We start from the raw sequence: 141,902 nt of genomic DNA, 5'->3' as shown, positions 1-141,902 counted from the left end.
TGGTTATCTTTAGTTGCAATACATTTGGTTTGAATTAATCGATGAACTTGCCAATGAGAAACCCATCCACCTTCTAATGGTTTATGTAAAGAATGAGCTATACCGCTTTAGTTTAGATTTCCTAATTCCATGTTTTTAAGGTGATGTACTTAAGTTCCAAATTTCTCTATGGTCCCACAGGTGATAGATACTTGAAACCGTGGATTATTCCAGATCCAGAAGTGATGCTAATTCCTCGCAACAAGGAAGATGAGTGCCTTATTTTGGCTAGTGATGGATTATGGGATGTGATGACAAATGAGGAAGTCTGTGATGTTGCGCGAAAGCGGATCCTTGTGTGGCACAAGAAGCATGGTAATACCCTACCTGCAAAAAGTGGAAGAGATGGCGCTGATCTTGCAGCTCAAGCTGCAGCAGAGTGCCTCTCGAGGCTTGCTCTTAAAAAGGGAAGCAAAGACAACATTACTGTGATAGTAATAGACTTGAAAGCTCAAAGGAAGTTTAAAAGGAAAACCCAACAAGCAGAACCTCACCCATCATCTACTACAATTTTTTAGATATGTTAGTATATTGTAGAACATAATTCTAATTGGTAGTAACATGGTTCAGCCCTTCGATTTTTGAACTAGGCTGCTAGTGATACCATGGGGTTTTGTATGCTAAAATCTGCAATATCTCTAGATTTTCTACACACCTTCTGAGCTGGCTAGATAATCTGATTTATTGCCATGCTGATATGGATATGCATATTGTAGTGCAACACCCGCTACTATTCAAGCGGGGACTTGTATTTATACTTCCATCCCTCTTGCAGAAAGTAAATAATGTTCATGAAATCAAATCCCACTATCATCTTTTGGTAATCATGCATGCTCCCAAAAGGAGTTAATAAAGAATTGTGTAATTTATTGGGCCAACAGCCCTCTGTCCGGGCCTCGCTTTCTAACAACGAGACTAACGACTCGGATAAAATTGGGCATACCAATAAACTCTGGCTCATTGATTGATATCTCCAATCTATATGGACTAACATTATCCCGTATCAAAAAGGCAGAAACTTGAAATGTTTTTGGATATGGAATATTTATACATGGGGGATTATAACCAGATCAGACTCACCCTTAACCAGATCAGAAAGAGGTGGAATTTAAAGTCTTTAGTTTCTCTCAACCACCGCCCTGAAAAATAGAACCACCATCGTCCACAAAACAAGATGAAATTAAAGGAGGGGAAAGTAGGGGGCATTATTAATATGTGTTTCAGCAGTTTCCCCTCTTCCTCCACTAAACCTGGGGTCAAACCATTTTCTTTAGTAATCTTTCTTGCGAATGCACATGAATGAAAGAAGGCTTCTAGAAAATAATGAAATCACAATATTCAAAACACAAGCTGATGATTTTGCACCTCTATACAGAGAACGATATGAATCGTTTTCAGGTGATAATTTTTTTGATAGGTAAAAGAAGTTTTATTGATCCACGTAAATAAACAAAGCCCGAGTATATAAAAAATATACGAAGACGAGCCTAATTAAAAACTACATGCTACTGATAGTAGCATACAAATCGTTTAGGCTCGTTCCATTCCATAGTATAGAGGCCCACAACAACAAAGTGTGAAAAAAAAAGTCTCTAAAACTGTCCGGGGAGCGTTCCTTATATAAAACAAAGTGTGATAATTTAGTACAATCATTCTTCCATAGATTCAACCAAGTACACTGCTCTCCGTTGCAATCATGATAAAACATCTAGAAAGTAGAAACCACTCATAAGGTCTTCAAAAAATCTGGCAAGCTGTTTTCCTCCAACTCCCCAGTTTCTAAAGGATAGTACGTTTTCAGATTGGACCCTACCAAAAGTAAATAATTATAAATGTAAGTCACAGATCATATGCAACTACATTTGCCACTAAACGTACTGCTAAACTAGTATTTATGAAAATTCAAGAGAACCCTTAAGCAAGCAGGTGCCTATGCACACCAACTGCGCAGTGCATCCTGCATAGGAGCTAAAAGCAGAATAATTTATGCCATCTATCTCATCATCTCCTGCTTTTGATAGGCAAAGGATTTACTAAATGGTGGGACATGCAACATGGAGAACTCGAAAATACAATGTATTGGCCCCTTGGGATTAGTCGAGGTGTGCGTAAGTTGGCCCGGACACCCAAGGTTATCAAAAAAAAGTTTTATAGAAATGCATGAATGGAATTAGAAGATGTCTCAGTGAATGATATAGGGTTCACATCCAATGCACTCAAGCATAATTCATAGACACTGACAGTAGTTTTTAGATTCAATAATTGTGTATATAAATAACCAGATCCAATCAACAGATTGATCTCTATTAGGCTTAAATAAAATAGGGTAAGTAACATAATCCCCCCAGTTTGAAGGTTGCTTTAAATTACATAAAACATGTCTCTCATGTTTATCGTGTTTTAGAATTGGGCAATAATTGTCAGGCATGATTCTTGTTTACTTATCAAAACAACTTGTAATTGTCAACTAGGATAATCACCATGTTTCCCATTTGTCCATATCCAAAAAATTGGGACAAACCAAGAGCACGTGAATCAGGCCAAGCATTTTCATCGAATGCCTGCAGTTACTGGTCTTGCTTCATTAATAAAGGGTTCCGACAAGAAATATAAGCCTCAGAAATTATAAAGCGCACACAACCTGTGCAAATATCCAAAATTGATGGTGATTATTGGTACATCTAGATAAAATATGTAAAGCTCTTATACCAATATTTACAATAAAAAAGTTTTTTTTAAGCTCTCATTGCAACCCAACCCACAAAGTTTTCCCAGCCCTAATATTTGCTGGGCTGATTTTCTTTATCGAGAGAGGTAAAGCTGAACTCTTTTCAAGCTTGCAAGATTTTCTTTGTTGAACTCTTTTTTGGCCTTATTTATTTAAAAAACGGTATCATTGCATAGCTCTCTGTCATCAGATGCAACTGTGGCAAGTTAGCGTGCCCTCCCTTTGTCATTTTTTAACAGATATGGATGAATAAGAAACATTGTAACTTCTTTTTTATAAGTAAAACAACATGAGAAATATTGTAACTTCACTGAAAAAATATGGGGTTTGATTTGAAACAACCTTCAAACTATTGGGGGATAATTTTTTTTTTTTTTTTGATAAGTAACTATTGGGGGATAATTTGCCCAAAATATATTCTCATTGGCTCAAAAACCAAGAAACCTAATTGCAAGAATTATCAATTCTGAAAACAACGATTCAAGAGTTTGAAATTCTTAACCAGGAAACAGGGGGCCCGCGCGGGGAGAAAATATGGAATATATTTCATCACGATAAGAAATTTATTCCTCAACAAAATCGCAACAAATTCCTACAACTAATGAGATACCAGCACACGCATTTTTGTCAATAATTGTCAACACAATCAAGAGAACAATACCCCCATATAAGCTTAACACAGAAAATCAAGATGTTGCACTTTCAATTTCAGCATTCAAAATCAAACTATGGACATACCATATGTTTTATAAGGTTGCAAGTGGAGATCCTGCACTTGTGAAGTAAGATGAGAGATCAATGTCTAAGTCTTCATACATGGAAATGAAAGGATGATTCTGGGTTTCACAACAATAAAAATTCCATCAGATTAATAATATAACTCAGCACATCCTACTTTAATAGTTTTACATTGAATATAAAGATGGAAAATAGACACGGCTCATGCATACCATAAGTTGATGTGCCGACTGTCTAGCTTCTTGTTCTTTCTGTACACTGAATAGGGATATAATCTTGTGAGATCAGAAGTTGCAAACGTCAAGGATAAAATAAAACAACCAAATGTCAAATATCTAAGCCAGTTGACTAACATGCAATACAATAATCACTTGGAACATAGAAAATCCAGAGAAAGCTTCTCAGTTGATTAGTCTTTCCATCATTTTAGGGAAGGGCAGAAATGGCAGGGAATGAAAAACAAATGTTACGTAAGATACAATTTCCTTCAAGTTTGACTTCAACCAACAACAAAAAAACATGACAAATGTACAATGGCCATATGTGTTCTTTTCTTCTCACAAATAATGGATCATAATGAAGTCCAGAGTTTCAAAAATTAGCTACTAAAGCATGTTTTTAATCTTTACCATGCAGAAATAAATGAGCAGAATTGTGGAGAAAATTGATCAGAAGGTGCAGAAGGTGGTGATTTCTCAACAATAGCTTCCATGAGCTCATAAAAGTTGATCCATCCTTCACCCTGCTCTGGTGGGGAATATGGGAATTGACCTGTTGCACACTCGAGCAATACTAATCCCAAACTCCAAATGTCACTTTTGTAGCCATATCTGCCTCCAATAATTCTCTCTGGCTTCAGAATACATAAACAACTGGTAAAATCCACAGGGCATATAAACATTGCATCATAGGGATGCTTCCTAGAAGCTAGATGGAGAAAAATAAGAAATGATTTTTTTATGATTCACTTACAGACATATAGTTGTACGTGCCAACAAACGTATTTGCCTGCCCAGAAGTGCTTGCCAGAATTGCACTCACACCAAAGTCAGTAATCTTGACTTCCCCTCTATGATTTATCAACAAGTTGGAAGGTTTTAAGTCCCTATGAATAACATGTTTTTCACGATGAAGATACAGCAAACCCTTAAGCACCTACAAAAATTAGGAAAAAGAATAGTAAGATAAGAATAACATGTTCTGATTGATATCAGTAGTAGATAAATTTCCAAACAAGCCGACAATTTTCAATTTCCCCACCTGTTTACAGATGGCAGCAAGAAATGGCTCCGGAATTGTTTTGACCTTTTTCAGAATATCTAATAGAGATCCACCATCCATGTACTCTAAGATGATTGAAATGGCACCATTATCATAGAAAGACTGGTAACAGACAACAACATATCGACATTGTGCTGACTGATTAATTTTCAATTCCTGAGCAATTTGCTTGCGATGGGACTCTTCAACATTCATTTGAATTACCTGAATACATACAGAAGAAGTAAAGAGAAAGTGAGGAGGAGATATCTAAATGATAGAAAATACACAAATGTTTGGCAACGTCTATTGTTGGTTGGCTTAAAAATCTGTAAAGGCATAATAGAAAAACAAAAACGAACCACATGGAAGTAGCCTTTCAGGTTGGTTGACAGGAAGGTGACTCAAAGAACCACATACGAACAAAAAGAAGTGTAAAATTTGAGACATATGTTCAAAGGAATGACTAACAGAGCTATAGCTACTTTTGGCAGATATTACATACACAAATTTAAACCTAGAGAACCAGTTAAGATTGAGAGGAAGAACAAAATAACTCTTTTAATGGACTATAAGAACAATCAAATTGTTCCGCTTTTGATGAAATAATCGTGCATTAATGATCTTTTAAAAAGCAACCCAAGTGGAACCAATTAAATGGTTGAAATATAAAAAGGCTTAGGTATAGTTCTCGACCTCACTTGTCCTTGAAATATGAATTAAAGGATTAGAAACCTTTTGAGCATCCATTTTTGGGTAAACAAAAATGTTTTTCTAAAATCAAAAACAGATAATACTCGCAAATGAAGATATTTTGACTGGAAAAACAGAGAATGAATTACGAAAAGACAATAAAAGTGAGTTTATGACTCAAATAGAAAAGAATTTCAAGAACTTTCTAATCTATTCTTTACTCAAAAACTAAGAAAAGTGTTAGTTTATGATGATAAGAGCGCTGAATTCTTTGAAGCACATGAGAAGATATTTAACTGGACATGTTGAGAGTGAATGATGCATAAAGAAAATGGATGGTGGAAGTTAAATTTTACAATACCTTTAATGCAAAAAATTGGCCAGTCCATTTGTGTTGCACCAGTTGCACGATCCCGCCATTTCCTTTTCCGATGACTTTAATGGAGTCTAGGTCTGCTAAATTCAACTGATCATCTGATGGCTTGATGGGGGGTGGCTGAACACAAAGGCATACACATCAAATGAACGAACAAAATAACTCATGCAGCAAATTACTCAAGGCATGACATGTGTTAAATTCCCTAATTTGAGATTTGCTGATAACATTTCAATGAACGAGATTGAGTTGGCAAATATCATTTTGTTTACTATAATCAACTGGTCGGATTAGTTAGAACATTCAGTAGTTAGCCATGAGTAATTATTTTTCATCCCTCTGGACTGAACACTTAAAAAGGAAACTTTGTAACTTTATGCACATTAGAGTGACCCAGGAACAATCAACCTTTCATGACAAAGCTTCAAGCCCTTATGAGTTAATATAACGGGAGATTCAAGTAGGATAATAGTTCTTTTAGATTTTGACCATCGAAATAACAACTTTTGATGAGCCAGTTGGCTTCATTCTCCAATAGCAGTCCAGAGATGAACACAACGAAATTCTTCGAATATGGCCAATTTCCCGGGACTCATGAGCCAAAAGCCATCAACTTTAATAAATAAAATAAAATGCGTAGCTAATTGAGGTAATTTTTTTATTTTTTGGTTCAAATAGCAGCGCAACAGCAAAAATAAGATCCAAAATTTCTAATCTTTTTTCTCACTCCGTTTTCTCAGCAACCAGACTGAGGGAGACATATAAAGTCTGATGTGATCAGCTCCTCCCCACCCCTAATGAAAAAAAAAATATGTGCGAGTGACATTTGATCAAGGAGAAGCTAAAATGCAAAACCCCTAGATAGCAGAAAAGCAAATATAATAGGAGTCGTATTTCAACAAGCAAATGTAGCGAAAAGAAAAAACCCCCAGAACCCATGACATTGAGCCAAGAGCAACAAGAATTTGAGAAACAGAAATTTGAAATGTTAATCGTACAGCTTCGACTTCGGTTTGAGAGACAATCCGAACCCCGTCCCTGTTCACGAGCAGATCGCCATCCATAAACGTACCGCTTTGAGTCCTACCAGGGATCCATGACTACAATTAGCCAAAAGAGAAACAGTAAAACAGACAAAACAGCATCGAGTGAGAGAGAGAGAGAGAGAGTTACAGGAACTTGGAGAAGGAGATCTCATCGGGAGGAGGGAGAGTGAGCTTGAGGTTAGGAAGTAAGCCCCCCTTCTTCATTCTGATTTTGATTTGCTATTCGAAACCTCTCCTCTCCCCCCCTCTCTCTCTCTCTCTCTCACTCACTCTCAAGTCTATCGCTCTAGGGTTTCAGACAGGAAAGGGCAGCGAATAAATAAACATAGGGTCGGGTTGGACTAGTAGTAGTCGTAGTTATAAAAGTAGAAGTATTGGCTGGTGGGTAAAGACGTGTAAGTCGCCATTAACGCAGAAATATGAAGGAAGGAAGGAAGGAAGGAGATTATGGTGATTGCAATTTGCATTCGTTTACTTTTCCTTTCCTTTCCGTTTGCCCGCGCTAAAAGTTCACGATGCTAATATGATTTGACTTTCTTATTTGGACGCGGCTGCTGTGCCGACTTCGGCCTTACCGCATGGCGCCGTTTGGAGAATAAAAAAAAAATTGTTGAATAAAAAATTACCATAATATACTTAAAATCATTTATTTAATCATTAAGTAAAAATATATATTATATTTTTTCAAACGGTACCGCCCAGGCGATACAGAAGCATTTTCCTTCTTACTTAATGGCTCATTTGTAAAGGTAATTACATAAAATTTTTATAAATAATAGTAAGATAATTTATAAATAATAATAAAATAATTTAAATTAATTTTTTTAAAAATTTTGATAAATAAAAAAGAAAAAATTAAATAAAAAATATTATAAAATTTAAATATTATTATAATATTATTTTTGTTTATATATTTGAAAATTTTGAATGATTTTTTATTTTTTATTAAAAATTTAAAAAAATTATAATGATTAGTTTGAAAGTTTGTACTTAAATTATATATGGGATGAGATTATTTCCAAATAAGCCGTTAGTTGAGGAGATTAACAAAAATAAAAAATAAAAACATATTTTACAATAATTTTATAATTATGTTATAAATAGAGGATATTTTTCCAATTTTATAATTATTTTGGAGTCTCTCCACTCCTCCTATCTAGCGTTTTCTTTTTTCTTATTTTTTTATTTTTTATTTTCAAATTTAAAATTATTATAGTTTTATTTTTCATTGTTATTTACGTTTTTTAAGGAAAAAAGAACTTTTAGCACGTAACAATTCTAGAGAGTAACAAGTGTTTTTTTGTTAGGTAGAGTGAACCGAGATTTATAATAAAAGGGTTAATTCTAAACTTGTGATAACCTAAGATATTAATCGTAAAATTGGTAAAACTTTTGTATCTAGCAAGAGCAAAATGATAGAAATTTTAAATTATGATCCCTCGTTTAGTTATACAAATAAGATGAGATGAGATAAAAATTAAAAGTTGAATAAAATATTATTAAAATATCATTTTTTAATGATATTTTTGTTTTAAAATTTGAAAATTTTGAATTGTTTGTTGTATTTCATGTGAGAATTTAGAAAAACTATAATAATTATACAAGAAGAGATGAGATGATTTGGTAATAATTAGACAAAAAGTCCAGGATATTAACAATAAGTTTTCTTCTTTTTTTTTAAAAAAAAAAAAATTGAAAATAGGCAAGGAACAGATGAAATATTGATACCCTTAATTTTTAGAACAATCTTACCTTTTATCTTAATTTTATCATTTTTAATCATACTCTTTGACTTATTTTAAGTAATTTCATTCATATCACTTAAATAACAACCATTTAAAATGTGTCATGATTGAAAATGACAAAAGTTTTTACAAAAATGGTATGTCTCTTATTCTACATAATCATAACAACATCTTATATTTATTGAGACTTTCAAGAGGATTCTAAATAACAGGAAGTGCAGCCACTCTCTCAATACAAACTCTGAGTGGTATTATAAACATGGCCCCTCAAAATAGTGGTCAAGATAATGAGCATTAGTCTTTTTTTTTTTAAGGCTACTAGAGACAAAAATGGATCCCACAAATTAATATAGCACAATAATCTATTTGTATCTTTAATAGTGTGCCAAGTCTCTCTCTCCCTCTCTCCCTTCCCAGCTCCCTTTCCCAAACCCTCGAGTAATCCCTCACTAATTTTGCCGTTGCAATCCTTCACCAACGTCGTTGTCACACTCCTTGCCTTCCTTGTCCCACACCAACGTCGCCCCTCACCGCGGTCTAGTCATTTTTCTCTTTTCATTACTAAAGTTGGAACATCATTGTCTTTGTCACTCACCAGTAATTATATTTTTAAAAAATATTTTTAAATTTTTAAAAAAATATACAAATTCTAGAACAGTCAAAATAAGGGAATGCAGTGACAATTTGGCATTTTTCATAAAAAGATGATGTAACGGCTCATTTTTTAAAATTTTCTTGCGATGTTGCTTGTAAAGGAATATAATAGCCGTAGACTTGACCAATGAAGTCAGTCAACAACTGCCCACAGACACAAACCATTACGTTCCAGATTTGCAGTTCTCTCTCTCTCTCTCTCTCTCTCTCTCTCATTTATAATAATTATTATTTATCAAATGACTCAGAAAAAGCGAAGAGTTATCACCTTGAATGCGTAAATTTTGGGCACTTTTTTTAAAAATGCTGAGAAAAATATCGTTAAAAAGTAGATTTTTTTGGCAAATTTCATTATAAATAATTTTTAAAAATTTTATTGGTTTACATAAAAATTTCAGAGAGAGAAATCTATGTATTAACGTTATTCATTCATATATTGTAAAAAGTTTAACGTATTACATTAAGTCGAAGGGTGATATTTTAAATATCTCGATATATATATAAATAGTAATAAAATATTTTGAATTAAGATGTTTTATTAAGTTTTGGAAACAAATAGAGAAAATTTTAAATAAAAATATTAAAAAATTAAAAAATTATTTGAATATAAATTGTTAATATTATTTTTGTTTTAAAATTTAAAAATAGTAATATCATTTTTTGTGTTTTGTTGGAGAGTTTGAAAATTTTATAATGATTAAATAATTATTAGATGAAAAACTTGAATATTTGAAATTGAAATTAAAAATATTTTTGTTTTTAAGTATAATTTGAAAAATAATATCTGAAAATACTTTAAAATAACTATATTACTAAATGGATCCTAAATTTTTTTAATTAAGGACCTGTTTTTTTTTGGAGTTGCAGTAGAAATTTTAAAAAGTGTTTAAATATATTTAAAATTTTTTTAATAAAAGAGCTTTTAATCTCAAATAAGTTAAATTGTACGTTCGAGTAAAAAATTATTTTAAAAAGCATTATTTTGATATTTTCTTCAGATGTATTTTTTCAGACAATGCGAAACTTAATTTGAATTTTAAAAAAACTATCAATTGAGAAAAATACTCATACAACTTTAAGATAATTATAAATTTTAAACTTTCAAATATATAATCATAATCTTTAATAAAAGTTTAAATAATCGTCATTTTTATTTTAGTAAGTATTTTTTAAATTTGTTTTCAAAAAAATGTAACGCGTTTGAAAGTGTTTTAAACATATAGTTACCGAATAATAAATAATTTTTTAATAGTAAAACTTATTACTTAAATTATAAGTTATATTTTCACCTATAATCTTAATGCATGTTTAAGATTTGTACGTATATTTACTTATTAAAAGAAGTTTGTATGTAAATATAATTTTTTAATTATTTAATATCACATCATTCTCGTTTGTTTTCACATATTAGATTATATGAATTGATATTAAAGTTAAAAATTAAATAAAATATTATTAAAATATTTTTTAATATTATTTTTATTTTAAAATTTAAAAAATTTATTTTATTTTATGTAAGATTAATTTTTTTAAAAATATAATAATTAGATTAAATTAAGTTGTGAGTAGAAACCGGGTCTAAGATTAGACCAATTTGTATGGAATACAATGGATAGACGTCCTTTTCATCCGATTCATTACTCAATTAATTTACTCTCAAAACGATCTTCGTTCCCACTTCCTCTTATTTTTTTCTTCACGGCTGTAATTGAAAACGATTGACAAGAAGTTCAGGGAAAGCGAGGCATGTGCTCTGACATTTTGGCATATTACAGGAAAAATATATAAATATAAATGTTTTCACACCTATGTTTCAAACTATGGGTATTTTTGTAATATAATTTATAAAAACAATATTTTTTACTTAAAATATAACTGTATAAAAAATTATAAAAATAATAATACATTTATTTTTATAAGTTATGTTACGCATAATCATTTTTACGTATTTCTTACGTGCTCTATTAATTTAATTAACTAAAATAATTATTTTATATTAAAAAATGATGCAGTCAATTATATTAATGAAATATACAAAAAATACGTAAAAAATAACTCTACAAATAATTCTTGTATTTTTACTCATAAAATTGATTCGATATTTAAGAATAAGTTCTGCTACAAAGCATTCATTCCACCTTATTCTCTTTTTATGATTTCATGGTTAATTATCCCATTTTTATTTGTCACTATTTCTCTTGTAATGGTTATATGAACTGAATACCAATTTAACTTCTTTTTAAAGTGAATGAGATGTGATACAGTCGAGAAAATTTTTTATAAATATAAATTTACAAATTGATATGATTTCATGTAATTCATTAGACATATTTTATAATAAAAGTAACTTTATAATCTGACTTACCACATCAAGATATGTAAGTTTGTAAGTTTAATCTTGTAAAAAAAATTTGTGACTAACATTTCTCAAAACAAATATAGTAATCAATAATTATTTTATTTTGTGTGAAAATTTAAAAAAATTATAATAATTAAATGAGATTAATTAAGAAATATGATAAAACCAATATTGTAAGTAAAAAATTAAGTAATATTATAAGTACATACAGCATTACTCATAAAAAAAAAAAATTAGAAAAAAAACCCGTAAAGCTAGTTGACAACGAACTAGAAGTTGTTGGCATCTATTTGCCAAAAATAAAAAAAAATAAAAAAAAAAAAAACTAGGAAAAATGAAGAAGAAAAGAGAAGGATGGTGGGAGATAAATGCCTTGACGAGAACAGAGAAAGGGAGAAGCCGGAAATTCAACTGATTTGCGTGGGAGGAAGTGCAAGGACTACTCGGCTTTAACTGTAGGTTTTTGGATTCAGGCTTGCAGAGGAAATACTTAATAAGTTGGCACCATATGGCACAGAATCTATGACTTCACATCAGCCTAGTGATTTAAGTTCATAGAAAGTTGAGACTTGAGAGTTCATGGAAATAAATATTAAGCAATTTGAAATTTTAAAGGTTTGTGATACTTCCTCTTCTATTCCTATCTTAAATGATCATAAACCAGCTTAAAAGAAAATTAATTGTCATGCCTATTAATAATTAGATAATGTCATATTTGGATAATTCTACTTCCATCAAGAAACTATTTAAATTTTATAAAAGTAAACTTGCAAACTATCAACTCAATGTGATATATCAGAATTTAAATCTCTTCTAATTATAAAATAGAACCAACATATCACATTAAGATACAGTAGTTTTAAAACTTTCTTTTGTAAGATTTTTTGGTAGATAACTCCACTACTAACATCCAAACACTTTAGTAGTCACTAATACCAAAACACTTTCCAAGCAGTTTCTTTTAGCCATAGTTCAATTCTTAACAAGCTGACCAAAAAATATCTTTGGGTACAAATCTGGGACTTAATTTAAGTCCTGATTTGAATCAGAACGAAGGTGACAACACAAAGAAAAGAGTCCAAAGAAAGAAGAAATGAAAAGAAGAATCATGATCTCAAGAGTGCTTGGACAATGCTATCAAGATAATAACATCCACAACTAACACCATCAGTCAACTTCCAACACCGTGCTATATACATTATACACATTTACCTTAGTCCCCACAGATCCATCACCATTATTGTCACAACAGAAGCGTTGAGTCCACCATTACATCTAACCCTTGCTTCAATGACAGTTCTAATCACCATTGGCACCTCCTCAGAACCATCCACCAAGATGATTCATGGTGTTTCGATATTGACTGTTCATTAGTAGCAATATGCTGCACGCTTCTTCCACCAACAGAAAAATTCTATTTTGACACACCTTCCACAACACCATCATGACATGATTTGATTTACAAGAAAATTTAATAATTTGAATCTTGCAATCAAACCTTGCTACATTAGCGGTATGAATGGTGCGGCCTCCATGCCGGCTTGCAAGTAAAATGACTCATGCACACTTCTATAGTCACATACTCTTGGGAAAGAGTGAGGGGAAAGAAGTTGAAAAGAACAAAACGGCTACAACGAATATGCACATTATGTTTGGTAGCGATGGACATATCAACATCAGGAAACGGTTCTCCTCATCCTTTTCCTAAATGGAGTCAGGAAATCAGTTATTAAAAAAAATGAAGTCAGGGAACCAAAAATGCATATGCAACAAGAACTAGAGCGGAAAAAAGGTTTCAGAATTATTTGAGTGCCTAACACTCCTGCAGCCATGAAGATGCAGCCTTTCGGCTCCTGAGATCCTTACAGAAGCCATAGAAGCATCTGCCGCTGTGGTCCAATCATCAATAATGTACAAACCATACTAGAAAACACAAAAGCATCACTCATGGTATTAAATTCAGATAACCAAATGTGTGCACCAAACATAAAGAAAAACATTTGTATCGCAGTGCTCAACATTACTAATTCATCACCTATAGAAAACTATATAATATATACAAGTATCTGTCCAGATTCCAGAAAATTACTTCCTCAGATCAAAAGCTTTCTGAGACATCCCTCTTCCTTGTCCTGTATACTTTTTTTTGATAAGTTCTTTGTCCTGTATACTTACAAAATAGACTACTCTATAACATGGATTTTAAGATTCAATGATGTTGAATGAAAATTTCGATAACAGCTGTGGCACGCCTGATATAATAGGTCCATATGTCTGCAATTCAACAATGAAGTTAATCAAAGAAGATTTAAAACAATTCATCACATTTTTCTACAAGTAATTTTCAATTCATCGCATTTAAGAGGGTATTAAAGCATACAGGGTCCTCATGCTAGTTGGAGCAATGGCCAAGTTCATCAAAATATAGTGGAAAGAAGGTAAATCCTTGAAATTTGAAAGTACTCTTATTTCAAACAGGTACTAAGAAATATAGGAGGAGTTGAAAGGAGTCACAATGGACTGATTCCATCTATATAGGACATCATTGATGCTAGTGAAGAATATGAAGTTCATTACCTTGTGATTTTCATGAATCTGGCACAATGGAACTGCAAGAAGTTTTAGGGTTTTTGGTACCATGAACCTTCGACTAACTGGTAGCCTCACAAGAAAGAGTTTGATGCACTCCTACAGAAGAGGATAAGGGATAAGTTTGCCATAACCACAAAACTCAAAAGAATGGATTTAAGCAGACCAATTACCTTAGGCCTTTTTACATTAGGTGGTAAGTATGGATATAGTAATGTTTCAAAATCAGGCCTCCACCACATCCCAAGGCATTCTCCCACCTAAGATTGATGCATTATTTGTATCAAATGTTGGTAATGAGCATATTGCAACATAAATGAGATAAACTTGAAGACCTTTTTTATACCTGCCATGCAGTTTCATCACCACTTCCATTGGCAGAAAGCATTTTTGACAGCTTACGCCTCAATCCATCAATATCTGGATATTCAATTCAAAAGATCCTAGCTCACTAAATCCTAAGAATACTTTTTTGATCGGTAATAAATCCTAAGAATGTTATTCCACAATTGAACAACCATTTTCCATCTCAATATTAAGTTGAATGAACAGTCAATTTACCTGATTCACCTGGTCTTAAGCGGCCACCAGGAAGCTTAAAGATGGAATTTCTTACTTGCAACAGCAACAAATGCGGATGTTTGAACAACTCAACCTAATTTAACAAAAGTCACAAATTTTAACACAGAATCATATGCCACGATACCTTCCTTATTCAATGGAAAACAAATTTTCAAGCCTATGGTATATGAAGGGAAACCTCAGAGATATTAATGATTATTAACCAACAAAAGAGGATCCACCAAAAATTGTTCATATCCCACCCCCTTCCAAAGAGAATAAGTTGATAAAAAGATTAAAAATCCTTACAACTATATTACTATGATATTTCTAATTGAGAGCTCTGGTACATAAGATCTTACAGGAAAAACAACTGATTTTGTAGTCTTACCATGACCTGTAATGTTGGCCTAAAGGGCACAATGATGTTTCTATTACAATCTCGATCTCTATGTGTGTATGAGAGAGAGAGAGAGATTTTATACGCAAGAAACAAAGATAAACCAGAGGTAGGCATTCAGCCGCCCCCCCCCCCCCCCCCTTCTTTCCCTTTTTCCTTTTATTCCTCCTCCCCAAAAGAAATGAAATGAACCCCCAAACCTGAAAAGTCTAATGAAAACCAAAACTTCTCATTACTTCCTAAAAAGTACTGAAAAAAAATTATCTGGCCGTAAAAGATTTCAAATGATCCCCCGGTCCTAAAATTATGAAAAAAAAGGTCCACAATTACTCTCAATAAACCTCAAAAATATATTTATCTGGATCTTTATTAATACTCAAAAAAATAGTCCTAAATTTTTAACTTTTAAGTTTGGCCTCAAAAGGTTCTAAACGTAAAAAGATATCCTTTTTTTTTTCTTTTGTTTATAAACCAATAGCCCATTAACCACCCTAATCCTCTACTTTGCGTTCTCTATTCCTCTATGTCCATGAGTACAAAAGGAAATGCCGAATTTTCAGTTAAAGAGGGGAACCCATTATTGATAATTCACGATCAACTTCAAACATTCCTAAGTTGATGAACATGTTATTTATATTTTTTACATATTCTCTGTATGTGTGTGTGTGTGGATTGCTATGCAGGTCAATATATAAGTCGCACACAGAGAATATCAAAGATATTTGATTATCACAATATTAGGTCCCCAACCCCAAGATAAATTCTTGGCTTTGACCACTTGCTGTCCCAACCGAAAAATGAAAACTCTGCTGTCTTGGCCTCTCTTATAGTTAATAAGCAGCTTACTCAGTGCATTGGATCCGTATTTGCTTTTTTGCTTACTTGTACATTGAAACGAAATATAAAATAACATAACTCATCGCATTACTTCTCGAATTTCTTTCTAACTAATAAAAACGAGTAAATTTCTTTTATCCTCGACCAGATGTCAGGACCTTCAAAAGCAATTATGATCTCAAAGTGGTTTTTCTTGTATTCAACGAAATCCAGGTTTTACACTATCAATAAACACTTCCAAGAATATTCACATATTTATTTAAGGCAATTTTTAACTTTTTCAAGCAGATTTAGTAATATCAATCTGATCAAACTAACCAGTTGCTTGTTATTACACTTCTAGAATACAAAATCAGTAGATGAAGTTGAGATTAATAAGTAAATACTATGTAATTAACCTGGCTAGTCATCCAGCCCCATAAAACTCAAAATGGTTGTTTCATAAAACGATAATTTAAATCCATTTACAGAACTAATTGAAAAGAAAGAGAAATTAATAGAAAGTTCACGATCCAGAAAAACAATAATAATCATGATATAGCTAGGTTACTGACCAGGATAACAGCTTCCACAGAAGTCCTTAGCCCATGAGCAGCGTAGCTGAACAAAAAGTTTCAGAAAAGCAATAAGCGAATGAAAATAAAACAAACCCAGTTGAGCAAACACAGTGAATGAGGGAGGGAGTATGTGGGTGTACTTGGACTTCATCCTCTGAACACGATCCGCCAAGGTCTCGTCCTTGAAGGGAGCGGCTTCTTTGGATCCGAAGTAGTAGCAACTCAGAGGGTATATGTCTATTACACGATGACTCTGATCATTGCCGCTACTTTCACTGACATTTCCATTCGAATGGAGTCCATCTTCCATTTTCGATTGCCCTGAAATTCAGGCTCAAAAGAACTTTTTTTTTTTTTCCTAATCCAGGCTCAAAAGAACTTACTAGAAGAAGAAGACGATTACCGTGATGAAAAATTTTTAATGTCTGTGCCGACTCTGTGCTATACAGTGTTGTACGTTGGCTATGAAACGTCGCACTCCAGAGACACCTGGTCGATCAATCTGATAACCATTGGGGCTTATCTTATCTAAAAATAAAATAAAATAACATTTTGGACTCTCAATAAGGTTATGTACATATTCAACTATGAAAATGATATTTTTTTTTTTAAATAAAAAGCTATGAAAATAATATAATAATAAAAAAAATTTTATTAGTCATCCTTACACATTATATATTATATATATATTTTTCTATTTTCTTTTCTTATAAAATATATGGTGTATAAATAATAAGTAGAAGAATTTAATTAGTTTCAAAAGAATAAAATTAATTTTTTTAAAAAAAAATTATAATAAATAAATAAAAAATATAGTGTGTAGTGTATGAGAATGATAAGTAACAAAACTTTAATAACAACTATATCTCAATTCATTTTCAACTAAGCATTAAAAATTAAATTTTTCATGTACTTTAAAATGTTGCTTAAGAATAATATTTTTGAAATAAAGTTAAAAACATATTCTTTTAATATAAATTATAAGTCGTAGAGTAATTGGTGTTGTATTATTCTCAAGGGTGGCCACTCCCAGCTCCCACTGGGAGCTACTGTTAATCACTTTAGTATGTTTTATTTTTTAAATTTTTTAAATATATTTTTAAATTTTTTTAAATATTTTTTTAAAAAATTCACAACATCATTAAAAAATATTTTCTTAATCACAAAATAAAAAAATTTAAAAAAAAAGGTTAGCATGCTACGCTGGGAGCGGTGGCTTTAGCATTATTCTATTATCAATTGAGTAATTCTACTATGCTCTCGAGTCATTGCACTCATATTATCGAAATGATATGACACCATAATACTAAGTAATTTATTAAAATTTTTAAAATGTATATTTAAAATAAAATAGCATCTAAAAATATAAAAAAATAAAGATTAAAACCTTATATTATCTCTACTCTTTTATATTTATGTTTTTAATTTTTTTTAATGAGAAATATGACATCATAATAATGAATGATATAAATGGCATAACAACATTACTCTACTAACAACTATATCAACTATGTATTCTACAGACAAATCCACCCTTCTTTACACCCTCCATAATAGTTTTCCATTGGATTATAAAATAATTAAATTAAAACTAAGAAAAAAATTAGTAGACTATCGCCACCATCAGCGATAGATGATGACAGGCCACTCTATTTTGGTGCCTGGATGGCGCTAGATTTGGCACCCCCCTGATGTCAGATCTACCAGCTCCGGCGCCTAGGTTGCTTGGATCTTGCAACCCAACACCGAATCCAGTTATTCTAAAGCTGGACATTGTGAAATTTTTTTCAACAAGTTTTGGCCACCAATGGCAACAGCCGCCCCAAGCAATGGCTGGATTAATTTCTTTTGTGATTAACCCGATTGTTTCTTAGGGTGGCAGAGCAACAGTCGAAATCATTACCGACTACTATAACAGCTGCCACATCGCCTCATGCATAACCAGAAGAATCAGGAAGCATGCAATAGAATCGTCAAAAAATTTCCTAATAAGCAGTCTGTAATATGTATAGTTATTTAGGGGCTACAATAATTCTTCTATAGAATATTCAATTCTTTCTATAAATTAGTCACTGTACAGCATAGAGAAATATACTTTTTACATAATTCATCAATATAATTTTCTTCTAAGTCTTCATTTTATGCTTTGTTTCTTCATCTCTTTCTCCAAGCACAAACTTTGCCAACGCCATTTTAGCTAACTCTAACATGCTATCAGATTAGTAAAAATGGTTGCAAACAATCCTCCCACCACAAAATATACAAATCTCGCTAACCCAACCAATACTTACCGACTTGAAACCTTTGATAACCCAAGAACAGTGCTTGTCACATATATTCTCCATGCCAAAAATTATTTCACCTAGTCTTGTTCAATCCAACGTGCTCTTCGAGCCAAGAACAAACCAAGATTCCTAAATGGAACCCTCACCAAACCATCCACCTCTGATGACCTTCTTTTCGACTTTTGAGAAAGATGCAATGACATAGTTGTATCTTGGATTCAGAATTCCCTTAGCCTTCCTCTATGCCTCTCAGTTGCTTTTGTTGATGATGCCAATAAAATATGGACTGAATTACAGGAGCATGTTTCTCCACAAAATGAACCTCGCATCTATGAACTCAAGAAAATACTGGCCAATCTATCCCAAGACGACGATACTGTGAATAGCTATTACAGTAAACTCGAATCTCTTTGAGATGAATTATCTGTTTATGACCCATTACTAATTTGTTCTTGTGGCTCAACGAAAATTCTTTCTGACCGCTACCAAAGAGATTGTGTGATCCAGTTGCTTATAGGTCTCAATAATTCCTACAACAATGTGCGTGACCAGATCATGCCCATTGATCCTTTACCTCCAGTCAACAAAGTGTTCTTCTACATCCAGCAACAAGAACGCTATCGGCTGCTCACTTCTTCAGCTCCCAACATAAATTCCATTGCTCTAATAACTCGAAAATTCACCCCTACACCTTCCCATATTTTTGGTAAAAGGGATAAGCCCTATTGTACAAACTGCAAGATCACATGTCATACCTTGACCACTTATTTTAAATCTATAAATGATGCCACTCCTGTTTGCACTCATTGTGAGATGACTGGCCACATTTGGATCGTTGCTACAAGCTCCATAGTTATCCTCCAGGCCAAAAACTCCATAAACCACAAGGCAATGCAGTCTCACTTGGCTCCTCTGATTCTGAAGACCATTATGATCCAAATGTGTCTTGACTAAGGAGCAATATCAATATCTCATAGCCTTGTTGCACAACAAGAATTCTAATTCTTCACCATTAGTGAATCAACTCCAGAAGGTTATATCTAACCACCCTCACTCCTCTTCCGCCATTGGTATCCCATTTTGTTTATCTACTTTTTTTAATATTTTCACTTTTTGGATCATAGACATGAGTGCTACTGATCATATGATCTGTAGCCTCTCCCTCTTCACCATCATCACTGCCATAGCTTCATACTCTGTTAAGCTTCCAAATGGGGAATCAGCTCCTATCACTCACATTGGCATAGTGCAAGTGACAGCGACTATTCTCCTCCATAATGTTCTCTGCATACCCTCTTTTACTTTTAATTTACTATATGCTTGTAAAATTGCACAACAGCTTAATTATTGTCGTATATTTCTTTTTGATTCGTGTTTCATACATGGCCTTTTTCCTTGGACAACGATTGGGAAGGGTAGCATGGCACATGGGCTTTACCATCTCCTTAAAGACACAATCTCTCCTCAAGCTTTAGTTAATATATTGTCTCAAAATTATCATTCTCAAAATTTTATTTCTGCTTCTGTACAACCCTCTGACTATGTTTTTGATTTATGGTATTGTCGATTGGGTCATCACTCTCATTCCCAAATGCAACTTATACATGACTCTCATATAATTACATAAATGAATACTGAGAATATTTTATCTTGCTTAGTTTGTCCTCTCACCAAACAAACCTGCTTGCCTTTTCCTTCTAGCACCCATAATGCTACTGCTTGTTTTGAAATTATACACTGTGATTTATAGGGGCCACACTGGTAGTCATTTTTTCCTTACCATTGTTGATGACCTCTCACGCTGCACTTTGGTTTATCTCTTGAAAAAGAAGTCTGATGCCTACACTTGTATCAAGTCTTTTTGTCACTTAGTCGCCAATCAATTTAATTCTCGTGAAAATATTGCATAGTGACAATGGACTAGAATTTTCCATGAATGAATTTTACTCTGACCAAGGCATTATTCACTAAAAAGCCTATGTAGAAACACTGCAGTAGAATGGTTTAGTCGAGCACAAGCATCGGTATATTCTCCGAGTTGCTCGTGCAGTCGTGCTCTTCAATTCCAATCTAGTATTCCTTTGCACTTTTGGTCAGATTATGTGCTTACTGCAACATATCCAATTAATTTAATCTCCACTCCTCTCCTCCAAAACAAAACTCCCTATGAAATATTTTTCCATAAACCTCCCTCATACTATCACCTCTGAGTTTTTGGTTGTCTTACTTTTGCTTCCACTATTTCCCAACACCGCCACAAATTTGATGCTCGCAGTAGACAATTTACTTTCCTTGGATACTCTTTTAGCGTCAAAGGATATAAGTTACTTGAACTTGACACTCATCATTTTCTTTCTTGCAATGTTGTTGTTCCTAAGTCCATTTTCCCATTTCATACTCCTTTTCTTCTTCCCATCCCAACTACATTTTCATCTCCACAAATATCTCCTCATCTTAGCCTACCAGACCCTGACTCTACTTCTGCCCCCGTCAACAATTCTACCTCTTCTTCTACTGAATCCCAATAATGATTACCTCCCCCTCCAACTCCCCCAAGAGCACCCTCACTCACTTCTCCTCCCCCACCTCGATGCTCAACCCACCCATATCACCCTCCTGCATATCTCAACAATTATATTTGTCCCTCTTTCCTCACTCTACCTCCTTCCCAAACCATAATTCTTCTCACTTGCAGGTTGCTTGTGGTCCAACTGCTCCTTCTTCATCTTTGTCCATGGAAATACCCTGCCCCTTAGTAAAGTTTTTCCTCTTTCTTCCACTCTTTCATTCCATAAATTATCTCCCTCTTATTACTCCTTTGCATATGTTATTTCTTCATCTATTGAACCAACTTCATATGGTGAAGCTATTAAAAATCCTAACTAGTGCAAGGCTATGCAATCTGAAATTTCTGCTCTTGGACTCCACAATACTTGGACTCTGGTCGAATTGCCACCTGGTAAGCATGCTATCAGCCTCAAGTGGGTCTTTAAACTTCAACATCACTCCGATGGGAGTATAGAACGCTACAAAGCGTGATTGGTTGCCAAAGGTTTTACACAACAGGAGGGACTTGATTACACCAAAACTTTCTCACCCGTGGCAAAATTAGTAACTATTTTAACCTTATTAGCTGCTACTTCCATTCAAGGCTGGTTCATCAAGCAATTTGATGTTAAAAATGCATTTCTCCATGGGGATTTAAAGGAAGAAGTTTTTTATGTGCAAACCTCCTGACTTTTTAAATGGCCCTTCATCTCATGTTTGCCGGCTCAATAAAAGTCTCTGTGGCTTGAAACAAGCCTTGAGACAATGGTATTCAAAATTTTCTAATGCTTTGCTTGATTTTATTTTTCAACAATCCAAGGCTGATTACAACCTCTTTACTCACATGGCCGATGGTTCCTTCACTGCACTCCATGTGTACATTGACGACATCATAGTTGCTAGCTCTCACTTAGAGCCCATTGTTGTCCTTCAATGCTTCCTCAATGATCACTTTCAAATCAAATGTCTTGGCCATCTCCGATACTTTCTTAGCATTGAAGTCGCTCGTTCTTCAAAGGGCATTTCTATATGCCAAATGAAATATGCTTTGGACATATTGGCTGACGCTGGTTCCCTTGGCACTTGCCCTCTCAAGCTGCCAATGGCTCAAAACCTGAAGCTTAGCAAGGATGATGGATAGCCTCTCTCCCACCCTCTTCCTTATCGAAGACTCATTGGTTGACTACTCTACCTCATAATCACTCAACTTGATCTCAGTTACTCTGTCCAAAGATTAAGTCAATTCATGACAACCTCCACATTGTCTCACCTTCACGTTGCCCAACAAGTACTTCGCTACATAAAAAATGCACTTGGACAGGGCCTGCTCTTCCCCTCCACTTCCTCATTAATTCTTTGCACCTACTCTGATTCGGATTGGGCCTCAAGCCCCGATTCTTGTCGCCCAGTCACAAGCTTCTACATCTTCCTTGGCACGTCCCTTATCTCGTGGCGATCAAAGAAACAAGCTATCGTCTCTCGTTCCTCTGCTGAGGCCGAGTTTAGGGCCATGGTAGCGACTTCTTGTGACTTGCAGTGGTTGTCTTACATTCTCCAAGATTTGCACCTCTCCCTCTGCCTTCCAATTGACTTGTATTGTGATAACCAAGCCGCTCTCCATATCGCTGTGAATTCAGTCTTTCACGAACGCACAAAACATATCAAAATGGATTGCCACCTCATCTGCGACAAAATCCAAGCCGGTTTCATTCGCACTTGTCATATTCGATCTTCTTTCCAATTTGCGAATGTCTTCACCAAGGCACTTCCTTCCTCCCAGTTTTCATTTCTGTTATCCAATATAGAAATAGAAAATATCTATTCTCAATCTTGCGGGAGGATATTACCGACTACTACACTAGCTACCATATTGCCTCATGCACAACTAGAAGAATCAGGAAGCGTGCAATAGAACCCTCAACAAATTTCCAAATAAGCGGTCTGTAATATGTATAATTATTTAGGAGCATTTCAGTACAATAATTCTTGTATACCGTATTCAATTCTTTCTATAAATTAGTCAATGTACAGAATAGAGAAATATACTTTTACAAAATTCATAAATATAATTTTCTTCTGAATCTTCATTTTATGCTCCGTTTCTTCGTCTCTTTCGCCAAGCACAGACTTTGCCAACGTACACCATTTTGCCTAACTCTGACAGAAATGGCATCTAATGATTGTCTTTAAACTAATTAGCATTAAGGTAATTAAAAGTGTACGGTTTATGTTTTAGATTTTTCTAAAATTAATCTAGTGTGTACCTTGGTTTGAATTTATTGTAAATTTTTAGATATAAAGGGCTCTACTATGTTTGGATGTTAAGATAAGTTGAGTTGAGTTATGAATAGTAATATTTTGTGGGTTCCATTAAGATGAGTTTAACTTGTTAAGTTAAAATGTATGAACTAGGTTAAGATGAGTTTAACTTTTTTTTTTTTTATGAAAAGTTGAAAAAGTAGTAGTCCATCAATGATTAGTTTGAGATAAGTTGAGTTTAGTTCAATAACCAAACACAATGTATTTAAATAATTTTATATATTAATTCCTTAAAATTGAAAATTATAAATATGAAATACCAACAAATATGATTAGAAATACCAACATATTCCATTTTTACCTCCTATATACATAGTTAGATTGCAAATAAAAGAAATGACATTAACCAAATAGATGGAAGCCTCCTCTCGTTTTTTTAGAAATGTTTGATCTATAAATAAAATTTATAAAAAAAATTATTTTTATAAATTGAAGTATCTTAATATTTATAATTATTTATATATTCTTCCAAACAAAGCAACAGTGATCTTTGCTTTGCTTCAAGATGATGCAAGTTGAGGAATCTTTGAAGTGGTTTGGTTGATTAGAAAAACAAATAATCATCCCAACTGCCAACAAACAATGGGAAAAAAATAATGATCATTCCAACCACCAATTTAATAACTAAATAAATAAATAAAGTTATTGTATCAGCAGTAGGTAACGAGACTAAGGACATGTTTGGCAATAAAATTCTGATACTCTCCTAAATATATGACATTTAGCATGTAAACACTCTTCAAAAATTTTGAAATCATAAAAAAAAACTCAAAAACTCGTATCCCTTACAATATTCTTTTTATTAAAAGGATATTAAACGACCAACACCACCAAAGAGTCTAGATCGGGCCATCCGTGGTGGCTATTCTAACCATCACGGGTGGCTCAGTCGAGTAGCGGACTTGATGCCCAAATGGCTGGCAGTGCAATCAAGGACTAGAGAGAATCAAGCCATAAGACCAGCCATGAGAAGTACGCATATCAGAGGTAACTTTAGAACGATTTGAGAATTGAAATATTCTATATACATTATCTTCTTGGTGCAAGTTGTTGTAAGCCATTAGCAAAAGTATTTATCACCTTTTCTTGAAAACTCATCTAAAACATAAACATATTCTCAATGAATCTCACCGCTCTTATAAAACTTATGAAATTCTCCTCCCAAAAATGTTTACCAAGCTATTTGAACAAACATGTTTACATTATTCATGTAAATTCCTAACATCCAGCGTCCCTCACCTTTTAAATAATAATCACTCTTTGTAATAACCAAAAGCCAATTATAAAGGTCTTCTTGTGTTTCATGCTTTTAAGTCACGACTTGACTTCCAAAACTGAGTAGGATTTGAAACTAATCCAGCAACCACTAATATGGGAATGTTCTTACTGCCTATGTCGCTATGCATTACTAGTTTAGCGTGAATTAGGTATGATATCATCGTCAGTCTACACCATCTTCAATTATCTTGTATTATAACCAACAAAATTTCTATTTACAAGTCTATATTTTGACACACTAAAATACATTAGCGGCGTGCAAGATACAGAGACATGCAACGTTAACTGATACGTACATAGAATTTTAACTTTTTCTTATAACCAGTTAAAATCCCACAATAAGTGGTGTGTTGACACACCAAACTTGCAAACAGCATAACTCATTTATTATCTTTTAGAAAAATTCTAAATATAAGTCCACACAATACACATTTTTATTTTTATTTTTATCTTTTATCAAATATTTGATATATGAATAATGGGTAAAAAAAATTCAATTAGTTTAGGAAGAATAAACTCAAAAAAAAAAAAATTAAAAAAAAAAGTGTGGTATGTGATGTGTGAGCTTATATGTAGCAAAGCTCTTTCTTTTTCTTTTTCTTTTTTTTCTTTTTTTTTTTAAAAAAATTTTATGAGTCTCCAATATAGAGATAGAAAGATTCTATTCATTATCCTTACACTATACATATATTTTGATTTTTTTATCTTTTTAATTTTTCACTTAACAAGTATGTGGTGTAAGGATGATTAGTAAAAGAACTCAATTAATTTTGTAGAAAAAAATTTGATAAAAAAGAAAAAAGAAAAAAATCTATGGTTTGTGATGTAGGAGACTGTGTAGCAATCCTCATAGAGATAATATCAAATTAAGATAGCTTTTGATTTGATTATCATTCTTATATTATTTAAGAGATTTGGTTTTCTAATTATCATGAGATTTATTTTATCTATTTACAATGCAATTTCTCTACAAAAATATACATATACTTTCTAGGAAAAAGTTAATATACCTCATGAGTTTGTTCCCTTATTTTGACCACTTATATATTTAATTTTTTTTTAATTTCTTTATTTACTTAGTAGTTAAGGAATTTATTTTTAATATATTGGTATATTTTTATTTTTTTAAAATATTTAAATATGTGAAAAAAATGTAAAAGAAAAAAGAAAAAAAATAAAATTTGTATTAATGAGCACCCCCTTCCGTCAAAACTAGGTGGCACACTAGCACTACCTATTTCCATTTCCACTTCTAATCAATGTTAAAGAAAAATCATCACTTCCATTTAGCCGATTCCTTTTTATTTAAATTTTATTACCAATAAAAAAAAATATTTTATAACCATCATAAAAATTTCATTTAACTATTATCAAGTTGAAGATATATTCTAAACTTTGAAAGGAATCTTTTGAAAAAAATCATATTTAGTTTTATATACATTTATTATTACATTATATACTCTATTTTGTCAAAACATCTTTTGGAATTTCTTGGAATAGTATTGAATATGGAATAATTGTCCAAAGTACCATCCCCGCAATAAGTGGGCAAATATAAAAACAAGAAATTGGAGGATACGGGAATTCTCGGTCACCCATTGAGCAGCAACCAATCAAGATCTAGAATTTCAGAGAAAAAGAGAAGTCAAATTGAGGGCATGGTTGTCTCTGGTGGCTTTTATCCAATCAACCTTCATGATTCAGGTATCTACCTAAACGACGGATGTTCGACAACTCCTCGATTTTTTGCTTTTTTTTTTGGTGATTTTCTAGAGAATTAATAAGTCGAGTAAACTTGCTAACCATGAGCACCTTCTCTCATGTTAAAGACAGAGGGAGTTAATTTTGGTAAGCTTTCGGCTCTTAAATGCTCAAGGGGATACCTTTGTTTGTCATGACAAAACTGGGTGAAGACTCCATCTTTTTGTCACCTCTTTCTATATATCTGATCTGAAGGAAGAAGCGGGAACTCAAGGGAGAGAGCGCTCAGTTCTTGTTCTTCGTAGGCAAGTTTTGATCTGTTATTCCATTTCTCATTTGTCGATTGTTTTGATGGAATAACTGTTATAATTTTCTGGGTATTTTTGGTATTGCAAATTAAGTTTGGATATATTGTTGATTTTATGTAGTTTAGAGAACTTATTGCTCAATGGTCGATGGGTAATGGCAATTTATGTAACTTTGGTTGATTTATGTTATCTTTGAATGATATTGGGTGGTTTATGATCTGATATTGGATTTGTTGTGCTTGTATGTGGTATTTATAGCCCCCATATTAAGGGAATTACATGGTTTTCGATGGTTTTGGGATAGGAAGATTATTATAAAACATTGAATTAAGAGCCTCAGGACAGATTTCTCGAGCTGGTTTTTTACTTTTTTTTTTTTTTTTTTTATAGCATCTATAACTGCTTCCGGTTTAGCTGGATGAAAAAATCTATTCATCATCATTTTTCTCATTATCTTCTCATCATCCCATGACGTGGCATTAGATAATACGTTCACAAGTAAAATATAATAAATAGTCTCCAATCATCTAATGCCACATTATGGGATGACGAGAGTATGATGAGAATTCGGATGATGAGGTGGATAGTCTTCAAGAGAAATTAGCTTATCAAGTTCCTGAACAGAACTGTAAGAATCAGCACTGATCATCATCCCCTGTTATTGTACATGCTCCCATAGCAATAACATATTTTGGTTCAAGCATTTATTCATTTCATCCCACAAAAGGAGCCATTTCTTTTCATTGTTAATGTACCTGCAGTTAAACTAAGGTCTGCCTTTATAGGACTAGATCTTGCTGCCAGTATCTAATGATCAAAGTTGACTCATGGAAGCCTTACTACTTATGTATCCAGTGTTCATTTTTATGCATTGCCACCGTAGTCAGCAATGTAGGATCTGAAGGTACAAAGAAGAACTGCTAAACGAAATAATTGAAGAAAATGATATATGCTTTGTTATTAATTATATACTAGATAGTAATAAATAGGCATCACCATACAGTTTTGTTCGAGCACCTTAGTGCATGAGAGTTATAACTTAATAGCAGATTGAAAGCACTATCCCACTCTCACTTGCAAATTGGGTAGTTATTCTGAATATTTTTCCTACTTTCTACTTGTTGATTGGAGCATGGTTATACTTGTGCTGTGCCTTTATAAGATACAATCCTAAGAAACTGTAAATAAATAAACAACTGTACTTCTCTAATGTATTCACAGAAAATGAAAAAAAGTAAGTCACACCTCATTGTTAGGTATTCCCACTTTAAATGCTTATGGCACACATCACGTACGAATGGTTCATTTTTTATTGAAGGAAGAGTCATGCCATCGAGACACTTGTGCTTTATTATGGAAGTGCCTCCCTAGTTTACATTTAACAACTAAGAAAAAACAAATGAAGCTTTCCGTTATAAAATTGCTGTATACTCTACCATACCTTCATCCCACTCTTATCCTACTATGTTAACGTGACATTATCCATCATTTCTTGACTTGTTATTTTAAAAAAAGAGCTAGTCTAATGTTTGATGCCATCAACACAGTGTGATGGGAGTGGGATGAGTGTAGCATATAGCATAACTCACTTCTAAAATATGCTAGAGATTTGGTGAACCGTTTCATCATTTCAACCCATCTTTTTTCAAGATTCCATCTTTTCAGTTATGTCTCTCTGTTCTCTCTGCATCAAGGTGGAGTATTTGCATAATTACAGTTGCGTAATTTAAAATGCTCTTTCATTCTTGCAAAACAGGTTCTTGTTAGAGTTGCAACAAAACAGAGGACATCAACCTGCAGAATAAATCTCTCACACAATGGATCAACAAAGTACTCAACTTCTCTTGATCATCAGTATTTTCTTATCCTTGCACTCATTCTCAAATGTCATCAGGCAGATTAATATTTGTTGCTTTGGAAAGAGATTAGTGGTGATATATGGTCCCTTCTTGTTTCTAGTTCTTGTTCATGTTTTTACCCATATAGAAAGCATGGTTATACTCGTATACGCCAGCATGTCTCCCTATAAAACATGTTTGAAGGCCAGCACTTCTTACTTGAAACGCTACCTTGTCCATATCGTGGACTTTCTACATGAATCTTCTGCCACCTTTAATATCCCAAGTCATTCAGGCACATGGTTAATTAAAAATTAAGCAAATATAACAGTTAATACTTACTAACTATAAATCGGCACCACTTCTTGCAGAGGCTACCAGAAATGGCCTTGAGTTGGTGAGATCAGTCTCTGATAAGCATCTTGATCTTTTGAGGTCAACCACTCGATATATTTCAGTAGTTAAAGGTATGCATCCAACTTGGACTAAATACACTCTCGACGAGGAAATTTGAGAAATGTTGCGGTTATATTCAATTTACCTCTGTATAAAAGAATATTACCTATTTAATAGATATGGGATCTCTTAAATTTTGATGTGACAAAAATGTTAATAGCAAGTTAGTCTCTCTACGAAATGTTTGTCCAGACGAGTGATAGGTTTCATGACTATGGTAGGGCAAGTATCCGATGCTGTGGGGCGTGAAAAGGGCAAGTATATCCTCATTCGAGATCTGGAAGAATCCCAATTAGGGATTTACGACAAGCCCCTTCCATGCTTTGGCTGTGGGATAGGATGGTTTTCGTACGTATACATTGTTCCTTCTTCCTCCTCCAACAGTACTATTATTCATCATCTAATGGCTTGACGTTTTTGTTACAGATTTCTTTTAGGTTTTGTGTTTCCACTTCTTTGGTACTATGGGACGATTCTCTATTTTGGAAATTACTACAGGAGGGATCCTAGGGAGCGAGCAGGGCTGGCAGCCTCAGCAATTGCTGTAATCTCTCTCTCTCTCTCTCTCTCTCTCTCTCTCTCTCTCAAAATCTGAACAATAATTTTATTTTTTTTATAAAATTGCTCTCTCATATAAAGAAATAACCATCCAATCTGCTGATGGATTGATTTGTTTTTCTTTTTGTTTTATGCAGTGCAAATTGCAAAGGTTCTCTTATGTGTCTTAAAAGTAGTATAATTTGTTAATGTCATTGCAGGCACTGGCTTGTACTGTAGTGTTGCTGGTCATAGCAGCTATTCATTTCTTTTAGCCACTGCGACTCTGTTCCTGGGATGTTCCTAGCAAATTGTGAGCATCACAAAATTGAACTAGAATTGCAAGGACATGTAGATAACACGGCTCAAGAGACGGGGGGAAAAGCATATAATTCATAGAATACTCCCCAAAAATTTGAAGACTAGATGAGATGATAAAAATCCAAACGCCCTTTTCACAAAGATTCTGCATTTGTATGTAATAGATGCCAAGAAAATTTGTATTTCAAACTGGTAAATGTCTATGACAGTTAATTTGAAGCTCGTCCATGGTCCAAACACATGCATACATATATATATATATATATATATAATTCCACTTCATTACTGTCTTCATGTATAAGAAACCCGATGATGGGTCTGATTTGTCTACCAAGTTGATGGTGATGATTAAGAAAGATATGGCTCTCTCTAATATAGATGCCATTAAGATCAGGGTGCAGCCAAGTTTAGGATACATATTTCCTCTTGTAGGGTTTAAAAACTGAAAATCTTCCGTTTTTTGACTGGTTGTGATGGCCATCTAACAAATTTCATCTACAGTTTTTTTTTAATGGATATGTTGCTTGAATCAAAATTACCAAAGTTTTCCTTCTGTGGTTGTGGTCAAAATGTTTCCTGAAAGACCGAAACATGGTAAGTAGATCACAAATCCAGAGAAATATGAATAGAGGTAGGTTACACCCAAGAACTGACGTTGGAAAACTATTGCGTATGCCCAGAGTGGTCGGGTGTCTGAATTTATCAAACTGAAGTACATAGAGAGAGAAAACGACCACTACCAAAGGGAATTCGAAAATGCAAAGTCAAAAATTTACTAGAAATGCGTAACAAAAAAGCACAAAACTCTTCTCTTGAGAAGGCAGTACAAAAAATGGATTGTTTTCTTGACAAAATTGAAGATCAATATATTTCTTTCGAAAACATTATCGAGCAGAAGATTTAAACCGAAAATGGAAGCCACGTACAAAAGGAGAACCGGCTCAGCTTCATTCTTCATTAAATGAGAGAAAATGCCTGCAAAAGCTGGATTGGGGAAATTACACATAAAAATGTGTTCAATCTCTGGCCACCAGATGGACATATTTCTTCTCTATAGTGAATCTGGAGCTTGAATTGATCTGGCATCAAAAGAGAAAATTGTGAAATCATTGCGGCCTGGTTAAGGTTCAATCAATATCCATATAACATAAAAAATAGATTGTAAGCACGGTCCATTAGATGTGGGCTGACCTTGTGCTCAAGTATATCAATGAGTTTGGATTCATCTTCTGTTATGCCAGATTCCCGTAGAGCCTTGAGAACAACTTTCCTTAGTTTTCTCATCTTCAGAACTCCATCAGGATTCTACCTCCAAGCGAGAGATAATCAGTAAACCTAAGAGTGTACTTTACGGAGAACACAAATGTAATCCCATAATTCATTGCCCTAGAAACTACTCTGCATTATGCCTTTATATTGGTCCCCATACTGGGGAAGTTCCTCTTCTATGCTATCAATTTTATCGCATATGCAAGCTAAAAATGTTTAGCTAAGGAGAATAATGATACACATGCAAAAGAAAAGTGTAAAAATATTTAAATGATCATAATGGACTGAAAATAAATGAAAATGATATTAGAGCTATATTATTCAAGATACATACAGATTTCAAGGCTGATGTGATCAACTTCCTCCACTTTATTTTCTCTTTGGTATCTTCTTTGGCTGAGCTAGATTCTGCCAACTCATCATCCTTCAATGGACTCTTTGTTTCTGCTGCTGCTTCTTTTTCACCATGAATCACTTCCCCATTACCTAAGTCACTTGAGGTATCATCCTTAGTCTTTTTCCTTAAACCATCCTTCACAGATCCCTCAAATTTTCTCTTTTTCTTTGATGGAGCAGCTCCTTTATCTGATTCTAAGTTGTTACGCACAATGTCAGCTTTAGGTGGATCTGGCAGTTTTGGTTCCTTTGCATGTCCATTGGCAACCAATTCATCCTTTTGAGCGTCACCACTATGAAGTTGTGCATCTGGAGTGGATTCTTCTGTCTGCTTAGGTGGGTTTTTTTTAGCATGGAAAGCTCGGGCTTTTGCCCTGTGCTTCTTTCCTTCAGCGTGGAGAAGCAGGGCTTGCTTACTTGTAGCACTGGTATTGCAGAGACTGAAAATACAGAAATGCATCCAACAAACAATAACTCAGATCCAATCATAAGAAGTAACCACAAGTCATCTGTTGGGTTCTGCAACTAAACTCCCTGTTCTTCCAATACTCTCTAAATTTATTTATTAGAAAGAGAATTTTGCATGATATTTTGTGCACAAATAAATGAGAATTTAGTCTAAAAGTTAACATTGCGATATGGCAAATTTTTAATTTTTGGGAGGGGCGACTCAGATCAAGATAAGAAGGTCATGCTTACAAATCAGTTTGATGGCTAAAAATTCATGCTTACAAATCAGGATAAGAAGGTCATAAATATATAAACAAACCTACAAAACCAAGGTGGGCGTTCTGACAACCCAACATTTATATCAATATCAGGTTGTTGCTTTGAGTTCTTGTTGGGCTTGGCAGTCGGAGCAGTCGGAGTGTTCCCTTGGCCCTTTGGACCATATTTTTCCTGAAAACAAAGGCAAACAAGTGATATTCTCAAGCCAGATAGCAGTATGCATCGAAGTTTATAACCAAGTTAGCAAAACATAAATTCCTCTGTTTCTATTTTTATTAACATAATTTGTTACTTATCAAAATAGTTTTCTTTTTTCTAAGTAATAAGATATTTCATTGATATAGAATAGGCATAGCTCAAGTATATAGGAAGTATACATGTGATTACACCTAGCTAGAAACTAGCAACAGTTACAAGGAAATCATGAAAGTTGAGACCATTAAAATCTATAGCAATTCCGACATAAATAGAGTCTTCCAGAAGAAACACTGAAACTCTTCCAAAGAGTGCTCTTGATACTCAAAATTTCTGTAATTCCTTTCTCTCTCCAAAGACAACAAAGTAGACAAAATGGGAGCCATCTTCCACACAGCTGCAATCTGGGGTATCCCCCTAATCCCTCTCCAACTAGCTAATAGACCAACCACCCTCCTCGGCATAACCCATGCTAAACCCATTTTGCTGAAAAAATAATTTCATATGGCCCTTGCAAACTCACAATGTAGAAGTAAATTATCAAAATAGTGGCAAGGGCAAACTTGTGTGCATGAGTCCCATGCCATACGTTTGATTCCTCCAAGGATCAAACTACGATTTAAGTGGGAGGACATGGCGGTGGGTTGCTGTGCTAGTCTCTCCGGGGTTTTAGGTTCCATAGGTGAGACTCTGCCATTGGGTGGTTCCCCCATCATAAAAAATAAATAAATAATAATAACAATAATAGAAAATGCCTCAATATACGTGGGATTTCAGATATATTCCATTCAAAGATAGCATAAGAGACTCAAGTACTTAACTTTGCATGATAATCACACAAGTTTTTTAACGCAGGGAATGTCATTGCAAACCCAAAATCATAACACCTAAAAACTACCGTCAAGACTTTCTCTGGACGCATTGAGAAACCAAATGCTCACACATCTCCAAAGTAATTCTGAGCTATCCATTTACAAACTTTTCATCATTTGATTCGGACCAAAACCATGTTTGATATTGACTAAATCCACTACTTCACTCCCAACCAAGGCAATCAACGCATTGATTTTTCTCTGAAGGAAAGCATCGATCTCAAGTTTGTTGACAATTAAAAAAGAAAAAATAAGAAACGAGACACGCACCGCCTCAGTGATACACTGCGTGTGGCCCTGAACGCTCTGCTGCCCGAAAGTTTGTCCGCAATCAATGCAGGAAAGCTGCACGATTAACCAAAGTTAAAAAAAAAAAAAAAAGTTATGGCTGAAGTTCAATTCAAACAAGAATAATATAAATAAATATTAAAAAAAATCCGTCCTGAGAAAAGAGAGGGGGGGTAGAGAACATAAGTCCCGTGGTTTAGGTTCCATTTCCAATGTTAGGAATTACGTGTAGATCTACCGTTCATGGGATCATGAAATTCTTTGGATCATATCACACATTCCGGTTTCTACTTTGTACCTGCAACCAAACAGAAGACGAAGGAACTAGGATTTTGAAAATGAAGGAAAAGCCAGAAGAAGACCTTGCTAGCGGAGCAGATCCTGAAGTGATTTGGGAGCTTCGGCTTCTTCAGGTTCTCTCCGCAATCTTCGCATTGAAACCACACCATTTCTCTGTGTTCACGTGATTAACTATGAGAAAGAGAGAAATGTACGCAGTACGCGGAGCCCTGCAATAGAAGGAAGGGATATGGGGTTTAAGGCGAGGTTAGGGTTCTGCAGCTTTGCTCACCTTCAACGCTTCAAGTTCGGTACTTTCTATAGCATGCTTACCCAAAAACAAACGACGTCGTGTACCTTAAAAAAAATACCACGTATGCTACGTAATCTGTAAAAGCAATGCTACATACAGTCGTGGAATTATAAATACCGCGTAATCGCTTTGAAAAAGAGTGGGATCCACGATTAAAAAGTTAGTTTTTTTTTTCATATAGGTCCCATATTAATTCATTTTTTTCAAAGCGACTGCACGACACTTGCACAACTACGACTACAAATATAATTTCTCAATCTGTAAAGACACGATATGTCCCATAACAAATATTATCCGAGCGAATTATAAAAATAAAAATTTTATATGTAGTCATTTTTATATATTTTTTACGTATTTTAGTGATATGATTAGTTAAATATTAAAAAAATTTGATTCAACCAATCACATCAATGGGCTGCATAGAAAATACATAAAAGTAACTGTATGTAGTATTACATTTTTATTTTAAAATTCAAATATTTTATAATTTTTAATATATTAATTAGAGCATTGACATTGGCCTAGCTATTGCCAAGTCTAAAATTTGGTTAGAATTTTACTTTTTGGCCATTATATCAACTTTTAGTTAAATGAGTCTATATTAGACTAGTCATATTAAAATTTAAATAATAATATAATATTATATATTTTAATAATATTTGATATTTTTTCTTTTTTGATATTTTGCAAATACACTTCAACCTGAAGTGATGCTATGACATTATAGTTAAAATCCCACTATTCTTGGGTCAGAGTTGAAGTTAATGGTTGACGCTCATATTTCTTTCTAGTTCATATCTATCATTATTCTAAGTGTTTTTCTTTTGCAGGTATATACAAATTTAGAGGGCAACCGATCTCATGTTGTAATCTATCTAGTTTTACATGGTCACCATCTAGTTTAGTTTAGAAAATTGTAAACTTTACTGGACATTTTCATGATTAATGTACACTACATATTATATACGGCAGTACCATGATTAAAGTAGGAGATACCCCGACCAAAAAGTACTTAAAATAGTTAGAAATCCACAAAAATGGTAATATTCCCTTCTCCGCCAGGTTATCTTTAAAGGCTAATATTAAAGACAATATTTATAAATTATGTACATTATCCATCATTATTCAGAATCTGATGCTTCCACACAGAAGCACTAAGTTTAGATCATCAATTAAGAAACTATGAACATTTTAAAACATTGTATATGCCAGTACCATGATTAAGTGGGGGATACCATACATTTCCAACAAAGTCCATAACAGATGGTAGCAACACAGTCCATAACAATATTTAAGCAACATAGTCCAGTTTCTAGTACACAAGATAATATCCAATTCACAAATAGTCAAAACAGTCTACAAATTACCAACAAAGTTCAATTTCTAGTAAAAAAATATAATATCTAGTCCATACCACAGTTCATTAATTTAGTTGCTATCCAGCCACATGTATATCCAACCCATGTGTAGCTGGGCAGCCACCAAAATTACAAAAAAAAAAAAAAAATTCAAAACTAACAAAATTAGAAGTTAGACACTTCCATAAGGTGTCGAAGAAGATGTAGATGTACCTCCAGAATTGGACTTTCATTTCTCAAAAATTCTGAGTTGAATCTATTTGAAATATTCTTGTTGCATGGCATTCATGCCACTTAAATCTAGCATCATCATCTTTATCTCGAACTTCTTCTTCTTTAGTTCAAATGCTGCTAATCTTTTGCAGTCTGCCTTCAACACAACATTTCTCTGCTCTTTCATGGTCGTTGCTCTATCATTGGTCATCTTAGCTAAGGCAATCTTGATCTCACCATCGTTGCCTTCCATAGACTTCCACTTTCTCTCCTTTCTTTCTCAGCTTTTTTGACTGGAGATCTCTCAGCAAGAACCTCCATGTCATTCTCAGCTATGTCAACAACAAATTCACCAAACAGTTTTTCTTGTAACCTTCTCTACTTACCAAGGGTGGAGATGTGTTGTTGCCATTTTTGTTGATGTCTCAGAAAACATCAACAATACTCTATTGTAAAATTACACCATAGTATCTCTTTATACAACATCTTTGCCTTCTCAATCTATAAAGGAGGTAAAGGAATATTTGTTAGTTCATAGATAAGTCCATCACAAATTACATGAATAAAAGAAAATGATACATATCTTGTTTTGCTCAGTTGCACCACTTGGGTGCAATAATTTTATTTGTGTTACGTATGCACAAAACTTATTTGTCAATTTTTGAATCGTGGACTACCGATTCATCAAAGAGCCCTCAAAACGGTTGGCAATGTTCGGTTTTTTATATTCATGATAAAATTTGATAATTCTTTATCACATTTGAGTGGACTTTTGATCAGTATCCCTTATCGCATCGATGCGGATGTTAAACTAAGTTGAGACTAGGAAGTTATCCTCCTCTACAGTGAAAGATGCACCCATTTGAATTTTTTTTTAAGGATGCCTCTTTTCACCGTCATTGGGAGTTTATTGGATTATAATATTAGAATGTTGTGTTAGGGTGTTATTACAACCACCTCCTCCACTTTGTAAGAGGGTGATGAGGAATGGGTCATCATCAAAAGGTATGTTCGTCCTTAAAAAATATTAAATTTTCAATGAGTCAGAAAAGTTATCCAATATTCAAGTCAAATAAAGCAATTGGACATATATAGAGTATCTCAACAACATATTGCAGTATTATAGAGTATCTCAGCATTATATTGCAGTATCTCATATAGATTTCACAAGAAAAATGAAAACCAAAGGAATAAGAAATACAAGTTACATTTAATTTATTTTCTTAATTTATCTCATGCATCTGAATATGAAATATAAAGAAGTTAAAAAGGTAAATTATGAAATGCCATTAGCTCTTAACCAAAGCCATTTACTTAATTAATCTATTTGTCATTCAAGTGGAGAATATAAATATAATTTTAAAATGTTTGCATGACTCAAACGTGTGTTCTTTATTCTACTCAATACTCAAGTGGATAAGGCCACACAATACTTAATTCCTCCTCACTGTTTCCATAAAGAGATGGCCCTAGACCATAATTAATTACTAAACAAGTTATCCATTGAAAGGAACCGAACACATTGACTTCATTTTATCTCAATGAGCACCAAGCCATATAAAACCAATGCAAATTGTCCAAAAAAATCAATGTGGGAATGAAAAAGAAACTTGGCTTACACTTGATGCATTCATTTTTCTCCTAGTCACAGCCAAAAACAAATTTCATATACTAATACGAGTCCTACCCAATAAAGTAACAAGACTAACAACAAGAAGAACCTGATCACCTAAATACGGTAGCTTCAAAACAAAGCAACCAATGTTGGAAGGAAAACCATTGCTAAACGAATATTTCCTCAAAAAAAAATTTAAAAAAAAATACAAAAAAGCCTAGGGAATGAAAGCACCAAAGGCTGTGTCTTAATTGAATAGCCCATGAATTTTAACCAAATCCGTTACCACAAATAGATGAAAAGGAACATAAAACACCCAACTTTGACAAGCATCAAAGCTTGAAAATCATGACGTTCCTCAACACAGACCATGGCTATATACCAAGATCAAACTTATAAATGCACAAAAAACTCGAATCCAATGTTTAAACTCACAGTGAAAAAAGAAGAAGATTTATACTAACTTGTTGCAAACAAAAACCCTTCAAGCCGATTTACAGTAACTGGTTGCAGTGGGGGAAACTAGAAGAATCTAACACTTTGCAGTGGGCAAAAACAGAGGAATCTAATAAGGAAAAAAAAAAAGAGATAACAGGGGATAAAGAAAATACATTGTTGCAGTGGAGAAATGGCTTCGATTGCAATGGAGAAGGAGTTGGTGACAGTCAGGGATAGAGGAATCGAGAGATTGTTGTCGTATAGAGTTGAGCCAAGCCGATTCGTAGAGAAAATTGTACAACCTTCTGGAAGCTTGTGGCTTGAAGAGAGACGAATGAGGGAGAGAAGTGAGCGAGGAAGATTGTGGGTTGAAGAGAGAGAAAAAAAATGAGGGAAAGAGTGAGGGGGAAGGAGATGAAATAATAAAATATAATTTCATCTGTGAACAGTGTTTCGCCAGGTATGGGGAGGGACTAAGAAATACTATAGCACAAATGTTAAATTTTGGATGTTTAGCTAGTCCAATGTAGAGGTTTTCTTCTATATCTAGTTAAAATTTAGACTTGCATTTGTATTTGGTTAGGCCATTGCCAATGCTTTTATTGACATGTAGAAAAGTAAGTTTTTTGTAAGTATTTCTTAAATACATTTAGCATTTTCCTAAAAAAAGAGCTCTGTTATGGCTAGAAAAGTTTTACACAGAAGTCCACTACTGAATTACGTTGCAAAACCACCTGGCTACGTAAAAAAAAAGAAGTAAAAAAAGACAAACAATGCAAACACTCTCTGTCTAACCCAAATCTTCCTCCCTTTCCCTCTCTCTTCTTACACCATTTCTAAAACAAAGCAAACTCATCTTGGCAGTTTGCATTAGGGTTTACTTTCAAACTCATCAATTAGTTCAAACCACATGGTGAAGAATACCATGGCAGTCCATGGTAGTGACCCAGCAATGCCTTGCAACACAATGATTTGAAATGTTTTCACTTTTATAACAGTTTTCATTGTCATCTAGGACTCCAGCCAAATTGATGCCAACATTATAGCAGTGGTTATAGCCGGTTATCTTGGATGGTGGCTTTCCAATTTCATATTTGCATAGTTTTGGGATGAATGGAAAACTACAAGTTACATATTAGAAGCTCATGGATTGGGCTGAGCTTAGGCCTTCAAATGACATTTTATTATATTATGGGCTGGATTTAGTTAAGAGGAGGGCTTCGATTACGGGAGAGGACTAATATTTCTATTAGTGAACCATTTTCTCCAAATTTTCCAAGTGTTGCAATGTTGACTGAGATAGGTCCATCATCCAAAGTGGTTTTGATTAAGGGTAAAGGGATTGTAAGTTCCGCTAGTATACCATTTTCTTTAAATTCTCTAATTGTTTTGCAAAGTTCATTGAAAAGCAATGCGACACCATTTGAGAAAACTTTATCATCCGCGGTGTGATAGGCCCCAAGGTGAACCAAGTCTTAAAGATCAATTTCAAGATAAAGAGATACGAAAATCAAGGAAGCTATGCATGGATATGGGTGCAATCCACTTGAGATGTGTTTAACAAGAGCCCAACATTCAAGATGAGCTTGAAAGAAGGACATCTAGTTTTCATTCATATGATATGCTACAGAAGACACAACTTGGATCTATTGTTATTAAAGGTTTTAGACTTATTTATTTAATTAAAAGAGCTTATTTTATTATTTTAGAATAAGTGAGCTTGAAAATGTTAGCCCATACATATTTCTTATTTCTAATGAACTAAGGTTTTTGGGAAGGTCGTATTTTGGCCAAGGGCATATTTGAAAAGTTATTAATTTATGTGAACTAGAGTTTTAGAAGTTACTATAGCGCGGCACTGTTCACGCTACAATACACGCGGCTCACTTAGGATTTTTAGGGATTATTATTTAAACCACTTGTAGCCTCATTTGAAGGGGTTATATATTATTAAAATTGATGAATTTTATTCATTGTGAGTTGAGTTTATCTCCTCTTGTTCTTGATTGAACGTTTGAACTTATCAAAAGTAAATCACAACCTTTGTGGCATTCCTTCTTTATAATCTGGGTTCCTGAGACGAATTTTTCAACATGTCTAGATTTTCATATAATCTAAGTTCTTGAAACGATTTTTTCATCGGGTCTAGATTCCTCCATCCAATAGATTTGATATTGACTTTCTTGAGTTTGGTTTTCTAATATTGTTGTTGGGTCTCAAAGCAAGTCGATTGGGGTCACATCATTTGGTAATTAGAGCTAGGTTTTCAATCAGGTTTGATTCTATCTTTTATTATTATATCGTTAATTCTAGGGCTTCAATGTTCTAGGGTTCCAAAAAAAAAAGTACAGAAATTCTTTTTTCCTTGGGCTGCCAAAATTTTCACCATCTAGGGTTTGAAATTTCTAGGGTTTCATTGATTCCTTTTTATTTCCTTGTCAATTTTTATGTGTTTGAATTCAATTGTTTAATTATCACAATTGAATATTTTTGTTTGTGGTTGAATTGGTGAGAAAAGAAGAGAAAAGAAAGGAAAAGAAAATTTCAAAAAAAAAATCGAAAAGAAAAAAAAAAAGAGAAAGAAAATGATTTTGAGTATAATTATTTGAAATATTTTGCCATATGAAATTGAGTGATTTGGCATTGATTGAGTCTTATCTTTAAAGACGTTAAATACATCTTTCTAGTTAGTATCTTGTATTGTAGTTACCATTCCATTCTAATAATTTCCTTGATTTCCTTATCATTTTATTCCTTCCGTGTTTTCTCTTGTTCTTGTTTTCTTAGACCTAATTACTAATTGGAATAAAATAAGACTGTATTGTCTTGATTGAGTTCAATTAGTTCTTAAAGAACTTGAGTAGGAAAACTCTTGAGATAAGAAGTAAGAGAGTGTGAGATCATTTTCGGAAAAAAATCAATTAAGAGTGATACACGAGTGGAGTGTCGTTATTCGAGTGTAAACACATAAGGAAACGTGTGAGGTCTTTTTTTACTAATATTCTTTCTTATGCAGTACATACAATGTCTCATTAAAATGACTCATAACCAAAGGAGATGTCAAATAATTTATTTGTGTTGTAAGCCATGCAATAACAACTTGAGCGGTTAAATTTGAAGTTGGGTGAAGTAAGGGATAAGATGAAACAACAAGGTGCATTGATTAGAAATTTGTAAAGTGGGAGAGATAAGAAGAGACGTGAGTCTAGTATTGAGAATATATACGATAAGAATGAAGAATATGGCGAGTCTCTTGTTGTTAGGCGTGCTCCCAGTACAAAATTTAAGATGAATGATATAGAGCAGTAAAGAGAGAACATTTTTCATACAAGATGTCACATCAACAACAAAGTATGTAGTATGATCATTGATGGGAGAAGTTGTACTAATGTTGCTAGTACTACTTTAGTTGAGAAATTGAATTTACCTACCTTGAAACACCCTAGACCATACAAATTGCAGTGGTTGAATGATTGTGGAGAGGTTAGGGTAAATAAGCAAGTGTTAGTTTCTTTTTCAATTGGGAGGTACAAGAATGAGGTATTTTGTAATGTTATGCCTATGCATGCTGGCCATATTTTGTTAGGAAGGTCATGGCAGTGTGATAGGAGAGTGATTTATAATAGGTTTAGAAACATGTACAGTTTTGAAAAGGATGGAAAAAGAATCAAACTTACTCTTTTAACTCCAACACAGATCCATGAGGACTAACTGAAATTGAAAAGTGAGGTGATCAAAAAAGAAAGAGAGAAAGTGACATTGATAAAAAAAAAAAAAGAGAGTAAAAGTGAGGTTGAGCGAAAAAGAAAGAGTGAGAGTGAGATTGAGGAAGAAATAAATAATAAAATCTCAAGAAAAAAAGAGTGAGTTGAAAAACAATTGTGAGGCTAAGAGTTTAAAAAAGATGTTGAAAAAAAGAGTGAAAGAAAAAAAGATCAAAAAAAAAAAAATGAGAGTGAAAAGAAAAGTGAGAGTGAAAAAAGTGAGAAAAATAAAAGAGAAGTGAGTTTTTATACTAAGGCAAATTTTAATACTAATGAACTGGACGTACCTTTGCCTAGTATTGTTGTTTTTTTGTTGCAAGGATATAAGATCATGATTCCTACTAGTGTGTTTAGTGGATTGCCACCTATTAGAGAGATAGAGCATTACATTGATTTTGTGCCGGGTACGACAATTACTAATCGACCTCTCTTTCAAGAACATGAGCCCTTGATACATTTGAAGGGACAAGGTAAGTTGTTGACTAGAATGCATGCTAAGTGGGACGAATGTATTGAGACTTTTCCTCTTGAAATCAAATACACACATGGTAAGGAAAATCTTGTGTTTGATGCATTATCAAGAAGGTATGTTCTCGTCTTTATTTTGGATGCAAAGTTATTGAGATTTGAATATGATAAGAACTTGTTTGTTAATAATGATGGCTTGGCCAGTGTGTATGGAGTACATGAGAAAGCGTCATTTTCTCATTTATATAGACTAGATTGGTACTTGTTTAGAGAGAAAAGACTTTGTGTGTCTACTAGTCTTATGCGTGAGTTGCTTGTGCATGGATGTGATTTATTGGGACATTTTAATATATAGATGACTTTAGACGTGTTGCATGATCATTGGTGGGAATACTACTTGCCATTTATTAAGTTTGCATATAGTTGGAGATGTCACTTTGGTATAAAGAATTTTTTAAGCATATTGCATGAATATTGGTGAGAGTATTATTTCCCATTCATTGAGTTTGCATATAGTTGGAATGATCCCTTTTGTGTAAAGAAGAGTTTATGCATATTGCATGAATACTTTTGGGAGTATGATTTTCCATTTATTGAGGTCGCATATAATTGGAGTGGTCATTTTGGTGTAAGAAAAACTTTAGATATGTTTCATGAACATTTATGGGAGTATCATTTTCCATTCATCGAATTGTTGCGTAAACGTTTGCGAAAGTACCATTTGTCATTATTAGAGTTTACATATAATAAGACCATGCATACTACTATTTCTCATTCATCTTTTGAAGTTGTTTTTGGCTTTAATCCACTTATTCCCTTTGATTTAATGCCTTTATCTGTTGATGACAGGAGTAACTTGGATGGACATTTCCAAATTCTTGATAAAATTAATGATACTTCATATATAGTGGATCATTCAGGTAAGTATCATGTGCTTCCTATTCTTAATGTTACTGAACTATTTCCTTTTGATTCAGGTGGAGATTCGAGATCGAATCATTTTGAGGAGAGGGAGAATGATGGGCCCCAAGGCGAATCAAGTCTTAAAAATCAATTACAAGATCAAGAGCTACGAAGATCAAGGAAGCTATGCATGGATAGGGGTGCAATCCACTTGAGACGATCCAATTTTCATCCATATGATACGCTACGGAAGACACGACTTGGATCTATTGTTATTGAAGGCCTTGGACTTATTTATTTCATTAAAAGAGCTTATTTTATTAGTTTAGAATAAATGGACTTGAGGATATCAGCCCACACATATTTCTTATTTTTAATGAACTAGGATTTTTGGGAAGGTCGTATTTTGGCCAAGTGCATATTTGAAAAGTTATTAATTTATGTGAACTAGGATTTTAGAAGTTACTATAGCGCGGCACTGTTCACGCTACAGTACCTGTGGCTCACTTAGGATTTTTAGGGATTATTATTTAAACCACTTGTAACCTCATTTGAGGGGATTAGACATTATTGAAATTGATGAATTTCATTCATTGTGAGTTGAGTTTATCTTCTCTTATTCTTGATTGAACATTTGAACTTATCAAACATAAATCACAACTTTTGTAGCGTTCCTCCTTTGTAATCTGGGTTCTTGAGATGGGTTTTTCAACGGGTCTAGATTTTCATATAATCTAAGTTTTTGAAACGATTTTCTCATCGGGTCTATATTCCTCTATCCAATAGACTTGATATTGGCTTTCTTGGGTTTAGTTTTCTAATATTGTTGTTGGGTTTCAAAGCGAATCGATTGGGGTTCACATCACGGTGGGTAGTCTTTGGCATCGAAAAGTGAAAAATTCTCCCCAGCATGCTCCAAGTGAGTTGCCCTCTCTGATTCATTCAAAACTTGTCAATGATGGCGTGGTTTCGGTTAGTACTCCTACTCATTTTGATTTAAAAAGTCTTTGTTCCTCAGATGGTCACTATTTGATGAGCGTTCAAGTGTTATCGACGGAGGTCACCATGAAAACACTTAGTTGGAACACCCATGGGCTTGGGAACCCATAAGGAGTTCGTGTTCTTCATGATTTAGCACGAAGAGAAGCTCCCGAGGTTGCCTTTATGAAGGAAACCAAATCAATTGTTAGAAAAATGAAGAATTTAAAATTCTGTATAGGGTTTTCTTATTGTCTTGCTATTAATTGTGAATGGAGAAGTGGGGGGCTTGTTCTATTTTGGCTTGAGGATATCGGATTGGAAATCCTATCTCATTCTAAATTTTATGTTGATGCTTGACTTTTAGATTTAAGTACAGATTGTAAGTTTGGCATTAAAAGGAAGTTTAGCATTTGGTAAAATCCATATCTATTTTTGTTGGTTGTCCTTGACTTTGTTTTGGAGATTTTAACGAGGTGGTTTTTAATTATGAAAAAAATGATGGTAGACTTTGGTTTGATCAGCACATGAGAGGTTTTCAGGATGTCTCATATTCTTGTAATCTTAAAAGTTTAAACACAGAGGGTGCTTGTTTTACTTGGTCAAATGTGAGGGAATGAAATGCATTTGTACATGAGAGGTCTGATAAATTTCTAGCAAATCTTGAATGGCTCGCCATGTATCCATCTACAAAGGTTAGTAACTTTGCTACTGCATATTCTAATGAAAATTGTTTAATTCTTGATACAAGTGGACTTATGTGTACCACAGAGGGGTAGGAAATCGTTTAGATTTCAAGAATGTGGATTGGGGCTAAGTGGTGTGAAGATATTATTTATACTTGGGGTAATCGAAATTATGCTGATGATGTTGTTAATTTAAAGAAAGGTTTTAATCTTATAAGAATTTACAAGTATAGAAATACAAGAAGTTTGGTCATATTAGAAAACAGTTGGATGACAAAGGGTAGAATTGGATAAAGTAGTTAATGGTCCTCACTCAATTTTAATAGTCAAGAGGCTTAAATATGATATTAGTTTGTTATTGAACAGGGAAGAGATGATATGGAAACAAAGATCTTAGGCTTTGTAGTTACAATCAGGGGATCAAAATCCCAAATTTTTTTATTATAAAGCATCCCAAATACGAAGTCGAAGTTTATTGATAAGCTTATCTGGAGGGTGTTTGGAGAGAATGTGTGAATTGGAAAAATGTTGTTGTGAATTATTTTTTAGATTTATTCTTTTTTTTTTTTTAATCTGAGGCATGGACAATGTAATTGACATTTTGCAGTTTAAGGTCATTAATCAAATGAATGAAGTTCTTTTACATCTATATTCTATTGAGGAAGTTAAAAATTATTTGTTTTAAATGCAACCTTTGAAATCACCTAGTCCAAATGGGATGTCTCCCAAAGGTTTTCTAAGAGTATTGGCATATTGTTGGAGATTTGGTGGCTAAAATAGTGTTGTCCTCTCTCAATTATGGTATTATTCCTTCTAAGTTTAATGAAATTTTTATCATTCTAATCCTTAAGAAAAGAAAGCTTAAAAAGATTCAAGAATTTCAGCCTAGTAGTTTGTGCAATGGAGTATACAAAATAATTTCTAATATGATAGCTAATAAGCTGAAAGTTATTTTACCGCAAATTATTTCTTCTACTCAATGTATCTTTGTTCCGGGGAGGCACATCATGAATAATGTTCTTCTTGTGTATGAGGTTGTATACTCAATAAGAAAGCAAAGAAGGGGTAGGAAGGGTGTAATATCTATTAAACTTGATATGAGTAAGGCTTATGATAGGGTGGAGTGAAAGTTTATTGAAAAGATATTGATTAAATTGGAATTTGATTAAAAATGGGTAGCACTGATTTTATCATATATCCTACAAAATTCTTCTTAATGGTGTGCCTACGTAATCTCGTGTTGTGTGCTAAAGGATTATCGGCTCTTATTCAAAATGTTGAGAATAAAATGTTGATCAAATATGTGAAAGTGTGTAATAGCGCTCCAACAATGAGTCACTTATTTTTTGCTAATAACACTTTGTTATTTTGTCAAGCTATTATTGCCGAAAATTAAGCTATTATGCATTTGTTACATATTTATGAAAATGTATCTGGACAACAATTAAATCTGGAAAAACAAAATTATTAATTAGTACAAATGTTAGTGAGGATGTGGTTAACATTGTTAAGGATCATTAGAATGTGTAATCCATTCAACAATTTGAACGATATTTGAATTTACCATCTTTTGTTACGTGATTTAAATCTGTCACTTTTCTAGAATTAAAGTTAAGGCCTCATTTGGATACGCAGTTTAGATAAGATAAGATGAGATGAGATGTTTTGAATAATAATAAAATTGTTTTAGAAGAGATGAGATAAAATAGTTTAAGAAGAAGTGTATATTTGGATAATAAGATGAGGTAAGATAGTTTTGACTTTTTGAGATTGATGGTGGGTCCCACCTATGGTTAGAAATGATTCAATAATTATTGATTATATAATAATAAATGTATTAATAAAAAAGAAGATTGATGAGTAAATACAAAATAATGTATAAATTTTTGTACTGTATCCCAAAAAAATAATTCTCTTTTAATATATATTAGTCTAATTATGACCTATTTATTTTTCTAAGATATAGGAAATTTGAATTTTTTTTGTAATTATAAATTAGAATGTTATACAAATTATGACCTATTTATTTTTCTATACATAAGAAATTTGAAATTTTTTATTCTAATTATAAATTAGGATAATTATAATTATTGTAAGAGATAATTATATGTATTAAAGTGTTGTAGATTTTTTTTCCAAATTTATTAGTTTTGAAATTCCTAATAAAGTGTTGCCAAGAGCCTGGTTTTCTCAAAGAGAACTGCTAGGTACAGTCCTAAAGCGGGCAATGGATTGAATAGTAATTTACTCTTTACATTATGGCGAAACATAAAAAGGTCCCTAAGCTCAAATGATTATATCTAGCTTTCTTCCTTCTTTCTAGTTTGCCTTCCCTCCCTCCAGCAATTCGCCTCTTTTGGCCTGACTTATTATTCCATCTTTACTTTCAGGCTTCAACTGAGTTTTCGATATTGCGAGGGAGATTCAATTTTTTCAATAAAATGTACATTGAGTGAAGAGTTGAGCTTGTGTTTCGCAGCTCATCCAATACAATAGAGACCCTTCATAGGTGAACAACAGTTTAAATAAACTTTAAAAGATACAACTGTTTCAGGAAAACAATAAATTGGTAATCCAGAAAAAGATGGAGTCATTAATTTGTAAGATAGAATATTTATTTTCTTTCTTCATATTGAACTCACAAGATCAAAACCTATTTAGCAAACACACTTTTAAATAAATGAACAACCAATCGCAAGAAAACTGCCTCAAAACCTCATCATCTAAATATACCATCCGAACCACCAACCTTCAAAAACTAAGTGAAAATTGTTCAACCCGTCAATCAGAGAAAAAAAATTATCACCAAACAACAAAAGTTCCCGGAAAAAAGTCCAAGAAACCATAGTTGGAAATCAAAATGAGAAATTTTCATCTTCGTCTTTTGTCTCTACATTAACTAGCAATGAGTGAAGTAAGTTTGTATGGAAGGAAACTAAACTGCACAAGACAATGCATTGGAGAGAGAGAGAGAGAGAGAGAGAGAGAGATAGAACTAATTCGTGGTGCAGGGGAATTTGGGGAGGGAGAGGGATTGAGGGAGGGGATGTATCTGGGATGAAATGAGCCGCTTCATTAATTCATGTGCACCCAGACCTCAAACTAGAACTGCATTCAGAATTTTTCTTTCTCAAATGGGTTTGGGCGTTCATGTTTTCAAAATGAGAAGAAAAAAAACATACAAAAAGAGGACAGTAGCCTACATGAAGAGACATTGCTTTTTAATGTTTAGAATTACTTTTTACTATTTCAGTTGTCAAGTATTATGGCAGTTGTTGAAAACTTCAGAGATAGTTGAGATGAAATAAAGATACCCACGCTGAGTGTTTGGTTACGCAAAACCATTCTCCGTACAGTTTGAGTTGAGATGAAAATATCTCATCCTGGTATCCAAATTGGGCCTAAGAGTTTGGAATAAATTGTAAAATTGGAAAGAGAAACTCCTATCACAAGCTTTACCTATTTACACTATTAACTGTTTTCAATTGCCTAAGTCATTTTGTAAGAAGTTAGAGACCATGTTTACTGGATTTTGGTAGGGACAGCATGGATCTGAATATAAACTACATTGAGTTAGTTGGAAAAAAATGTATGATTCTAAATTGCATCGAGAATTGGGTTTTCGCAATCTAGAGATTTTTAATCTGTCTTTATTTGCTAAACATGGGTGGAGATTGTTAACTAACTATGATTCTTTGCTGCTTTAGGTTTTTAAGGCTAAGTACTTTCCACATACAACATTTTAAAGTCAAATATTCAGTGTAATCATTCCTATGTGTGGAGAATTATTTGTGCAACAAAGGATATTCTTATTAAGGTCTATATATAGAGAGTTGGGAGTTTACTTATCAAATATATATATATATATAGAGAGTTGGGAGTGGGGACAACATTAATGTTTGGCAAGACTGAGGGGTTTCAACAAGTTTAGAGTCTTTTGTTTCTCAACCTTCTCGATTATTGCCTTTGGATGTGATTGTTATTATGTTGTCTAATCTTATTTATAGATACTGGAATGAAGTTTTGATATATAAAAAATATATATATATATATCTCTTTCCTTCTTATCATGTGGCTAAGAAGATTGATCATATTCCATTACATTCTTGAAATGTTGATAAACTTGTTTAGAGTGGCAATAGAAATGATATGTATTTTGTAAAATCAGGGTATTATTTTACTATAGGGCTATTTAAAAATGGTGGGTAAATTGAAAGCTTACATTCACAAAAAAAAAAAGAAGGTAGTTTTGGTAGAAATTACGAAATTTGTATCTTCCTAACAAAGTGAAAAACATTGCTTAGGGGGTTTGTCATAACAACTTGCCAACTAAGATGAATTTGTTGATAATGGATGTTGTATATGATGGTTTGTGTGCTTACTATCATTTGTAGTTTGAAAATCTTATACATGTGTCGTGTTTGTGCTCCTATGTTAATCAAGTTTGGGCCTCTAGATGCAGTCAAATTTTACAGTTACTTTTTGTTGAAACTCGATTTGATATTTTGTTATAGAAGTTTATGTGCTTTTAGTTCCATCTTTTCTTACTATTGTTTAGGGAGTTTGGAAATATAGAAATCTTAGATTGTTAGAGAATGTTACTTGTACAATTTGTAAGTTGTTAATAATTGTCTTGAGTATATGCCAAATTTCAATTCTATTAAAAACTCTCAGTTGATTGTGAGAAAGGAAAATATACTTATGTTGGGCTGTGCATTTCTTCTGTAACTCCAACTTAGCCAACCACCCGCTTTGACTTTAAATCTGACAGAGTTGAAAAGTCAAAGGTCGAAGTCGGAGTTTGGACTTGGAGTTGGAGCCAATATCGGCTTTGAACTTTGAACTCCGATCTTATAAAAAAAATTCTCGACTGCCACTTTTACTTGGCACTTTTAATTCCAATGTTTGTCATGTCTCTTCCAACCTTTTATTTCTAACCTTTTATTTGTTTTCTTCCCATGTCTCTGCTATTTCTAATTCCAATGTCAAGAAAAGTATTCTTCACAAGCCACTTTTCACACTATTCGGATTCCCAATGTCTTACACTTAAAGAAAAATTCCTTTTTATTTGTTTCCTTTAGCCACTTTCTCTTTCTAAGTAACTAAGTTTCCTTTTATTCATTTAACTTCACACAACTCTCTCTCTCTCTCTCTCTCTCTCTCTCTCACACATAAGATTTTTGGCTTGGCATGAAAGAAAATGGAGAAAAGAGAAAAATACACACCTTTGTTGTTGGTCCCATATTGCTTTCAACACATCGCTGCGAACTATTGAGAGAAAAAGGCTCAGCACGTCTCCTCAAGTTAGCTGTATTTGGAAGATGAACCCAACTCAACTCATCTTAGATTAATCATTAATGGGACTAACTACTTTTCAACTTTCCATAAAAAAATTAAATTCATCTTAATTTACTTCATACATTTTCAACCTAAAAAAGTTAAATTCATTTCAATTGAATCTACAAAATACTACTATTTACAACTGAATTCAACTCATCTTAATATCCAAACGCAGCCAAGCCTCCACTACCCAAATTCCAAAATGGGCTCCGAAGTATTCTTCTCAGCATTGTATTAGGAGCACTCCTCATGTATGTTGACTACCACGTTTATTCACACACACACTCTCTCTCGATTTATCTCCTCCCGCCCACAAGATGCCATCACCAGAATAGTGCATCTCTTCCACTACACACTACCACGAGTCAACCACTCTAAGGATGCCCATGTTTGACGAGAGCTTCACCCACCAACTTCAACTCTGAAACATTGATTAGAGTCAGATTTCGGTTCTGATTAGAGTCAGAGCTCAATTTAGCCTCGAACTTTGATCGGAATCAGAGGTCAAAGTTTGGCTTTCAAACTCCGTTGGAATCGAAGCCCATCCCTATACTTATGTGGAAGTCTCCACCACATGGTCATGATGGAGCTTTATTTTGAAGCACAAACAAAGCTGGTATTGAGGTTATTTTACGGGATGCTATAGGTGAGTTTTGTTTGCTCTGAGTAGCAAAACACATTACTGTACAAGCAAACAACTTGAAATAAAATATTCAAGCTACTCAAAACACAAATGTTGGAAGTGTTCAAACTGAATTCAACCTACTCGAAACACAAGTGTTAAAGCTGTCTTCACTGCATACGGTTCATTGCTTTAACTTTAGTTGTTTTTTTTTTTAATTTTTATTATCTATTTCAAAATAGAAAAAAACTGAGATAAATACCAACCAATAAAAATAATGATACACGTATAAATTTTTTTATAATATAATATATAATAATATTTTAAATAGAGGATAGTTTTATAAAAATATGTTATTTTTATAAATTATTGTATAAAAAATGTCACAGAGTTGTGAAAATAATTGAACGCTTATTTTTTTCAATAAATAAACAAAATTAGAGAGATTACTCAGTTAAAAAATATATAAATAAAAATACAGAGGCACGTCCGCCGCACGTGAATAAGTAGACCAAAGACAAAAGGAAAGAGAAAGAACAGTGGGCTAGGGTTCGTTCGTTGCTGCTCGTACTGGCAAAATGAAGCTGGCAGGCCTGAAATCCGTCGAGAACGCCCACGATGAGTCGGTGTGGGCGGCTACGTGGGTCCCGGCCACCGATACCAGAGGTGCCCTTCTACTCACCGGGTCTCTGGACGAGACTGTGAAGCTCTGGAGGTCCGACGAACTGGTCCCGGAGCGCACCAACACGGGCCACTGCCTCGGCGTTGCGTCCGTGGCGGCTCACCCCTCTGGCCTCATCGCCGCCTCGGCCTCTCTCGACAGCTTTGTTCGGGTCTTCGATGTAGATACCAACGCTACCATTGCCACTCTCGAAGCTCCGCCATCTGAAGTCTGGCAATTGCGCTTCAATCCCCAGGTAATGGGACACACTATCCCTTTCTTTATCTTAAGAATAATCTCTATTTTTTCTTTTGGTTTATGAGAAGTGGTTGAACAGAAAAACAGCTAAAGTTTCAATTTATGCTTCTTTTTTTGCTCTGTTGAACCTAATTCAAGTTTGTGGGCTTGGTCCTGATATACCCGGAAATCGTTAGTGTTTCTGTGAAATCGAATTGTTCGTTATTTTTTCTTTCAAATCGTGTGTTGAGCTTCAAAAAAAAATTATCAAAAAAAAGTTATTAGTAGTTCTCTTTTGTATACTCCTGACCGCCAGTACTTGTTTTAATAAAATTTTATTTTACGTATAAAAAAATCCGCCTTTATTTTTCGTCTTAGTTTTTTGTGGGCGGGGTGTTGTATAAAAAGAGCTATCTGGTGGCTTATGAAAGTTGAAAGCTTAGTGACGCAGAGCGTCGGTCTTTTTATGTGTTTAAATTTGCTTGTAATCGGTCTCAGGCTAGGTTCATAGGAAAAATAGCGTATTTTAGTGCATTCGTATTTCCGAGCCTTGAATATGTTTTTCCTCTCTCTCTCTCTCTCTCTCTCTCTCTCTCTCTCTCTCTCTCTCCAAATAGCTTGTACATGAATTTCTTCTACTTGTTACAATGATGGCGTTTGGTTTTGATGTTTCATTCTCATTGGAATCGAGGAACTAAGTTTGAGTCAATTTATTACTTGCTATCTGACTGGTTTTTGTTGCTGTAGTTCATGAGATAGGCACTGTGGATCGACTTGGTTGATTGTTGTCGTGGTCTAATTTTTATCATATGTACGTACTAAATATAATGGCTTTTCAAATATCTATCTTGCATCTGCCAAGAGCTCGTAAGGAATTTCAGCTTTGCTTTTCAAACTTTAGAAACACAATTGCATATTGGGAGCCCTCCTCTCTCCATACCATTAGAATTTCAATCGGTGGCAATGCCATCTTCTATGCCAGCTTCTTGGAAATCCATTCTTGGCCTTGGCCCTCCACTATTGGCAAGTTAGAAGTTTAGAGTGACTTCAAAAGTTGGAATTGTTTGTCTTGTTCTGTAGTTGCACTTCTTGAGCTAAAATGGTACTTGTTTTGTGCTTAACATCTATTCGTTTATGTTGTGTCTGTAAGTTGTACTTTGTATAGAAGATGAACATATTCTATCTTAATATAAATATTTGTTTTCTAGTTTGTGTTTTGGTTTCCTTGAACAGAGGTTTTGTTGCTCCACATTATTAAAATTCTTGAGAAAACACATGCCATGCCTAGATATTCATAAAAAAAAAAAGAGAACACGGCTAAATAACTTTTATTTGAAAACTAGTATTTTCTTTTATGTGTATGAAAGTAACAAGGATACTAGAAGAATGGGTGTAGAGTCCAGCCCATTCACTCGAATAAGTTTTTGCACATAACAACACTCAAAGCTAGTTCTCATGCAATTATGCAAATCATCTATCACTTACACAGAGCTTAAGTTCCTTTTAATAGGCTGCTAATGTTAGTTCATTAGAAGACTTGAACATTGTGGGCTAGCTGTGCAATTGGAAATAGCAAAAAGAGAGAAGATAATGTGTTAATATTTAAAATTCAGGACTAGCTGGGAGAGAGAAAATCAGGGAACATGATGTTAAACAGCATGCATGCTGTTATGGTAGCTGAGTCGGGGGCATTGGGTAGCCATGAAACCACGTTGCCATTTTTTATTTTTTTGTCTGTTTAACAAATATGATTGGCTTCCTGTGCAGTTTGCACATACAACTTGTACGTTAGATATGCCATCTTGTATTTGCAAGATGATCCAAGTTTTACTTCTTTCATTTAAATAACTCTGTATGATAAAAGCAGCAACTCGGAAGCCATTCCGCCTTGTATTTACAAGATGAACCAAGTTTGTTTCTTTCCTTTACGTGACTTATGCTAAAATTTGAAACCGGGCTTTGCACTTTTTAATGAAATTTGTATTACTTATACATAAAAAAGGTGGAATCTGGGAAGTCCATCATGTTTTGAATATTTGTTGCCGACTTATGCTCACAGTAGCTACCTTTCAGGGTTCCACTCTAGCAGTTGCTGGTGGGGGTAGTGCATCAATCAAGCTTTGGGACACTGCGACGTGGGACTTGGTTGCCACTCTACCTATTCCTCGTCCAGAAGGTCCAAAGCCCTCTGACAAAAGTGGCAGCAAGAAGTTTGTCCTATCAGTTGCCTGGAGTCCTGATGGGAAGCGACTTGCTTGTGGCTCAATGGATGGCACTATCTCAATTTTTGATGTGGCTCGTGGAAAATTTTTACACCACCTTGAAGGACACTTCATGCCTGTGAGGTCTCTGGTGTACTCCCCCATTGAACCACGGCTACTCTTTTCGGCCTCGGATGATACACGTGTGCACATGTATGATGCTGAAGGAAAATCCCTGGTTGGAGTGATGTCAGGTCATGCAAGCTGGGTATTGAGTGTGGATGTAAGCCCAGACGGGGCAGCTATCGCCACCGGCTCTAGTGACACCACTGTGAGGCTTTGGGACCTTTCAATGAGGGCGGCTGTGCAGACAATGAGTAATCATACAGACCTGGTTTGGGGAGTGGCATTTCGACCGCCAGGAGCGAGCGGTGTTCGGGCTGGTCGGCTTGCTAGCGTGTCGGATGACAAGAGCATATCGCTTTATGACTATTCCTGAAGTAACTGGCATGTGGACATAAAAAAAATTGTGTTGTTATAACTTATGTTAACTAACTTTTTCATATTGATCCCATAAAATATTTGGTTTCTTCGTTTGATCTTCTGATTGACTATTGGTTTATTATATGAAATAGGCTATTCATCATCCTCTCTCATGATGTGTCGTCAAATGATTAGTAGGTAAATGAAATATCACAAGAGCGTGATGGATGGCATGTGACCCAATTCTTCAAATGGAAAACTTGAGTTTGACACATTCCCCACCCCTTTGTATAAAAAAATATTTAAAAAAAAAAAAAACCGCTTTATGAGATGATAGAAAGAATGTGATTAAAACAATGATACTCTAACTGATATGGTGCATATTCATATAACAGATATGCCAGATTGTTATTTTTAATTTTATTGCAAGATAGCTAACTTATACTACCAGCATAACTAAAATACTGTTTAAAATAATGTCGTTTATCTTCCATACTGGCTCTATCGTAAACATAGGGAAAACAAATTTATCATGCAACGCCGGGAAGCACATGCTGATTTGATTAGAACGAACCATCCAAACGAATAATCTCTGTTACTGATTGTATTTTAACCTATATATTATGATTATTTTGTTTTTATCAATAACCAGATTGAAACTATAATATTATGATTAATGGTTGGACTAAAGGCAATCTTAAAAATAGTTAGGGTTAGAGATTTTAGAAAAGGTGTGTTAAAATTTTATTTTTGTGAAATCTCTTTATGATCTTAGCCTACATTTGGATGTTAAAATTAGTCTAATCCTGAATATTAGTATTTTGTGGATCCTATTATTTAACTTTTTATATTAAAATATATGAAATAGGTTGAGATAAGTTTTAATTTTAATTTTAATTTTATGATAAATTGAAAAAATAGTGGGTCCAATTAAGATTTAATAATTTATTTGAGATGAGTTGAATTTATTTTAATAATAAAAACACGTAAAACATTTCTCATTTTAGAATTTAAGGTTTTTATTTTAATGTTTTAATTTATTTCCCAATAATCATATTCGGTGTATATTATTTAAAAAACTGTACATCCTCTACGTGGCATATTTGAATTCAACAGTTTTAAAATACTTTTACACTCAACCTCCATTTTTTTAAAAGTCCCGTTTCAAATTTGAATGCAGTCAATAACGTGTTACATGTTCACTTCTATTGCGTCTGAAAAAGTGAAAGAAAACTCCACATATCGTTCACTTCCATTTCTCATAAAACGTTCATTCACGAATCACATTTCACCCCTAATTAGTACGACTCGTCATGGCCTCATAAATTATTGCGTTATTACATAAAATACTTTATAATAGTTATCAAAGAACCCACTTATTAATGATCATTATAATGTCTAATTTTAAATTTTAAATTATTAATTATAATTATTATTAATTAATTATAATGCAATCCAACGGTTAGAAAATGAATAGTTTTCTATTTAATTTCTGTTACATAACAAATATAGACAACGCTCGAGCTATTATAAGCACGAATATATCAATGGAGTTTGGGTGCTATAAACACGATTATTATCAATTGTTTAGTTGGGCTTTTTAAGTATATGAAATTAATTAATTGAATTGGAAGCTTTCGATTATCTTCACTTCTAATAAAAGCTTGATTATTCTTCTAAAAAAAAAAACCTAAAGTAGTCATGACTTCATCATGGCTTAATTAGATTTTGTATACTCCCTGATTAATCAAATTCAAATTTATCCGAGATATTAGCAAAATGACTAAATTTATTTATCATATATTTTTTCATCATTTTATGACGTGATATTAAATAATATGTTTACAAGTGAAATATAATAAATAGTCTTCAATCATCCAGTATCACATCATGAAATGCTGAGAGGATAATAAGTAATATTACTTATGCAAATAAAATTTTCATATAATATTTATGAGTAATACTATACGCAACACTCTCATTTTATTTTCATGTCATTAAGTAATATGTGGCACATTCAAAACCATTAAATAATAAAGAAACATATAATAAATAATCATTCAATATTAATAAATGTATCATATCATTTTTAATGGGATGAAAGTGTGATAATAGTATGATGTATAGAATTTTTTAATATTTATTTTGTTATAACCCCGATAAATATTATATCAAAATAAAAATATTAAAATAAACTGAATCCTGATCATAGATTTTATTTTAATTATTTGTAATTAAAAATAAGAAACAAAATTAGGTCAAATTTAAGTCGACAATTATTCAAGTCGTATACAAGTCAATCATAATCCCATGAATTTAATTGGACAAGGGTTTTTCCACGAGGATATCCAGCCCTCCATCTCCGTCGGATCCCAGCTGACTCACTTTAGACATCGCGCGGATAAATTAAGAAAAATTAAAAATTATTTAAAAAAAAAAAAGAAGTAAAAATTTGAGAGAGAGGAAGAGAGAGATAGAAAACAGAGAGAGAGGAGAGAAGCTGAAACTTGCTTTTCGTGTGTGTTGTAATATATAAAAGCCATCCCCAGCTCATTTTCTTCGAGAGAGGGAGAGAGAAAGAAACCAAGGAAAAGAAAGAAAGAAAGAAAGAAAGAAGCTGTAGGGAAGAGGGCAAAAGGGGAATCAGAATCCTCTCTCAGAACTTTGTATTCTGCTAATTATCATCCTCTTTCAGCTCTCTTTGCCGTTTATATTCACAAAGCTGCCACTCCGATCTGACTCACTGAGTTCGGTTCTTTTCCAGTCGGTCCCGCCTCGGATGAGTTAGAGACCGTGATCGCCTTTTTTCTACAATCTTTATGGTAACTCTAATCAAATAAAGAGACCCTAATATATATATATATTTATTTCTTATTTCCCCGTTTGGCTGATTGGTTCTATTTGCTTGACTCTTTGATTGGCTGAGTTGAATCGGCTTTCATATGTTTTGGAATCTTAGCTTGTGCTTGAAATTAATTATTTCTTTATTTTGTAATTATATTATGACGTTTAACTTTGAAAATTATAGCATAAAGGCTAGGTATCTTGATTTTTTGGAATTGGTTTTTTTTGGAAAAATGTATGTCTCAAAATAACTCCTGTTTTATCACCTGCATTGTAGAATTATTGGTTTAGTGCATACTTCGTGGAATTTGAGTGTATGGCGGCCACCATTGAAAATAATAGACAACCCACTCCATTATCTTATAATTCATAATTGTATAGTTAGAGGAACATAGTGCCTTATGATTAGCCCAAAGTTGACAGGGATTGACTTTTAGTGACTGACCAAGTTCAATCATGCCCTAGGAAAGAGAGATTGATCTAAGTAATCACCTGGTCGAAAATAATTTTCATACACATCCGAGGGATCAGTACAAGCTGATGTGGCTTGGTCTTGTTTCAAATTAGTGGGATTAAGTCGACCATTTTGCTTAAAGAGAAGTGGGGTCTGATGGCTGTGCCTTGTGAGTAAGGATTTTTGAGCTCAAGTCGTTTGCTTGTATGGCAGTGTTTCTGCATGATGGTGGAATTGCCTCCTAAGGAATAATTTTGACTTAAGAAATGGAACCATTTGTTGGAGGGCTGTAAACAAACAATACTACTTGAGTCTCGGTTAAACTCAAGTTTGGCTCAATTTCGTTTATTAAATGAGTTGTTCATAAACACAAAATAATGATAAATTTATTACACGGTACAACTCGTACAAAGCACGGCTCGACTTGTGTAAGCTAGTATAAATTCGAATAACTTTGAATTTATTGTTTTCTATAGTATTATCTCCATATGTATAATGAAAACATTTAAAATATTGAAAGAGATTAGAGCAAATCATGTCCCTAATACTAACATGTTACTTGAATCCTTGTGAATCTAATTCCTGATATATGTATATACAAAATTTATAAAGATATTAGCAAAAAGTCAAAATTTTTAGATAAATTTATAAAATAAAATATACTTTATAAAGTTGTAAAAAGCAATATAAGTAATCTATTTTATCTAAATGAAGCAACTCGCGAATAAGCTCAAACTTGCTCGAATATTACATGAATTGTTAATGAACATAAACCTTGTGCCGGTGGGGTTATCGATAACTAAGGAGGCTGCGCAGCTGGGGTTTGTTGACGCCGGGAGGGCCACTGTCCATCGGAGCGACACAGACTTGTGCATCAGTATTTTCTGTGTTGCCTCCCGTCACCACGGCCATGAAGGTGAAGTCTCCGACGCCGGACATTGAGTTACTTCTGCGTCCTGTAGATGAGAGGTTGTTAGTGTCCCTGGTAGGGCTGGAGCACTGTGGGATGCCACAGAAACTCCCGTTGGTGACTCCTATGCTGATGGCTGACCTCCATGCTGTGTAGGTGCCTATAACGGTGTCGGGATCCATTTATATAGCTGAGAAACATGTAGCTGTCATCTCAGACAGTGCAGGAGATGTGGATAATGCAGAGGAGGTTAAAATGGAAGGGACTCTGGTTGTATGTGAGTCTTCAAAGGGAGAGGAGATGGTGGTTGAAGGGCGGGAGGATGTAGAGGGGGCATATCCTCTTTTGAGGTGGAAGAACCTACTCCCTTGAACTCATTCGAGGGTGTCAGATTGGGTAATTCAAAAAGCTATGGAGATCAAGCATTTTGTAGGGATTACATGCGAGGGTGTTGAAGAGGAATTTTTGGCATTACTCACAGCTATAGAAGCTGGATATGCACAATCCAAAGCTGATCCATCCCTTAATTTGGCTAAAAAATGAGAGAGAACTCAAGAGGCTTTCGTGGGCCATGAATGATGATGGAGGAGAGAGGAGCTCTAGCCGGGGCTGTCTCAAGGGATGGGGAATGACGGTTCCTATATGAAACCAAAAATAATATCATGGAATGTAAGGGGCCTGAATGAGCATAACAAACGGCTCCAAGTCAGAAACTTACTTCGCCAATGGCTAGATGTTATTATTTGCTTACAGGAGACCAAGTTATAATTAATTACTAGAAAACTAGTTCGAAGTTTGTGGAGAGGTCAACATGTTGGGTGGTTGTATTTGCCTTCTAAAGGAGCATCTAATTATGTTCGATAAAGGGGTGGTGGTAAGGTTGGAAGAATGTGTGGGTGATTTCACTATGGCTTGTTCCTTTGAGAATGTAGAAGATGGTTTCCAATGGGAATTTGTAGGAGTCTACGGCCCTAATATTGATTCAGGAAGAAGGTCAATGTGGGAAGAATTGGCGGGACTTCTTAGTTGGTGGGAGTTACCAAGATGTATAGGGGGTGAATTCAATGTATCTCGTTACCCTAGCGAAAGGTTGGTTATGTCCATTAACGGGAGGTATGCTTACTTGGTCCAATACCCGTGAACTCCCATCTTGGTCGAGGATTGATAGATTTTTGCTAACTCCAAAATGGGAGTTACATTTTCCGGATGTAACCTAACAAAGATTACCTAGGGTATGCTCTAATAATTTCCCTATCATCTTAGATTGTGGAGGCATCCAAGGAGGCATAAGGTATTTTAAATTAAAAAATATGTGGCTTAAATCTGACGGCCTTGTAGACAAGGTTAGAACATGTGGTCTTCTTGCGATTTCCAAGGCTCTCCAACCATTATGACAAGAAAGTTAAAAGCGTAGAAACATAATTTGAAACAATGGAATGAACAAGTGTTTGACAATGTGATTCTACAGAGACGCTCCCTCTTAGAGGTAGAGGAGTTATAGGGGTTGGAGGGCGAGGAGAAGGCAAGAACTCTTTTTGAATCCAAGAGAAATTGCAAGAGTCAGGTAGTCACAAAATTTGAAAGAGTAATATTGATGGAGGAGATCTATTGGAGACAAAAATAAGGGTACCATAGCTCAAGGAGGGAGACAAGTGCACAGAGTTCATCCATAGGGTGGCCAATTCACATAGGAGGAACAATGCTATTGATATGTTGATGGTAGATGGAGTAGTTTCCCCAGATCAGTCAGTCATTAAGGCCTCGTTTGTTTTTGCAGATGAGATGAGATGAGTTGAGATAAAATTTGAAAAATGAATAAAATATTGTTAGAAAATATTTTTTTTATATTATTTTTGTTTTGAGATTTGAAAATTTTGAATTGTTTATTTTATTTTGTGTGGGAATTTGGGAAATTTGTAATGATTAGATGAGATGAATGAGTTGAGAAGTTTTGTGAAAGTGAACGAGGCCTAAGAACAACATTGCACAGCATTATGAACATCTCTTATCTGAACAACAATCATGGAGATTGAGAGTAGATGGTTTGACTTTTTCAGCATTAGGTGGTTTGACTTTTTCAGCATTAGATCAATAGCGTGCAGGGTGGTTTGAAGTAGATGATGTATGCAAAGTGATTCGTGGTATGGCTGGTGACAAGGCTCCAGGGCCTGATGGTTTTACCATGGGATTTTTCCAAACTTGTTGGGAAGTGGTAAAGGGTGACCTTATGCGGGTATTTCAAGAGTTCCATAATAATGCTAGATTTGAAAAAAGTCTCAATGCTACCTTTTTAGCACTCATTCCTAAAAAGGTGGGGTCCGTGGATGTTCGAGACTATCGTCCCATCAAAGGCAGACAAATTCTAGATTCGGTTTTAATTGCAAATGAAGTGTTGGATGGACAACTCAAATCTCGAGAACCTAGGTTACTTTGCAAATTAGACATAGAAAAAGCCTCTGATCATGTCAGTTGGAAGTTCTTACTTTATTTACTTGCAAGATGTGGCTTTGGAGGGAAATAGCTAAATTGGGTAGAATTTTGAATCTCAACAGTACACTTTTCTATCTTGGTGAATGGTTCACCTGTGGGTTTCGTTGACTCCTCCCGTGGCTTGAGACAGGGGGATCCGCTCTCTCCCTTACTATTTTTATTTGTCACGGAAGCTCTCAGTAAGATTATTGTAGGCCTTGTGGGAGGTGGTTTTCTCTACAATTTCTTGGTGGGGAATGGTAATTATGGCGCTATTGATATTTCTCACCTGCTTTTTACTGACGATACCCTCATCTCCTGTGGAGCAAATCTCGGGCATATCCAATCTTTGAGGGCTCTAAGTGTCTACTTCTTTGTTTCGAAGTTGTATCGGGTTTGACAATTAATCTCTCAAAGTCTGAATTGGTACTAGTAGGGACTATCCCCGAAGTGGTGACTCTAGCCTCTCTTGGGATGTAAGGTATCTTCTCTATCCCTAAAGTATCTTGGCTTACCCCTGGGCACTTCCTTTAAATTAGAGTGGATTTGGAATGTTGTGATTGAAAAGATGAAGCGCAGACTGGCATCTTGGAAGCGATTGTATTTGTCTAAAGGTGGTAGGCTCACTTTGATTAAAAGTACTCTTTCTAACCTACCCACCTATTTCCTGTCTTTGCTCCCATTCCTAGCAAAGGTTGCCAATAGTATTGAGAAGTTACAATGCGAATTCTTGTGAAGTGGCTTGGGAGATGAGTTCAAATTTCATCTGGTCAATTGCTTGTACTCCAATTACTTATCAAAAAAAAAAAAAAATTGTTTGTACTCCGATTTCTGGGGGTGGAGTGGGGATTTGTAACTTGTTGAAGTTCAACCAAGCCCTATTGGGTAAATGGTTTTGGTGGTACCAACACAAAAGGGAGGCCCTGTGGAAGTCGTTATAGCTGCACAGGTTGGGGAGGCTTGGGGTGGATAGTGCTCGAATGAGTTACGTAGTCCATATGGGGTGGGTTTGTGGAAATACATTAGAAAGGGTTAGGAGACCTTCTGGAGACATGCACATATTGTAGTGGGTGATGGCTCTCTTGTCATATTTTGGTATGACAAATGGTGTGGTGAGCAAAGCCTCCAAGGCGCTTTTCCTGTCATATTTGAGCTCGCACGAGCAAAGGATGCAACGATAGCGGACCTCTTGGCCTTTTCTAGTGGCTCCTCAATGGAATGTTGATTTCACTAGGGTAGCCCAAGACTGGGAGTTGAAGGCTAACACAGAGTTCTATGCGGTATTGTATTCCGTAAGTATGATGATGGTACAATAGATAAGATGATTTGGAGCCCTTCCAAGAAAGGTAAATTCACTGTCAGATCATCTCACAAATTTTTAACGAGCACGGGCATGCCCACATTCCCATGGAAGAGTATTTGGTAGATGAAAGCTCCTTCAAAAGTAGCTTTTTTTTTTTGGACAAAATTCTTATTACAGAGAAGTTGATAACTTAAGGAAATGTTGGGTAATGGTCTTGGATTGGTGTTGCATGTGTAAGAAGAATGGTGAATCAATAGATCATCTACTTCTTCATTGTGAGGTGGCCAGGACCATGTGGGATGACTTTTTTGCATGAATTGGATTATCATGGGTCATACCTCTTAGATTGGTGGATTTTCTGGCAAGCTAGAGAGAGGCCTACGAGGTAATCCAAAGTTTCAGCAATCTGGAAAATGGTTCCTATATGTATGTGTTGGTGTATTTGGCGGGAGTGAAATGATAGAAGCTTCGAAACTGTGAGAGAACAATGGAGGAGTTGAAATTTTTCTTCTTTAAAACATTGTTCTTATGGGTGGGGGCCATTGTTTGTAATAGACTAAATGTCCATGACTTTTTACTGTCAGTTGTAAACTCTAGTTAGGTACTTGTCAAGTATACTCATTGTGTACTTGGGCTTTGCCTATTTCTATGATTAAAAATTCTTGATTACCGAAAAAAAAAAAAAAAAGAACATAAAATCCAACTTGATGAAAAACTCAAGCTCAATTGATGTTTGAATAAAAAATTAAACGAATGAGGCTTGACCACCCACTACTCGCACGGAATTGACTCGTTTACACCCCTACTTGGGAGTGGTGGGGTAGTGTATGATGCTGAGAAATCGTCAGTACCATGTCAATGGTGGAAAATGAGGTTGGGGATGCAATGCTGGTGTCTTCCTAAGTGTTGTTATATCTGTGAGCTTGGCAATGGCAATTAGTCTTGCTAGTTGCTTGTCTCTTTCCAGAGTCTTTGGTGGTTGGAATTGCAAATCACACTGTTAATTTATTTTGAATGTCTCACATATATGATGTGCCATGACCTTGAAGAAGCATTGTGGCAAGAAGGAAGTTATTTTTGATTGGCAAGGTCAAGTGTTTGACCTTGAGTACTCTTAGGCCAACCTTTTAACGCAAACACTTGAAATTGCCAATCAAAAAAGAAAAAGAATAATCGTGATATCATTCTTCTTTTCCTTTTTCCATAACTAAGTTCATATGGGCCTCTCATGCATGTTCATATTCTTGTGATATCATTCAAAAAGTAGCGACCATAAACTTTATCTAGTCGTATGAAGCAGTTTCCGCCATGTACACTTTGAATTGTGATTCAAACGTTTTGCTATCAATTTCTGTTTTTATACAAAGAGTATGTAACCAGTTTTTGGGTGGTTTGACATGGACTGGTTACGAATTTAACATATCACCTTTTTGTCAATACAATTTCTGTCAAATGTAGGAGAGAAGACAAACTTCACCAGTTCATGTTACTTATTCCAATCTTTCTGTTATGCCTATACATTTTAGAACAGTTATGTTTGCTTAGCTTCTTAAAAAATTACTTATGTTACATCGATGAATCTTCTTTAAACGTATGATGTGCTTTGTTTGTAGGCTGGACCAGATAACATCATTGTAGGTTCTCATGTGTGGGCTGAAGATCCCTCACTGGCATGGATTGATGGCGAAGTCTTCCGAATTAATGGTGAAGAAGTTCGTGTGCAGACTACAAATGGGAAAACTGTGAGTCAAAAAAGGCTTGTCTGTTGCATAGAATCTATGCTGCTTAACTTTTGGATACAAGTAGTTTCATTCTATCTACATATTGTATTCAAGTGTAATGGTTTCTGAGGCAAATTTACTTATAATTTCTTTTGAAGGTTGCCTCCATATAATTTAAAAATTTATTGATAATTTGGATTGAGGGTTTTATAGTTTTCACTGACTGGGAAAAATAATGGCAGGTTGTTACAAATATCTCAAAAGTGTTTCCCAAGGATACCGAAGCTCCTCCTGGAGGTGTAGATGACATGACAAAGCTTTCTTATTTGCATGAACCTGGAGTTCTGCATAACTTGGCAACTCGATATGAACTTAATGAAATTTACGTAAGATATTATAGATTTTCTACCCCCTCCCCCTAACCCCCTCTTTTTTTCACATGTGGTAAAGTGGATTTTGAATTGAACAAAAGAAGAATGTTACAGATAGTCTTATTATACTCTTTTTTAACTACCTTCCCAGACATACACTGGAAACATCCTGATTGCTGTAAATCCTTTCCAAAGATTGCCACATTTATATGATACTCACATGATGGAACAATATAAAGGAGCTGCATTTGGAGAGCTAAGTCCTCATGTTTTCGCAGTTGCAGATGTTGCATACAGGTAGTTGACACATATATTCTTAGACGTCATACTTTTTTCTTTCATGCTTTTATTGCGTTTTATACTTATATTTGCCAGGGCAATGATCAATGAGGGAAAGAGCAACTCAATTCTGGTTAGTGGAGAGAGTGGTGCTGGTAAGACAGAGACAACAAAGATGCTTATGCGATATCTTGCTTACCTTGGGGGTCGATCTGGAGTAGAAGGGCGGACAGTTGAACAACAAGTTCTAGAAGTGAGATTAAGCTACCCTTTTCTTTGGCTTAGAGCTCTAGTTCCTTAAAACTATCTCAATTCTTGATACATGTCTTTAAGGGTAGAAATGCTGCCTGACTTGGATTTTCTGGTTGATTAATTATTACAGTCAAATCCAGTTCTTGAAGCATTTGGCAATGCCAAAACTGTCAGAAACAACAACTCAAGGTGAGAGTATATGTACAATACATGTCTTGACAAGATAATCACTGCTCTAATACATGATCTAGAGGCCTAACTGCAAATGTTGAAAGAGTTGGATAGCCCGTGAGTGGAGTAATTGCAAAAATAAAAACATTAAGGCAATGTTTGGTTAAGTCATATTTCAAAAAATTTCAAAATTTAAACTTCAAACCATGCATCTTTTATCTCAAAAAAATTTACTATTTCAACGTTTCATCCAATCCTTTGCCTAGATTTTTGAATGAAGTCAAAAACACAGAAACCAAAACATAGATATCCTAAGGGGAGGATGTTTGGAAATAAATTCCATCCCATCTTATCTCATCTCATTTCCTTCCCAAACATCATTCAAATACAAACACTTTCAAACTAATCATTACAACTTGTTCAAATTAATCATTACAACTTTCCCAAATTTTCAAACAAAAAACAAAAATTAATTCAACTTTATCAAATCCCAAAACAAAAATAATATTCTAACAATATTTAAACTTTATAATATTTTTTATTTAACTTTTTATCTTTCCTTTCCCAAAACCCAATAAATACTTAACTCAAACTATCTCACTACTACTCACAAACTATCTTACTATTATTCACAAAATTCTCATCTCAACTCATTCTCCAAGCATCGCCTTAAAAAATTATATTTAAACAACTTTTCAACTCTTCCCATCCACTTTCCCAATACAAAACATATTTAAAAAAATTATCCAAATTTTCGTTTCTACCTCTACAAAACTTCATCAAAACACATCTCAAAATTTTTCCCAAAAAAAAAAAAAAAAAAAAAAAAATCTGAAAAATCTTACAACCAATTATGGCCTAATCATCTTGAGTTGCACTCTCATGTTACAACATTGGTATATAAGGAGACTGGGGAAGCTTTAGATGAAAAAGTAATGTGTTCCCCCATCAACCCCCCACTTTGTCCCTAAAACATTAGTGGTTTAATCAAATGGACTGGGATCAGTTTGTTGTTCCGTTGTCCTCACTGACGGTTTGCTTCAGTTCAGGCAACTTTGGATTCTGTTTGTTGACAAGTAATTGAATATTTTATTAAAAAACACAGAAGGCATAGCCCAAAGACACTGGTAGTATAAAAGAGGAGCACTTAATTAGACAGACAATTCTGGATTCTTCACTGGCCATTAATGTCATTTACTATCGTAGCTCAGTTATGATATGGTTATTGTTCATGAATGTTGTTTGTATGAGTTCAACTTGTGCAGTGGAGCTCATCTTTATGTCTATCCTGATGTCACAATGCAGTCGTTTTGGTAAGTTTGTTGAGATCCAGTTTGACAAGAGTGGGAGGATATCTGGGGCTGCTGTACGAACTTACTTGCTCGAAAGGTCTCGTGTTTGCCAAATTTCAAATCCTGAAAGAAACTACCACTGCTTTTACCTTCTTTGTGCAGCACCACCTGAGGTAATTATCCTCTATTTTCTCATTTAGATGTGCCCATGTCCTCAAGGGTGCATCTAAGGCCCCTTATGCCTGTAATCACAAGCTCTTGCCATTGTCTTTCTTAATTTAGGATAGAGAGAAGTATAAGTTGGGAAACCCTAAATCGTTCCATTACTTAAATCAATCCACCTGTTTTGAGCTGGATGGGGTAGATGATGGAGAAGAGTATCATGCCACCAGAAGGGCTATGGATATAGTTGGAATCAGTGAGGAAGAGCAGGTCAGTCTTCGCACTGGTTCTAAGAAATAGTTTGTGTTCTATTGCCTTCAGATTATTTGTAATATAATTTTCTTTTCAGGAGGCAATTTTTAAGGTTGTAGCTGCAATTCTGCATCTTGGAAATATTGAATTTGCAAAGGGAGAAGAGATCGACTCTTCTGTTGTTAAGGATAAGCAGTCTAGACACCATCTTAATGTGACAGCCGAACTGCTTGAGTATGCCCTGTTAAAATCTCTTTCTTCATTTGCAGTGCATTTGTGTCATTATTTATTCAAGTCATATATGACTGTGTGGTAGGTGTGATGCCAAGAGCTTGGAAGATGCCCTGATTAAGCGTGTAATGGTGACACCAGAAGAGGTTATTACAAGAACTCTTGATCCTGTTGCTGCATTGGGTAGCAGGGATGCATTAGCTAAAACCATCTACTCTCGTTTGTTTGATTGGTAATAGAATTTCCTTAATGTTACCTCTTTGTGCGCGTGTTCACATTTATGCACGGTCCCGGCATTGCACGATCTGATTATCAATAGGAATACATGGCATTCACATGTCAAAGGGACAAATAAGTTTATGTGTTTTAAGTCCTGTTTGCTTCGTTTTTGGGCTGTAACAAGTTTTTTTTTTAATCATTATGTACAGGATTGTGGACAAAATCAACAACTCAATTGGGCAAGATCCAAACTCAAAATCCTTAATTGGAGTTCTTGATATTTATGGGTTCGAGAGTTTTAAGCAAAATAGGTAAGCAATGAAAATTAAATATCATTTGCAGTGAATCGAGCCTTACATTTAACAAGTTTCCATATTCAATAGTTTTGAGCAGTTCTGTATCAACTTTACAAATGAGAAACTGCAACAACATTTCAATCAGGTTTGGTAATACTTGGCATTGTTCATGCTCCCCATTTTGGTTAAAACTTCTACCCTCACTGTAGGTTTTGTGGTAATTGGAACATTTGCAGCATGTCTTCAAAATGGAACAAGAAGAATATACGAAAGAAGAAATCAATTGGAGTTACATAGAGTTTGTTGATAATCAAGATGTTTTGGATTTGATTGAGAAGGTATTTTAATGTTGGTTGATTCTTGTTAATTTATATTATATCGAGTTATGTGAAGAACATCATTTGCTTGATAGTTTTATATGTTTGGCATACTTCCCATTGCTGTGCATTTCTTTATAACCAAGTTTCACCCATATCTTGTTCTTCTAGTATCATTTCGTTACAACTGAGTTGTTTGATCTTCTTACAGAAACCTGGAGGAATTATTGCACTTCTGGATGAAGCCTGGTAAGCAGCTAACTTTTTCATACCTTCATAATTCAATGGGCCTAGATTCCTCTCTTTACATGAGTTTATGATGAACGTCTCCAATTTATTATTATGAGGGTGATAACTGCACCCACTGCTAGCCATGTTTGAATAATTCAAATCCTTTATTTTCATCCTCATGATTGTTTTACTGCTTTGCACAGCATGTTTCCTAAATCCACACATGAAACATTTGCTCAGAAGTTGTACCAAACATTCAAAAACAATAAGCGGTTTATCAAGCCTAAGCTGTCTCGTACTAGTTTTACTATTTCTCACTATGCAGGAGAGGTAAATATATTTTCCCTATTAGACATGCTCCATTTGTCTATACTCTATATAATGTAAGCTGAAAGATTTCGTTTTTTCCAGGTAAATTATCTAGCTGATCTGTTCCTTGATAAAAACAAAGATTATGTGGTGGCTGAACATCAGGATCTGTTGACTGCTTCAAAGTGCTCTTTTGTGGCAAGTCTATTTCCTCCACTTCCAGAAGAATCATCAAAGTCATCCAAGTTTTCTTCCATTGGCTCTCGCTTTAAGGTATTCTACTCTTCCTGGACAACTGTATCAAGTGAATGCTTTATTTGGTGCTGGTTGACTTTATTGTTCTGAAGTTCAAATGCCTTACGAAGATAACCTTGTAACTCAGGTACTGTATAGAGAGTGGAATGGTACCAGATTAACTAGAATAGCATTGTCAACCAACCCCAACAATTTTTCCACACTTAAAACATTCACCTTAATTGGAAATAGATGTAATTTAATAATTTTTGAACACGTTTTGGGAAAGGGAGCCATGGGTATGCTTTGGGGGTCAATCACCTAAAAGAGTCAATAGAATTGATGTTGGATAGTCTAGTCTCAGATGCATCTCAGAGGGAACTATAAGCAATATAGTACAGTTCTGAAACTTAGCGGGCATAGAAGAGTAGGTTTGAAGTCAAAATCTATTAAAGTTTGGTGGCCAAAATTTTTCAAAACCAAGAAATTAGTTGAAGTGATTATTGGATTTAGGTGTTTGGATGTTCGGGTGAAGAGTTTGTTTATAGGGAATGATTACATCTGTGGAGGCTGGAATACATTATATGTCATGTCGGGCAACACCATTTAGAGTATTAATAAACTTTAACTTGCGTATAAAAAGGCATGAATATAAAAATCAACCTGGTGTCATGCTGGGTTCCTTTAAGCATAATACCTGGGATTTTTAGTCATCTCACCCTAGAGAAGATGCATCAGGAATCATGTAATGGTATTTACAACGGTACCCTTCATAACATATCTGGTAGAGGAAACCCAGCCTATATTTAATGTTTTTCACTTCAGGTATATATCCTTATTGTGGCCCTTTTAGTTCTTCCTCACCTTTTCATCACATGACATTGGGCTTGCAGCTGGGCTGTTCCAAAAGATTTGTTTCAACTTTCAATCATGTCCTTTTAGTACTTAATATGAAAAGGTGATCATGCTGCCTTATAGGTAGAGATCCACTAACCTTATCAAGCAAATTTAAGTGTCTAATATGTAGGTTTCATTCTCAACTTGAATTTTTGGGTATATCTCGTTTCTTAAAAATGGTGAGAAGTATTCTTGAAAATGCAGTTACAACTTCAATCTTTGATGGAGACCTTGAGTTCGACCGAACCTCATTACATCAGATGTGTGAAGCCAAACAATGTCCTCAAGCCTGCTATCTTTGAGAACCTGAATGTTATCCAACAATTACGCTGTGGTGTAAGTATAATCTGACTATACCTTTTGCTTTTTATTTTTTTGTTTTAAAAATTTTTATTCTTCTTTTATTTTTTGTGAGACCTGCTAAAGATAATTTTTTTTTTTTTTCTAATCCTATCCATTTAGCAAATTCCATGTGTCTTTATGATTTGTTGTAGGGTGTTCTTGAGGCAATCAGAATCAGCTGTGCTGGGTATCCTACGCGACGAACATTTTATGAGTTTCTTCACCGCTTTGGTGTTCTTGCTCCTGAAGTTTTGGATGGAAAGTAAGCATAGATCTTTTGTTTTCGAGATTTTATGGCTGCTTAGTTCCCTAATTCTGAGTAAATTATGAATATCTAATGGAACATACAAGTTAACAATTTGAATATCTTAGGGCACATCATGTGTTTCTTTCTTTCAGGTCACTTATTTTTATTCTTGCTACAGTATGTTTTTGTTTTTCAAATAACTGTCATCACTTTTTCATGAACAGCTATGACGAGAAAGTTGCATGTCAGATGATTATGGATAAAAAAGGATTGAAAGGTTATCAGGTAATTCACGTACCCCTTGGTGACTTGTCTTGATGTTGCTACTTGGTTGTAATGGGGTCAGGTTGGAGCAGGACTCCATTCACTGCATAGGTACAACTTCTTATCCCTGTTCAGATGCATCAGGACAAGGTTGGATTAAGATAAGCTTAAAACTTGGGTTAGATGGAGCCAATTCCCACCTGAGTATTTGATTTTTTTCTAATTATCTTGCCACTAATAGCTGATTGCCTTTTCCTCACTCACGTGCATTGCCAACATCCTACAGAAATCTCAAATAAAAAAGTGATAGATAGAGGATACCCTGCACCAATTTATCATATTCCATTTCCTGTCCTTTTTTTTTTTATAAGAAACGGTAGTATTAATAAGGATAGGCATAGCCCAAGTACACAAGATGGTATACGAGTGATAAGACCTATCTAGGTTGCTATAGAGGAAACAAGAAAATCATTTACATTTAGGCCATTAAAATCTGCTATAGCCCAAAGAAATAAGGTGCAGAGAAATAAAGATCGAAGCTCCTCTAGTGTCCGCTTCTTATCTTTGAATGTCCGCTCGTTACGCTTTTGCCATATGCACGACATAATGCAAATAGGAACCATCTTTCACACAATTTTGATTTTTGGAGCACCACCTGGTATCATCCAGCTGGCCAATAACTCAACCACTGTAGCAGGCATCACCTAGTTTAACCCTATTCAACTGAACACTTTACTCCACACGGCTCTAGCTGTCTCACAATGTAGCAAGAGATGATCCACTGTCGCGCAATCTTTCTTGCACATACAACACCAATCTGAAATAATTACCTAGAGCTTTCACGTATTATTGGTTGTCAAAATCTTACCTAGGGCCTCTATCCAAGTGAAGAAGAGTGCTTTGGGAGGCGCCTTATTCCTCCACAGTCTTCTCCATGGGAAATGAGTATTTGGTAGAAGTGTAAGGGACTTATAGAAGGAGTGAACCAAGAAGGTACCCTTACCTATAGGTGTCCACCACAGCTTATCGTCTTGTAGTCCATTCAGCTTTGTAGAATACACTAGGCTGAAAAAAGCCTCGAAACTGTCTATTTCTCAATCTTGGGCTGCTCTCCTAAATGTGACATTCCATTGGACTTGGTCCCTTGAATGAACCATGAGGTCCGCCGCCGAAGCTTCTTGATCACATGCCACTTGGAAAACGGATGGGAAAGAGTCCTTTTGAGCCTCCTTCCCACACCAAATGTCCCTCCAAAATTTTATACGAGTACCCTCCCCCACCATAAATTTAGTATGGTGAGTAATCACCCCCCATCCATTTCCTGTCCTTAAAGTTCCCTATTATTATGTGACTTCCCTTCATTCTAAGAAGTGTACGGAACGATCCAAAAGTCTTTCAAAATTCTTCTGGAGAGATGGGATTACAATTTGTCTATACCAACAGTGGGTTCCAACATGGGTTGAAAATACCTAAAACCTGTCCTTAAACTGATGCTGGTTGGGATGTATAGACCATCCTTCGTTTTCTGTGATTGTCAGCCTTGTGTTCCTGCCTTAATAGGGGCTGCTCAGGGTGGGCTGCCTCAGTCACCTAGCCCATCATCTAGGAATCTTCTTGTTATTTGTAAATGTCTTTTCAAAGCTTAGCACATTTTAAAGTTGTATATTGAGATTTCAAAATGGTTCTATTTTGCACACACATGCCTAGTTATTTATCAATACCCTTCATTCTAGAAGTATATTGAAAATTCCAAAAGTCTTGTGAAGTTCTGCTGGCGAGATGGGATTAAAATGTCTATATGAACATAGGTTTCCAACATGGGTTCAGCAAAACCAAAACCTGTCCTTATGCTGAGCTGGTAAGGATAAATGTGGGTTCCACATTTTAAAGTTGTCTATTCCAGCAGTGGGTTCGACATTTCCTAAAATTGTATATTGAGGTTTCTAAATGGTTGTTCTATTTTATTTATACATGCTTAGTTATTTATCAATATTTCGGGAATGTGTGTGAGGCATTTTCTCCATCTGTGTGTTTATAATGCCATGCTTTATTCAACATGGCTTTGCAGATTGGCAAGACAAAAGTTTTCTTGCGAGCTGGTCAGATGGCTGAGTTGGATGCAAGAAGAGCAGAGGTGCTTGGAAATGCGGCTAGAATCATTCAAAGACAAAGTCGTACATATATTGCACGGAGGGAGTTCCTCGAAATACGTAAAGCTGCGATTCAATTGCAGTCATGTTTGCGAGGTATCTTCAAGTTGTCTTTGTATCAATGCTGCTTAGTACGTTGATTTCCAACATCTAGTAACAATTTATTTTGAGAGATTTGAATTCACATGGTATTTTTGTTTTGTTGTTGTTCCTTGGATTTTGTTCATCTGCAATTTAGATTAATATTGAAGTTCTACAAAACTCTATACCTTGCCCTTTCTTATGATTCCACATGTCTAATCATCAGATTTTTAAAACACTTTTACAATGAAAACCTCCTCTAAAACTTCTTTTAAAGGAAAAAGAAAAAAGACTACCACCTCCATAATTTACCTTTTCAAACTTAACTAACCAAGCTCAAAGCTAACTGAGCAGATCTTCAGCTCAAGCCATGTGCATGGGTGTTTGTGTGCAGGTTAGTTGCATGTGTGAGTTGGGGGAGAGGGGTGGTTCAATAATACGGGATGTAATACTCAGTAAAAAAGAAGGGATGTAGAAGCATATAATTATTTTTTTTTGTAAGTATGAAGCATATAATTATTTAATAAAGAAGCATATAATTGTTTAATTATGCATAAAGCTTATGTAGGTTTTTATAGGTTAAAGCTTGTATAGTTCTTATGACATTATTTTAACCAATATGCTGGACATAGTCACGTTGGCATTATTTTCTAAATAGGTTACTAAAATAGCATTTGTGGCAAGGAGAGTGCACTGTACATATTAGTATTCTATTTGCTGCCTCTTTTAGCCTATAAATCCAGATTCATATTATAAAAGCCCATTGTTCTTGATTATTATCAGGTATATTGGCTCGGAAACTCTATGAGCAATTACGTCGAGAAGCAGCAGCTTTGATGATGCAGAAGAATTTCCGAAGATACAATGTCAGAAAATCTTACTTAAAAGTTCGGTTGTCTGCAATCACATTGCAAACAGGGTTAAGGGCAATGACTGCTCGCAATGAATTCAGATTCAGAAAACAAACTAAGGCTGCAATTATTGTCCAGGTCATATATCATGTATCTCTAAATATATTCTCCTAGAATATGGAAACGAAGATCTTGCAAGTGTCGTGTGCATGCTGCAAAACTGAGCTCAACTTAGCACTTAATTTTGGTTGAAACTTATGAAAGAATTTAATATTGAATGAATGAATTTTTTGGATCGATTTCAGGCTCATTTGCGTGGCCACATAGCATATTCTTATTATAAGAATCTCCAGAAGGCCACACTAGTTACTCAGTGTGGTTGGAGGCGAAGGGTTGCACGGAGAGAGCTCAGGAAGCTCAAAATGGTATCATGTTCCTTAATCTTGTTTTTTTCCTGCAGTAAGATGCAGTGTGTCAGACATTGTGTTGGAGGAATAATTCATGTGGTAACTAATGGTGTAAATCCATACAGGCTGCAAGAGAAACTGGGGCCCTTAAAGAAGCAAAAGACAAATTAGAAAAGCGTGTGGAAGAACTTACATGGCGTTTGCAGCTTGAGAAGAGATTAAGGGTAACTTCATTTTCTTTTATATTGTACTTCAACATCAAGTAACCTATGATGTGGATTAGTGGGACTAATGGACTATACCCGCCACAATTGACCTGCATTCTAATTTAATTACATGTTGAATTGTATCACAGACTGATTTGGAAGAGGAAAAAGTCCAGGAAATTGCGAAGTTACAGGATGCTTTGCATTCAATGCAAAAACAAGTAGAAGAAGCAAATGCAAGGGTTATCCAAGAACGAGAAGCTGCTCGGAAAGCTATTGAAGAAGCTCCTCCAGTCGTTAAGGAGACTCCTGTTATAATCCAAGATATGGAAAAGATTGGTCATTTAACTGCTGAGGTGGAGAGTTTAAAGGTATGCAATCTAGCTTGGATGATAATGGTTGTATGCATTAGGTTTTCTCCCATGAGTTATTTGGATGTGTGATTAGTGTTTTCTCCTGTGAATTCTTAACTGCTGTGGTGTTGATATATATAAATATTGTCTTCCTAGACTAGAATAGCTAGATTATAATGAATCTTGATGGACATGTCTCTTTAATGGAGATGTACTGCAATTTCCAATCGTTGAAGCTAGTTCATGTTCAATTGTACTTCTAATTTACATGCCACAATAGACTTGCATTCTAATTTAATTACATTATAATAGCTAGTGATATGGAACTTCATTATTGCATATACACGTGGACCTTTTCTGTTGTTTGGCTTAATATGAATTGATAAAGCTGTATGTACCACATGCTTGATGTTATTTGAATTGAGGTGAGAATTGCAATATTCACATTAGTCTTAGGGCTCATTTGGACACTTGGAGTATCTCAGAATTTTGTGAATAGTAGTAAATAGTTTGAGTTAAGATATTTTATTTGATTTTGGGAAAGGAGAGAGAAAAAGTTAAATAAAAATATTATAAAGTTCAAAAATTGTTTGAATATAATTTTTAGACTATTATTTATGTTTTGAAGTTTGACAAAGTTGCATTGATTTTTGTGTTTTGTTTTGAAGTTTGTAAAGGTTGTAATGATTAGGTAATGATTAGATGAAAAAATTGAAGATTTGAAACTGAAAATTGTTGTGTTTGAGTTATGTTTGGGAAGGAAATTGTGAGAGGTTTTGAAAATTTCGCATCTTATATCATTTACCAATCGTGCTTGGATTCAATTTGGTTCAGGTAGTAAAAGGGTCATCAGGGTTTTGCATTAGTCTTAGATTCAACTCTTAGAACCCAAAAAATGTCTTATCATTCCACCATTTATGAATCTCATGTCAACATCTCATTATGACAATTAGAATGATTAATTACGAGTGACTTAGTGTAATGCCCCAACGAAAGCCAAAGCCACATCTAGGCCCATACTCCATAAAGGCTAGTCAATATTATAATTGGAGCCTTTTGGAATCATTATAAAGGACTTGAACTTCTCCCTCACAAGCAATGTGTAATCTCATTCACTACCTTACACACACAATCACACAATCCGGGGAATTACAATCTCTCCCCTAAAATCCCTGATGTCCTCATCAGGCCAAGTCCATCAAACAGTTCAAGTCCTACACTTCTGGTTGGAATTGACACTGATACCATTCGTAACAATCTAAGGAAGGTCCGATCCACATCTAGGCCCATACTCCAAAAAGATTAGTGAATGTTCCAATTGGAGCCCCCTTGGAATTATTATAAAGGACTTAAACTTCTCCCTTCCAAGCGATACGGAATGTCATTCACCACCTTCCCATCACACAATCTAGGGTATTAAACTTAGAGATAGAATTTTGAGGTTCACTACCTAAATGAATCTTTCTCACTATGCAGGCTTTGCTACTATCTGAAAGGCAGACAGCAGAGGAAGCCAGGAAAGCTCGCACAGATTCTGAGGCTAGAAATGCAGAGCTGGCCAAAAAACTTGAAGATGCAGAACAAAAAGTGGATCAGCTTCAGGAATCTGTGCAGAGGTTTGTAAACACTAGTGAGACTTGAACTGTACAGTTGTCAACTATTGTTCTCATGTGGTGCAGACAATGAGCTGCATGTCTGGTTGACTGAATCCACCCTTCTTTTCAGTATGTTTAGTTGATTCAGCTGCATTAACATGACCCTAATTGTCCGCCCCTGTTGTCTAGTTAAACAACATGAGAGAGAGAGAGAGAGAGAGAGAGAGATCAACCTTGTGGTGACACTGAAATGTCTCTGCAAGCTCACGCGTTGCTCATTGATTAATGTGTTTCTCAGTTTTCCTTATTTTTTAAGGAATTCTACTCCAACTAGGCTATCAATTGTTTTTAAGTAAGGCTTCCCATCCTCTCACCTCTGGTCTAGAAATGTGCACTTATCTGTTTGTGCTAATGTATGCATGCAGGAGCATATTGGTCTAAATCTCTCTCTCTCTCTCTCTCTCTCTCTCTCTACGTATACATTTTTTTGGGCTAAAACCTTAAAATGTCTGTGAAGTTGATATATCCATTTGATTCAGGTTAGAAGACAAACTATCCAATTTAGAGTCCGAGAATCAAGTACTTCGACAGCAGGCACTGACCTTGTCACCAACTGGCAAACCTTTGTCTACGAGACCAAAGACTATGATTATTCAGGTATAGTGGAATTTTCATTTTTATTACAATTTCTTTGCATGTAATATACAAATCTGTAGAAATTTGTGTTTATTTCTTGAATTTTACAGAGAACACCAGAGAATGGGAATGTTCTAAATGGAGAAGCCAAGGTTGCATCAGTAAGAGATCATTCCTTTTTATATTTAAGTCTTTAAGAAACTCGTGGGGATGGAAGAGCAGTCAATTCTGATTCTGTATTTTGTTTCAGGATATGACTCATGCTGTTTCAAATGCACGCGGGCCTGAATCAGAGGAGAAACCACAGAAATCTCTTAACGAGAAGCAACAGGTGACATATGCGAAACAGTCTGCTCTTCAAAAGCATACATAAAACTTTCTTGGTAATTTATTTTCCTTCTTTAACTGGTTTCTTGCACTCTGCTTTTCTGACGCAGGATAACCAGGAGCTTCTGATTAAATGCATCTCTCAAGATTTGGGATTTTCTGGGGCCAAACCAGTTGCTGCTTGTGTCATATACAAATGCCTTCTTCACTGGAGGTCATTTGAAGTTGAAAGAACTAGTGTTTTTGATCGTATCATTCAAACAATAGCTTCAGCCTTGGAGGTAGGTTGCGGTTTTATCATTTTTTTAAATATATGCATATGTCAATTTATCCTACCTTTGAGTTTCAGCTCTTATCTGCCTTTGCATTTTGAGTAATATTTTCTTTTTTCTTCTGACATATCATTTGAAGTTACTAATGCTGGTGAGTTTTGCATATTGAAGGTCCCAGATAATAATGATGTATTAGCTTATTGGTTATCTAATACATCAACTTTATTGTTTCTGCTCCAACACACGCTCAAAGCAAGTGGAGCAGCTAGTTTGACTCCACAGCGGCGGAGAACTGCAACAGCTTCTCTTTTTGGAAGGGTGTCTCAAGTATGAAACATTCATTTTTCCTCGTACATGTAGTTTCTTCTGGGATTTTTCTGTTATTTTTATTTCTTATTCTTCTTCTTTTATTTCCTTTTTCCTTCATGTGAATTCTAGGGGTTACGGTCATCTCCTCAAAGTGCAGGGCTCTCATCATTTCTTAGTAGTCGAGGGCTTGGTAGACTTGATGACTTGCGGCAAGTTGAGGCGAAGTATCCAGCATTATTGTTTAAGCAGCAGCTTACTGCCTTCCTTGAGAAGATTTATGGAATGATAAGGGACAGTCTAAAGAAAGAGATCTCTCCATTACTTGGATTATGTATCCAGGTAGTTCTAAAAGCTCTTTGTTGTTTATTCTACCATTGATATTACTATTTTTCAATATATATATATTATATTTTACACCCCAAGAGGTGGCATGGTGGTCTGTGGCAAACTTTATAAACTCAATATGTTGGGTTTGAAACTCTTGGGGCTATCAGAGTAGGGAAGTTCTCCCTTGAATTACTCAAGGTGCACTTGCGGGAAACTTCTTGCCAAGAGCTTGTGCACCATTGGGATTAGTTGGAACTTTGTCCTGGACACCCGATGCCAATCATATATATTACTTCTGATAGACTGTAAAAGAAATTGCAATTGAAGATAGTAAAACAGATTTTTTTTTTTTTTTTGTAACTGTAAAGCAGATGATTGAAGCAGCCTAATGATTGCTTATTATAATAATCTTGCAATTGAAAATAGCAATAGAGGTTTTTTATTTTTCAAAAGTGATGGTTTAGCTTAAAGGCAACTCATGGCATCCTCAGAGTGTCAGTAAGGAAAATCAGTTTTTTATCCTTGTGACACAAAATAACTCACAACAATCTGTAACATATATCATTTTTGGAGCCTGAGCTTTGCTCATATTGAGCCACGTCATCTAATTTACTATATATATTTAGATATTTAGGCTTTGAAAAAGTTTTGAAGATGAAAGGTTTCCACCATTTCATGATTACTTATTCAATAAAGCAAAACAGACTCTTCATCTTATTGTAGTTAATGATTCTCCATTAGTTACCCCTTTGGCTTCCCCACCACTTACCTCTTCTACTATTTTATTATTACTACTTTTTCACTAAAAAGAAAAAGACTATTAATCTTATTGTGGTATTGACTCTCCATTACTCACCTTTTTGGCTTCCTCACTACTTAATTCTTCTACTTGTAACTCTTTGTATTTTAACCAGTTAATTTTGATGTTTGCTGAGACATTCAAATTGTTTTTCCCATTCAGTAAACTATTTTTCAATATATACGACTCCAAAGCCCAAATACTAATTGTGGTGTGCCATTTTCAAATTTCCTGTTTTTTAATGAAAATAAGATTATAAGAATGTTCTTGCATTTTAGACTCTTTGAGACAGATTTTGGACGATTGATGCATGATAGTCGGGTGATTATCTACTATTGGTAACTTGAATTTCCCAATACACAGCATTCATTATAGGGGAAGATGCATAAAAAGTTTATGGGTACCATTATCTGTTTTGACATGTGTTGATCCCACTTATAAAAGGGGAGTGGCAAGTAGGATAGGAGCAAAAATGTCTTTGTTTTAATATGTTTGTAAAATATTATGCAGGCACCCAGGACATCACGGGCAAGTTTAGTGAAAGGGCGTTCCCAAGCTAATGCTGTTGCTCAGCAAGCTTTAATTGCACATTGGCAAAGCATTGTTAAAAGCTTAAACAACTTTTTGCAGTTGATGAAAGCAAACTATGTGAGATCTTTGGGTTCAGAAATGTCTGCAATTTGTATTTTTTATAAGCACAGATGCTACAATTGTGTTTTTGTTGGAACAATATTATTCTCTAATATGGTCTGGCTTTACAGGTGCCCCCATTCTTAGTCCGTAAAGTGTTCACTCAGACATTCTCTTTCATCAATGTTCAGCTATTCAACAGGTAGATGCATCCATCACTCTCCTCTTCGCCTCTCTCCTATTGCATTTACTCTTTATCTATTATATATTGCAGTCATGGGATATCTGTAATTCCCATAAACCTGAAAATTTACTTGCTGCTGCAGTCTTCTTCTGCGGCGTGAGTGTTGTTCATTCAGTAATGGGGAGTATGTAAAAGCGGGTCTGGCTGAACTAGAACAGTGGTGTTACGGGGCTACTGAGGAAGTGAGAATTATTCAAATTGTGTAACCTTTATTTCCTGCATTTATTTATTTATTTTTTATATCTTACCTGGAATTCTCGTGTGCAGTATGCAGGCTCAGCTTGGGATGAACTGAAGCATATTAGGCAGGCTGTTGGATTCCTAGTAAGATTCATTTGTACAAGCCTTCAGGAGAAATAACTCAGCCATCTCATTATTTCATATTGCCTTACCAACTCTTTTCTTTCAATTTCTTAACAATTCAGGTTATACATCAAAAGCCGAAGAAGACTTTGAATGAAATAACAAAGGAGCTTTGTCCTGTTAGTGCCTCTTTTCACTTAGATTACTCAGCAGTATGCTTTTATTTATATTTTCTTTCCCTTTTTTGTTATTTTTATCGAGGTTGCTTCTTGTTGACTTCTTCAGGTGCTCAGCATACAACAGTTATACAGGATCAGTACAATGTATTGGGATGACAAATATGGCACACATAGTGTGTCTGCTGATGTAAGTCGAGTTTGATTAGCACTGGGACATTTGTTAATCCGTCATTGCCTTGGTGTGGCAGAAAGTTCTGTTCATATCCAGATATGAATGTGTCATGCGAAAATTTCATTAATCTTTCAGGTTATTTCAAGCATGAGAGTTATGATGACTGAGGACTCTAGCAATGCTGTTAGTAGTTCCTTCCTATTAGATGATGACTCAAGGTACTGTTTTTAAATTACACTCCGTTTCCATCAATTTCTTTCTCCATTCGTATATGCAACTTTTTGTCTTTACATTTTATACTTTCAATGTAGTATCCCGTTCTCTGTGGATGACATCTCCAAGTCAATTCAACAAGTAGATATAGCAGACATCGATCCTCCTCCCTTAATTCGTGAAAACTCGGGATTTGGATTTTTACTTTCACGTGCAGAGTGATGATCATAATCATGGTTTCGGATGTTCGACTCTTGTTCTCATATCTGCCCGTGGGATCTACACGTCAATGATGTGCTAAAACCTGTGCATATAATCATCTTTTCTGTTGTTGTTCATGTGTATAGTACATAGTCCATCAGCCTAGGCGGGTTTCTTGGTTTGACGTCTGGGACAATTCATTTTCGCCCCTCGGGTTATATCAACATGAGGGGTATTTGTTAAGAAGCCATTATCACGTTTTAATGTGAGAATGGGCTGTTATGTGGGGCATTGGTGTCCCTGTAGCCATTGTCATGCAGGCAGTGGCCCTTTTTTCTTTTTTCTTTTTAAATTTGTTTAATGCTTCATTATTCTTGTTGGGTTCCCAGTTCTTGTAGTGGGGTTTGTTTTGTAATTAGCAACCGCAAAATGCATGTCATAGGTCATCATTTGTTGTATCTGAAAGCAAATAGAATATCCAATAGACTAATATTTTATTGTATGATGCAATATTCTTTTCTGGTTTCTGAAATAACGAAATAGAATCTTGTAGGATTTATACACGCAGAACCCACATCTCAGGGCTTGAATTTTTCTTTATTTTATTTTTTTATTTTTTTGAAGAACAGGTAAAGATGAATTTTTGTAGAAGTCGAAGTTGTCAAATCTCTTTAAGAGGGTGAGTACTGTACCAAATAATAATAATAACAGAGAGTCAAAGTGGATATAGCACCCTATTAAAAGCAAAAACGTTAAATTATAAAATGCCATAAATTCTGGTTGCAATCTTAACAACAATTAGGCCAGTTTTGATACAAAATTCTCTAAATTCATTTCAATGTTTCTCGTTTAATCATTATAATTTTTTTAAATTTTTAAATAAAATATTATAAATAATTTAATTTTTTTAAATTTTAAAATAATAATAATAAAAAATAATATTTTATTTAATTTTTAATTTTTATTTGAACTCATTTTTATCTCATTTGGTTATCTAAACCTTTTCTTAATGTGTTTGGGAGAGAGGAATATCAAGACAGGTGAGTTATGGATAAGGAAAATGATACTATGTCATTTGAGTTTACCTCTTAATTTGATTGTTTATGTATTTTATTTTATTTTATTTTTTAACATTTTTTATTCAAAGATTAAAAAAGTGACTATAAATATATAGATATTTTTTTGTTTTCCTTTTTAAAAAGTGTAATTGGGCATACAAAGGGGACAATGGTAATAATAGTGGCTGGCTGACATACTATCTTTACACATGGCACAAGATTATTGATAGACTGAGTGGAAAAGTAGACCTTCATACCTGAGGAGATGTGGATAAGGATATTGCGCGCTTCAAGGAGCAAATTCAAAACCCACATTTTCCCAAGGCGGTTCATGGCCAATCAATTCAATGAAGATACAATCTGTCTTTACTTTACAAATCGTGATTGATTATGAGAATAGATTGTGATAGTGATATATATCAAATAAATAAATACTTTCAAGATTTTATAAAAGTAAGTTTATATATTGATATGATTTTATGTAATACGTAAAATTATAAAATTATTTTTATTATAAAGTAGATATAATATATTATATAAAATTATGTCAGTTTGTAGGTTTATTTTAATAGAATTTTAAAAAAGAGTGTTCATTTTCTATTTAATTAATTTTGTTTGATATGATTGTATATTAAGATCTTTTTTTTTTCTTTTTGATAAAGCATATTAAGACTTGTTAAACAATGATTAATGATAATATTTAATTATAACATGTTAATCATAAGCTTTTTGTGGTATGTTAGTGATGAGTTAGTGTATTATCTTCTTTACACCAACTTTATTTAATTAGCTTCTCTCAACTTTTGAAACCCTCTCAAACCAAACCCCTCAATCCCATCAACTGTCTTGGAGGCTTCTCTTTCCTCTCTCTCACCCATCTTTCCCTCTCATTTTTCCTCTTACTTGTTTTCCTAGTTTTCACTCACAAGCTTGGATCTAGGGTTTGCACGGGGAAGAGGGTCTGTGAATTGAAGCTTCGAGATAGTGAAAAGAAGAAGGAGATCTGAGTACGTGTGGGTTATCTCTAGTTAGCTGGTCAATTGAGTTAAATTAGTGTCGCATCTACTTGCGAGATGGGCTGAACATGATGGGCATCATGTGACCAGCATTAACTTTGTTTTATTAGATTAGGTTGTTTCAGATGGGTTGGGAGCTTATCTCTTAGGACTTGGTTTGCGTTACGTATAAACATGTGTTTTATTTGCTTTGAACTACTGTTATTTACGTTTGTATTAGAACTGACTCATGGCCAGCCCTCCATTTGCTTGCTTTATATTATGGTCACTTGACAATATATGTATTGGAGGCAGAGTATTGTAAGGGTATTCTGGAACGTTGTAGAAATTTTTCTCATTTCATCTTTTCATTTTCTTCTTCTTCTTCAGACAATTGTGCTTCCCTCGAAGTGAGCCATTACTTGGGCATTTCATCAAATAACTGGGGTGTTTTGAATTTTATCTTCTTTCATCAATAGCATCCTTCCTCAATCCCTTCGTCGATTTCCTCTCATTTTCTTTATTTGCCCCTTTCGTCCGGTCCTTAGAAGCAAAATCGATTACGACCGCTTCTCATTAGGCTACACGCACCCACCCCACCAATCAACACCGTTACCTTCAACCTGTCATTTCTATGTATGGCTGGCCCTATCACGTTCCTCCAACACAATCTAATACATCAATTATGTGGCATTTCATATATGGAAAATGCTTCTGAGCCGCCCCAACCATTGGCTTTTTTTTTTTTTTTTAATAATAATTAAGAAAATAATTTTTGTATTAATATTTTTTTATTACTTAGTAATTAAAAAATTGAAAAAATGATTAAAAAAATTTAACATTAGGCAGTCACGACCAGCGAGAGTAGCCCACCCTTCATATATAGAGAAAAATCACTTTATATATTTAAGGATTAAGGAAATATTTTTAATGAGTTTGTGACTTTTATTTTTTATTTCAAAATATTCAAAGTGATTTAAAAAATATTTTAAAAATATATATTTTACACTATCGGTATAATGTAGAGGATAGTGTATAATGCAGAGTCACCTATCTCAATGACATTAACATTGTCCTATATTCTATCAGCATTCCAATTAAAATTCGTGACTTGTAAATGTGGAAAGTCCACAATAAAAGTTATATAACTGCGATTAAAAAATTACATTTTTGTTCGATAAGGAAAGCATCTATTTATAGTTAGTTTCAAATTCTCATTGGAAGAATATTCCAAATACATGATTTTTCAGTAGAAATTTCCTATTAAGATATGAATAGATAAGATCATAAAATTAGAGGAAAAATCTATTCCCTACAGATAATTTCTGTCCTTTTTTTTAAAAAAAAATTTCAATAATTAAAAAATGGCAAAGATGCTATGAATAACAAGAATTAACTCATATTTAGTGATTTTTAATAAAAATCTCCAATTTAGAAATAAATAGATTGGATTAAAAAAAATTGGATTAACTTTTTTTTTGTTTTTACTACATATGATTCTGTCGATTCATTTTTTAAAATACCATAAATATATATATATATTTAAGACAATAATTTCTCTCCAATAATTTTGTCCTTTTTTAAATTTCAAAGAATAAAAAAAATTGGTTGGCGCGTCATTTTGAAAAAAATTAGAGGTGGGCCATTGTTGAGGCTGAAGGGTGCAGCGGGCAACAACAATTGCTATTCAAATATTGAACATCAAAATGCTTGTGATGTCAGTCTCCTTTCTGTCTTAACACCATTATGTTTGTTTTTTAGTTAATATTTGGAAATACTTTTGTGAGTATTATTATATATAGTTATTTTTTTATATATTTTATTTATATAATTGATTAAAATAATTATTTTATATTAAAAAATAACGCAATCAATCATATTAATAAAATATATAAATAAGTACGTAAAAATGACTACATATAAAATTTTCATACCTTTTAAAATTTTTTCAATTAAATTTTACACAAAACCGAGGGCAAATTTTTATAAAATACCATCAATATAAAAGCAATTTGAAAGACCTCAAAAATAAGTGAGAAAGTATTATTCATCATTATTAAATATATATTTTTTGCCATGGCCGAATACCAACAATATGGTCGAATGGCTGGCTTACCAGGACGCTGGTACGATACTTGGATGTTCATTTATAATTTAAATAGTAAATAAAGTATAAAAAATAAAAATTTACAAAAATTTAGGTGATTTTACATAAAAATCTGTGTGCATGGATCTTTTAGTGGTAGAATCTATCATGTTTAAACGTTTAAATTTTCCCATCTAAGAACAAGATAATGACAAGAATAATTTGAATTACATAAACATGTGTTAAGATGTGTGGATTAATGCGTAAAAATAAATATATATATTCAAAGTTGTTGGGGGAAAACAATGATTACACGCAAAGTGTAAAGTATTTAAAGAATTCCCATGCTTTCTTTTAAGAAGCAAGCATACCAGCAATCTTCCTAAAGACAAAATATTTATTTATCTTCTTTTAATCACAATTGTTGCCACATTTTTGGTCATTTTATTCTTTCTTCTACCAAGTTTATGCATATTTCTTCCTGCGCTCCAAAATTTATTTGGTTGTTGAAAGATTTTAATCACATTAAATAATAATAATAATAATAATTATAGGAAGAACAGTAGCAAGCATTTATGAGGAAGGCTATCATTTGATAGAAAATGTAGTTGCAGTCGAGTACGTAAGCACCGTGTAATCATTTAAAAAAAATAAATAAATACAAAACACGTAAAAAAATTAATTTTTTACAATCAAATAATATATAGTGTTAGGGAGATTTTCCTCGAAGATGCGAGCCTAGCCTGGTTCATGGAGACACTGTTCAAGGATAGGCTGAAAAGCCCACTCGACCTCTCATCGGCCCACCTGGGAAGTCCCTAGGCTAATATGACATGAATTGGGTTGACAAGTTGGGTCAGCCAGTATTCGGAGGACACCAGATCTCCCATTGTCCAAATACAGAACAATAACATGCTACCTTGATGGGACTCTCCGTCCCAATGCCCCCCACTACCGTGGCCATGCCGCGTTAATTGCCTGTGCCAGGGGCCAGCCACATTAAATGAACTTTTTCAAGGGCCATCTTACCACCCGATTACAGGACATGGGTTGCTGACCCCAAGTGCAGATATAAGAGTGGCCTTCCAAGCATTGGATTGTAAGTTGGTTTTTCTGGAAATTCATGGGACTCTCCATACGACTTTCTTTCCTCTTAAACTTCTTGCTAATTTAAGCATCGGAAGCTCCATCGGCCACCTCCCGGTCGCCGAATCCAAGAGTGTTTCACTGTGTGCAAGAAAAATATGAAGACTTGAGTCGTCAAGGACCGGGCTTAAGGGTGTATGAAACATATCGTTAACTTGTAGCAACACTTCATCAAAAATATATATATTTTATTTAAATTTTAAAATTTAGATAATTACCTTCCATTTAGAACATAATTATAAATACTTTTATATCTTCAAATTGGTGCACGAAGCATATATAGTAAAATGTTTACATTACATAATTTGATTTAAAAGATAAATTTTAAAATTTAAATATTACTAATTAAATATTATCATTTAAGTAATTTCATACTAACTTGATAATAAAATAATTAAAATTAAAATAAACAATTACAACACAAGGGTGTGCATGAAGAGATATTGCATAAGAGAGGCAAGAGATGGTAATACCTAAAGATACGGGGGCACCGAAACCTAAATAAACTTATTATTTATTATATACATAATTATTGTATACCATCTTTGAAAATTGCAGCGGCATTTCCCAGGCCGAGAAAGAGAGATTTCGGGGGGGAGACAAACGCGCCTCAGACACCGTAAATCTCTCTCCAAGATTAAGAATTTTTCTGCTTTTTTTATTTTTTTTTTCTCCCCTTTTCCTTGTTTTATACGTGTATTTGAGTTTTCTTCCACTCGTCTCTTTCTGAATGTTCAAGGCTTGAATTTTTCAGATGGAGAAGCTATGATTTCGATCGGGTATTCTTAGGGTTTTGGAGAATTCTGCTTCGTTGGAGAGTTTTGTTCCCACCTACCTCCGTCCGGTAATTGATGTTAAGTTCAGTAGACTTGTAAAATGTTTAAGTAATTTGCATTCAAATCCAACGGAGACTTACCTAATACGTTCGAATTGTCAAGATTTGGAAATTTGATTTCTTTCCTGAATTTAGAGGTTTTATTAAGTCTGAAATTTTTATTTTTATTTTTATTTTTTAATTTTCGGGGAAAAAGATGATGTTGTCGAGAGTTGAAGCTGGGAAGAAGGTTGGTGATGATTCAGGTAATCGGAAGCTGCTGAATGAGATTGAAACCATAAGCAAAGCCTTATACCTGGAAAAAAACCCATCTAGGAGTTCGATTTCTAGAGTCAACACTCGGTCCAAGTCTTCTGGAAAAACCCACTTACCAGATCCCCAGTCGAAGCTTAAACCAGATGAGGAGGACCCCTCACGAAAAGAAAAGAAGTCCATTTGGAACTGGAGACCATTGAAGGCCCTGTCCCATATCCGAAACCGGAGGTTTAACTGTTGTTTTTCTCTCGTAGTCCATTCCATCGAAGGGTTGCCCTCAAGTTTCAATGATGTTAGTCTTTGCGTGCATTGGAAGCGGCGGGATGGGGTCCTGGTCACTCGTCCAGTGAAGGTTCTCCAAGGTATGGCAGAGTTTGAAGAGAAATTGACTCATACATGCTCGGTTTATGGTAGTAGGAATGGACCACACCATTCGGCAAAGTATGAGGCAAAGCATTTTCTGCTCTATGCTTCCGTTTATGGTGTGCCTGAACTTGATTTGGGGAAGCATCGGGTTGATCTCACGAGGCTACTGCCTCTGACGCTGGAGGAATTAGAGGAGGAAAAGAGCTCTGGGACGTGGACAACAGATTTTAAATTGGCAGGAAAGGCTAAAGGTGCATTGATGAATGTTAGTTTTGGATATTTAGTGATAGGTGATAATCCCAGTGCACCTAGAAGCACGGGGGTGTTGACTTCAAGGCAGAATAGTCAGAGTATGGTTAAAGCACAGACGAAACTTGGTCAAGGTGATGGCCGGAGCAGAACGCACCGTGCTGAAAGTCTTCCAAGCATAAGAAACCAGCTGTCTCATGCTACATCACATACCGTGGAGAGCATAAAAGACCTTCATGAGGTTTTTCCAATATCTAAGTCGGAACTTGCAAATTCGGTTGATATTCTGTATCGAAAATTTGATGAAGACAAGTTGGAATGTCCAGTTGGCAAGCCTCATCTTTATGCCTGTACTGAACATCTTGAGCCCATTAAACCAAATTCCAATCTTTTGTCTGACTCTGCTAAAGAAAATGCTGAAACGGAGTGTGGAGAGAATGAGTTTTCTGTGGTTGATCAGGGCGTAGAATTGTCATCAAAGGAGTATAAGAAGCCAGAGGAAGTCATTTTAATGGTTGCTGATATTGCTCCGGTTGAAAGTTCTGACATTGAAATTGACACTGGTGGACAGGTAGCTTTTAAGGAGAGCTCTGATCTTGATCCCAAGGAAAAGGAAACTGGTAGATGTGACAACGAACTTGTGTTACGCAACTGCACTACAATAGAGGATGATGTTGGCACCAAAGAAGCACTCATGAAAGAATTAGAGTCAGCTCTAAATAATGCATCAGAATTGGAGACAGCAGCATTAGAATCTCCAGACCATGAGAATTTCATGGAGCTTGAACCGGATTGTAAAATGGATGATAAAGGTAAGTCACTCAGCTTGGATGATGATTCTGAATCCATTGCAAGTGAGTTCCTAAACATGCTGGGGATAGAACATAGTCCATTCGGTTTGAGTTCTGAGAGCGAGCCTGAATCCCCAAGAGAGCGTCTGTTGAGACAATTTGAGGAGGAGGCTCTTGCCGGGGGCTGTTCTTTATTTGATTTTAATGGAGATGGTGAGGGCCAAGCTGAAAGTGGCCGCTATGCTCCAACTGGCTCTGTATGGGGGAACTTATCTGAACTTTCATCAGTGGTTCAGGATGCTGAAGAGGAGCCCCAGATAGCAAGTCATGCAGAGAAGAGCAAAACAAGGGCGAAAATGTTGGAAGACTTGGAAACAGAAGCCTTAATGCGTGAGTGGGGATTGAATGAAAATGCTTTTCAACATTCTCCACCAAAGAGCTCTGATGGGTTTGGGAGCCCAATTGATTTACCTCCTGAAGGGCCAGTTGAATTGCCTTCTCTTGGTGAAGGATTAGGTCCTTTTCTTCAGACAAAAAATGGAGGATTTGTACGGTCTATGGATCCCTCCCTTTTCAATAATGCTAAAAGTGGTGGTAATTTGATCATGCAGGTTTCTAGTCCAGTTGTTGTACCTGCAGAAATGGGTTCTGAGACAATAGAGATACTGCAGCGTTTGGCCTCAGTGGGAATTGAAAAGCTTTCTATGCAGGCCAATAAGTTGATGCCTTTGGAAGATATCACTGGAAAGACAATGCAGCAAGTAGCATGGGAAGCTGCACCCTCCTTGGAGGGACCTGAGAGGTTTGTTGAGACCATTTTGTTTGCTTTAAGTCAAGACACATTATAATAATTAAGGGGGAGTTCACTTTTCTCAAAAAAAAAAAATTAAGGGGGAGTTCGGTATGGTCCGGTCCAGTCCAGTCCGATCTGGTCTCATCCTATCTGGTCTCTTTCTGGGAGGTTTTGTGGACCGGACCAAACCTATTCGGTTTAGGGTTTTCCCACTCTGGACCGGACCGAACTTCCTAAGGACCGGGCCGGTCCTGTCGGTCAGTTCGGCCCACCCGACTTTTTTTTTTTAATCTAAGGGCATTTTGTTTAATATTTATGCAATTATATTGTGATATATTTAATATATATACATATAGTATACTATTATATATGTATTAATCTATATTAATAATACGCTAATACTATTAGTCTATTAGTATATAGTAAATTAGTAATAGTTATTAACTTATTTACGATAACTAATAATACATTAGTACTAATATTATAACTAATAACTAAATGTAATAATATTAATAGTTACTATATCTCTTCAAACCCCACACATTTATTAATACTCAATGACACTATTTAATACTATATTAAATAATAGTAATACTAATATTACTAATACTATATGTAGTTATACTAAGTAGTTATAGTGATTTAATACTAACATATTACATATTAAGTTAATTATACTATTATATATTTATACATATATGATATATTATAATTTATACTATAACTCTTATAATATGTTAATATATTAATATATACTAGTACTATATATTATAGTTAATAGTTATATATTAAAGAATATAATAATACATTGATACTAAATATATACAGTTACAGACTTATAATGATTTAGTTATTATGAATTTATGATTAGTATAACTATATAATAATATTAGTATTAGACTGTTAGTAATTTAGTGTAGCTATATTATATTAGTAATATTAGTTATGTTGAATCAGTCAGTTAGTATAACTATATTCTACATTATTAGTATTAATATAAATATTAGTATTAGTTATAGCTATATAACTTATATTAGAATTGAGAATCTTAGACTATATAATAGACTAATAGTATTAGTACAACTGTATAAGTATATTGTATAGCTATATTAGTATTAATTATAGTTATTAGTATAACTATATAATAGTATTAATAGTATACTATTAGTATAACTATATATTAGTATTAGTTATATTGTTATAGTGGTTTAGTATATTATAATTTATACTATAACTCTTATAATTTGTTAATATATTACTATATACTAGTACTATATATTATATTTATACATTAAAGGATATAATAATACATTCATACTAAATATATATGGTTATACTTATGATTTAGTTATTAACTTATTATGATTAGTATAACTATATAAATTATAATAGTATTAGACTATTAATATAGCTATATATTAGTAATATTAGTTATGGTGAATTAGTGATTTACTATAACTATATAAATTATATAATAGTATATTAGTATTAATAGTAGACTATTAATTTAGCTATATATTATTAGTATTAGTTATAGTGATTTGGTATAACTGTATTAGTGTAAGTATAACTACAGACTATATTAGACTACTAGTATTTTTTTTTTGGATACCATATATAATTATATAATTAATTATATACAAATATTATATAAATAATTTTTTTTTTTTTTAATTTCCATTCGGTTCGGTCTGGTCTGGTTTAGGGTGAAAAACCCCTAGACTGAGACCGGACCAAATGAGTTCGGTTTCTTGAAAATTGGACCAGACCAAACTGGACCCAATTGGGTCCAGTCCGGACTAGCTGATTCTCAGCCCAAATTATAATTTTGTCTATTTTATGTACTTCGGTAAAATGCTACCCTGATTATATATTATATCATCTTGGTACAGGCAATCTTTGTTGCAGCATGAATCAGCGGTTGGACAAGACACGTTTGGTGGGCAAAAGAGAGTTAAAGGGAGGTCAGCTGAACCTGAGTCTGATAAATTTAGTTCCAGCTTGGCAGGCAACGGAACGGGCTCGGAATATGTCTCCCTAGAAGATCTTGCTCCTTTAGCTATGCATAAAATTGAAGCACTTTCTATGGAAGGTTTGAGAATACAATCTGGTATGTCAGATGAAGATGCGCCTGTAAACATCAGTGCACAGCCTAGTGGGGAAATTTCAGCTCTCCAGGGCAAGGGAATTAACATCAGCGGGTCTTTAGGTTTGGATGGAGCTGCTGGATTGCAGTTGTTGGACATAAAAGATGGTGGCGATGATGTTGATGGATTAATTGGCCTCTCTTTAAGTCTTGATGAATGGATGAGGCTGGATTCGGGTGAAATTGAGGATGAAGATCGTATCAGTGAACGTACTTCTAAAATCCTTGCAGCCCATCATGCTAACTCTTTGGACTCGATTCGTGGAGGTTCAAAGGGAGAGAGAAGACGAGGCAAAGGCTCTAGCAAAAAGTGTGGTTTACTGGGGAACAACTTCACAGTGGCTTTAATGGTGCAACTTCGTGATCCACTGCGAAATTATGAGCAGGTCGGTGCACCAATGCTTGCTCTTATTCAAGTCGAGAGAGTGTTTCTCCCACCGAAGCCAAAAATATACAGCACGGTTCCATTGGTAAGGAACATTGACAAGGAAGATGACGAGTCGGAGTCATCAGTAAAGGAGACAAAAGAAGAAATAAAAGAAGCGAAAACTACCGAAGAGGAGGTTCCTCAGTTTAGAATCGCTGAAGTCCATGTTGCAGGTCTGAAGACAGAGCCTGGAAAAAAGAAGCTTTGGGGTTCCTCGACGCAGCAGCAATCTGGTTCCCGCTGGTTGCTTGCCAATGGAATGGGGAAGAGCAATAAGCATCCATTTATGAAGTCAAAGTCCGTTGCTAAGTCTGCCGTGCCAGCCACAACAAAGGTGCAACCTGGCGATACCTTGTGGAGCATCTCATCTCGTGTTCATGGTACTGGAACTAAATGGAAGGAATTGGCAGCATTAAATCCACATATACGGAACCCGAATATTATCTTACCAAATGAAACTATCAGGCTGCGCTGAGCGGAGCATGTAATCTGAATCTTTCTTGTGAGGGGTTTAATCTGAATCTGATTGTAATTCGGTACTCAAGAGGGCTACGTACTTGTGAATCAACGGCAACTTTAACCGGTTGCTAATTGTAAACAGGATGGTGTTTGAGAGCAGGCAATGATGCAATTTATGCACTTTTTTTAATTTGTAAACAGGTTGCCATATCATAAATTTTCTCTTGTAAATCCGTTATTTTTTGTAATCATGCATGCATGAGTTAGTATTTGCATGCAAGAACAATGCCAGAATTGGTTAGTGTTGAAGAATGAAGAAATTTCCTGGACTTTTATTAAATAAATTATGGCGGTTGACACTGATTCCATGATTGTGTTGCTATGCCAGCCCTGTCCAATGAGCTTGCCAATTATCCAATCTTGGTTCCCTTATATGATGATCCAGGCGAGCACTTCGTCTTTTCTTTGTCATGGGGAATGGATGGAGAACAATTCAGCAAGCCAATTATACTCGAGCTTATGAACACGAACATAATTGTAAGGTTTTGACAGGTTTGGTGGAAGTCGATATTTCTCTCCTCTTTGAATTTCGTTTTGGGCTAAAACTTGGCAGGAGAATCTTTTGGTTGTAGCAGCCGAAAGCCATTCATAAATTTCAGCCGTTGCAGCAGTACGTCCTCCTCCACATCTCAGCAGCAGAACAATGAAGCAGATGGCAATTGATAAAATTTTTCTTTCTATGCAACACTCGAGATCACAGTATGGATCTCGGATGGAAATCCTTGATGGGTTGTGCAAATCCATCGGTAGCCATTGCCAGAATGGAGCAGAGAGATTTCAAAGGGTGAAGGACAACTGGGATTGGCAAGTTATATACAGTGCAAGTTGTTCTCGAGTTTGGGAGGGAATTATAGTGAAAGGGTAAAATAGTTAAAGAGCTGGGCTCAATGGTCAATTCTTTATTGACAAAGGGTGGATTGGTGACGGCAGAATCTTGCATGGAAAGGTTCTTGGCTGCTTTTCTTGAGAGAGACATGTTGCTTGGTGGATTTCCACGTGGCAACTTTATCTTCAATTATCGAAGGCTTTATTTCATACAAAGAAAGTAGGGCAAAATGCATGGCCATGGATTTTAAGCAAAAATAGTTGAATCAACCAACCTTGTAAATGTCTTTTACCAAAGCCTTTACGGTGACTTTCATGAGTCATATTTCGTCTCACATAGCATATGCATGCTTATCTTATCGAATAATTAATTAAAACGAGTAAGAAGCTGCATAGGAATTCCCCAACTTGAGGTTTTGTTTTTGTTTTTCCCTCTCCACAACAAACTAAAGATTCGAAATTTTTAGACACAGTTCAGAGTCACTTATCAGCAGGAGAGATGCCATCTTTGAACATCGATCCATGTCATCCGTATGAATGCTTACTTCTCAGCACAAGATGCTTTATGATCTCATCCATGTAAAACCTGTAACTCAACAAATAATCATAATGATTTCATGTTATATAACTGACAGCTTTAACATCTTAGACCAGCACGCTTGTAATCCAGACTATTGGCATTTCTCCTCTTATTTCTGGTTGTTCAGATTTCAAGCTTCCATGCTCGATAAGAAATCCCACAAATGTAAACTTATGAACAAGCATGCCTCCACATGGTCCGTTAACTTGTAAGGTGCTCTTTTTGGTAAAGTAGATCTAATGTATCAAATTAAACTACACCATTTTGTAAGCTTGATTCTGTAAGATTTCTGTATAGTAGATCTAGCACTTTTCATATTCAATAGGGGTATAATTTCGATAAGCAATTTTCCTACTATCATTGAGAGAGAGAGAGAGAGAGAGAGAGAGAGAGAGAGAGAGAGAGAGAGAGAGAGAGAGAGAGAGAGAGTACAGTAGCCTGTAGGCTTCCGACAAAAAAAAAACAAAACAAAACAAAACAAAACGAAGTTCTTGATAAAATCCGAAGAACCATCATGCATGCCCATTACCCTGGAGATGGATGTAAGTCAGATTATGTATGCTAAAAATGCTATTCTTTCCAAGGTTAATATCTCTTCGATGGTAAACAGAAAACTTACTCCTAAGCACCCAAAGAAAAAATGCTTAGATAGAGACCAGAAGAAACAATGGCACAGGAATCCTAGACAACAAACATAGCAACCGCCACTTGCACTCACAGCAGCCCTCATGTTTCACGCATCTAGATAGAAGCAAAAAAGCATTTGTAAGGTTCCAAAACAGATGAGTGATAAATCAAAGTCTTTTGCACCTTGACAGGGGAAATGACTTCTCACACGGTGGAAAATACATGTCATAGTTCAGATTTAACAGAAGACGTTCAGAATCTGCAAACTACCAAATATTTAACATGTCCAAATAACATTATCCCCAAGACCAAATTACTGAATACATATGCTGCACTAAAATGGCACAACAAAAAAAAAAAAAAACAAACCTGACTAACTAAATAGTTAGCTAAGTCCAACATAAGAGAATTACAAGGGATGAGAATCAATCCACCTCCCTGTGATATCAAGGGCGTGCTCTCTTATTGCTGCACGAGGGGCACTTGTACTGCTTGATGTGCTCAGCCCTCGCAGGGGTGATCTTCACACACTTGCCATGAAACCACTTCTCACATATGTCACAACATATCCAGAACTCATCTGCGGCATAATTCTCCCCACATGCCCCACACAAGGTCTCCCCATGCTCTTCTTCATCTTCCTCATCCACTACGTCATCCTCATCCTTTGCCGGCATTCCCTTTGCAAACTTGCCCAATTCGGATCCTCGCTGTTGCTTTTTTTTGGCCATTTACAGAAAAGATACAGCAGTGGAGGCATGCAAATAAAGTGATGCGTCAATCAAAACAAATAGCATTCAAGGCCAGATCATGAAAGCACAATGAAGTAATTACTAAGCCATGGATTGTAAAATAAACAAGAATTTACACTCACAATAGAAAGTATTCAATAAACAGATACCACTGTCCAGCAGCAACAACATGAAAAAACCTATTTCAGGTAATCACACTCGTTGAATTATTATTCAAGATTGGTCGATACGTTTAGACACATAAATATTTGTTAAATGAACTCAACTAAGCCTTAACATATTCTTGAGATCAAAATTAAATAAAAAAGAAATCACTTATAAGGATATTTTAGAAAAATGGGACATAGACATGTTGCAGAATAGAAAAATTGTGAATCACACAGTCATACTAATTTATTGAATTAAAAGGGTAGGCTTCTTATTATTTACACAAAGAAAAAGTTAATGCAAAATTAAAAGGGCATGCAACCGTATTATTAAGTCTCCTTTTTATTGTAAAATTGGTCAGGTCCCTCACAGAACAAATAAAAAAAGCAACCAACCGAGGCTTATGCATTTAAGTACCAGCATATGTACAAATAAAAATAAGGATGAGCATGAAAGCTCTCCACTAAGCACAGTTTCCTTACAATCTCTGAGCAGGTCTCCTAAATTCTTCAATTTCCTTTTAGCAAACAAGCCCTCCCTATATGGAGGAAAGCATGCTGTCATAACATGTCAGTTACACCTACCAATTCTCAAGTATCTTTTACAACAAAAATAATTAGCATACGAATTCTGAAATGTTCAACTTAAATAAACAAAGACACGATATATGCCAACTAGACTTATAGGCACACCTGGAAAACCTGATAACTAGACAGAGGATAGATGAACTTAAAATTAGCCTGAGTGTATGCAACAAACTTCTTTGTCACACAGAAAAGGTAATATCATACTAGTGATGAATAAAGACCAAGAAAATAGTATATCTTTCTTTTACCGCTTTCGAGCCTGACTTGGATTTGTTGCTGCTATGATTTGAAACTGACGACTTCTCCTTCGCCTGTTTCTTTGTTGTTCCAGTCACAACCTCAAATATTGTAGGCAGATCATTTATCATAGTAAAGAGGCGTTTCCTGTGTCAGGAATTGCATTTCACGTGTAAAAAGCAAAATATAATAAAGAACTCAAAAATCCTGTAAGGCATCACCAAAATAGTTCATTTCGATTTGCTCTCTGACACAATTTCAACACCACCAGTCCATGTCAAATCAACAATCATGTCACTACCCGTTGACACCCAGCAGTCAGGGATTTAATAAATGTGCAATGAATGCATAATCCAAAAACATGCATCCACAGACAGATGAGACTAAAAATTGTAGGCAGGAAATTTTACAATAACCAAAGGAATCCTTATCATCACAGGGACTGGTGAAGCTGTTAAGCTCAGAGATTTTTATTAGTCTTTAATCATATTTTAAAGTCAAGCAAATCAGAAACACAAAGGACGGACCTATTTGATAAGGCTACATGTCACGGATTTAATAAATGTGCAATGCATGCATAATCCAAAAACATTCATCCATAGACAGATGAGACTAAAAATTGTCGGCAGGAAATTTTACAATAACCAAAGCAATCCGTATCATCATGGGGACTGGTGAAGCTGTTAAGCTCAAGATTTTTTATTTTTTTTTGTTAAGTAATAAGAAATTTTATTAATATAAAGATAGGCATAAACCAAGAACACAAGAAGTGTTCATGTGAACACACTGCTTTAAAAACTAAAAACCGTTATAAGAAAATCATGGAAGCTGAGACCATAAAAATCTAAAGCAATGACCCACATAAACAAAGTCTCAGTTTTTTATTAGTCTTTAATCATATATTAAAGTCAAGCAAATCAGAAACACATAGGACGGACCTATTTGATAAGGCTACATGTCACGATTAAAATATTACATCTGAAGTTGATAAACAACATAGCTTAAAAATGGAGACAAACTGAGGGTAAAATTGTACATATGTACATTATACAACTTCTATACTTTCCCGTATTTTGGAAGGATGGTAAAGAGTGAAAGTTAAAAGTGAGGATATACCTGTCAGTTTTATCAAAACCAAATCTCGCACCAAAATAGAATGCCACTGCAAGTAGCCAAGCATCACTGTGAACAGCAACCAGAGACAGCCAATCCTTTTCTTGCATGCCGTCTCTGGCAAAGTTGATTCCTAATGCAGGTTCTGGGAGCTCAGGAGGTACTTCTTCAGCAGGTAAGTTAACTTCCCACTGTTCATTAGGAAACCCATAAAGGCAAAGATTCTCCTTCTCTGACAGGTAAACCAGTTAGTCAAATAGAGTACGCATCAGTAACTGGCAGATATAGCAAGTAAAATAAAAGATCATTTTTATTTAGCATAGTTCTACAAATCATCTGCAATAGAACACTTAAGATTTTATCACACACATCAGGGAAAATGTGTACCAAAAATTTGGTTGTCATAAGTAGTGTGAGTTTGAGCATCATTATAGGACGACCATATAATCCAAGATCGGAAAATGCATCCAGTGTAATTATTACATACTAAAAGTACTTTCTAACGCATAATACAAACAACTTGAAGAGTAAAAGGAGAAACCAAATCTTTTTGGTGATTGGAAGTGATGTTTATGGTGGTCATATAGTGGAAAGAGGTGTAAATGCTTGCCAGCTTCATTCAAAGAAGTTTATTGAATTTTGAAGCTGAGGAGTATTGTACAATGACATGGATCATATCCTTCGGGTTTCACCTTCCTAATAATTTAACTTTTTACAAAAAAATTTCAAGTCATGTATGCTATATATTGTCAGTCTTTTCTTCGGAAGCCCCCTTTTATGTATCTTATATGATATGCTGTGAATTGCACGTTATTCAAATATTAGATATTGTATGCTTCCTCTATGTTTAGGATAAGAAATATGCCTATGATGCTTATTTTTATCAGAATATGCCTATGTTACTATTATGTTCATATTATAAGAAAGGAAAGAATGAAAAGAAACAAAGATGATGTGTGAATGCATGAAATGATTAGGTAGTTGATCTATATAATTCATTACTCATAAACACTTTCAGCAAATAATTAGCTATAATGATTATTTTAAGGCAGCCAAAAGACACAAACTTGCAACTGAGAAAGGTCTTAAGGTGGGAAAAAAAGAGAACTTATTACCAAAATATCCAAGTTCCAATGAGCAAGTTATCATGATCTTAAAAACAAACGTGTATCCAAGAGTTCATAATAATCCAAATAAAGTGAAGAGAACAGTAATCGACTATGCTAAAACGTCAAAAATTCCATTACGCGTAACATTATGCTTAAAGAACTGAAAAAACCCAGTTCTGCAAGAGTAGACACCGAAAACGTCTGCGTCACCAATGTAAAAGCAGATGTCTTAACTTTTTATTAAACACTAGAAAATTACTGCAACATTATTAATGTAAGAACTAAAGCAAAATTAGTATATATGGTTCTTAAGAGTCGGGCAAGCTTTGAGGAAAGATCCGAGATTGCAAAGATGGAAGGGACTGGTTCGGACTAGTTCTTCCGATGCAATCACTGCAAGTGGGCTGTCTCAAGCAGTAAAAATTTGAAGCGTATTGGAGTTATCATTTTCATACAGAAAACAGAGTGACATACTATAAGCTTAAACGCATTGTAATGTCAAACCCACGCTCGTAAACCCACACACAGACTCAGAGAAGTACAAAGGAGCGAAAATAAAAACCCTAACCAGGATCGCACTGCTGATAAAATTCTTCAACATCTACAAAACCATATGAAAAAAAAAAAAGGTCATTACAAAACAGAATTTTCAAAATTAAAAAATTCGAAAAAATAAAACTCGGAGAAAATAAATAAGGGAAAAGAAAAAAACAAGAGGAATTGGAGTAAAAAGGAGAGAAACCAGTGGTGAGGGCTTTGATCATGCCAGCTCTACGGCCCTTGAAGTCCCTGAAAACCTCCTCTACTGTGCGAGGGTTGTACTGTCCTCCTCCATCCATGTCCGTAGAGTGCCAGAGCTCGCTTCAGATAAGGTGGAAGAAAAAGCAAGAAGATACAGAGATATGACGGAGCAGAGGTCAGAGGAGGAGCCGACAGAACGATAAATTAGAGAGTTCTCAAGTTGTATTAACGGAGAAGCGAAGGTTTTGAAAAGATTTCAGTAGGAGAAGTGCTTAAGCGGAGAGAGAGAGAGAGAGAGAGAGAGAGAGAGAGGGAGTGATTGGGAATTCATGGGATTGTTCTTAAAAGGAGGGAAAGAAACCCCAAAAACAATAAATTAATAAAAGAAAAGAAATAAGAAGGTCAAGGGAAAAGAATATCCACAAGTCGATGAAAATCACAAAATAAAAAGAAAATAAGGGGGGGGGGGGAATCCAGTGTGTGTCAAATTATGTTTAGCTTATGCGATTGGGTGTGACGCGGCATCTGTTTATTTGCTAGATTGATGCGGTTGCGATTCCAAAAGGGGGGACATGACATGGGTTTCGGAAGCAGAAGCGCGGACAGACGATGGACGGCGGAGGAGAGAGCCACCGTGCGCCGCGGGTGTTATTTTGGTCGGTGTATTCAGTATCCACAATCAAATCTGGATCCGAGGGCTAAGAATAAAAGATGGAGGAGTGGAGTGGGGCCGCACTGATCTGAAGCAGACACGTGCCCTGGTAGGAAATTTTGCAGCACTGCCAAACTGACTGAAATAGTGAAGCTCATCCTGTCCGATCAGCGACTCAGCGAGGCTGCGAGTGCGCACCGCGCAGTGTATTATTCAGGATTTATTTATTTATTTTTAGATCTAATTTGAATATACGGTTGAAGATGAAATATTTTATTAAAAATTAAATAAAATATTATTATAAGATAATTTTTTAATATTAATTTTATTTTAAAATTTAAAAAAATTAAAATATTTATTATAATTTATATAAAAATATAAAAAAAATTATACTGATGAGATAAAATAAAATAATTTAAATTTAGATAAACAATCACTTTATGTTTTTGGCAAGAGAAAAGCTGAATTCACACGTGAGAAAGCTTGATGGTTTTTGACAATTTTTTATTTATTTAATGGTTAAAGAAATATTTTTTAATGTTATTATAATTTTTTTAAAAATATTTAAAAGTATTAAAATAATACATAAAACAAATAAAAACGAAAACAAAAAATTGCACCGCGAGGAGCCCCATCTGCGGCTTGTACAGCCACCCTTTTGGCAAAGCTCGTTTGGAACATTCAATCCAAGATCATCACATTTCTTCGCTTAAGAGCATTCACGTTGATTTTATTAAAGTTATCTTTAAAATTTGATAAAAAGTATAAATTTTTCATAAATTTAAAATCTTTCTATCCATAATTTCACATTGGATTAGTCATTGAATTCATCAAAATAATAATATAATATTATTTTTTTAATAATAATATATTTTTTTTTTCATATTTTACAATTAAACTAATTATATGTACATTAATAATTTAATTTGATATTTAAATTATTGATTTCTAACTAATTTCATTATTATGTCTAATAAATTAAAAAATATATATGTAAAAATTAAAAAAAGTCATCTTTATGCCCAATAACATTCACACAAATTACGTAGAAGGTATGAAAAAAATTGAAAAAAGAAAAGGACAACATTTGGTCATTAAAATGTAGTAAAATAATCTTTAATAAGTGTATAATAGCCCTTTAAATTTGAAAGAAATCATAAAAACACTGTAGCTCAAAACTTACTATTGTTTGGTTTGCTGAGACCAATGCAGCTTTAATTTATACAAATTCATCATTTTATACATTTGACTTAGTTTTTGATGAAGCCAATGCCAATACTCTAAGCAATCTTTTTCACTTGTACCTTGGTATAAAACCATTAAATTTTGTGATGTATTATAAATTAGATTTAGTTATGACAACAGCACAAGATATATGTTTTTCACTGTATTTCGAATAAAAAAGACTCCCAACATTCAGTTCCATACGAGGATGTCGGCAAACATCATTTGAAACTTTTACTTTGGTTTCATGTCTGTCCAAAAGGGAAGGTGAAATGTTTTTTTTTTTCTTTTTGGGGAGAGGAGGGGTGGGGGGCGGCCTCGGAAGCCCGGCATAACGTACAGCTAGCTACAGCCCCACCGTTACCATTTGACTTTCTAGGAATGTGTTGTGAACTAGATATTGTAACCAATGATAATAGATAATGGATATTGTAGGGTCCCAGTTTGATAAAATGATAGTAGATATGAAGTTTGGCACAATGTTCCACCCTGCTCCAATATCTGAATGGCTGCTTCTCTGAGAAATTATATTTATTTGCCTTTGGTTAACAATACAATTTTGTCTATGCAACCTCAGCCAGCCCCTACACTTTTCTCACCAGTAAAATTCCCTAATTTCTGTCGACCACCCTCATGAGTCAGTCCCACTACAATGAAAAAAAAAAAAAAAATAATATTTGCAATCGTGATTGTGCAAACGGCGTGCAGTTACTTTAAAAAAATGAATTAATATGAGACCCACATGAAAAAAAAAAAAAACTAACTTTTTAATCTGAACCCCACTCTTTTTCAAAACGATTGCGCGGCGTTTGCAATTCCACGACTGTATATAGCATTGCTCAAAACAAAATGCGTGTGCGTGAGAGTGAGGCAACTCCTCTCCTGGGTTCTTTTCAGATGTTGCTCATTTGACTTCCGATGAAGCGTTTCTTGTCACAAAACCAAGACATTTTAGGCACAATAGACCCAACTTATGATTCAAACCCTCTCGTAAATGAATGGGTTCAGATCACTCACTAGTACTGAAGAAACAACAGCATATACATCAAACTTTTTTTTCCTTTGCACCAAAGATAAAGGTTCCGGAAGTCGAACTGACAACTGCCTAAGCAATGTATATACCAATCAAAGCAAAAGATACAACAGTCCAACACATCAACTCAGGATATATATTTGCACAGTCAGTAACTTCTTATTTCATGCAATGAGAACAGTCAGGACAAATTAGGTACTTATGTGTATGTCAAAGTGTCACACAGTATACAGAAGGGGATTCACATTTCTTCTAGATTCTTCTGAAGTTTGTAAACCTACAAAAAATCTCCACAGGGAAAACCCGGATGGGTACAGCAGGTCTTAGTAGGTAGCAGCAACTCCTCTCACATAGAGCTGTTGATTGCTGCAACTTCAAAAAAAAAAGGTAGAAATGTTTTGAATCCTTGTGTGAACCAATCGATAACACCTCATAAGTCAACATGCCTACCAATCATCTCGCCTCGAAATCTGGAAGCAGAATACAACTATGAAGAAGTGCAGAAAGTACTAAGCGTGAGTGTAAGTAATGGTGTCTATGGGGGCAATGCAAAGATAACAAAAGTTGTTATCACAAACCAACTGATTGATGAGCTTGGTATTTTCTCCTTTACAAGACAGCACAAACCAAAACGGCTAAAAGTAATCTCTCTAAAAGAGAAACAAAAAATGGCAGTTTATCATAGCAAATATTAGTTAATGCTGTTTGGGTTAAGATCTAAAACCCTTATTGGTTTGACCACACAACCTGGATTTTTTGGTCCTTTTGTGGACATATACAAGAGTATCACCTATGTGTGCCGGTCAATTGCTTTAATTGCATGAGCTTTGTTTTAGTTTTTTCACAAGTCATTGCAAGCTTTATAACATGGGATCTAGCGCATGCTCATTGCTAATGGAAGGGTTTACTATATTTTCACGTCAGGAAAGTTGGGCCTCTGAATCATCTCTAACCGGCGTAACTACTGTATAGAGATGAACCTTAAGGGTGGAATTTCCTATTTTCATGTAGAACCCTTTTTTTTTATCGGATTATTTTCACGTAGAACCCTTAACAGTGCTTGCAAGTAGAATCAAAGTAAGGCTACAATTAGTTAAAATGCATCCAGTTTTCTGGTTTTTCCATCTTTGTTTCCCTCTTTTCTTTTAATGAAAGGAAAGAGGCAGGGTTTTTTTAGCAGAATATTTATATATAGTTATATTAAAAAATAAAATTACCATTTCTATTGCGGGATGATTCATTTTCTTTTTTCTCTGGAACATGTTCTTCAAGGAACTGCTGAATTGTTTTCCAGTAATGATCACCACCGGCCACCCAAGTGTCCATATGCATGCCAGTAGGAAAATCTACAAAGAGGCATTGCCTGTTATGAGCAGCTGCTTTGACATATAGTAGCTGCATGTGGACTGGCGGAACCATCTCATCTTGCAATCCAGAGAGAAAAAGGATTGGCTGCTTAATCTGCAAGTACGAAGACAAATTATGGACTGATACATAAACTTGTAAAAAAGCATGAGATGAAATATTAAGGCATTCTTTGTGTAACAAGGTATTCATAGGTATTTTCAAATATTCTCAGATATTTCATTCCCAAACATCACTCAAATACAAAACACTTTTCAATTTCAAATCTTCAACTTTTTCATCTAATCATTTACCTAATCATTACAACTTTCCCAAACTTCCAAACAAAATGCAAAAAACAAAACAAAATTTTCAAATCTCAAAACAAAAATAATATTAAAAAATAATATTCAAACAATTTTTTAACTTTAATATTTTTATTCAACTTTTTCTCTCTTTTCCCAAAACCCAATAAAACATCTTAACTCAAATCATTTCACTACTGTTCTAAGATATTCTAGTGTCCAAACGAGCCCTAAGCCAATGATTGAGGGAAAGAAGGGCAAGAGAAGCATCATGCACACCGTCATTTTTTTTCCTACTATAGCAAATAAAACTTGGAAAATAGGCATCACAACATAAGAACTGTATTTTGCTTTTGCATTAACAAGTATAGAAATCTGAAATTTGGAAAAAGTAATTATTGGTGAATGCATTGATATGTCTGAATACTGTGACCGATGAGAACAGTTCTATAAATGATAAACTGATACCCAGTCAACCTAATTTCTATTTTTTACTGCAAAGATTTGCTTAGGATCAGCAACAATGCATGTTCAATAACATATCCTGATAGTTAACTTTTATATTATAGGAAAAGAAAATTTTGACTGGGGATGACAACATGGTAATCTTGTCATTATTCATGAAATGTAGCAATGCAGAGCAAGAGCTTCCACCAACGCATAGCCTTACCTGGCCTATGACATCAATTGTACTCCATGGAGATCGAACAAGAAAATTGAGAATTCTAGGACCTTTCGAACTTTTCCCTATGAACCACTTCAGGAAGGGCAATAGAACTCCAGCCATATCCAGAATAGATGTGAAAGTGTTCTCCAGTAATAGTGCGGCAATCTGCAACACATAGACAGGAATGAAAAGTAATGTAACTAAAAGATCACACAGGTATGTAAATATATAATTCACAGACCTCACAACGAGGGGTAGGACAAGTCCACGAAACAGTAAAAGAAGATGTGCAATTGGAATATAAATTTGATTGCAATAAGCTGCAGGTATTTCAAGAAATTGGAGGACTGATCAAGGATTAGGAATTTGGCGAGAACATATCCAAGAAATGTACCGACACATCATGAAGGTGCTACCTAACACAGATTATGAAAAGATAAGTTTGTGCAGACCCCTTATGTTTTTCATTATCTATTTTTTCCACCATTAGTGGGAAGATCATCAAGCTTCTTACTGTATCTGTAGACAAGATACACAATAAAGCTACTTGAGCGGCCAAAAAGCAAAAGAAACTTATGAAACTCATAACACTTGATCAGAATAAATTTGCTGATCCCAATCTAGAAATAAATAAGACAGATGAACATTCATGTCTCCAGCAGCATTAGACATTAGTCAGATAGTTATACAATATTTGGAGCTAATTCGATGATTCCTTATTTGATATTCCACCAGAGGAATACCTTGTCAGGATTGTTTTTAGAAAGCACAGCTCCAACTGCACCTCCAAGTGATCTTCCAAAGACAACAATTCTAGATGTGTCAATGTCAGTCCTCTGAGAAAGATGATCCAATGCAGCCTACACAAAAGAAAGGAAGAAAGAGCCACATCAGTCGAGAAGAATGATAAGATCCTAGGATTTTGGAAGTTAAAAAAATAACCTAACCAAAACTCACACCTGAGCATCCCTTATGATTCCATGCTGGGAAGGATAGCCATCGCTAGCTCCATAACTGTTCAAATAAATGAAGCATTAGTGTGAATTTAAACAAACAACAAACACGGATACCTTATCGAGTTCCACTACTAATAACATTAAAAAACAACAACAGAACATATAACATAAAACAAGTACATACCCTCGGTATGAAAGCATAAAAACGTTGCAATTCAACCTCTGTATCATTATGCGGACCATTTCGAGACGATGGGCAATATCTGAGGGCAGTTATCAAGGCAAACTAAAAGCAACCAATCCCAGCCAAAAATAATGTATAAGACAAAACCTAATACTGGTGGAGACTAATGGAGAGATGGAAGATGATAATAACAATCCAATTTGAATTGAAACTGGTTGAGACAGAAAACATTTATGCATTAAATGCATATTTTACCAACTTATATTAGCCACGATTAGAACCATAAGGATACTTCCCGCATTTTCTTGGAAGAATAAAATGGTTGGACCTGCAAAATCATAAGCACTGGAAAGTATAATTAACATGGAATGCGACTATCTAGGATAGCAATAGTAGTGAAAAACGCAAATCCACTAGGCAGAACCATTTAAAAGAGAAGCTAATTATACGAACACCTCAATTTCACGCAAGTAACATCATTTCTACCTCTATCTTCAAGCCAAAGCCACATGACCACACTAGATTTTATCATGGCCTCTGTGTCAACCACTTGCACTTCTTTCTCAGAGCCTTAAGCTAGAGTAAAAATCAATAAACCCTAACCGTAAAGCCATGAGAATGAAATCATAATCCAATGATCCGAACCAAATCCTATAAGCCAAATCCATTCAATCAAGCGAGATTTGGAGATTTGAGTTTGAATCTTTACTCCAAATTGCTCAAAAATTGAAATCTGACTCGCAGGAATTTCTAAATCAGGAATTCAATTCCAAACCCGCCAGAGCCGGACACGACAATTCCAGCTCGAAAACCCGAATTCAACCCAAGAACACGCACAACGAACAGCAAAATCCAAACCCTAACGCACTCAAACCAGCACTAAATTCTTGAAGGAAATCATTAAACCGAAATATATATATATATATATATAATTTAAAAAATCGGTTGGGGAGTATGATGAGCGAGCGAAGCGGATCAGACCTCGGCAGTCGGGGAAGAGCTTAATGAACCAGGCATGAAGGCGGACACCGTCGGAGGATAGAAGCCAGACATCCTCGTAGGGTAAGCGGAGGCGGGCGGGGGTGATGGCGTAGGACTTGGTCAGACCGGGGAGGACCGGCACGTAGACGAGCTTTTCCTGAAAGGCTACCAGCAACGCCATCCCGGCCACCACTATGCCTCCCACTCCATACAGCAACGCGCTCACGTACGACACCATTTCCCCCTCTACTCTCTCTCTCTCTCTCTCTCACACACACAGTGTCACACACACTCTGTGTCTCGCCCACGGTCACACTTCACACAGCAGCGTCATTAATTTTCTCCCTTTTTCTTTTTTTCTCCTCATACATAGATCGGTACGTATGCCCATATGGATGTGTACATGCCTACATTGGAATCTGTTCAGGTTTACTTAGGTTCGAATCAATTCCAAAGGTGATTGCCAAATCTAACATTTGGTAAAGTTGAAGTTATGATTAAAGATAAAATCATTGCCGATTATTTATTTTTAAGTTAAAATAATTATATAATATTATATATTTTAATAATAATTTTTTTAATATTTTGTATATATATACTTCATATATTTTAATTAATAATTTAATTTTTACTTAAAATTATTATTTTTCAACTATTTTTTATATCAACCTAATTATCGAACATAATATAACTTTGTTTACAAAAAATATTTCTTGAAAAATCTGGACATAATATAGTTTTGTTTACTGATGAGAGTTTTAAAAAGAATTTAATACAGTCTTATTGATTATTTGTTCATAAAATATGGGTTTGATTGATGAATAATGACTCTTAAACTTTAAAAATTTCTTTAGAGTTACTGTAGCTTAAAGCCTAAGTTAAAGGTTTTTAGCTAGTCCAATGCAGGTCATTTATATAAAACTTAGTTATATTTTAGATTTCATTAGCACTTGGTTAGTCCAATGTCAATGCTTTAATTTAACCGAAATTATTACACGACTCATTTATGTTTATGTCTTTTAAATTCTTGTCGAGTCAACTTTTTTTTTATCGATCTCTATGCTTATATAGACATTTTGCAATGAATTTATTTTATGAGTATTGCTTGATATAATTATAGATTTTGTAAGTATTGCGGACTCCTTCTAGTAAAGAGTTGGGTTTACCAATAAATGAAATTAATTTTTTTATATGAATCTCAAATTTATTTATTTTTTTTTTAAAAAATGCGTGGCACTTGCACATTCTATAATTGAAAATATCATTACTCTTATTTTAAATATTTACTATCATATGCTTTAATTTGTTACAGTAAATGGGAAAAATATCTACTTTTTATATTAATACTTATTAATTAATAATTAATTGAAATTAAAAATAAATTTTAATTTTTTTTATTAGAAAATTTGTTGTTGCCAGCCCATATTTTTCCTTCACTTGAATTTTTTTTTTTTATTCTGTGTGAGAAATGAGAAATGTTTTTTATCTTTTATATTTTTGAGAATATGAGAACTTAGAATTAGTTATGTAAGAAATTTAACTTGAACAACTATTTAAAAGAAAAAGAAAAAAAAAAAAGATTTTACCCCAATTTTATTTATATACCTTCACTTTTGTCGGAAAATAACTTTATACAAAGAGAGAAAAAAATACATAACTATATTATATAAAAGAAACATAAGAAGAAAAATTAAGTTTAATGTCACAATTTTTATCTAAAACATAGAAACATCAAGGAAGTGAGTATTGCCCATTCGCTTGATAATTGCCCTCTTGAAATGTGTGGAAAAATGGAAGTGTAAAGCTTTAACTTCACTGAAATATAACCATGGAGGAGATATGGAGGAGGATGTTTATCTTGCCAAAACCAAGTGACTACCATTAACCAATCTGTTTCAACCACAAAATCATGTGTTTGAAGCTGATGGCATATCCAACAACCCTGAGCTGAAATATCTACAAAAATGTTAGTGCTAGTACTTAGTTTACCGGAAAAATCATATATGAAATTTTCATTATGTGCTTGTAGGACTCTCCCACAACTAGTAATGTCTGGATTTATCCTATAAAATTTTTCAATATTAAGCTTTACTCTATGATGTAGGAGGATTTGGATCTAATAATGCTAAGTTGGCAGATTTCATGTTGATAGAGTTGGATTATTTTGCGAAAGCAAATCAATTCAAATATGACAAAAAAATGTGAAAATTCCTTTATCTCATAGTTTTATCTTTGTTTTGCATTATTTCTCAATCCCAACTCCTAGTTAATGTTGAATAACTAGTTGTCATAATAATTTTGATTGTGGTTGGCATCACTATGTCAAAAGGAGGTAGTTTCCATACAACAAGAAGAGGCTCAGGTGTTTTACCTTCATGTGTTTTAGCTTAAAAGATGTTATGGAATTGAAAAAATTTGAATGCAGTCAATTTGGAGGATGAACCAAACACCAACATCCAAGCAACCATCCACTTGGATGTTAAATGAAACAGTTGGCTGAGTTTTGGGCGGGAGGGGATTTAAATGAAATGGGAGTGACATTTGATAGAACAAAAGGATTTTAATGAAACAGTTCGTTTTGGGGGTGGAGAGTTGAAATCGTGTGTTTCATTCAACTGAGTCTTCATTCCTCTCTCTCTCTCTCTCTCTCTCTCTCTCTCTCTCTCTCCCCGTTGATTCTCATTCTCTTATCCACCTAAATCCATCCCGCTCCCTATTTTTTGTTTTGAACCTAAACTCTAAGCCGTCATCATCTTCTTCTTTTATTTAACCCTCATTTTTTGTTCCGAAGCCTAAACCTAACCTCCTACAAATCCCTCTTCTCCATGATTTTTCATCAAGGATAACGTTTATTTGTTCTCTCTCTCTCTCTCTCTCTGATTTTCAATAAATTTAGGTTAATTAAGTTTGTATTATGGATACATTTTGATTTTGTTGTTTTCAAAAGTTAGGTTTTGAATTTAGGTTTTTGATCTGGTATGTAAAACTTAGGTTTTTAATTTCTAGTTTTGAGATGAATACCAGATTAAGTAGTTTTATTGTCTTGGTACAAGGTTTTTTTTCTTATTTACTAAAAAAATTGAAGATTTTTTTTATCATTTTCATTTGTCTAGCTATAGTTAAAATGTTAAACTACATCAAATATAACCTTAAAATAATTTAGAATATTAACTAGTAAAACTCCAAAGGTGCACAAATTGAGCTCTTATCTTTGGTTTGAAATTGTCTTAATCCCAAAACATGTCCTTTGGTTTAGTAGATGATGCTGCAATGTTGTTTGCATTATATTAGAATGTGCCTATTTTTCTTAGGTCAGATTAGAATGTGCATGCTAAATTTATTAAAAAAATTATTATGTGTGTCTAAGTGAGTTATTGATTTTCAACATTCAATTGAGCATCTTGATCTTCTCTTCCCTCACTTTGTTTTATTTTTGTGTTAGTGATAGGAAAGCTTACATATTTTGTTTAAGTAGAAAAATGTACCAAGAGCTTTTGATTTGGTGTGCCAAAATAACTTTGGCAATTAAATGTAATAATTTATAGGCTTTCTAAATAAATTTTATGAATCCATTGATTAAGAAATTAAAAAGCCATGCGTGGAGAGAATAACATGTTGTTTTCGTGGATTGTATATAGAATTGGATTATCTATTTTTGAATTGAACATAGAACATAAGGGTCTTTTTTGGATAAGTAAAATTAATTAGAAAATGATGAATTGTTGCAAATTTCTTGGCTGTAATTTTTTTTTGTTTAAAGATTTAAATGCTAAATGTTTTTAGGATAATATGTTGATGTGGCTAAACAAACATATCTCTTGTTAAAAAGACTATATATTGAGTTCCCTAATGAGTGCATTTCGTTGGCAGAGATTTTTGCTATTCTTTGATTGATTTGTTGACATAGTTTATGGGTTGTAAATTGAGAAAATTTTTGTTGAAGAAAATGTATAGTGTATATTTACATTGTTTGGGTTTGAAATAACTGTGCTAAAAAAGATCTTTTTGTGTACATAGTGAAGATATGCAATGTGCACCTGTGACAGGATGTAATTCCTTGTGATAGGATGTCATTGTCAATTTCTTTATCTTCTCTTGTTAATCATATTTCGAGGAACAACTCAATATGTACTTATGAGAAGCCCGCTTCACTTAGAGCCTCGAATATGCCAAGAAATTAGGGGCGATCATTCTTTGAGTATCCAAAGTACAATGCAAAGATAGAAACAATTTTCATTACTTTAACGTGTATTTGGATTATATAAAATTTTGATATTTTACATACCTGTCGTTTGTTTATTTATAATCAGGGGTTACCACACTGCAACTATTTTAAATGGGTAGACAACATTGAGGAAAGGAAAAAAAAAACTTGTGAAGATAGAAATTGAGTTGTTAAGGAAAGATGAAGAGTTTCGAAAAAGAGAGGAAGATATTGTAAACAAGGAGTTGGGAATCCACAACAACCAAGTCGATATTCAAAGCTAACAAGCAGTCATCTGGCGTGAACGAACACTTCTTCGTATTTATTGGGTGATTTCTATATTAATTTCATTGTACTTGATACAATCACAATGAATGTCCACTGAACGAGAACTTTGTAATCACAATTAACATATTGTTCACTTTGTTCTAATAGACGTATTCATGTGTATTTTGATTTGCTAAACAGTTTTATTGTTCCCATGGAGTTAATGATTTACCTCCAGAAGACTTTTAATTGTTTGATCTTTTACGTGTTCATGAATTGTTTTTACACAAGCTTTTGGCCATTTCTCCATTAATCCATCTGCTCACATCAGATCAAGATCAGTACTGTACTTCCTTTATATATAATTATATATATAAAGATCAACCTTTCAACCATAACTCGTAGCATGCATGCATGCCTAGCTCCTCTCCTTCCATTTTTGTAGTACTTGATTTAGTTTTTGTTGAGAAGTGTACTACTTTAGATCCTCACCATGCCAATGGGGATAGATAAAGATTATCATACAGTTGTGTCCTTTTCCCTATATATATAATACGTGTGTGATTATTGTACAACCCACCTCAATTGATCATGAAAATTCAACATTAAGGAATAAAAGACAAATATATATATATATATATATATATAAATGAATTGAACCTACAGAAGTAGTATTGGTACTAAATGCTCAAAATAAATTCTATACACTATACTACCATCCTACTTTAATCTCACTAAGTAAGATGTGGCACATTATCATCATTGAATGATCATTTATTGCATACTTTTTTATCATTCCAAATATGTCGACATCCAAGAGTTGAAAGATTACATATAGTCGATTGACTTTGAAGGTAAATTTGAAACTTGAAATCTTGTTTGTATTAGTTTATTATCTATATAACTCAGTTTTTAATTTTTTTTCTATGATTATCTAGTTTCATCTTCAACTAAGGTTGCTATGAGTCTCTCTTCCAATTCTGCCCCCTCTCCAATTATTTATGTCATTTTTTTTATGTATAATTTTTGTATTCATCTTTCAAATTTATTTTTTATGTATAATTTTTTGTATTTATCTTTCAAATTAATTACAAGAAGTTTCTTCAGGCTTTGTTATATATCTAGATATAGATATAGATATGTATGCATGCAACTCTAGCTGATATGTTGCTATTTCACTGGTTTTCCTGATCTTTTTAATTAATCTAAAGTCGTATGGATCTTGGAGCGCAAAACAAATGATGAGTTTAAGGGCTCTCCCAAAAAACAATTTGTCACCATCATATGATGAGTCCATATGTATTTCTCCATTTACCATGCATGATCTTTGACCAATGTGTAGTCTTTCTTACCTTGCGTTTTTTGACATAGATACTTCTTCAAGTGGAAAGATTTTTTAAAAATAAATAAATTGTAAACACACACATGCACATGTTAAACCAGATAACGATATTTCTTAATAGAATTAAACAAATTTGGCTTTCTTATCGAAAATATTTGTCATGATGTTATTTTTGGTGAGTACTATAGGGTGATGTATACCCTTGTAACAACATATGAATATGAGTTGCCAATACTTTTCACATGCTTATTATAAAAATGAATGTTTCAAAACAGCCAAAACTATCTGGTTACTACTGAACTATAATAATATATAATTATCAAGTTTAATCGGCGATCATCAATAACTTGAGTTGGGATTGGGCAAGTGATTGGAACTAGAAGTGAATTTGTCTCTGAAATGTTATTAGAAACATGTTCGTTCTTATCTTAACACTATTGAACCTCTTAATTATTTTATACTGTCAATTTCTAACATTTACAAAGTACGATTTCTTCCAATAAGTAATTGAAAAGGAAAGATGGGATATTCAAAAGCAATTAATTAATTTATTTATGGGCCAAATTCCCATTCTTTCTTATTTCTTTTGTTTTATTTGGCATCCATATAAATATAATTATTTATCATCAATTTCATCAAAACATTTCTAAGCTATTGATAATATGTGGGCCTCACTCGGTTTAACAAGCTTGTTACATTGTTCAAGTGAATTAGTAGGAAAATCTAAATTCAATTAATAGGGTGGGATGAAAAGTCTTCTCTTTACCATCTCCTAAAAGGCGATACAGGTGAAGTGTGATAGTCTTATCCTACTTCTCATGGAGTAGGGGGAGGAACATCCAATCGCTACAGTGGTTAGAGCAGTGGGGAATGGGGTTTAGCTATACTCTCGAAAGAAAAAGATGAAATAGAGATATAAAGTTTTTCTCAATGGCATGTGAATGCAAGAGTGAAAGAAGGAATCAGTGGGAAATGGGTGTTCATTGGCTTCTTTAGACATCCTGATGCTGGGAAGAGGAGATTTTCTTGGTAGTTATTGGCAATGTTAAAGCCAGTAGATGGGAAAACATAGTGTGTGATTGGTGATTTCAATGAAATATTGTCTCGAGATAAAAAGGTAGGAGGGAAGTTAAAGATTTGAAAATTTAATGGTTTGGTCTTATGTGACTTTGGAAGAAAACAATTTGCATAAGGAAAATACTTTAGTCTTAAAAGGATTACATAAAAGTAAACCTACAAACTGATGTGGCTTGATGTAGCACATAAAGTAGATCTAATAGATTTCATAAAACCACATCAATTTATAGGTTTACTTTGTATAATCTATTTGTATTTGTAACAGTTCTTTTTGTATAATGTAGGCCATGTGGGCAACCCATTCACGTGGAGTAATAGGCTTATCACACTTTTACAAAGGAAGTGCTAGATCAATATTTGGCTAATAATGAGTGGAAAGCTATGTTTAAAGAGATAATGGTGGAGGGGCTTGTTGTAAGAAGTTCAGATCATAAACTAGTTATGTTGACTATTATGAGGGTTAGTAAGGAGCAAAGAAAAAGACATTACTCTTTTAAATTCGAGACCAGTTGGATTAAGGAGGAAGAATGAGAGAAAATGGTCAAAAAGGTTTGGTATGAGTAGATGCAGTCTCTTGAGCCTATGGTGCAGGTGCAAAAACTTCTAAGACTCTGTAGTGGGACACTGGTGGGGTTGTTCAGGAGAAAAGATAAAGAGAGAAGTGAAAATATTGATCAATTGTATGCTAGAATAAAAGATTTATAAGATGTTGAGTGGCCTTATAATACTAAAGAGCTAAAGAAGCTACAATAAGTAGTGGGAAGGTTTTGGGAACAGAAGGATATAAGGTGGAGGCAAAGATAAGAGAAACTAGTATTATTTGGGAGAGACAAAAATACTAAGCATTTTTATGCTTGTGCCAATTAAAGGAGGAAAAAAAAAACTAGATTCTCTCTGTGGTGGATTCTCGATCAAGTCTGAAAGTAGAACAAGCTAAGATTGCAGAGGCCTTTAGACATACTAAAGTATATAGAATAGAAGCTCCTTCCAGAAAGATAATAGAGGATTGTGTGCAATCATTAGAAGCTTGAGTCACAACAAGTATGAATGTTGGATTGGAGTAAAGTTTTACTAGAGAGGAACTAGAGATAGCTTTGAAGCAAATGGAGCCTTCTAAATCTCCTGGACCTGATGGTTACATTGCCTGTTTTTCTCAAGTCTTTTGGAGTACAATAGGTGATGATATAAGTGAGGCAGCTCTAAGCTACTTAAATGGGGTTTAAATAGAAAAGAGAATTACTATATACATAGAGAGATTACACAAAAGTAAATCCACAAAAACTTATGTAGTTTCATAGGACTCTTTAGATTTACTTTACAATAAAAGTAACTTTACAATCTGACGTACCACATTAAACCACATCAGTTTGTGGGTTTATTTTTGTATAATCCCTTTGTGTCTAAAGTATTTCTCAATGAAAAAACTCCTGAATTTCACCTATGTGACCTTGATTTCAAAGTCTTCAGAACCAAAAAAGGTAGGGGACTTTAGGCCAATAAGCTTGTGTAATGTGTTGTATAAGCTTATAGTCAAGGCCCTTGCAAACAAACTTAAGTTGGCGTTGAATGAAATTGTCTCTAAGAACCAGAGTGCCTTTATACTAGCATGACTAATTTCAAACAATATCATTGCAGCTTATGAGGCCCTACACTTAATGAAAACAGGCTTATGGGAAGAGTGGAGAGTATGACCTTGAAGTTGGACATATAAAAAGCTTATGATAGTATTGAATGGTCCTACTTGAAGGTTGTGATGAAAAAATTAGGCTTTGGAGACATATAGATTAAACTGATAATGGCTTGTATAACTTCAGTTACATATGCTATGTTAATAAATTGGATACCTAGTGAGGTGGTATGTCCTACAAGAGGGCTAAAATAGGGGATCCTCTCTCCCCCTACTTATTTATTTTGTGTGCTAAAAGGTAGGGGTGGCAATATGTGACACGACCCGTTAACCCAACACGAACACGATACGATAAAAGCGGGTTAGGGTTTAGCCTTAACAGGTTCAGGTCAAAACAGATTAACCCGTTAAGACACGATTGCTTAACGGGTCACTAACGGGTCAACCCGTTTTGACCCGTTAAGGAAATGAAATTTACTTTTATACCCTCAAGACCTAAAGGCTAAAATTGAAAATAAAAAAGTAAAAAGTTAACCCTAAATCTAATAACCCATTCGCCGCCCCTCCTTCCAGTTTGAGAGTTTGAGTTTTTTGATTTTCAATTTTTCCTTCCCCAAGTCATCGACGCCCCCCCTCCAGGCTGCCGCTCCAGCCAGCTCCACGGTGCCGTTGCATGCCATCAGAGCTTCCTAATGTAGCCTCCCGAGTCCCGAGTCCCCTGCTGCTGCCTCCCGTGCCATCAGAGCTTCCTGCTGCTGCCTCCCGAGTCTCGAGTCCCTTGCTACTGCCTCCCGAGTGACCGAGTCCCCTGCTGTAGCCTCCCGAGTCCCCTACTGCTGCCTCCCGAGTGACCGAGTCCCCTGCTGTAGCCTCCCGAGTCCCCTGCTGAAATCGTGTCTGTCTCGGCGTCGCCCAGACCAACGCCTCATCGAACACGGCCCGACACCCATCAGCCGTCACCCACTGTAAGTGAATATCTCTGTCCCAAATGCAATATATTGCTTATTCCACCACATAAGAGTAGTATAAGTTGTCTAATAGACTGAATATTCCAATAAGCATGAATGTATGAGTTTCTTAAAGATAACCGGATCAGAAAAATATTATATGTGGGTTTTTCATATTATTAAAGTTTTAAATAGGCTTAACTAGTGAAAACCAAAACTGCCTGGATTGAATTGAGAGTGTAGTGGTTTTTGTGTTGCATTGGAATAGAATATTACATGAATGTCTTGGTCTGGACATCATGTGTTTGTTATGACAAGCTAGCACATTGTTAAGAACATAAGAATTGATTTTTTTTACAATTTATTTTTATTTTTTTGTAATTTAGCTGTGGGCGTTTTTGATTCACCTTATGATGATAATGCTTTTTGCCTTGATTTTGTTGTGGTCGATTATGCTTTCTTATGATGCTAATGATGCTACCAATCTCTCAAGTATTTGTTGAGTTGCAATATTAAGATGTCATATGGTTATCTAGTCTGATATATAACTTATCCTGCTTTAGCCCCACTTCTATGCTTTTTATAGTAGGTGCATTAATGAATGATATGCAAGCCATATAATGTATTATATTCATGTCATTTTTCAATAAATACAACAACACAACATTGGCGATTAGGGACCTGCATGCATGTTGTGAAGGCAATTTAATATCTCTATCTGATTTACTTAATGCATTTTTTTATATTTTGTATGATATATAAGATGGCATTGACCTTTGTGCTATAAATACCATTACAGACCTTTGACAATTTCTCAGATTTGAGAAATGATTGTATTATGAAGTATGAAGGCCTTTGGTTCTCCATTTAAATTCTTTGTGTTTCTGGAGACTGGAGGACTTCTGCCTAGCGTTAGGATTTGGTTGCTGACATTGCATGTTTTTTAGGGATATTTGTTATGGTTATGGGTTATGAGTAATACTCGTTACATATTTTTCCTGGAATAATAATTGGGCTTGTCATCATTAATCATTAATTTATGTCATCATTATCATCTCTATTCTTAATTGGGCTTGTTGTTTGTTGTTGTCAGATGAGTGAGGTAGAAGAACAAAATGAAGATTTTGTTAATTTAGACCCGTTGGACTCAGAAAGTTTTCAAAATGAGGAGGCTAAAGGAAAATGAAGGAGGCGGTCAAACGTGTGGAGTTTTTTTGAAATGGTTCCTGATTCTGAGAAAAAGGATGGCAAACCACGAGCTAGGTGCAAGTTGTGTGGAGTCACTTATATGGCTGCGAGCAAATATGGAACCGGAAATATGAAGTGTCACATTGACACATGCCTCAGGAGAAGTTCACGAGATATTGGTCAGTGTTTGTTATCACAAAATAGTGGATTCGGATCTGTTTCAGTAGGTAATCTTAAATTTGATAGTAATGAATATAGAGAATTATTGATAGCCGCTATTGTGAAGCATGAACTGCCTTGTCGATTTGTTGAATATTCGGGGGTGAGATCTTTATTACAATATTTGCGACCAGATGTGCCAATTATTTCTAGGAATACTGCCAAAGCTGATTTGGTTAAGATGTATCATCGAGAAAAAAAAAAAAGAATTAGATGTTTCTTAAATGATTCTCCTGGTAGAATTAGTTTGACATCTGACTTGTGGACTTCTATAACCACTGATGGTTATACGTGCATTACAGCACATTTTTTAGATAAGAAATGGGTTTTACAGAAAAGGGTTTTGAACTTTTCTTTTATGCCACCACCACATAATGGCATCTCTTTGTCTGAAAAAAATTTTAACTTGCTATGTGAGTGGGGAATTCAACACAAGATTTTTGCATTAACTTTGGACAATGCATCTTCTAATGATGTTTCAGTAGAATTATTAAGAACTCAGTTGAACATTAAGAAAGCTCTTGTTTGTGATTGTGAGTTCTTTCATCTTCGTTGTTGTGCACATATTCTTAATTTGGTAGTACAAGATGGGTTGAAAGAGATTGATCATGCTATTCAAAAAGTTCGTGAAAGTATCAAGTATGTTAAAGGATCACAAACAAGAAAAGTAAAATTTTTGGATTCAACAAATCAAATGTCTTTGGATAGCAAGAAAGGGTTGAGATAGGATGTCCCCACTAGATGGAATTCTACTTATCTTATACTTGAGAGTGCTATTTTCTATCGTCGTGCCTTTAGCCATTTGGAGTTGACTGATTCCAATTTTAAGCATTATCCATCAAATTCTGAGTGGGAAAAAGTGGAGAAGATTAAAGGTTTATTGAGTGTTTTTTATGAAGCCACTTGTGACTTTTCTGGGACGAAATACCCTACAGCCAATCTCTACTTTCCAGCTATGTTTTTTATTTATTTTACATTAAAGCGGCATTCTGAGGGTGAAGATGACTATATGAAGAGAATATCTTGCCAAATGCTTACTAAGTTTGAGAAATATTGGTTTGAGTTTAATGTGTTGTTGGCTATAGCAGTTATATTGGATCCTCGATACAAGCTTCATTTTGTTGATTTTTCTTATACAAAGCTTTATGGAGATTGTTCTATTGAGTTTATGAGTGTTCGGACCAAGATGGCATATCTTTTCATGGAATATGCTTCTTCTAGTGTTCCCACATGTTCTACCATGACTTCTGAAAGCAATGTTAGTGGAGTGCAAAGTGAGTCTTCAGTTAATAAACAAGTATTTCAGGTAATATCAAATAATATTTTTTGTTTAATAATTTATATTATATTGTTGTTTTATATCACATATCATTAAGAAATATTTTTATTTATTTTTTGTATACAGGAATTTGATTCATTTAGACATGATGATCTTAGTGCCCATTTGCACAAAAGTCAATTGGATCTTTACTTGGATGAATCTAGGGCAGATAGAAATGCAAAGATTGATATTATTTCCTTTTGAAAAGGAAATGAATTTCGTTATCTTGATCTTGCTTGTATGGCTCGTGATATTTTGAGTGTTCCAGTTTCTACAGTTGCTTCTGAATCTACTTTTAGTGTTGGTGGACGTATCATTGATCAGTTTAGGAGTGCACTAAAATCAGATATTGTTGAAGTATTAGTCTGCACAAGAGATTGGCTATATGGCGATGAGCAAGGTAATGTGTGTTTTAATTTTATTGAATAAATGATTGTAATTTTTCAATACAATAATATTAATTGATATAAAACTTTACTGATGCATTTTTTTTAATAGAATCACAAGAAGTTAAATTGGACGAGTTAACTGAAGATGTAATGGAGTTGGAGATCAACAAGGGCAAAGAGGATGCTTCAAATTGTTGATTTGTTTAGATCCGTGTTTTTATCATGTTTGAGAAATGATACCTTTAATATGTTTATAATGTGTGTTTTGTTTATTATATTTGAGATGTAATTTTAATATTATTACAACGTGTGTGGAATGTGGATCATATTTGTGTATTGTATTTGGTAATTGATAATTTGGTACTGGACAATTATTAGCAGTATATTGTTGGTATTTTTATTATTTAGATTGTAATTTTAAACTTATTGTTAGTTTATCAATCACCTCATTAATGTAAACGGGTTGAAATGGATCGGATCGTGTCGGGTCGTGTTGTGTTAATTTAATTTATTTTTGTTAACGAGTCGGGTCGTGTCGTGTCGTATCATGTCAATTTAATTTATATTTGCTAACGGGTCATATCATGTCGTGTCGTGTTAACCCGTTATCTTAACGTGTCGTGTTCGTGTTGACCCATTAACTGTAATGTGCATGCCTCGACACGACACGAACACGATCCGTTGACACGATTTGACACCCCTACTAAAAGGCTGAGTAATTTAATTAATGTGGCAAAGACAAAAGGGGAGATAAGGGGCGTGGCAGTGGCAAGGGGAGGGACCAGAATTACACACCTCATTTTTGCTAATGATTGCCACATGAGTGTGTTTAGTCTACCAAAGAGGGTATGTAAGGAGATATCAGCTTTAATGGAAAGATTTTAGTGGGGACATAGAAATAATGACAGGAAGATACAGTGGAGGAGTTGGGGAAAGATGGGCCCTCGAAAACTACTAGGGGATTGGGGTTCAGAGAGTTAGAGAGTTTTAGCAAAGCCCTTCTAGCTAAGCAATGTTGGAGAATACGGACTAACCTTAATTCCATTGCTGCAATGGTGCTCAAAGACAAATACCACAAGCAGACCAGTGTTTTAGAAGCTAAGTTGGGTCATGGACCTTCATTGTTTTGGAAAAGCCTGTGGGGATCCCTAGAGCTACTAAAGGAGGCGCTTGTTTGGAGGGTGGGAAATAGGCATAGTATAAAAGTCTAAGGGGGTTAAGTGGATTCCTAGATAGTCCTTTTATTGAATTGAATCGCCAATGAAGAATTTCACTGTTGATACTAGGGTGGTATAATTAATTGATGGGGATTGAGGAAGGTGGAATGAAGAACTGGTAAAGAAAACTTTCAATGAGTAAGAGGCTGATATAGTGTGCAGCATTCCCAGCAGTAAGACGGGCTTGCCTGATAAACATATTTGGCTCTCACAAAAAGTGGCATCTTCAACGTGAAAAGTGCATACAATCTAGAGTTGAGTAGAAAGAGAAAGGAAAAATGGGAATCGTCCAATGAGTTTGAAGGAAAAGAAAGGTGGAAAATTCTTTGGAAGATGAATGTTCCAAGGTTGGTAAAGAATTTCATGTGTAAGGCACTTAATAATTGCTTACCAACAAGGATGAATATGTTTCGAAGGAGAGTAGTTAAAACTCCTTGTTGTCCCATTTGTGAGAGAGAGGAAGAAATGATTTGTCATGCTATCTGGAGCTATATAGTTGTCACAGATGTTTGGGCAAAGAAGTGTAGTCCTGTATAGAATTGGACTTCTAGTGAAGATGATATGGGCACTGTATGGAAGAAAATGGTAGAGAGATTGACAAGTGAAGATTTAGAGATAGTGGCTACCGTTATGAGAAACATCTGGTTAAGAAATGAGTTTGTGTTCGAGAACAAATTCTCAGTCCAGTAATGATCTTTAATTAGGCTAGAATCAGTGTGACAGAATACCTGCAAGCCCAATGCAACCTAAGTAAGAGTACAGAAAGTAATCTAGTGATTAGAGATATGGTTAGATGGAAAGCACCTATGGAAGTTGCCATGAAGATTAACTGGAATGCTACCTTGGATTTAAAAAATAAGAAGATGGGGGCAGGGGTGGTTATCAGAGATGAAGAAGGGGAAGTCTTAGCATCCCTATGCATGTCAAAGCCACAAGTTACCTCACCAATTATAGCAGAGACCACTACTTTGTGGAGAGCCGTGAAGCTTTGTGCAGAGCTAAAAATTGACAAGGTTTTGTTAGAAGGGGATGCTCTGGGGATCATTAAGGCAGTTAACAGTGTAGAAGTCAATTGGGAATGGCATGGGCAGTTTGTAGAAGACATCAAAGGAATTCTCAACAACAAACCCTATTGGAAAGTTCAACATATGTACAAGGAAGGAAATAAGTTAGCTCATTTTTTAGTAAGATTTGCTTATAATGTAAATGAAGAACATGTTTGGATAGAAGATGACCCAAAGGGATTTTTTAGCTTTGTTTTATAGGACAAGACATGTATTGTTTAATTCTTGATGAATATAGAAGTCATGGCTTTATTAAGAAAAAAATAGTGAAATGGCAGGAATTGGTTTGAATACGTTTTTCTACTTACTCCATGAGTAGGAGTATCACCAGTTTACTAGAAGCAAGCATCTGCTATTATCTTAATTTTCTCTAATTTTAGGTAGTTCTTTGATTGCTGTGAAAATCTCGTAAAAAGGGAGGTGTTAATTTTGGTTATTGGGTTTTAGGTTGTAGGGAAATGTTACTTTGCAATTATTTTATTTATTTTGTAAGTAGAGTTATGTTGCTGTTATTTAGGTGAATGTGTTCTTGTGGTCTTTTTTCCTATCTGGTTGGTAGTTTATGATGATTTGACATGGCTTTATTTTTATTGAGAAGTCCCACATGGCTTAGGAACAAATTCATCCTGGGCTTTATAAGAAATTACTTTACTCTTCTTATTAGGCCTTTTAAGGGGAGAAATGAGTGTTTTTACGTGGTATCAGAGCCAGGTTAAGGCTAACCTATGACCGATGATGGACTTCCACGACCTACCCACGATGATGGTACCGGAAATACCAGCTCACACGTGAGGAGACGTATTGAGAAGTCCCACATGGCTTAGGAACAAATTCATCCTGGGCTTTATAAGAAATTACTCTACTCCTCTTATTAGGCCTTTTAAGGGGAGAAATGAGTGTTTCTACAATTTTCAAGGGTCTCTTTGTTTTCTACGATAAAAATCTAGTCTAAAATGAGACACATAAAATATTAAGTGCTAAATTAAATTTGTTGGTTACTCTTGGCTGCAGTATTCTACAATAAACCATTGATTGCACGTCTCTCTTCTCTCACTTAAAGTTATTATTTGGTGTGAGATTAAATCATTGATGGAAGACTATGCTACTGATTTTGTAACTCATATATTGTAATTTTGTATTTTGTAATGTGATGTATAAATACTAAACAATGTAATATGTAGTGAATATTGGATTTTTTTTTCCCCTTTACATGGATTTAGTTAAAAAGTAATTAGTTGTTTCAAGCTTTAATTAATTTTTACATAAAATTAGTTATTGTTTCTCAACATTATTTATTTCTTGAAAAAAAATTTCATAACATATAGGGCTCTATTTATATAAATAAATAAATAATCGAGTACAACTTGGAACCTAGATTCTTGGATTTCAAAACCCGGATTCATCTGAGTTTCGGCCCAAGTTTGAAACCTGAGTTCTAGTCAAGTATACCCAGGTACCTCTACTGAAATCCAAATGAGTCTTATCTTTGAATAGCCATACAAGGGGTGATCCATAAGGGAATTCAATTTGATTTCAATTTTTTTTTTTCCTAATCTTATTGTGGTTTTAGAATTTTTCAGTTTTTCTTTTTATTTTTCTAATATGATTATTTTATATGAAATTCTTACGGTTTTTCTATGTATAATTTTAATTATTAAAATTTTATTTGATGTCTTATTTACCTCTATAGTTTATACTATTACAAAGAATGTATATATCTCCAACAATATGGAGTGTAAATGAAACCTCTTTAATTAAAAACATACACATCAACTTTTGAATGATAAAAAAATAATCTCACTAGCACTAAATCATACCTACGGAACTATACATTTTAAAGCAAAATAGAGATGGCTAGCCATCCTAATTAGGATGAGCCAATGGGTGGCCGATCACCCCCATTTTAAAGCAAAATAGATAGGGTCCTCTATTTTTTTTTTTTAAAGAAAAATTAAAATGCAAAATATAATTCTATGCCACGTGGCTTTTTATAAAAAAGATTCTTGATTTTCATCTCGATATGTAGAACATTAATAAATTACTTTCATTATATTTTAAAATTTGAATCTTATAAATTAAATTAAATCTTATCATTTAAGTAATGTGAATGATGCGCTCTATACACAAACTCAAGAATAGAATAACTTAAAAATAAAATTCATACATAGCAAAATATTAGTGTAAAATATAGTTTTAGACCACATTTTAATTTAGTAATTGATATTAGTTAATGAAAAATATATTGATAACTATTACTCAATCATTAAAAGCACTTTCCAATAATACGTACGACCCACCACTTTATCAAATTCTTATAAAAATTTAAAATAATCTCATTTAACTTTCATATCCAAACACACGCATATTTAGACACCAACTCCTCATTTTACCTCAAACATCTAGCTACTATTCACATATTCTTATCTCATCTGTATAACCAAACGAGTCACAACAAAATATTTTATCACATGTTAAAATAAAGCAGGTTAAGAACTGAGCTGAATTGAACATTTTCCTGCATCTCTTCCCGATAATGGCCAACTGGGTGCGTTTGGGGTTGTTGAAAATTAAAATCAACTAAACCCATCTCAAACCAATCGTTGATGAGAGACTCACTATTTTTAATAAGATTTACAAAACATTACTATTCACAAATTAAGACAGATTGCCCGAAATCACCACAGCATCAAGATGCACAGCATAAATGACTAGGTATAGACACGTTGGTATTGGGCCACGGATTGGATCCAATTCCGTACAAGTCACTATCACTCGTACCAATGGTGAAAGTGCACCAGATTGGCAGGGCAAACAGAAACCAAAAATGAACCATATTCAGAAACTTCAAATTCTCTTTGATGATATCCTATTCGTGCAGAGAATTGGTAGCAACAACATAAGTGATGTATTAGCAGAGTTGAATTAAAAGCACAATCTTCTCACAAAACCATGTCAATATCCTTCGTAACATCATGTAAACGAAACTAGTAAAGATCTTAGTACGATGAGCCAAACCTAACGCATTTCAGAAGTCAAGCAGGAAACATAGAAAGTAAGTGACAAAGCCAAGGATGAATTGCCTGACCGATGATTCGGATCATCGATTTTGTTTATTTCCCATGTCTCACCGAACGACTGAAGCACAGTGCTGGGTGCCTCCAGACACAAGGCCTCCATTGCAATTGCACTGCATGGGTCTAGAGAACCTCCGAAAGCTATCGTTACCATTGCTATTGGAGACATGCTTGATGTTAGAGCAGGTGGTAAGGGAAGTAACATCTTGACCAGTTTCAAATTGATGACTATGATGCAAGTCAACACAATCTGAGGCACAGTGAGTGTTGCTAGTGGCGGCCGAATCAGGATCTTGGAGCTTGCTTACGCTGACAAAACGTCCACCAGATCCCCTTACCCTATTTAGGGCATGACGATGCCGAGACTCATGAAGATATGGCTGTATTTAATTGAAAGGGATGCAGATCAGCCAAAAAAAGTCCTACATTTAATTGAATTTTTTTTTTACCATTTGTTGGATTAGAAATTAGTGTATGTGACTTGTTTCTCGGCAAATTATTTCCATTGAGATTTAAATGAAAAGGAAGGTATATATTTTCCAGAAAATAAACAAATGGTTTAAATGACTGCTGGCATACAGACCTTTCTAGTTTTGACAACTTTGTTTTGAGCCTCAAGCTTTGCACGTGATTGTCTCCTTCTGAGGATTCCATGGTACTGTTTTGGATTGACATAAATGGGTCCATCGTCCGTGAGATCAAGTGGCAGTGGAACTCGTGCGGGTGCCATCCCCACCATCCGAGTTTGAATCTGGCCAATAGATGGTTAAAGCTCAGACTAAAATAAAGTGACTAGAGCTCCATCTTCAGATTTACAATTGTGAAATGGAACACAAATTGGTGGTGAATAAAAGTATAACATGAAGTAACAAATAAAAGTATACAGATTCCTGCTATTTTTATTCTCTGCTAGCTGAAACTAACAACGTGGCAGATTAGTATCTACGGATCAAAGGAAAGCGAAGATGAACTTGACGGAACTTACAATAGTTTGTGGTCCATAATTAGTCAATAATCCACCAAAGCATGGATCAGCATAAGGATATGGAACTCGAGCCTGAAATAAGAGTAGAGACATGAGTTTAAAGGCATATGTAACAAACAGGATTTCAAAAGATCAACCTACCATTGAATGGTGATGAGAGATTTGTGAAGGATTGATCATGATATCTGGATTATTCAACAAGTAAACTGGCTTCATTTGACCTTCCACGATGCCCTTGACACAACTTGCATCTCCATCTAGACACATGCATAGACAACTCATTAAAAGTCAGACTAGCTTAACACTATACTTGAGCCAAAAAAAAGCCCCACTTCATGATCCCAGTTAAAAAGTGAGAAATAAACATCAATGTAATCCAAACCATGTGGGAGGAATGAGCGTGTAGAAAAGAGAATTGAAATAACACGTTCAACTCTAGGCCTATGAGCCATAACTTGAGAAATGAATGTTTTTAAGCCAAATTTTCTATAGAACCATATTGTCAACCAAGCATAGATTATATGTTTACAGATAAATGAAACACCTTTTTCTTCTTGGTAGATAAAGTGAACACTTCTTACTACAAAGTAACAAAAGCAATAAGAGAAAATAGATTAACTCGTTCACACAGATCAGATAGTTCCCATCATATCCATTATAAGCATAAAAAATTCCCCCAAAAAATTCAAACTCTCTTAAATTAATACAACATTCTTTGATTTGGTTGGCCTTTAGCGAGGGGGAGGGTGTTCAAGACATTATACCTAGTTCCTACTCTCTACAATATCTTTTTTTTCTTTAATAAATTTAATCAATCAAAAAAGTTCTATAAATATAAATGTCTGTGCCAGACAAGGGATACAGAAATGATGTAACGTAACATTATGACAAACTCATGCAACAAAGAGTAATTACCAGATTCAGATGAAACACATTGATCTTGACAATTGCTCCCTCCCATAACATCCACTTTATGGCGAGATTGACCAGTCAACTGAATTGTGGACGATTCCTGGTCAGGTAGCTGGAGACCTAAATGCTTTGCCTCATGACAAAGTCGTGGTGGAGAGCCTGCTTTCATGCTTGCATTTTTGGATAAAGATGACAGAATTTTCTGTTCATCTGGATTCCACCACGAAGGGAAAGGAACAGCAGAATGGGTCATTGAATGAACAAAATTACACTTCAATTTTTTTCTAGGTAATTTTAGAATATGTATAGGGTCAAAGTTATCTCTGTCTTCTGAATTTGATGCAAAATCCACAAGATCCTCAGCAGCAAGCAGGTTCCTTTCCACTCATTTAGCATCAGACTCTACAAGAACACGAAAATTGATGAGTAGTTGTATTAATTTTTTCAAAAGATGCACAGTATCAGTCTGAAATCACTGGAAAAAAATCCAAAAACTGAAGAAAAGATTGTCCCAACACTTTAAAAAGCTCAGATGTGCTAATACTTGCTGCCAAGTAAATGCATGACTTTTTATTTTCTTGCATGGATAAAACAGTGCCCAAACTTTTGAGAGAGAACACCTTCCTTCTAGTTACAATGGTAAGCTAAAGCCACACTGCTTGACTAAATTAAAATGATTCATTGTTAATGGAAAGCTGTAACGGGATAGAAATTTTTTTATAAGTAAAAGAAATAGGATATAAATTAGAATCTTCAAACACCCAAAGTAATCTTCAACCAATATAAGAAATTTGTGCTCTAACTTTGCCATCGCCGGCCATTTAGCTCATCATTTATACTTGATCTTTTGCTTTTTAAATGCTATTACTTTTTCCAAATAAATCCAATTATGGAAACATTAATAATTAATATTTTTGGATTGAGTCTTGCGCAAAATTATCATATAAATTTTAAGGAAATTTGCCTACTTTAGATATAAAGCTTACTTATAATTTTAGACATCTGAAAATATCACAAGGAAAAACCAGTTGGATTACACAAAATTCCATTTCTTGAGGTGAATATTTACTCACCAATACATAGGGGCAAGAAGCCTTGCTTAAGACGGTGGTGCAAAGAATCAAATTACTCGTCTTATTTGCAGTAAAAAATTAATTCAGAAACATATTCTCCTCAAATGCAATATCACTGGATACATTAATTGATAAGGATTTCCTTGCATATGTTGTGTTGACCCTAGGTCTAAAACAAACAGTTGCACTAAAGAGACATCAAGCACATGTTTCTTACAGACCAAGGTCTCAACAGAGAAGAGAACACCAAGACCTCAGCATTCTCATTTCACTATTATAGCAAGAGGACAAAGACCATATTGCCATAAACCCATAAAACTTTTCTTTTTTTTTTAAATACTTCAACTTGTACTCCTAATATCTTATGCAATTAGAAAAAACCGAGCCACTTTACTTTAATTACCTAACATTTCCTTTCAATGAAGGATCAGGATTAACAAGCAACTCATCACAAATATTAAAAATAATGCTCAAACAACATGTTCTACACGTGCATGAACTATAGTTGCAACAAACCATTCGGTTACCCCTACAAAATTCTATATTTTCTATCAAAATACATGAGATTCCATAGAGAGAGATGATAAGGAAAAAGTTACTTTTCCTGTTTAGGGTTTCAAGGGAAAAACTAAACCATAGTTTGAGAAGAACTTTAATGAAATACTTGATGTAGTTAGTCAAATATTGAAATTTGTTTACATGCAAGAATGCAACAAAATCAAAACGGAAAACCTCATGGCCAGGAATAGATCGCTGAAGAGGGTGACAGAAATATAACAATCAGACACAGGAAAACACCAGAGCAAGTCCAATCAGGCAAATGAATCAGAGCAATGCATGAGACACTTTGGTCAATAACTCACTCAGAAAATCTGTGACCAGCAAACCCAACCTACCCAAAACAAAAAAAGAAAGAAAGAAAAATGACTCCGCATGATGGGTTGCCAGACTTCATTGCTCAGGCATCAAAGGGGACATCCAAGAAAACCCATTACCATAAATGTGAAACTAAAAAAGAATACATAAGTTTAGACCAGTTTAGATCAGGAGAAAGGAGCAAACCAAATGTAGTCAATAATCCATTTCAGAGAGTGTAAACGTATATACGTACGAAACACCCCGAACCATAAACGGAGAACGGAAAATACCGAAAGGAACAATAAAGTCAGAAACCAACAATAGCAACAACTTTACCTATAATTTTAGTTTCCCATCACTATGATCTCAAACCCCACACATGCATACAATAAAAAGCAAATATAAGAAACCCACTAAGATTCAGGCCAATAAAGAAACCCCCTCGAGAAGGAAAGTACATGCAACAGAGAGAGAGAGAGAGAGAGGGAGAGAGAGAGAGAGAGGAATGAATCAAAAAGCAAGGAACAAATGAAACACCATGAAAGGTTGATGGTGTAGATTCAATAGAGAGAGAGAGAGAGAGAGAGAGAGAGAGAGAGAGAGAGAGAGACCTTTGGGATCCACTAAGACATGAAGAAGACGCGAGGAATAGTGCTGCTAGTATGAACTTGGACATGTTTCCCCTCTTGAGTCTTGGAATCCATATACACAATCTCTCTCCCCCTCTCTCTCTCCCCCCTATCCAAAAACTGAAAACTCTTTCCTTGTTTGTTCTCTACGTCCGTACAGGCCTCTCTCTTTCTTGAGCTTGAGCTAATTTTCTAGAACTAGAACCACCACTGACCACAGAGACTTTAAATTCGCAATATACAAAAGAAAAACGCATCCCCACCACCAGTACCCACAAATTTTGCCAGGACCACCATTTACACCTCAACGCTTTCTCGACCTTTCTTTTGTCATTTTTTTTGTTTTTTGAGTTGCGATCTTCGCCACCTTGCGCAAACGTCCAAACCTTTTGCCTCTGCTCTTCAGTCTTCCTGTCACAGCCGCCCTTTACTGTATACTACACTCCCACTCGCTTGCTTTTTTCCCTTAACCAAACGCACTAATAAGAAGCTAACACGTGAGTTTTTGACATAATATATTAAGTTTTGCTATTTATCTTAGAACACTTCCCATGAATTTTTTACTTTATTATTTAAAATACATTATTAAATCTTATTTTTTCTATTTCTATATTAATTTTTACAATACATTATACATTAATTTATTTATTTATTTTTATATTATTTTAATATTATAACCTTTAATATTTTATAAAAGAAAAAATACAATAAGAAAAATTAATTTTAAAGAAAAAGTATAAGAAGAGATAAAAAGAAATAAAAATATGTTTATATTTGTGTATAGTTGCTTCTACATTTAGTGGCAACACTGTACATAAATGTAAAATAAAAATAAAATTGAGCATATGTTAGATGGTAGTTTTAGACAACTTTTTTTAAAATTTTACATAATAAAATTTATTGTGAGTGTTCTAGAGGGCAACTCTTTAATGTGAAATTATAAATTTTTTGAAAATTAATGGGATTTAATGTAATAGATAAAATTATAAAATTAATTTTATTATAAAATAAATTTAATAAATTTTATGAAATTATATTAATTTATAAATTTATTTTTTTATAATTTTTTTCTTGATATTCTTGTCATTAACTCTTTAACTCATTTTATATCTCATTGCTTACGTGGCAATTACCTAATTACTGACAAATAAATGAAAACACATTAAGAAATTGAAAGGAGAGAGTTTGAAAGAGAGATCGGAGAAAGAGAGAGGTCGAAGAAAGAGAAAAAGCTTGATGAGAGAGAGGTCGAAGAGAGAGGGGATTTGATGAGAAAGAGCTTTAGGAGAGGATAAGAAAGATGGGTTTTGAGTTTGATAATGATGAACCTAACGTTAAAAAAATAATAATATGTGAGAAATGGGGTAGAAAACAGTTGCTTACGCATGACAAATTTTTTTTTATAAATTTAGGTCATGTTTGTTGTAAAGATGAAATAAAATTTGATAAGAGATTTTAAATAGTAATGAATAAAATATTATTATAATATAATTTTTTATTAAAATTTAAAAATTTTATATTGTTTATTATATTTTATATAAAAATTTAAAAAAATTATAATGATGAATTAAAATAAAATAAGATGAAATTTTTAATTTTGTATAACCAATTCCAGCTATATGTGTTAGTGGTAAAAGCCACGCTTTAATAAGACGCGTGGGGAAGAGTGGTCACTGTTCTCCTAGTAGATATAGAATATTTTCCAGAGGTTCCTTGTAGTTTGGCCAAACGCGGCTGCCTTATTTTCAAGAATGCCCTCCCACTCCTTGACGTTTTTTGCTTCCCCAAAAGACCTGGAAATTGAAAATTCACAATAAATTGGGAAGTTTGATATATTTAATGGGAAGTTAATGGATAATTTAATATATATATATATATATAATATAATATAATATAACATAATGTCAAATATTGTTTTGGAATATCTTATTTTTACATATTTTCTTTAAAATAAAGTTAGATGTATCATTAAAAAAAAAAAAAAAAAAGTAGATTTTTCATATAAATCTCAAATTTATTTATTATTTAAAAAAAAAAGGTGCACTTTTTTAAATTATGGGTTGTTACATTTTGGGCTTTTACCTTTAAGATTATTATCACCCAAAAGTACTTTTGCTTTTACAACTATCAAAATTTGTTTTTAATCATAATTGGTAGTAAATAATCTCCATTATAGCATTAGGGTGTATGGTTGAAAAAACAGTATATTACCAATTTTATTTCAAAATCAAAAGAGCAGTGAGGTTGAAAACTACCATTCTATTTATTAGATATGAAATGTTCAAATTGTTGCTTGAAAACACAAACTTTGTTGGCCAACAAAGTTGAAAACTTTTTATGAGACAAAAGATCAAAAAGCACGTAAAAGTATCACGTACTCATTTTTTAAAAAAATGAATAAATATAAAATTTATTAAAAAAAATTAAATTTTTAATGATGTGTATTATTTTTTTTCAAAAAGAATATGCAAAATTTACATAACCCAAGTTTTGTATAACCCATGATTGCATCTGTCATATCCACTTTGCAGCAATATTTCATATAAGAACTATCAATTATAAATTAAACATTAAAAAAAAACATGTCAATGCATATATGATCCATCTTTATCATGGGGAGTAATGCTTGAAAGCATTGCAGAAATAATATAAAAAGAGATATACTTTAACTATAAATGGATTACACAGAAAGTAAATTTATAAATTAATATAGTTTAATATATTATGTCTAATTATAAAATTATTTTTATTATAAAATAGACATAATAAATTACATAAAATTATATTAATTTATAAATTTATTTTTATATAATTTTTTTTATATATATGGCACTTCATTTAAAAAAAAAGTTTTGCTATACATCAGCAACTATTCCCACATCACACCCCCCCCCCAGAGACTTTTTTTTTTAATAATATCAAACTCGTCGTCACCAAACCCAAACCCATCTCTTTCATCTCCCTCATCAAACCCTCCTCTCTCATCAAGCTCTCTCTCATCAAACCTCCTCTCTCTCCTCAAGCTCTTTTTCTCTTCGACCTCTCTCTTCTCAAGATCTCTCTCTCTCTCCCCTCAAGCTCTTTTTCTCTTCGACCTCTCTATCCTCAAGATCTCTCTCTCTGTTCTAACTAGTTTTGACACACATGGAGAGAGTATCTTTCTGCCTCTTTTTTTTTTTTTTTTATTCTTTTCTTTTCTGATTACAAGTTAGTTTTATGACTAAACTTGCTTCCAAAAAATAATGGTAAATATTTTGATTTTCTAAAAGTAAAGAAAGGTTGGAGTATGAGAATTGTAGTAAATTACACATCCCACACCTAACTGATTTTATCATTTAAATTTTTTTCTCCTTGTTGAAACCAACGGTTTGATGTAAAAGAGAGCACTTGAAGAGAGAGAGAAGTGAGAGACGTTGATGAGAGTCTGAGAGTGAGAACTTGAGGAGAGAGAGTTTAGAGAGAGATCTTGAGGAGAGAGACGTCGAAGAGAGAGAAAGCTTGATGAGAGAGAGAGCTTTAGGAGAGAGAAACCTGATGAGTGAGAGAGCTTGATGAGAGAGAGACGTGGATGAGAGAGAGCTGATGAGAGAGAGATCGAAGAGAGAGAGACCTGATAAGTGAGAGACGTAGATAAGAGAGAGGCGTCTGACATTTAAAATAAATAAAAAATAAAAAGTGTGTGAAGTGTGCGTCTAAACAGTTGCAGATGCGTAGCAACTCTCCTTTTGTAATGTTTATGATATCTCTCTCTTCTTCTTTTTATTTTTTATTTTTATTTAGGTTAAGAGTGATGTTTTAACCAATTTTAGAATAAAATATTAAGAAGACATCAAATTCGAAGTTGGATGGAATCTAAAGATGATAATGTTACCAATAGAGAGATATTATATTGATAATAGTATTTTAAATTAAATTTTAAAAAAATAAGAAAACATTAAAATCAATTAACAATCCAAACATAAAAAAATATATTTAATATATATAATAATTCATAGATGAGATGCTCCTATGTCAAGTTCTAAGATATGAGATAAAATGTTTTTAGCTGGCAGTTCTGTAAGAGAAGAGGAGGGGTAGTTAAGTAAATTGGCTAAAATTACTTAATTGAAAAAATGCAAGACGAAAAGGTAGTTTGTCAATATCTGCATGTCGTTTAGTGGGTAGAAGTAGGATCAAGGTAGGAAGACTTTTGAAGAATGGAGAAGAAAAGGGCGTTGGGATCAGAGCGGCGAAAGGGAGGGTTCTGAGTTTGACTGCTATCTTCTGCGTTCGCTTAGGACAAAGACCTCTCAGTTTCTTCCTAATTCAACCAAACTGTTGTGTTTTTTACCTGAAAGGTGCAGTCACTCAGATAACAGTGCTGGCTTTGGGGACACCTTTTTCAGTTTTGAATATTGGAATAACATTACCAATTTTAAGGTAGGGATTTGTTAGAGAGCAATCACTATTTATCTTGCATATCATATTCTTATAAATTTTTATAAAATGTAAAAATATTTTTCATAAGATATATAGATATTTTTTATAAGGTGTATGATGTGCAATGATAAATAATGACTACTCCCAATATTTTCTCTTTAAGTTAAGCCTTTCAATTGGTACATTATAATTTCATTTATTATTGAAAAATGAAAGAAAATGTAACACCCAAGGCCCAGGTCCAAACCTAAGTGCCAAACCCAGCCCAAAAAAAAAGGAGAAACAAAAAGTACAATATGCATCGTTTCGTGCATACCCTCACTTCTCTTCCTTAATTTTTCTTTCCCCCAATCCCCCTATTAGGGCTGTAAAAGAGCCAAGTTTAAGCGAGTCTAGTGTGTGCGAGCTCGGCTCGTTCACTACTCGAGTCGAGCTTGGGCTCGGCTCGTTTATCAGCCGAGCCTATAAGCTAGTTCGAGCTCGGCTCGTATAATAGGGAAATGAACTCGAGCTCGGTTATGTTAACGAGCCGAGCCCAAGCTCGACTCGAGCTCGACTCGTTTATGTCAAAATCTTATTAATTAAATTATTTATATAAACATATAAAATTATAAAATTAAAATAAATGCATCAATACTGATAACAAATTAGTCGAGTTCGGCTCGTTTATGTCAAAATCCCACTAATTAATTTATTTATATAAACATATAAAATTATAAAATTAAAATAAATGCATCAATACTGATAACAAATTAAATATAAATTTACATTAAGAGTATTATGGCTATGGAGTTATGATACAATATTAGACGAAATTTTACATCTTAATGGAACAAGTGAATAAAAAAATTAATTACAACAATAAATTACGAAATAATATACATTATATTTCAAAACAAAAAATGGGCTGTCAAATGACAAAGTTCTCAATCTTCATGGAATCATGAATGGAGTCAGCCAGAAATCTTGATATTATTGCCCTGCATACACTAATACACTAAAAAATTGGTGTTATTTTTAATCCATTGATCAAGTACTATTAACTTAGCAATACTGTCAAAGGATATCCCACAGAAAATGCAAAACTTAATTTGCCGTGAAAAATCAATATCATATCTCTAACAAGTTACACAATACAATTATACAAGCAATATCATAAATAAATATGTGCATGAGGGATTTAGACAAGTTTTAAAATCTAATATCACCGTGACAGTCACATAAGTCAGCAAGTTTCCAAAATCTGATAGAAATATGTGCATCAGTGATTTAGCCAAGTTACCAAATGCGTTATGCAGTTACCACAGAACAGATCCAAAACAACGACCCAGCAATAGGCAATAGCCAATAAGCATGACTCATATCAGCCAGACAACAAACTATAAGGTAGACAAGTTGACAACTTCAATGGGCACACGCATAGAAAATACTCAAAACTCAATACTCTCATACCAGTCACAAAATATCAATACAAAATAGATACAAAATGCAATTTGAGACAATTACCAGCCATAGGCCCACAATACTCAATAGTCAATAGGCAGCATACTCTCATTCTCATACCATTGGCAGTTACCAAATAAGTTATCAAAGAAGTTACAAGTTCATAACAAGTTATCAAAGTTCAACAAAATCAACCAGACAAACATATAGATGGCCAACTGCAGTGTCCAAAACAAATGTTCACAACAAGTTACCAAAGTTTGAACTTAATCTCATTCTTCTAACTGCAGACTGCAGTTACCAAAATTTAGGAAATTCACAATGACAGGAAGTTACCAAACTTATACAAAATCTGAGTTCACCATGTCAGAAGTCAACAAGTTCCCAAACTTGAACAAAATCACCATGACAACCTGCACACACTAATCCAGTAAAAAAACATTAATATAATTATTCCCTTACAAAATTATTCAAGTACTTTTAACTTAATAATATTGTCAATGGATGTTTGTAATGCAAAATTTAATTTGCCATTTAAAGTAAATTAAGAAAATCTGAATAGTGGGAAGTTAGAACTTAGAAATTACCTGAACTATCATGACTCATATCATCCAAAAAAAAATCAAATAGAACAACCAAACTGTCCAAATATTACAAAGTAAACTGTCTAAATATCATATAGCAAATAATATAGACTAAACAAAAAAAACTAGATAAAACTAGAAAACTGCCCAAATGCTCCATTTTTTCAACATGCTAAAAAAAAAGAATGTAAGTCTGTATGGGCCTATTGCTGTGGCAAGAGAATATGAGTTTCTGATGGAACATTCATCCATTGACAAGAAAAAAATAGTAGTTAGTATTTTTGTAAATAAATTAATAATAGTAAGTATAGAATAGTATAATAGCAATAGGCAATTAAAATAAATAAAATACACTTACAGAATTTGTGGATAATCTTTTAAGTCCATATAATGCTCTAACCCAATCAGACCTACATAACAACATTTGGACAGTTTCAGTCTTCAATTAAGCTCTATGAGGATCAATGACTCTGCCTCCTGCGTTGAATGTTAATTCTAAGCTAACTGTGGTAATTGGAGTAGCCAAAATATCTCGAGCCAGTTTGGACAAAGTTCGAAACTTGAGACTATTTGTTTTTCACCATTCCAAGGCATCAAAACTTGCATCTGAACCCTCTTCACAAATATAAATGCTCTCCTCTAAATAATTGTCTAGTTCTGATTTACTAGGCTGCACGGTATCAACACTTCTAACAAAAGATTTAAATAATGACTGGCCACTCTGCATGCTTCTCCCAGTCCCAACACTTGAGGAAAAACCAGATACATTCATTCAAGCATTATTCTGCTCTCTTTGTGTCTCAAGAGTTGAATTGTATTCATGAACATACTCATTATATAACTCAAGCAACACAGCAGAGACATGTTTAATATTCTTAACAGCCTTCGGCTTGTGATAAATTAAAGGAAAACAAAATTGGATCAGGACCATTTTGAATCTAGAATCTAACACCGCATCAATTGACATCAATAGATTACACTCCCTCCAATATTTGTCAAACTTAGCACTCATTTTTCTTACCATTGATTTTATGTACTCATTCTCATCTCTACTATTTTTACCTAAGATGTCATTCATTCTCCAAACTTCAGAAAGAAATAAGTTTGCTGTTGGGTAATCACTTCCAGATACAATATTGGTGACTTCATTAAAAATAGCTAATAGTTGACAAACATGTTCAACTTGCCCCCACTCTTCAATAGTTGGAATCCATTCAAAACATCTATCTCTATCACCATATCTAGGAAAAACTTCTTTGAACTGAATTGCAGCATCCACCATTAAATAAGTGTTGTTCCATCTTGTAGGCACATCTAAAATCAGTTTCTTTGAGGGCAATTGTAACTGTTTTACAATTTCACTAAACTGTTTTAGCCTACTCTCTAATGCTACCAGATATTTTATACCATCTCTAACACAATCAACAATATCCCTAATCTCCCCAAGTCCATACTGTACAAGTAAAGTTGTTATATGTGCACAACAACGTACATGAAACAATTGGCCACTTACAGACAGTGTTTTCTTTAATCTAAAATCATCTTTCAAGATCCGAATGGCAACATCATTAGAACTAGCATTGTCAACAGTGATTAAACTAATTTTATTCTCAATCCCTCAATTTTGGAAACACTTTTTTAAAGTATCAGCAATAAGAAGGCCAGTATGTGGATGTAACACATTATAAAAGTTCAAGACACACCTCTGAAGATGTCAATTAGAGTCTATAAAATGACATGTCACTACCATATATGAAAGTTGTTGACAAGAAGTCTACATGTCAATTGTGATATGAACCTTATTCACATGTTTAAGCAAAGCCCTTAACTTTGTCTTTTCATTCTCATAAGTTCTCATGCATTCTTTCTTTGCAGCAGCCCGAGGCATTTTTTCTCAATATGGAGTGTTTGCACTCATGAATCTATTAAATACCATATGTTCCATTAAAGAGAATGGATATTCATGGTAAAGTATCATATGAGAGGCAAGCTCTCGGACCCTATTACGATCATAGGTAAAGTTTGAGACAGTGAAGCCACCATCTGCCTCCTTAGACTCAACTGCTAAGACTTTTTGTTTTTTCTTAGAAGTGGTGTATGGCAAACAGGTCAGCAGGTGCCTACGTAATGTAGTCGTAGAACTTGAGCGAGAAGCTTTAAATAACGTTTTACACCACTTACATTGAGGCTGTTTAACCCCATTTCTATCAATTTCAACAAAATCCTTCCATACATCAGAAGTCCTCTTTCTTTTTTTTCCTTTCATATGCTACTATTTGAACTTTTGTGGAAGGGCCCTCAGTAGACACAGTATTAGGGGTATGAGAATTTTGGGCAGTGTCTATATCATTATTAGATATGGCCTCTACTAAGCTAATCTCAACAGAGTTTTCATTTTCATACTCCTCTACCGGATCAATATCATTCACTGAATCACCCATTTGGTGGGATCTAATATTTTGTAAACACAAAACCAGAAACATACAATAAGCATATAAATACTGACCAGAAATCAAAACAACCTTTCAACTTGATGGCTCAAGGTGCCACCAGAAGGCAAGGATACTAAAATATGTTAAAGTCAAAACAATTTCACAAAAACAGTTTTGTTATACAGCCTTGCCTTGATGGCTCAATGTGCCTCCAAAAGACAAGGCTGATATAGTTGATTTAATTCAACTAAAACAGATGTTAAAGTCAAACTAATTTGACTTGAACAGTTTTAGTATATATATGTATAAATATATACGAGTCAAGCTCACGAGTCGAGTCGAGCTTCATATGAGTATATTCACGAACATTAATTGAGTCGGTCGAGTTTTATACGAGTTTGTATCGTTTAATAATCGAGTTTATTTCTGTATTTACAAACGGCCTATTTAATATTCGATTCGAGCCGATTTCGAGTTTATTCGAGTCAAATTCGAGCTGCCTGTCGAGTAGCCTGTTCATTTTACAGCCCTACCCCCGATACCCCATGTACCCCCTATTTTCATGCAGCACGACACCGAGTAATATTTCCACCCCCTCCCCATGCTATCTCCATTCCAAATGTCAACTTTCTCTCTATCTCATCGTTTCCATTCCTTTAGAGTTGGATTAAAGAGTGAGATAAGATGAAAATTTTATAAATAGTAATAAGATAGTTTATAAATAATAATGAAATAGTTTGAATTGAATATTTCTTGAATTTTAAAAAATAAGAGAGAACAAATTAAATAAAAAATATTATAAAATTAAAATATTGTTAAAATATAATTTTATAATATTATTTTTGTTTGAAAATTTAAAAAAAGTTTAAATTGTTTTTTATTTTTTATTTGAAGGTTTGAAAAAATTGTAATTATTAGTTTAAAAAATTTGTATTTAAATTATATTTGAGAAGGAGATGAATGAGATAAGAATTTTGAAATGATATCTATTTTTAAACAAGTCCTTAGACTCTCAGATTGCTCTCTCTCCACACTCGGTCTCTCCCTCTCCCTTTACCAATTTCTCTTCGCGTTTGCCACTACCTCTCTTTTTCTCTTTCTTCTCTTTGCCCAACAACCACTAGAAATCTTTCTTCCAAGTGAACTCTCTCTCTCTTCTTCTTAGTGAATCTTGCTGCCCAAGCCCCAACCATAGCCATCCCCAAACATGACAACAAGCCTAAAATTGCACTGTTGTCCTCCACGTCCAGGAAGCAACCAGACAAGCCACCTCATCATGCACTCAAGCCTTTGCCCTACACCATCGTCGCCCAACCACCGAAAACTACTAACGGTAGTGCTCTGTTCTGCTACACCGAAACAGAGTAGTTTCACAATGTAAACCAACCACCATTGCATCTCGGGAACCTGCGACACATTGCTAGCCCCCTCCACGACGTCGCCACCTACACAGAAAGTGCTGCCGGGCACCTCATGCCACCCCAAGCCATTGTTCTCTCTCAGTAACCTCTATCTACCTCACGTGGTGCTCTCTCTTTGTCTCTCTCTATCCATTCTCTCTTTCAATACTTTTTCTCTCTCTTAAATAGTGGTCTGCAACTGCACCAAGCCGCTTTTTGCCACTCGTTGCTTCTCTCAGTAGTCCTTTGCTGACCTTTAGAGCATTCCAATTCCATTTCCCGTAACACTATTTTTCCTATAGTTTGAGGAAAAATTTAGGAATTTAATTAAAATTTTCCTTACATCCGAATCTTTATTTTTGTGAAAAGGTTTAAGGGATGAATAATCGTTCCCCATATATAAAAAATTACTATTCATTTATTAAATTATTTTTTATCAATATTTTATTCTAATAAATAAAATAAATTATTTTTTCAATCATCTACACTTTCTCACGTATTCATATTTATTATAGTTTTAAATAATAATTTTAAAAATAAGTTAAATAATTATGAAAACATGAAAAAAATAATTTTAAAAATTGTTGAACCCAAGGTTTCAAGTTTCATGTGATTATAAATCTACACATGGATTTTGATGATAACAAATGAATTCATAGAATAAAGGAGTTTCAAGCTCAAGTTGTCCACACAATGGAGTCAAGCACATCAAAGAACCAAGCATGAGCAAGAAGGAAACAAGTTCACATTAAAGTCATAGAGTAATGTTGTAAATCTCTTAAAATTCGAAATTAGGATTAATGCTCAAAATTAATATTTTATCATAAAACATTAAAATACATTTTCCACATGTGCATGAATATTTTTGAAAATTAAATTTGAAAATTTTGAAAGATGATCGATTGTCATCTTTTACATGTGCATGCCTTGATTAAAGGGTTGAATTTTGAAAATATTAAAGATGATTGATTGTCATCTTTTACATGTGCATGCCTTGATTAAAGGGTTGAACTTTGAAAATATTAAAGATGATTGATTGTCATCTTTCACATGTGCATGTTTTATTTGAATATTTTCAAAAGTGATTGATGCTTTTTTTAGACTTATACAAAAGGTAGATGATTTTGTTTGAAAAATTTGAAAAGTAAAATGTACTCCTTTTGTCATATATAAAAAGTAAAAGATTAGGTTTGAATTTTTCGAAAAGGAAAGTGTGCTCCTTTTGTCATATGCAAAAAGTAAAAGATTAGGTTTGAATTTTTTGAAAAGGAAAGTGTGCTCCTTTTGTCATATGTCAAAAGTAAAATATTAGGTTTGATTTTTTTGAAAAAGTGAATGATGTTGTTTTTGACAATTGAAAAAGAAGAACCTTTTATTTGAATTTTTTGAAAAAGTGAATGATGTTGTTTTTGACATGTGAATCTCTGTTATTTTTGACATATGAATCTTTTTTAATTTGAATATGAAGTCTCATATGCCTATAAATAGATCATTTGAGAGTTTCACATTCACAACACCAAGAGCATACAACATTCATTCAAAGCTTTCATTCTCTTTTCTCTAAGCATTGAGGCTTAATCCTTATTCATTTTGAGAGATATAGTTTGTGCTGTATTGTTCTTATTTCACTCATTGAGGAGTGTTTTCTGATAACCTACCTACTATCAGCTCTTGTATCAGAAAAAAGGTGTGTATAACCCTTGTGCGTGTAGAAAGTATTCTACACGGGGAATAGTTGAATCACCACGTGTAAGGTAATTGCAAGTGTAGAGGATGTTTTACACAGATCCTTTGTAACGGTGTTGTTCAAAGGTGTAATAGGTTTCTATCTCCACCTGAAGGAGGTTGAATAGTGAATTTGGGAATCCTCAAGGGGTAGCTTGAGGCGAGGACGTAGGCAGTGGGGCCGAACCTCGTTAACATACTGAGTTTGTTTCTCTCTTACCCTTACTCTTTATATTTATTGTTATTTCATATTTTGTTTATATTTTATATTATATATTTGATTTATAATTGTTATTTTTTTAATACAACTCAATTCACCCCCCTCTTGTGTTAGTCATCTGGGCAACAAAAATATTATCATATGCTAAAAAAAATTAATTTTTTTTTAAATATTCACTAGAGTAATAGTTCACAATATAAGAAAAAATATTAAGTAGTTAAGTTTATAAATGGACGTGAGAGAAAAAAGTAATAAAAAAGAATAGAAAACTATTATTTTAATAGAATATAAAAAAATAGAGAATAAGATGTACGAGATTTTTGAAAGATGAGTAAAATTTAAGAAAATATTTTAAAAAATATAATTTTTAACTAAATTATAAAAAAAATAAGATGTGAATGCTCTTACCCATGATAAAGTTGGGTTATTATTATTCTGAAATATTTGTTGGGAACTTCACCCCCTTCTTATATATCATCTTTTCTATTTTAATATAAAATTTACTCTTTTATAAAACAATTAAAAAAAAGTTGGTTTGTTTAACTTTTCCCAAGGCTTTTAGGTAAGGAAAAATATAATTGCAAGCATAATTGTGTACTAATTTGTGTATCAATGTGATGTGATTGATCAAAAAATAGATTTTATTGAAAACAATGTTAATTTAAATTTTAAGTATGAATAAATCAGTATTGATACATAGATTAGTACACAATTGTTCTTGTATGTAGCAAAACTCGGTAGGTAAAGTAAAGCA

At 34.3% G+C, this 141,902-nt stretch overlaps 13 protein-coding genes across 26 annotated transcripts in view; 6 read left to right on the top strand and 7 right to left on the bottom strand.

Moving 5' to 3' along the window:
• LOC122304322 (protein phosphatase 2C 77) overlaps positions 1-817 on the top strand; it is a 3,623-nt gene extending 2,806 nt beyond the window's left edge. For all 3 annotated transcript variants that reach the window (XM_043116522.1, XM_043116523.1, XM_043116521.1), the window contains one exon: positions 181-817. In XM_043116522.1, the coding sequence (XP_042972456.1) occupies positions 181-557 (377 nt within the window). In that variant the 3' untranslated portion in view covers positions 558-817. The remainder of the gene's footprint in view (positions 1-180) is intronic.
• Positions 818-979: 162 nt separating this feature from the next.
• On the bottom strand, positions 980-7,396 carry LOC122304323 (mitogen-activated protein kinase kinase 2). Of its 3 annotated transcripts, none has more exons than XM_043116525.1 (9): positions 7,008-7,396; positions 6,833-6,917; positions 5,820-5,954; positions 4,766-4,990; positions 4,478-4,660; positions 4,135-4,358; positions 3,718-3,763; positions 3,506-3,603; positions 980-1,178 (listed from the first exon to the last, which is right to left on the bottom strand). In XM_043116525.1, exons 1-8 carry the CDS (start codon positions 7,082-7,084, stop codon positions 3,514-3,516), a joined length of 1,065 nt encoding a protein of 354 aa, XP_042972459.1. In that variant the 5' UTR covers positions 7,085-7,396; the 3' UTR covers positions 980-1,178; positions 3,506-3,513. The 3 variants fall into 3 exon arrangements, 2 of the variants coding, with proteins under 2 accessions (XP_042972459.1, XP_042972458.1); XM_043116524.1 differs by lacking the exon at positions 980-1,178 and adding an exon at positions 1,489-1,848 and having other exon boundaries at positions 7,008-7,395; XR_006240978.1 differs by lacking the exon at positions 980-1,178 and having other exon boundaries at positions 3,505-3,603; positions 3,718-3,780.
• Positions 7,397-12,747: 5,351 nt separating this feature from the next.
• Positions 12,748-17,120, bottom strand: LOC122304321 (pre-mRNA cleavage factor Im 25 kDa subunit 1). Of its 3 annotated transcripts, XM_043116519.1 has the most exons (8): positions 16,986-17,120; positions 16,723-16,903; positions 16,580-16,625; positions 14,789-14,882; positions 14,574-14,647; positions 14,401-14,487; positions 14,216-14,326; positions 12,748-13,342 (listed from the first exon to the last, which is right to left on the bottom strand). In XM_043116519.1, the coding sequence occupies exons 2-8, from the start codon at positions 16,890-16,892 to the stop codon at positions 13,214-13,216; spliced, it is 711 nt and encodes a 236-aa protein (XP_042972453.1). In that variant the 5' UTR covers positions 16,893-16,903; positions 16,986-17,120; the 3' UTR covers positions 12,748-13,213. The 3 variants fall into 3 exon arrangements, with proteins under 3 accessions (XP_042972453.1, XP_042972452.1, XP_042972454.1); XM_043116518.1 differs by lacking the exon at positions 16,986-17,120 and having other exon boundaries at positions 16,723-16,979; XM_043116520.1 differs by lacking the exons at positions 12,748-13,342; positions 16,986-17,120 and adding an exon at positions 13,563-13,912 and having other exon boundaries at positions 16,723-16,979.
• Positions 17,121-26,561: 9,441 nt separating this feature from the next.
• LOC122304320 lies at positions 26,562-30,454 on the top strand. Of its 3 annotated transcripts, none has more exons than XM_043116515.1 (7): positions 26,562-26,715; positions 26,841-27,017; positions 28,777-28,874; positions 29,230-29,325; positions 29,536-29,662; positions 29,741-29,858; positions 30,010-30,454. In XM_043116515.1, exons 3-7 carry the CDS (start codon positions 28,838-28,840, stop codon positions 30,040-30,042), a joined length of 411 nt encoding a protein of 136 aa, XP_042972449.1. In that variant the 5' UTR covers positions 26,562-26,715; positions 26,841-27,017; positions 28,777-28,837; the 3' UTR covers positions 30,043-30,454. The 3 variants fall into 3 exon arrangements, with proteins under 3 accessions (XP_042972449.1, XP_042972448.1, XP_042972451.1); XM_043116514.1 differs by having other exon boundaries at positions 26,563-26,715; positions 30,073-30,454; XM_043116517.1 differs by having other exon boundaries at positions 26,564-26,715; positions 28,777-28,850; positions 30,073-30,454.
• A 467-nt stretch (positions 30,455-30,921) lies between these two features.
• LOC122304319 (UBP1-associated proteins 1C) lies at positions 30,922-34,505 on the bottom strand. Its single transcript, XM_043116513.1, has 6 exons — positions 34,284-34,505; positions 33,904-33,978; positions 32,607-32,737; positions 31,776-32,277; positions 31,364-31,477; positions 30,922-31,251 (listed from the first exon to the last, which is right to left on the bottom strand). The coding sequence occupies exons 1-6, from the start codon at positions 34,368-34,370 to the stop codon at positions 31,189-31,191; spliced, it is 972 nt and encodes a 323-aa protein (XP_042972447.1). The 5' UTR covers positions 34,371-34,505; the 3' UTR covers positions 30,922-31,188.
• A 16,897-nt stretch (positions 34,506-51,402) lies between these two features.
• LOC122304318 (WD repeat-containing protein VIP3) lies at positions 51,403-54,651 on the top strand. The gene is made up of 2 exons (XM_043116512.1): positions 51,403-51,815; positions 53,870-54,651. Exons 1-2 carry the CDS (start codon positions 51,477-51,479, stop codon positions 54,494-54,496), a joined length of 966 nt encoding a protein of 321 aa, XP_042972446.1. The 5' UTR covers positions 51,403-51,476; the 3' UTR covers positions 54,497-54,651.
• A 2,298-nt stretch (positions 54,652-56,949) lies between these two features.
• On the top strand, positions 56,950-81,304 carry LOC122304317 (myosin-17-like). 2 transcript variants are annotated; one of them, XM_043116511.1, is made up of 39 exons: positions 56,950-57,302; positions 64,074-64,202; positions 64,424-64,567; positions 64,704-64,849; positions 64,928-65,084; positions 65,214-65,272; positions 66,560-66,719; positions 66,829-66,978; positions 67,058-67,194; positions 67,277-67,423; positions 67,620-67,721; positions 67,794-67,851; positions 67,943-68,044; positions 68,235-68,272; positions 68,458-68,584; positions 68,666-68,836; positions 69,899-70,030; positions 70,189-70,298; positions 70,508-70,568; positions 72,616-72,793; positions 73,562-73,767; positions 73,935-74,054; positions 74,162-74,260; positions 74,392-74,613; positions 76,072-76,211; positions 76,730-76,847; positions 76,937-76,978; positions 77,077-77,157; positions 77,264-77,434; positions 77,597-77,752; positions 77,864-78,073; positions 79,371-79,508; positions 79,622-79,692; positions 79,817-79,916; positions 80,002-80,058; positions 80,160-80,216; positions 80,323-80,403; positions 80,524-80,606; positions 80,700-81,304. In XM_043116511.1, the coding sequence occupies exons 1-39, from the start codon at positions 57,300-57,302 to the stop codon at positions 80,821-80,823; spliced, it is 4,587 nt and encodes a 1,528-aa protein (XP_042972445.1). In that variant the 5' UTR covers positions 56,950-57,299; the 3' UTR covers positions 80,824-81,304. The 2 variants fall into 2 exon arrangements, with proteins under 2 accessions (XP_042972445.1, XP_042972444.1); XM_043116510.1 differs by having other exon boundaries at positions 56,952-57,302; positions 76,937-76,987.
• Positions 81,305-86,555: 5,251 nt separating this feature from the next.
• LOC122304314 (protein PLASTID MOVEMENT IMPAIRED 1-RELATED 1) lies at positions 86,556-92,752 on the top strand. Its single transcript, XM_043116503.1, has 4 exons — positions 86,556-86,706; positions 86,842-86,931; positions 87,119-89,385; positions 91,269-92,752. The coding sequence occupies exons 3-4, from the start codon at positions 87,119-87,121 to the stop codon at positions 92,422-92,424; spliced, it is 3,423 nt and encodes a 1,140-aa protein (XP_042972437.1). The 5' UTR covers positions 86,556-86,706; positions 86,842-86,931; the 3' UTR covers positions 92,425-92,752.
• Positions 92,753-94,660: 1,908 nt separating this feature from the next.
• On the bottom strand, positions 94,661-99,975 carry LOC122304316 (PHD finger protein ALFIN-LIKE 4-like). 2 transcript variants are annotated; one of them, XM_043116509.1, is made up of 5 exons: positions 99,188-99,975; positions 99,014-99,046; positions 97,340-97,568; positions 96,235-96,370; positions 94,661-95,210 (listed from the first exon to the last, which is right to left on the bottom strand). In XM_043116509.1, the coding sequence occupies exons 1-5, from the start codon at positions 99,282-99,284 to the stop codon at positions 94,947-94,949; spliced, it is 759 nt and encodes a 252-aa protein (XP_042972443.1). In that variant the 5' UTR covers positions 99,285-99,975; the 3' UTR covers positions 94,661-94,946. The 2 variants fall into 2 exon arrangements, with proteins under 2 accessions (XP_042972443.1, XP_042972442.1); XM_043116508.1 differs by having other exon boundaries at positions 94,661-95,216; positions 99,188-99,951.
• Positions 99,976-102,230: 2,255 nt separating this feature from the next.
• On the bottom strand, positions 102,231-106,899 carry LOC122304315 (alpha/beta hydrolase domain-containing protein WAV2). Of its 3 annotated transcripts, none has more exons than XM_043116504.1 (8): positions 106,533-106,899; positions 105,844-105,879; positions 105,552-105,630; positions 105,371-105,425; positions 105,155-105,271; positions 104,415-104,576; positions 103,313-103,556; positions 102,231-102,467 (listed from the first exon to the last, which is right to left on the bottom strand). In XM_043116504.1, the coding sequence occupies exons 1-8, from the start codon at positions 106,768-106,770 to the stop codon at positions 102,442-102,444; spliced, it is 957 nt and encodes a 318-aa protein (XP_042972438.1). In that variant the 5' UTR covers positions 106,771-106,899; the 3' UTR covers positions 102,231-102,441. The 3 variants fall into 3 exon arrangements, with proteins under 3 accessions (XP_042972438.1, XP_042972439.1, XP_042972440.1); XM_043116505.1 differs by having other exon boundaries at positions 102,231-102,461; XM_043116506.1 differs by having other exon boundaries at positions 102,231-102,565; positions 106,533-106,896.
• Positions 106,900-117,215: 10,316 nt separating this feature from the next.
• LOC122304844 (zinc finger BED domain-containing protein RICESLEEPER 2-like) lies at positions 117,216-118,928 on the top strand. The gene is made up of 3 exons (XM_043117110.1): positions 117,216-118,042; positions 118,202-118,709; positions 118,809-118,928. Exons 1-3 carry the CDS (start codon positions 117,216-117,218, stop codon positions 118,926-118,928), a joined length of 1,455 nt encoding a protein of 484 aa, XP_042973044.1.
• Positions 118,929-124,228: 5,300 nt separating this feature from the next.
• LOC122304313 (nuclear transcription factor Y subunit A-3-like) lies at positions 124,229-129,235 on the bottom strand. Of its 2 annotated transcripts, none has more exons than XM_043116501.1 (6): positions 128,908-129,235; positions 126,369-126,767; positions 125,595-125,710; positions 125,454-125,525; positions 125,052-125,219; positions 124,229-124,848 (listed from the first exon to the last, which is right to left on the bottom strand). In XM_043116501.1, exons 2-6 carry the CDS (start codon positions 126,616-126,618, stop codon positions 124,519-124,521), a joined length of 936 nt encoding a protein of 311 aa, XP_042972435.1. In that variant the 5' UTR covers positions 126,619-126,767; positions 128,908-129,235; the 3' UTR covers positions 124,229-124,518. The 2 variants fall into 2 exon arrangements, with proteins under 2 accessions (XP_042972435.1, XP_042972436.1); XM_043116502.1 differs by lacking the exon at positions 128,908-129,235 and adding an exon at positions 128,633-128,837.
• A 5,893-nt stretch (positions 129,236-135,128) lies between these two features.
• On the bottom strand, positions 135,129-137,259 carry LOC122304843 (zinc finger BED domain-containing protein RICESLEEPER 2-like). Its single transcript, XM_043117109.1, has 5 exons — positions 137,170-137,259; positions 136,393-136,824; positions 135,953-136,041; positions 135,730-135,781; positions 135,129-135,200 (listed from the first exon to the last, which is right to left on the bottom strand). The coding sequence occupies exons 1-5, from the start codon at positions 137,257-137,259 to the stop codon at positions 135,129-135,131; spliced, it is 735 nt and encodes a 244-aa protein (XP_042973043.1).
• Positions 137,260-141,902: the final 4,643 nt, after the last annotated feature.

The sequence above is a fragment of the Carya illinoinensis genome, chromosome 3 (assembly GCF_018687715.1).
Source record: "Carya illinoinensis cultivar Pawnee chromosome 3, C.illinoinensisPawnee_v1, whole genome shotgun sequence".
Lineage (NCBI taxonomy): Eukaryota > Viridiplantae > Streptophyta > Magnoliopsida > Fagales > Juglandaceae > Carya > Carya illinoinensis.
This window is presented reverse-complemented; position numbering and strand designations above follow the sequence as displayed.

Coding starts and splice junctions, on each gene's coding strand:
- LOC122304323 (XM_043116525.1), bottom strand. CDS start 7,084: ATGAAGAAGGGGGGCTTACTTCCTAACCTCAAGCTCACTCTCCCTCCT. Junction 5,955..6,832: donor CTCAAACCGAAGTCGAAGCT/GTACGATTAACA, acceptor CTTTGTGTTCAG/CCACCCCCCATCAAGCCATC. Junction 3,604..3,717: donor AGTCGGCACATCAACTTATG/GTATGCATGAGC, acceptor TGTGAAACCCAG/AATCATCCTTTCATTTCCAT.
- LOC122304321 (XM_043116519.1), bottom strand. CDS start 16,892: ATGGAAGATGGACTCCATTCGAATGGAAATGTCAGTGAAAGTAGCGGC. Junction 14,883..16,579: donor CTGTGGAAGCTGTTATCCTG/GTCAGTAACCTA, acceptor TTGTTAAATTAG/GTTGAGTTGTTCAAACATCC. Junction 14,648..14,788: donor CTTAAGACCAGGTGAATCAG/GTAAATTGACTG, acceptor TTGAATATCCAG/ATATTGATGGATTGAGGCGT.
- LOC122304320 (XM_043116514.1), top strand. CDS start 28,838: ATGGATCAACAAAGTACTCAACTTCTCTTGATCATCA. Junction 28,875..29,229: donor TCAACTTCTCTTGATCATCA/GTATTTTCTTAT, acceptor CACTTCTTGCAG/AGGCTACCAGAAATGGCCTT. Junction 29,326..29,535: donor ATATATTTCAGTAGTTAAAG/GTATGCATCCAA, acceptor TGACTATGGTAG/GGCAAGTATCCGATGCTGTG.
- LOC122304319 (XM_043116513.1), bottom strand. CDS start 34,370: ATGGTGTGGTTTCAATGCGAAGATTGCGGAGAGAACCTGAAGAAGCCG. Junction 32,278..32,606: donor CGCCCACCTTGGTTTTGTAG/GTTTGTTTATAT, acceptor CTGTATTTTCAG/TCTCTGCAATACCAGTGCTA. Junction 31,478..31,775: donor TCACATCAGCCTTGAAATCT/GTATGTATCTTG, acceptor GCTTGGAGGTAG/AATCCTGATGGAGTTCTGAA.
- LOC122304318 (XM_043116512.1), top strand. CDS start 51,477: ATGAAGCTGGCAGGCCTGAAATCCGTCGAGAACGCCCACGATGAGTCG. Junction 51,816..53,869: donor AATTGCGCTTCAATCCCCAG/GTAATGGGACAC, acceptor GCTACCTTTCAG/GGTTCCACTCTAGCAGTTGC.
- LOC122304317 (XM_043116510.1), top strand. Junction 66,979..67,057: donor GAATCAGTGAGGAAGAGCAG/GTCAGTCTTCGC, acceptor TTTTCTTTTCAG/GAGGCAATTTTTAAGGTTGT. Junction 70,031..70,188: donor TCCAACAATTACGCTGTGGT/GTAAGTATAATC, acceptor GATTTGTTGTAG/GGTGTTCTTGAGGCAATCAG.
- LOC122304314 (XM_043116503.1), top strand. CDS start 87,119: ATGATGTTGTCGAGAGTTGAAGCTGGGAAGAAGGTTGGTGATGATTCA. Junction 89,386..91,268: donor TCCTTGGAGGGACCTGAGAG/GTTTGTTGAGAC, acceptor ATCTTGGTACAG/GCAATCTTTGTTGCAGCATG.
- LOC122304316 (XM_043116508.1), bottom strand. CDS start 99,284: ATGGATGGAGGAGGACAGTACAACCCTCGCACAGTAGAGGAGGTTTTC. Junction 97,569..99,013: donor TTATCAGCAGTGCGATCCTG/GTTAGGGTTTTT, acceptor TTTACCTGTCAG/AGAAGGAGAATCTTTGCCTT. Junction 96,371..97,339: donor GGTTTTGATAAAACTGACAG/GTATATCCTCAC, acceptor TTCCTGACACAG/GAAACGCCTCTTTACTATGA.
- LOC122304315 (XM_043116504.1), bottom strand. CDS start 106,770: ATGGTGTCGTACGTGAGCGCGTTGCTGTATGGAGTGGGAGGCATAGTG. Junction 104,577..105,154: donor CTAAAAACAATCCTGACAAG/GTATTCCTCTGG, acceptor TATGTGTTGCAG/ATTGCCGCACTATTACTGGA. Junction 103,557..104,414: donor CAATTGATGTCATAGGCCAG/GTAAGGCTATGC, acceptor TCGTACTTGCAG/ATTAAGCAGCCAATCCTTTT.
- LOC122304844 (XM_043117110.1), top strand. CDS start 117,216: ATGGTTCCTGATTCTGAGAAAAAGGATGGCAAACCACGAGCTAGGTGC. Junction 118,043..118,201: donor AAAGTTCGTGAAAGTATCAA/GTATGTTAAAGG, acceptor TCGTGCCTTTAG/CCATTTGGAGTTGACTGATT. Junction 118,710..118,808: donor TTAATAAACAAGTATTTCAG/GTAATATCAAAT, acceptor TTTTGTATACAG/GAATTTGATTCATTTAGACA.
- LOC122304313 (XM_043116501.1), bottom strand. CDS start 126,618: ATGACCCATTCTGCTGTTCCTTTCCCTTCGTGGTGGAATCCAGATGAA. Junction 125,220..125,453: donor ATTATGGACCACAAACTATT/GTAAGTTCCGTC, acceptor TCTATTGGCCAG/ATTCAAACTCGGATGGTGGG. Junction 124,849..125,051: donor AAGTTGTCAAAACTAGAAAG/GTCTGTATGCCA, acceptor AATTAAATACAG/CCATATCTTCATGAGTCTCG.
- LOC122304843 (XM_043117109.1), bottom strand. CDS start 137,259: ATGCCTCGGGCTGCTGCAAAGAAAGAATGCATGAGAACTTATGAGAAT. Junction 136,042..136,392: donor ATGAGTACATAAAATCAATG/GTAAGAAAAATG, acceptor GATACCGTGCAG/CCTAGTAAATCAGAACTAGA. Junction 135,782..135,952: donor AGTTTTGATGCCTTGGAATG/GTGAAAAACAAA, acceptor GTTGTTATGTAG/GTCTGATTGGGTTAGAGCAT.